The 113921-nt window shown below is 43.2% G+C and overlaps 10 protein-coding genes, 1 long non-coding RNA gene and 1 other non-coding gene across 20 annotated transcripts; 4 read left to right on the forward strand and 8 right to left on the reverse strand.

The window, feature by feature from the left end:
• Positions 1-918: 918 nt before the first annotated feature.
• LOC102718337 (BOI-related E3 ubiquitin-protein ligase 1) lies at positions 919-2578 on the reverse strand. The gene is made up of 4 exons (XM_040520268.1): positions 2356-2578; positions 2154-2242; positions 1703-2049; positions 919-1624 (listed from the first exon to the last, which is right to left on the reverse strand). Exons 1-4 carry the CDS (start codon positions 2400-2402, stop codon positions 1103-1105), a joined length of 1005 nt encoding a protein of 334 aa, XP_040376202.1. The 5' UTR covers positions 2403-2578; the 3' UTR covers positions 919-1102.
• A 12290-nt stretch (positions 2579-14868) lies between these two features.
• LOC107303565 lies at positions 14869-21917 on the reverse strand. 2 transcript variants are annotated; one of them, XR_001549514.2, is made up of 3 exons: positions 21781-21917; positions 16688-16859; positions 14869-16305 (listed from the first exon to the last, which is right to left on the reverse strand). It is a non-coding gene; the product is annotated as an uncharacterized LOC107303565 (long non-coding RNA). The 2 variants fall into 2 exon arrangements; XR_005811042.1 differs by lacking the exon at positions 21781-21917 and adding an exon at positions 16932-17162.
• Positions 21918-22172: 255 nt separating this feature from the next.
• On the forward strand, positions 22173-25741 carry LOC102718622 (probable dolichyl pyrophosphate Glc1Man9GlcNAc2 alpha-1,3-glucosyltransferase). Its single transcript, XM_006647642.2, has 4 exons — positions 22173-22922; positions 23548-23754; positions 23850-24087; positions 25352-25741. The coding sequence occupies exons 1-4, from the start codon at positions 22188-22190 to the stop codon at positions 25720-25722; spliced, it is 1551 nt and encodes a 516-aa protein (XP_006647705.2). The 5' UTR covers positions 22173-22187; the 3' UTR covers positions 25723-25741.
• An 860-nt stretch (positions 25742-26601) lies between these two features.
• Positions 26602-26673, reverse strand: TRNAM-CAU. The gene has a single exon. It is a non-coding gene; the product is annotated as a tRNA-Met (tRNA).
• A 7498-nt stretch (positions 26674-34171) lies between these two features.
• Positions 34172-35457, forward strand: LOC121053604 (E3 ubiquitin-protein ligase ATL4-like). The gene has a single exon (XM_040521212.1). The coding sequence runs from the start codon at positions 34212-34214 to the stop codon at positions 35331-35333; it is 1122 nt and encodes a 373-aa protein (XP_040377146.1). The 5' UTR covers positions 34172-34211; the 3' UTR covers positions 35334-35457.
• A 3430-nt stretch (positions 35458-38887) lies between these two features.
• On the reverse strand, positions 38888-44168 carry LOC102718899 (phosphatidylinositol glycan anchor biosynthesis class U protein-like). Its single transcript, XM_006647643.3, has 14 exons — positions 43937-44168; positions 43793-43840; positions 43429-43489; positions 43182-43214; positions 42252-42376; positions 41591-41725; positions 41313-41389; positions 40962-41209; positions 40344-40400; positions 40106-40274; positions 39921-39978; positions 39729-39814; positions 39597-39653; positions 38888-39354 (listed from the first exon to the last, which is right to left on the reverse strand). Exons 1-14 carry the CDS (start codon positions 44067-44069, stop codon positions 39280-39282), a joined length of 1362 nt encoding a protein of 453 aa, XP_006647706.1. The 5' UTR covers positions 44070-44168; the 3' UTR covers positions 38888-39279.
• Positions 44169-45438: 1270 nt separating this feature from the next.
• On the forward strand, positions 45439-46066 carry LOC102721245 (putative invertase inhibitor). The gene has a single exon (XM_040520269.1). The coding sequence runs from the start codon at positions 45439-45441 to the stop codon at positions 46000-46002; it is 564 nt and encodes a 187-aa protein (XP_040376203.1). The 3' UTR covers positions 46003-46066.
• A 3589-nt stretch (positions 46067-49655) lies between these two features.
• Positions 49656-52763, forward strand: LOC102719176 (probable purine permease 11). 2 transcript variants are annotated; one of them, XM_006647644.3, is made up of 2 exons: positions 49656-49846; positions 51515-52763. In XM_006647644.3, the coding sequence occupies exons 1-2, from the start codon at positions 49774-49776 to the stop codon at positions 52600-52602; spliced, it is 1161 nt and encodes a 386-aa protein (XP_006647707.1). In that variant the 5' UTR covers positions 49656-49773; the 3' UTR covers positions 52603-52763. The 2 variants fall into 2 exon arrangements, 1 of the variants encoding a protein (XP_006647707.1); XR_001549511.1 differs by lacking the exon at positions 51515-52763 and adding an exon at positions 50009-50348 and having other exon boundaries at positions 49757-49846.
• Positions 52764-65145: 12382 nt separating this feature from the next.
• On the reverse strand, positions 65146-66784 carry LOC102721811. The gene has a single exon (XM_040521470.1). It carries the CDS (start codon positions 66462-66464, stop codon positions 65598-65600), a length of 867 nt encoding a protein of 288 aa, XP_040377404.1. The 5' UTR covers positions 66465-66784; the 3' UTR covers positions 65146-65597.
• Positions 66785-71398: 4614 nt separating this feature from the next.
• Positions 71399-77469, reverse strand: LOC102722093 (50S ribosomal protein L18). Of its 6 annotated transcripts, none has more exons than XM_040520842.1 (3): positions 76852-77469; positions 75855-76058; positions 71399-72042 (listed from the first exon to the last, which is right to left on the reverse strand). In XM_040520842.1, exon 1 carries the CDS (start codon positions 77413-77415, stop codon positions 76852-76854), a length of 564 nt encoding a protein of 187 aa, XP_040376776.1. In that variant the 5' UTR covers positions 77416-77469; the 3' UTR covers positions 71399-72042; positions 75855-76058. The 6 variants fall into 6 exon arrangements, with proteins under 6 accessions (XP_040376776.1, XP_040376775.1, XP_040376774.1 ...); XM_040520841.1 differs by having other exon boundaries at positions 71400-71993; positions 75855-75999; XM_040520840.1 differs by having other exon boundaries at positions 71400-71993.
• A 124-nt stretch (positions 77470-77593) lies between these two features.
• On the reverse strand, positions 77594-89970 carry LOC102719457 (protein PHOTOPERIOD-INDEPENDENT EARLY FLOWERING 1). 2 transcript variants are annotated; one of them, XR_001549637.2, is made up of 22 exons: positions 89854-89970; positions 89008-89130; positions 88709-88789; positions 88478-88585; positions 88124-88204; positions 87951-88039; positions 87707-87846; positions 87578-87627; positions 87143-87278; positions 86967-87035; positions 86748-86869; positions 86576-86614; positions 85841-85876; positions 85578-85646; positions 85048-85110; positions 81752-84971; positions 81518-81582; positions 81370-81440; positions 80339-81074; positions 79063-79529; positions 78247-78890; positions 77594-78150 (listed from the first exon to the last, which is right to left on the reverse strand). XR_001549637.2 is itself a non-coding variant. In XM_006647645.3 (21 exons), exons 2-21 carry the CDS (start codon positions 89065-89067, stop codon positions 78479-78481), a joined length of 6114 nt encoding a protein of 2037 aa, XP_006647708.1. In that variant the 5' UTR covers positions 89068-89130; positions 89854-89970; the 3' UTR covers positions 78106-78478. The 2 variants fall into 2 exon arrangements, 1 of the variants encoding a protein (XP_006647708.1); XM_006647645.3 differs by having other exon boundaries at positions 78106-78890.
• A 2823-nt stretch (positions 89971-92793) lies between these two features.
• Positions 92794-96312, reverse strand: LOC102722373 (protein NRT1/ PTR FAMILY 7.2-like). Its single transcript, XM_040521438.1, has 5 exons — positions 96200-96312; positions 95789-95969; positions 95050-95267; positions 93983-94539; positions 92794-93874 (listed from the first exon to the last, which is right to left on the reverse strand). Exons 1-5 carry the CDS (start codon positions 96200-96202, stop codon positions 93004-93006), a joined length of 1830 nt encoding a protein of 609 aa, XP_040377372.1. The 5' UTR covers positions 96203-96312; the 3' UTR covers positions 92794-93003.
• Between the last annotated feature and the right edge of the window lie 17609 nt (positions 96313-113921).

Raw genomic sequence — 113921 nt, forward strand, 5'->3', positions numbered from 1 at the left:
TGGACACTAGCGCCTTGTCACTGCATCCTTCAATTGCCGGTAGTAAAGCTTTAGCGGCAGTAAAAATTTTCCAAATCGGAATCGCTACGCCGATGGTCTCTTCGCGGATACGTCAAGATCGTAAAGGTGGAGTAATTAATTACTCCGTCATAGTGGTAGCAGTACAGGTACTACGCGCCATACTGTAATGACACAATCTCGCATGGTGGTGGCGATGCCTGCCGTTGCATAGTGGTGGTATCCTGCGTGGCCACGGCATGCACGACGGGCTGCCCTCCCAACACCCATCATCCACTCTGGCAGCGCTCGTGTGCCAGGCTGCGGCTGACTGCTCCTCCCGCCCGTTCCCTTGCCACCTGGGCTCCACTGCACCCCAGCGTAGCAGCGGTGGCAAGCCGGCGCCGCGCCCTCCCGGTCACCACGGCGCCGCGCGCCCCACACCCGCGATTCGGAGCCGTTCGCGCCGCGCACCGACGTGTCTGCCATGCCAGCAACCGACCACAAAAGGCACCGTGCTGCCGTGCCGTTCCGCTCCCGCGCTCTCGGCGACCCGCAATAACTTCACCGCTCCGAGCCTCCGAGGCCGTCGGTTACCTCTTTCTGGCGCGGGGGTTTGAGCAATGCCGGGTAAGCACGTCGAAACCGCACGGCAGCACGGCATGGATGACGCCGGTAGAATTCATAACACGGTGGTGGGTCAGTGAGTGTGATCAGCTGCTAATTTCACCGGCATAGTACTCCAAGCCTCCTACTATAGTACTATCGGTAATATCTACATCAGTTATGTCATGTTGAGTTGCAGAAACGTCAAGGCAAACACGGAAGCAGATTAGGAGTAACCAGTCCGGATTAGGAGCCAGAAAAAAGTTTGCAATTGCTGCATACTACTATGAACAATGAACTTATCAATTGAATTCTCCTAAACCCCAAATATAAAAGGAGATTTGAGGAAGTGATCCTCGTTAGTGAAAAAAAGTTGGAAAAATTATGAACAAGAAGATGAAAGTTCTAGGTTTTCGCTAATTATGATTTCTGGGACGGGCAATGATGCCTGCGCACCGGACACTCACGAGATGAAGGGCCGAGATGAGACGACGACAGCTCAACAGAGGATGGCCTCAACGCCCCCTGTCCGGACGCAATGGCAGACGGGGCACGCCATGGCCACGTCCATATCGCCGGCGGCGAAGCAATCGCCGCAGAGGCTGAGGTGCCTGCAGGGAAGGAGAACCACGGTGGCCGGCTTCAGGTGGCAGGTGAGGCAGGCGCGGTCCGAGCAGGTGCGGCGAGGGTCGACGTACGCGGACGACGAGGACTCTGCCGGGCCCGCCTCGCCGCCACGGAGCTCATCGCCGGACGCCCGCGCCGCGGCCGCAGCCTGCTGGAGCTGCGCGTGCAGGGAGACCGCAGCGGCCTGCTCCGAGAGGGCCTTTGCCTGCCACGCAGCCGCCTCGCTGCGGAGGCGCGCTAGCCGCTCCTCGAGTTCCGCGCCGCGCCGCGCCTCGCGCTCCGCCTCCAACGCCTTCTCCCTGAGCCGGCGCGCCGCGGATCGCTCTGCCGCCACAAGCAGCGCCCGATTATGGCGCCGCACCCGATCGGCCATCGCCCGCCTGAGCTGCTCACCCTGAACGTACGGCGACGTTAGGCCACGGAACAAACGAACCACCAAAACAAACGGATTGCGTGAGCCAACGTGAATTACCTGGTCTTGGATGAATCGGTCGAGCTCCTCATCTTGCCGCTTCATCTGTCCGGCGAGCTCGTCGGAGAACGAGACGAAGGGTGTGGGCGAGGACGAGTAGCACAAGGATTTCAGGCGTTTGCTCTCCTGCTGTTGCTGCTGCTCGTCCAATGCCAGGCGAAGGCCAGTGGAAACGAGTGTCGCCGGCGCACGGGACGGGGACGCCGATACCCTGTTATGGAGCTGCGCCATGTTGACAAACGACGTCGACTGCTGCGGCTGGAGAGTGAACAGATTGACCAACTCCTCCTTGGCCGGCGGCGGCGCCATGGCCTCCATCGAGCGCTTCCTCCGGTTAATCCCACTCGCTGCAAGAAACCAAAAGCACATACTCCCATGTCACAATCCAAGAACCGAAGGGCGGCGGCGCCATGGCGCGAACCTTTGAAGTCTCTTAACATCAATCACCCACCTCCTCCACTGGGAAAATACATCTCCGGTGAGACTCCGGCGAACCTTGGCGCCCTGGGCAGGTCCATCTCCTTCCTCTCAGGCTCACCTCTGTAAACCAGACGACGAACCCATCAGACCAAAAGGCCAAACCTTTCAACCCGCGAACCGCGCCCTAACGAACGTAGAAGAATCAAGCCGGGTGGCCGGGGCAGGAGCCGCACCTATCGTGGAAGAGGAGACTGGAAGGGTACTGGGCCTGTACCGCCATTGTTAAGAAGAGGAGCGCGGGGCGAGGAAACGGACGGGCGGGTGGGTGGTTCGCGAAGCGGGAGGTGACGGGGGAAGAAAACTTCCTCGCGCGGCTTTAATAGGGGAGGGTGCGAAGGAGCCGAGTCCAATTCCGAGAGCACCCACTTCGCACGCTCGCTTTTAAAACCTCTCACAAATGAGCGATGCGGAACGGAACAGAACAGAGCAGCATGAGCTCGATGGGAACGAGTGATGCGCGCGCGGCGCCGGTGCGGAGATTGAAACGGAAAAAAGAAGTGGAGACGGGGGAGGCCTAAATTTACTGGAGGCACGGAGCAGAAGGATGGTAGCGGATACGGGGTGGTTAAAATTAGGATCCCAGGGGGGATGTGGGGGATTAAAAGTAGCGTCTGTTCCCGATTTCTTTACGTTAAAATGCAGGAGATTAGTGATCGATAAAATTGTGTGTGGTTTCGCTGTTCCACGCAATAATGGTGGCGGAGGCGTTTGGGGTACGCCGTAGCTAGGACTAGGAGGAGGAAGAATACAAGGACAGAAAAAACCTTCTCTGCTCAGCCACCGATTTCAAAGCTAGGAGATCGTGAAGTAATTCTGGTGGAAAATTCTTACCGTGGGATATAAATCTATCTGTGTATTTATCTTTTTTTTTTCCTACGAAAGTCTGAAATTCAAATGAAATTTCCACATTGTTACAAGCAAACAGATAAACATATAAATATTTTTCTCGTGGGATAAAACTATAACAGCGAAGGGGAGATCATACACGTTATAAATTGCCAAATTAATTATAATAATTTTTTTGACTAAATCTTTAATTTTTATAATTGCGACTTTAAATCGAGTATAATTTTATATGCTTAATGCCAAATTTGAAAATTATTTTATCAACAAAACATTCTTGCTCTAAACAATTATTTATACTAAAGGAGTATGTGTGTGTATATATATATTTATTTACCCATATTTTATAAATCAACATATATTATATATAAAAAGTAATAGGAAAAAAAAGGAAGATATAGAAAACTAATAAAAACAGTTTAACCACAAACACATGCAACCTCATTTGTTCAAAGGGAAATCACATGAGAAGATGGACATAGTGAATTTTTTACCGAAGTTTAGATCACATAGATTCTACTTTCCGTCGAGGAGCTCCTAACAGATGGGTCTCTCTCGACCCCAAGCCTCACCAAGTGGCCACAAAGATCACCTCAACATCGACACAGAGGTGAGGTTCACCTTAAAACCTTTTTTTTGGGGGGAGGGGGGAGGAGTCATCGTGTCCAAGAGGCCACCCTCCAAATAGCATCAACATCCAAACAACATCTCGATCAATTCTCAAGGATCAAAGTTCAATCTAGCTAGTTCTCTCTCACAAAGCAACTCTCGGACACATCAAGAACTAGTCTAAATAACAAGTGAGAGAGGCTTCAACAACCTAGGAGAGGCTAGAGGACAAATAAAAACGTAAGTGAAAATGCAGAAAAATGAGTTGTGGGGGTGGAGGGGTATTTAAAGTCATACTATTAGGTTTGTATGACAGACTATGAATTATATGACATATTATTCATAGATTTGTATGATAGATTTGAGACACTTACATCCGATTACATCCGATTCTTTGTTGAACGTGCCCTTAGGGAGACTTGTATACTTTCAAATATAAGGTGTTCTAGTATTTCTGTAAATTTAACATTTATAGTATTTGACTAACTATTAAACTAACAACATATATTTTTATGGTAACAAATGTGCCATTATTATATAATATATTCGTATTTGAAAATACCTTCGTATATTGTTAAATTTGTAGTTGTTGATAAAACATTATGAAAGTGGCTAACGATTAAACCATGTTATTCAAGACAATATTAATAACATGCACATCTTATATTTTTTAGGCATTTATAAATTTGTCACTGGTTTTTTTCTAAATTGCAAGGATGCTACCCGAATAATAGTTCTAGTGTCATTTTTGCAATTTTCTAGTGGCACCAGTAGTAAATTTGCAATTGTCCCTATATTTTTATGTACAAGGAAGTACTGATTAAGTACACTTTCCAATTCTCAAAGTCACTAAAATTGATAAAATACTAAAGTAACTCTATAGATATTACAACTAAACACTTATTGATATTGTATTTCATATCACTAAAACAATAGAATTGTGACTGAAAAGCGGTTTATATTTATTATTTTAATAAGAAAAAAAATAAAATTTGATTCCAATGACAAATATAATTTGTTGGCATTAATTTTATCTTAAGAATAATGATTTCAATAAAATATAATGTATGAGAAAAGGTTATTTATATATAACTTTGTAAGCGGTAATTTAAAATTTTAGAAGAATCCTCGCCAAAAAAGTTGAAGGTATTATGAGAAACGTCGAAAAGTGCAGCCCGTCCTTTTGTTGTTTTTATACTTATAAACCAAAAATTAAATTTTTTACATTAAACTTGCAGTATTTATTTATATATAACTTTATAAATGGTAATTTAAAATTTAGAAGTATCCTCGCTGGAAAAAATTGAAAGTATTATGAGAAATGTCGAAAAGTACCCGTCCATCCTTTCGATTTTTCTTATACTTATGAGCCAAAAACTAAATTTTCAATATTAAATTTGAAGTAGATTTTAGATTTTTTATCATAATTTATTTTTTAAGCTTGGCTGTTAGATCATTTGAACAAATATATAAAAATATTATTTATAAATTATTGTTTTTATTTATAAATATGTCGCCCCTGCAAATGTACTTACCCCCAACAGAAACTCCATAGCCAGGCATCCAATATCATCTGTTGGTTCCTGATGGCCCACCACCGAATGAATTATAGGCGGAATAGTGTCGTGGGCATAGCACAGAACAGAGGGCAGAGGCACTACGTGGCTTAGCGTAGAGCTAGAGAAGGCCGTAGCAGTACCGTGACACATAGCTCAATGCGTTGCTTCTACACATTTTTGGTTTATTGAAAAAACAGAAACATTAAACGATATATATATTCCTACCTGCTAAAGATAGCACCTAATTGTAAGCTAAGCATAGTTGTCATATTAAGTGACGTGACATAGTTTAGCTAGGCGTACACTGTAGCATTGTCATCAAGCAATATAATCTTATGGGCATCTCAACTAATATCTTGTGACATGGAACTCCCAACCATTTAATGAGCCATTTAGTCACCGATATTATTATTAGCACATATGATGTGTACTTCAGCAAATTTACATTTCGACGTGGACGAAGCAAACATCTGCTGCCTGCGACAAAATTCATGTTTTCATTCCTTGGGAGAAGCTTCCAAATACTTGATTTTCCAGGCGCCTTCATTCCAGCTGTCAAAATATTCAATCAGAAGCTGCTATTATAATTGTACAGGGTATAAACTGAGGCCCCAAGTAACACGTTGCGTTGCTTCTCGGCAGATAAACAAAAATGCATAAATACAGGGCAGCAATCAGTCGTTGAAATTGTAGCGTTGCCTCCTTTTCAAGTACTTGTTGTTGATGATAAGGAGGAGAATTTTTATGGAGAAAAAAGAAAACCCGTGTCTTGTTCTAGAGTAGTGTGTTTGGTTTTATTGCAGGGGTTTGTTTGAACTTTCTTTCCTTTTCATAACTTTCATTGTCTTGAGGGGAAAAAAAGATAAGGGAACGGAAATCAGGCGGAGATTGAAGCATCCAACCTACTCGAGTGGTTGTCGAATGCTTTGGTTTGGATTTTTGGGATTCTTTGATTGATGAAAAATGATGAATTGACCCTAATGCTAACAATGACATCTGTTCCACTGGCTTTCTTTTTATATTTGTGACAAATAATTCTCCATGTTTTGATTGAGTCTAGCTAGCTTCATGCATATCCTAATAGGCTACTAATACCAAACTTGATAAGGGATTTGTGAGGTCGCCAGTGTCATGTCGTGCCTGAATTGGAGATTACTAGCAAGCAAGCATTGAAAATTATTGTTGCTTTCCAGTTGGTTCTTCCTATCTATCTAGCTAGCAGCTGCACCAATACACACACGCATATCTTAGCTGCCAAGTACTAGCAAGCCAAGCATTGGCGTGCGTAGGACCCAAAGTTAGATGCAGGCGGAGGTTATTGACTAATAGTACCAGTTGTAAGTTGATTGAGATTTGGTAAACAGCATTAGGACCAACTAGAAATTAACCTCTCCACTTTTAGCTCGACATCTTCAGAAGCATGGCGATTGAAGCAAGAAACCAAAGATGGGAGGGAGGTGGGGGCAGAGAGAGAGAGAGAGAGAGAGAGAGAGAAAACTGATATGCCCTCTAGAATATTGCTTGAGACCGAAAGATTCAAAAGAGAGAGCTGGCTAGAAAGAATCAAATGCTGCCATCTTTGTTCCCAAGGTGCTTGTCACTTGACACGCACCGTTGCATCTACCTTCCTTGCAAACAACCCCTCTCCCTTGTCAATTTTCGCACCCCGATTTAATCCCTCACCTTTTTAAAAATTTTCCACACTTCTTCCCCTCGACGATGCATCTGCACGTGATGGTGATTGATTCTACTACTGCTGTAGCAAGTTTACCTCTATATTGTGTAGAGCCATCTGGATGACGATGATGATGATTGAATAAACTAATCAACGGCGACAGAAGTATAGAATTGGCTGGTTGCATTCGGGTTAAGCTTAGCTACCCCTGATCTAGAGATTAGAGGGGGATAAGTATAGCTAGCTTGACAGATACCATCTGGGTCTCTGCAAGACTGCAACGCGCGAGCACCCCATGACTAGACGAGTAGACGACGCGTTCGATCGTGGGCACGCGATTCCGGTTTGGAAATGCGTGGCCCTCGTCGTCAAACCCAACGCAACGCGACCGAAATGTCAATCACACCAAACCCACACAAAACACACACACCACTATACTTCTTTTTTTTTCGTCAGAGAGTTCGTGGCGTTGCATACTCGCACCGTATTGCGCGTGCGTTCCTCTCCGGATTGGTTTGATCCCCTTGTTTAATTAGGCCGGTTTGCAACCGTGAAACGGCCGGTCAAATCCGGCGCACACACATGACACACCAGGTACAGTACAGCACAGTACACGACGCCACATCACACACACACACCAGCAACACAGGCAGCTTCGCGGCGCCGGCCCGGCGCGTTGGTGGCGACGACGACGACGACCGAGAGCTACGGGAGCTAAACTGGTTAATTTCAGGTTCGGATAACGCGCCAGTTAGGTCTCCGACGCGAACGCATGCAGAGGCGGGCCGGGGGGGTTAAGTGCAGGAGAAGGAAAGGCGACGCGATGACGACGCCCATCGATCGATGCCAAATGATCCATGGCCATGCCTGCACTGCACCGCACCTCGATCTCTTCTTTTTCTTTCATCCAACTGGGGCGTGGCATGTGATGCCTCGTTGCCCCCCTTTCGACCGCCTCTGGGTCCCTCTCTCTCTCCCCCTAGCTTGGACGCACGCACGTAATACTAGCACCTAACTGTTGCAGATTTTGCAGTTCTTCCAAGCGGAATTGTTGCTAGTGGTTGTTGCTGTCAGGCACGCATGGCGCCTAGCTGACTAGCTCCGATCGGGATTCAGATCGGTCGACCGATCTGTTGGGGTTTTAGTACGTGCGTGTACATGTTAGTTGATCGTTTAGTAACCAGTAGTTGGAGTTTATTTCGCTTGCTCCACAATGACTTCGTTTAATTATGCAGGCAGAAAAGAAAATTATAAGTACCTGACAGAGACGGTAACCAAACTGAAGCGATCTATTCGGCCGGGTTTGTCAAGACGGATTGGAAGTACGCATGCAGGTACCTTCAAATCTCCTGCCGGGCCGTGTCAAATTTCACATGCATACCAGTGCTGAGGCTAATGGAACCAGCCAACCACTACGATTCAATCAAAAAACTTCAGCGCGGATTACATCGATCTCGATCGTGTTCATATGTAGCGTTCATGATTTTTCAGCAAAAGCGATCGTGCACGATGGATGTTACAGTTCACGGTCGTGGTGGTCGCGTCAAATGTGATAAAGGATTCTCCCCCGTCTTGACATTGGAAGCTTGGACCATTAGCAGCCTACCTGTCGCCGGCAATGTACATATGGTGATATGGGGAAGCCCTGTCGTTCTCTGTCTCTCCATATGCTTGGACCCGTGGTTTTGCAATCTACAACTACAAAACACATGGAGGCAATATCTATGACCTAGTAATATATTGTACTCTACTAGTAATTATTTACAGCCTGTACAGTAGCTAGCGTGTTGTAAAACTCAGACGAGTCGCAACGCATGCATCACCCAGACCTGAAGTTTCTTTTCACGAGCGCACGACGGTTCGACTTTTCGTTGAGTCATCCGGCTGTATTCGCCGGACCAGTCCCGAATGGCTGGCAAGCTAATCTTAACTTGCAAAAGGCGTTTGTACGCATGCATGCATGCGGTTCGTGTTGTTGCCCCGTACGGTTTCACCGCCTCTGTGTTCCCTTCGTGTAAATTGCTAGCTAGCTCGCTCATCTTTTTCGCGTGTTCTTTTTTTCCTGAGAACAATAATCATGGACGCAGAAACCTCGCTTTCCCATTGCTCTGCCTCGCGTCGTGTCGGCCGATCGACTTTAAACAAGCGAGATATTGTCGAAGCGCAAAGGCAGGCGAAGAAGATGGCAGCAGAAGTGGCGAGTGCTGGGGTGTGCTTGCTGGCCGACTGCTAGATCTGGTCTGGTCGCCCCCAACCAATCTCCTCTCCGTCCCCGTATCGTTCCCTGCTGCTGCAGACTCTCTCTCTCTCTCTCTCTCTCTCTCTCTCTTTGCCCGGTTTTTTCTCATCGCTCTCGCGCCGTCCGTTTCCGCGACGCCTTTCTTTTTTAGCCCCGTGGAGCGTGCTGCGTCGATGTGAACGGAATCGCGCGCTCCGTGCAAGCGACACCGCCACCCCCGGGTCGGGCTCCGCTCGTACGTACGTGCGGACGCGAGCACCGCGGCCGGCGTGCGTGACCAACCCAACCCGCTCGCTCTCGGTCGCGGCTCGGCTCGGCTCGGGGGAGTGAGCGATGGTGTCTCGCGTCACCGATGCGGGGCTTGTCTGGGTCGCTGGACTGGACCCAGAGAGCTCTGACGGCAGCAACGAATAAGGCGTGATGAACCGTAGCCGCCCAAGCAATTGCTGCACCGGCTCCATCTCGACGTCATTCAATTTCCGCGGATTTTCTGCGACGTCGTTCGGTTGGTCTGGAGCAGCGCCATCGCTAACGCGCCGGACGCCCGGTTTAATGCTTTACGTTACACCTCTCACGACAGCGGGGAAGAAAACGAATTACTGTCCGTTGCCTTGTTTCTGTAATTTGTGAGGTGGGTGACTTTGCCGTATGGGTAACCGGTACTCCCCCAGTTTTAAAATGTAGTACTGCGTTCTAAAATAACATTACTAGTTTTATGCCATCTTGTTTATTCTCACACATGTTTAAAAATGCAGTACTCCGTTGTAAAATAAGATTAATTTTATGCCATCTTGTTTATTCTCACACATGTTTAAAAATGCAGTACTCCATTGTAAAATAAGATTAATTTTATGCCATCTGTTTTACTGTTTATTTGCACCTAAGTTTATTTTGTAGGAGTTTGGGGAAATAGGGAACACATGAAAATATATATACTCTCGTCAGTTTCATAATTTTTGTCATTTTGCATAAAAGTATACTTTGACTATCACTAACTTAAAAGTATTTAGTTTAAAAACACTAGTACAACATGTATTGATGAGTCATTAAAAAATTGAATTAAAGTAAACATTTCTTTGTTTTTCATATATTTTAATAGAAATAGTTAAAGATAGATTTAAAAAACGTGTTTTTGTCTAAAACAACAAGAATTATAAAGCTAGTGGGAGTAGCACGGAATAACCGCATTGGAAATTGATAAAGTGAATGGTAGTCCAACCTTTTTAATTTTGTATTGATGTTTTAGACATGTGAAAATAAAATTATTTTGAGACACAGAAACTAGCTAGTTAGTACTAAAGATGGAACATCATGTTATTATGAATCTAGATAATGGAGTTTATGGCTCCTAAGATAGATTCACTCTAGTATCACAAGAGTAAGTTTTTTATTTTTTCTTATTTTAAACCTTTTTAATAAATAATTTATTATTAAGCCTCGAAGAAATATATTTTTACTGTATGAACCTTTTGGCCATGCTATTGTTGGTGGCGCCACGCCAAATTATTTGCATGGCAGCCTTATCTTTCATACGATGAAAATATTTTTCATCAAGGTTTAATAACAATTTTTTTTATTAAAAAAGTTTAAAAAATAAAAAATACGTTTTTTTTTCTGATTACGTAGAAGACGGACCTACACACCACTACGTACCTACGGTATATTCATATACTTGTGAGTATCATCACTTATTACACACGCTAAAAAAACAAGGCCGACCATCTATTGAAATCGCGCAATCGTGTGTGATATTCATAGGCTAAGTTCTTATTTGACACCCATATAAGCATTTCGCAGGACTTTTGTACCAATTTATGAATCGGCTCAATTACGTATTATTACGAGGAAGAGCTAAGTCGAGTAATAGATGGCCCCAATTCCTATATTTCTATATGACAGTCACATACTATTTGCGATTACTCTTATCCTATGGCAAAAAATAGCTAAGGCGACCAGTTTGTTCAGTATTTACTTTTACTCCTTATGTAAGAATAATATAAGAACATTTAGGTTTGAAATGTCACCAGGAATTTAAGAACATTATCATCTATTTTATCACCTCAACCAATTGCAACCATCGCTTGTTTAATTTCTCAATATATTGTTTTCATCTTGACCAATTATAATTATTCACACATTAATCTTACTCTTAAGAAAACTCAAGATATTATTATATCCTTGAATGGAGGGAGTAAGACATTTCCTCAATTTGCTTGTCTAGCTTTATACTCCCCATTTTATACTATAAGATATTTTGGGCCTATTTAGATTCATTTACAGACAAATAAATATAATTTTATATGTGTGTATATATTCATTAGTAAAAATATGAATATAGAAATGACCAAAATATTGTCAAATGGAGGTAATACATATTTTTCTAGTAATTTTACATGCGTTAAGACTATTGTTCAAGTAGCTAGTAGTCCCTAATTTTCTTATGAGACTGTACAACTCTGACCATTTCTAACATTTGATAAATTTTATACAACCTACAATATTGTAAATGAATTTTTGATGAAAGAATAATTTTACCATCATTGAGAAACATCATTGAGAAAGTATCAGATGTACCATATTTTCTAGCGTAACATTTAGTTTTAGTTACTAGAGACACCAAAATTTTGAGTGTATTTTTTGGTATCTCATGGATGATAAATTTGTCCTTGATGAAAACTAGTGACGCATGTATTAAAGTTAATATAGTTTCAAATATATATTAACCTCATAATGCATTTTTTGATGGAGTGCCAAAAACAATGACCAAAAGGAATACTCTGAAAATCAATTAAACCTTCTAGCTGCGAGGATTATCAATCATGATCGGCATGACCAGGCTGCTTTTATACAATAGCAACTTGACAAATTAAAAATTAATCTATAAGATTAATAAAAAACAAAGTAGCGAGACATGCATGGAAGCACCTCTAGTGTGGACACCGGTGCTTTGGCATTATCAAATTAGCTTTGACATTTGGATGCAGAATACGGCTAAACCTGCCAATTAACAAGGCACGCATTCGGATACCATGTTGCAAGCACGCAATGGAGAATACGGTTACAGCTTCTCTGAGCTGACGTGAACGGTGGTAACCATTTACTTCTAAATGGCGCAGTGGACCTGCTTTGGTAGAACTATCCGCGAATCTGACCAAAACATCTTTATTAGAAATTTTTTTTAGGAAAACAACGGATGTAATATCATGTATGGTGATGACAGCTAGCTTGGAAATTGGAATAACTTTTGTTTGTCGGGTTCAAAGAATGGCTACGTATTGTGCTAGTGGTATTTCTACCTCTCTATCCAAGCTGAGAATGCGTACAATACAGCGCAATCATGCGCGATATTTGCCTGCAGATTTCTGGTCCCTTGCGCCTAAAACACGGCCGATTGCGTCGTTCTCTCGCAGAAAGAGTGAGCGAGAAATTAAACCAAAAAACAAATGCAAAGTGCTACATCGAAAGCAGAGTGAAAAAGTCTAAAAGATGGGCATCGTTGTTATCAATATGGAAGGGAGGTTAAGAATCACATCGCTGGAAATCACTATGTATATATGCTTGGTGCCACATGACATGCTGTGTGCGTCCATTGTCACGCACGCATACATGACAAACATGACAAGTCAGCAGTGATGGCTTGATGATGGCAAGGGTGGTTCGTGGTTGCATGATAGACTCATGCGGTGCATGGAAACCGCTGGTGATCTTATCGATCTGGCTGGCTCTGGGCCACGGCAGTTCACATCTCCTTCATTTCAACGCTGTAAATCAGTAATAATAAAATTTCAAAAAAGTAAAAAAGGCACGTTGACAAAAACTATTGCAAAGCCACGATATATCTTGTAGATGTAACATCTGATTTATTTTGAAACCAGTGCCGACTCTTTTGTTTTCGAAGGCCCCAGATGAACTCGGCATTTAGGCCCTTAAAACTATCTTTTTTATTTATAATATATAGTTATATAAATCATATGACACAATCACATCAATAAATATTACTAATATAATATAGAACTGTAAAATTAAAAAAAATTAAAATAATATGAATATTTTAAATTGTTAATGAGAAATACCTATTATGTTTTTAGAAAATGAACATCTACGATTATTTTCTAAAAGCAAAATCGTCAATAATATTTTTCAAATTAATGTTGTCCAAAAGGAGGGGTAATAGACCCCCCTTTTGGTGTGGGCCCTAGGCCGTCGCCCCCTCCACCCATATGTCTGAGCCGGTTAAAACTGTACATTTAAGCCATAAAACATAGAGTAAATACTTCCATGACTTAGGCCACGTTCGTTTGGGGTATAGTTATCCGGCTAAAAAAACATAGTAATAAATTAGTACATGCTTAATTAATTATTAATTATAAAAGAATTAAAAAATAACTTAATATGATTTTTTAAAGCAACATTCCTATAAAAAATTTATAAAAAACACATCATTTAGCTGTTAGTGAAGCATGAGTGCGGAAAACGAGGAAATCTAGGTTATTAAGGGGATAGCCGAACATAGCCTTAGAGAGACCGCTAGGATTCACCGTATTCTTACCCCATTACTCCATTAATTCCATAACACTTGTGTTTTAGATATGGCCAAGGTCAATCCTTTAGAACTTTGATTATGAATAACTTTCAAAATATTTACTTTAGAAACATTGATACTATATTGTATATATTAATCCTAAAAGATACTTTAATAAATTATATGTTTGTTTATATATATATATATATATATATATATATATATATATATATATAGTAATTGAAAATAGCAATCAAATTTTATTTTTAAAGACCGTGTTATTAACTGAAATGATAAATTTTATGGAAATGGAGGGATTATAAGAATAGGCATCTCATGTCACATGCCTTGCTATGCTTTGTTCGAGCTATAGACTTTTTTTTGTTGCGACAGAGCTATAGAAATTTTTTTTGTTTGCCTTTGCTCAGCATTAATATTGCAACATATCTTTTAAAATTTGTAACTCTGTGAAAAAATTGGTACAATACCTAGTTTTACGATACAATTGTTTACCTATGTATTTTATAATGATTTTGATGCTGATTTTTTATAGTTCTCTAAGTTTATGTAACTCTATAAAAACTAACGGTTGGATGGACCGAAACTGGTGGTGATCCAGCGAAACAAAAGAAAAAAGAAAAAGAAAAGAAAACACGGTTCAGTCGTCGCCTGTTCTTGTTCGTGTGCAGCAGACATGTTACTATCGTTTTTCTCGTCCAGTAGCTCTCCATGCCTTGTAGCTTAGCTAGCATCGCAGGATCCAGTCTTGCTTTTCTAGATGGAGCAACCCTGCCAACTGGTGAATGCTGCATTATATTTGAGCCTAAATAAACATAGATTATAAACTGCAGTTACGGTGTGACTTTTCAGGGGCACCAGCCTCTCGTGTACTTGTAAAAGGAAAAGACAGACTGGTGTCAGGTTGCGCTATTGCTTGTTCTTAATTTCATATATCGCTCATCGGCTTTGCGAGATGGAAGCCATTAGCTTTGCATTTCAGGAACGAGTTGGATGCCTCAACTAGAGGTTGTTGCTACCCTCACTCGACAAGGCACGGCACTTGCAAATTTTACTCCAAGCTGAGAGAAAGTCAGCACGCACGATCGCCATCTTCTGAACAAAATGCAAGTGCATTTCATTCAGTAGCTATAGGCGTGGCACATACAGAGTATAGTCTCCCATGAACTGATGGTAATTTCCTTCGCGGTAAATGGAAAGGATTGGTACTTTTACCATGCACCATTGCCATTAATTAACAAAGGACATGAGAATTCCCATCAGCATCTGAAAGATCCAAATGCCATTAACACAATTTTTATGTAGGGGACCCTAAAACAGGGATAGGCAAGCTTCATGTGACATCCTTTAATACCAAGAAAAATCACATAAAATCAATCCAAACCTAGTGAAATCTCAAAAGAAAGCAGGGCTGGTCTGTGGTGAAATTGGTCAAGGATAAAACAAAGGCTGGAAGTCAGGGAGGAGAGTGGGGAGGAGAACCAAATTCCCATGAAACTACAACCCCACCACCTCATGCGGAGTGTGTAGTAGTATTTATTTCCCCGTGCTTTAAGGAAAGACGAGACCAAAGAGATCTGAACAAAGTGGGGGAGCAGCGTCCTTACAGGAAAGAGGAGGTGTGAGTGATGCCATGGCAATGAAGAGATGGTGCAACGGCAACTGAATTATATACTATGCTCCTTCAACTTGGCAGGCTGGTGCCAAAGGGTCTACCTCATGCAGTCCTGCTTTCAGATATCACTCCACCCAACCGAGCAAGCAAGCATTATTGCATCTGCCCTGAGAATTTTACACAAAAATGTCAATTGAAGTACCGAATACATTCGGGTATAATAATGGGAAACTGCAGCAGAAATAATGTCAGTAATATACTCCCAACAACTGCCAACATATGCAGGTGGCATGATGCATCTACTTGAACTGCATACACGACACTTTAACAGCAGTACAGGACCTTTCAATTTTAACAACAGATTCCAAACAGCTTGATTAGGGGATTTGGCACAAGGCAGGTAAAGCGCATAAACAACCTTCATTTCCAGCACTAATGAGAGCTTTCGCAGGCTCTCATGAATCTTGGTCATCACCACCACCGTCTTTCTCGCTACTTAATGTTGTGCTAGAACCAAAGCATATGGGCGTCGTCAGCGCGCTCCTTTCCTTTGGCCCCAAGCTCACACTTCTCCATGCTATGCTCTGATGCACCTCCCCCCGTTGTTTAGCCCACCTACTCTTCTGTAGTCCTGTTGCCTCCATTTGCAATCTTGTGTCTCCGTTCCTTTCCATCCTTTTCTTCTTTTTCTTTCTTTCATATCCTGTGCCTTCGCCTTCTTGGTTGGATAAACATGCTAACGTACAACTAGCTGCGTTTTGGACTTTAATTATTGCAGTAACTGATGCTACGGGAGACTGATGAGTGTTTCCTGGAGGAGCACCAAACGCACCAATCACCATCACATGCCATGCCTTTATATTATTACACTCCTCTGATCTTTCTCATGTGAGCAGTGTACCAAGGCCACCACCCCCCCTTCTCTGGACTCAACAGCTGCCCGTGTCTCCCCAATATTGCTTCCTATTCCCTCTTCACGCTGCAGGACGCAGTGACTGACTCCTCTTGTATGTGTGCAATCTTTAAGAAATAGGAGTGTGTCTCTGTATGTGTGGGTGAAAAAACATCATAAGTGAGTGACTGCACACTGCAACAAAGCTGATGCATCAGAGATTCACAGCTACACTCTCTGCGGGGCCCAAGCTTATGTTGCCTCAACTAAGCTAATGCAAATCCGTGGTTTAGCAAAGTGGCATTGTAGACATGACCCTGAAAAGGCCCCGACAGAGATATATAGTTGTCCTGCGAGGCATGCATGCCCTCATTGCTTTAGTTCTTTGCTCGATAAATCCTGATAATTCAGATTTCACTTTCTATCTTATCTTGATCACCTCTTCTACTATAGCCGTTGAGCCAAGTATGAGCAACAAACCTCCATGCCCAACAGAATTAACCAAGCTAGAGATCTGCAGAGAGCATCTGTACCTGATCGGCAGTGGCATTGGCATGTGCATCGGCCCTTCCCTATGCTATGCTGCAGCTCCATATCACAAGGTTCCTTCCCCCATCATGCATGGGTCTCTCCAGCCAGCTCTGACCTCATATTTGTTTCTACCACGCAGTGCAGCGGCCGGCAGCTCCCACCATTACTCCCCATCTGGTGAAGTGAGAGAGAAAGAGACGAGTCAGATACCTAAATTGCGATGGACTGATATTATTGTCAACTAACGTGTGCCCCCGCTGGCATGCCCTTCCAAAGGGTCGGCCCTGTGCTGCTGCTTTGCCCATCTAGTCCACGGCAGCGTTGCACTGTCTTTAGCTGCCCACTCTAATGGGAGCCAAGATCGAGGCTGGCCAGCCCAGCGTCCTAGCTCACTCACTCATCAGTCACCGGCTGATGCAAAAACATGCAGGAATAGGGACGCTGGGCACACTGCTGTTGCCTGGACTCTGGAGAGGAAAAGAGAGAAAAGATTGCATGAATGGGTTGGCCTTGTAGGCAGGAGTTTAATTTGTTTGGATTTTGCGATGGACGGGCTGCAGGAATCAGGATGGCACCTCTTCAGTCTTCACCCCGCTTCTTGATGGCAGTCACATGCAGTTTATTTATTTAATCCATTTTGAGGTTTTTTTCTTCTTTGACAGTGTTTTCAGTTTTCCAGTCACATATTTTCCATTCTGAATATCTTATAAGCCAAAATTTAAATTTTTAGCCTTAAATTTGAAGTAAATTTTGGGTTTTCCATTATAGTTTATTTTATAGCCTTAATTTTTAAATCGCTAAGAACACATATATAAAGTTTTATTCAAAAATTAATTTTCATTTGCAAATATGTTGTTCGATTTTTTCCTTAAAAAGCCATACAATCACCCCTTCTTTTTCACTAGGTGTATAATGTGTTTTTATGAAACAATAATTAATTGAGAGTGCCACCAAAACATCTCATTTGCAACAGAGCAGAGTGAGTTTTCGTTTTTTTAAAAAAGTGAATCTTAAATAAAGAGTATAAACTTATCCAACTGTCATCGAGGTTCCATAAACTCGTAAAATGCATTTTCAGATCCTCCGAACTCATCTTGGACCATCACTTAAAATACATTTTTAGATTCCCCGAACTCGTCTTGGGTGCCATCACTGGTCCAAAGCAGCCTTAACCTGCTTCGTGCACCCATGTTGGATGCCATGGTGGAACCCGTGGATTTGGTCCTGACAGATGGGTCCCACATGAGGGTAGCGCTAACATGTCAGCCTCTTCCTCCTTTCTCCCTTACCTATCTCTCCCCATCTCTCCTAACCTCTCCCTCTAATGTTAGCATGGTTACGGTAGCGACGACAAACGAGTGATGACCACGACGGCGGTTGTGGCGGAGGCTGCTGCCATCTCTTTGGCTCGACGACTTGGTGGTGGACTGCTGGGAAGTGGAGACCAATTCGTCCAACAATCATGTTCGTTCGCGGTGCTTCCGCCCTCTCTCTTGCCTAAGCTTGCCCTTGCATGCGGGGTTGATGCTGTTGAGCTATCTCTACTTGTGAGGTCACCGCCATCGAGCTCCCCAGCATGGGTGCGAAGGAAGAGGAAACTGGGAGAAGAAAAAAGATAATGAAAAACAAAACTGGAAGAAGAAAAGGAAGTAGAGAAAAAATAAAAATAAAAGAACGGTAGCAGTCACATCAACATCCATGTGGTATGCCACGCAGGTTCTTGGAGTAGTCGTATCAATGGGATCGGATTTTTTTTGTTGGGTTGGCCGAAGACGAGGCCAACCAATTTCATTCAGATTTAGAAGAGGTTACAAACTACAAATTGATATCAGTGGCCTGCCAAGAGCCATGGAAAATTTTTAAAAAAACATAGAAGGCCTATCTACGCATTGTGCATCCTGAACAGACCGGCCTGTCTCCACATCTAATCTTTCATTTCCAGAATAACACACTATAACAGGTTCTGGAACGTAAAAGCATATTTTAAAAGTTTGGAGATCAAAATGACATAGTGTCTATGCGCTTTACTCACTTTGAGCTGGTCAAATGTTGGCACCATAATCACATTTCATTCCCATGAAGAAATGATGATTTTATTTTCGCTAGTGCTATCCACCTATTAAAAAGCTCCATATGGAGCCAGCTAGACAATTATTTTGCAACTTATCGTGTTGACTATATACCTTTCGCGTACTGGCCCCTTTAGCACAAGATACAACCTAATCGAACCAGCATCTTGCGATGAGGAAAGAAGGATCAGATCAGTTGCTTCACCCTAGTTTAGACGCTAAGGAGAGAAACCTAACACATTTGATGGCAGTTAGTTGCATGCAGGCACATGGCTTCATTCGTCACAAAAGTAATCTTGTTGCAGGGCAAGAATATAAAAGGCACAAGGCTAGAAGCCCATGATAAGATTGCGGGAAGGGATGCTTTGCTTAATACCAAGTACTAATTGACATGGAGAGTTTGCAGGTAAGCATGGAAAGAGAGAAATATATATGTTACAGATGAATCTAATGCTGAAATATGGTACAACCACAAGTATGCAGAAGTACTAACAAAATATCATGCCATAAGGCCCACTAGTGTCCGTACACGCTTGGAGTCCAACTCTGCAACCTATGATAGACATCCATTTCTATGGATTTCCCCTACTTTTCCATCCATTTTCTTTGCATGTGTTAAGTATATATACGCGGGTCAAAGAAATGGGTGCTCAAAAAATTCAGAGATTCATGTACTGATGTACTAACGAGCAACCTTCTTCATGCTAATATGGCAAGGTAAGAAACATCATTGCTCTGCCTATCTTAAGGCAGAAGCATAGGATGTATCAAGACGCCTGCAGATATATCCATCAGCATTATTAGATGCCATCGAGAAACACGAAGAGAGGAACAGGTGCACGATAAGAGAATGGGAATAAAGCTGGATGGAGACGAGGAAAGCCACAAGCAAAGATCGTTGGTTTCAGGGGTTATACACAACCAGTAGGAAATCGGGGATGGTATTTTCTCCATTATAGAAGAGACACCCCCGGAGACATCACACAAATACTACTATCTTGGATCTTTAAAAGAATATTTCTGCAATACAGCCAGCTTCTTAGAGATTAGCACCAAATGGATGCGAAGTCTGTTCCTTTGATGAGCATGATGCCACCAAGAGAGGCTAAATGGAAAGAGGAAAATGAAGGAAAAAGGAGGCATCATAAGGAAGCTTTGGCAGGTAAAAAGAAGGGAGAGAGTTGCTCCACAGGCATCCATGGTGGGTTTGTTACATGTTTAAGTTGGGTGAGTAAGAAGATGCTGAAAACAAAGCAGATAGGGATGGATGGTGCTCAGTACCGACTGCCAGATGGAAGCAGTTTTTTCACATACATGTCATCTAAATATTCATCAAAAATATTTAAAAAATTAATAAGATGGATTAATATGAGTTATATCTGTCCACAAACATGTAAGTTTAAATTCAACTTCTACAAGTTATAACAAAAATAATTATGAATATGCTATACTTAGTTTTAGTTTAGTTTGTTTTTTTTTACTACAACTTGTAGAAGTTGAATTTAAACTTGCATGTTTGTAGAGTGATATAACTCATAGTAATCTATTTTGTCAAAAAAATTTATATTTTTTATAACTATTTAGATGACATACAAGCACACGGGTGGACATCCACCCGTGTGCTAAAAACTATTTCCCACTGCCAGATAGCAACTGAGGTTTCTCTTCTTTCAAGATCTTAAGTTCAGCTGTGACCATTTTCCAAACCACCCTCTGTTGCCTTGCCCCCATTAGAAAAAGTTAAGATTGGGTATTGCAAGAGCAAAGCCTTTTGATTGTAAATCGATGCATGAGAAATGCAAGAGAGAGATGTGCATAATGAGTCATCCTCTCCGGTCTCCACCTGTCAATTACAAGACAATGCGCTAATGGACAAGTTCGGACAAGTTTTCGACAAAGACAACACAACAAATATTGGCTATTAAAGTCCACCTATACTTTCTACTACTACCTCGGTAGGCATTTCAGAATATATTATTATATCCAAAGCTAATGCAGGTTACTGGCTTGGACATTTGTTCCTAAGCTTGTCCACACTACATACACAATCTAGCTTTTCACAGAACTGGAAAATATGATGAAAGCACTTACATGGGCAATGCTGTGGCAGATAGCCTTTCCTCGTGCTAGTGCACAAGACCACCACCGTAGCATATTCTAAAATAAAAATAGTAATCACAACTCCCTGGTGTTGCAAGATGGCACTAACCCTGAGCTCAAAAGTTTTTTTTTTTTCAGATATATTGCATCTACTCGTATTTCAATTGTGGCGTTTGTTGTCGATACCCAAAATAATCAGCTAGTGCAATTAATAGCATCCTAAGTTAACCCGTGACACATTTTCAAAAGATAAAGAGCTTCCCAGCAAAACACTTGCAGATATGATGTCCAGAAAAACCATATCCCAAGCACCACTTGCCGCTTGCTCCAATATACGTCAATCTGCCGTCCCCTAACATGCCACCACACGTCAATCTTTCTCAATATAAAAGTTTGGCAAACGAGAGAGAGAGAGAGAGAGAGCCGGACGGAGGAGGACCTTGGCCAACCAAATCCAAACAAATGCGGAGAATGGAACAAGCAAAAGATAGACACAGCCACAAACAACCATAAGGATGAACAATATCCCCCATTTGAGAAGCACTACACTACTACCATATCAAGATTGAGACGCAGCTTGATTTGCAAGCAAGTGTCTGGAGTGGAGTGAAAACTGTGGTGCACGGACAAGAAGTAAGTGGCGGCAACAAATACGTAGAGTTGAGTTAGCACTGGCACAGTGGCATTGCAGAGCCGGAAACTAAACAAGGAAGCTAACATCTGAGTAACATATGCTAATCGCAAAGGAATCGCACTAGTTCCGAATTTTTTCCGCAAACTGCACGCATCGATTCTACCTAGCTTGGCAAGAACAACCGTATAATTTTGCACGATGCAGCGAACCTAGAAAATGTCCCAATCGATAATCAATCGCCCATGTAGGGATCTAAAACTCAATAAGCAAGCAGTAGACAAGTAGTACTGACCGCACCGCCGGGGGAGGCAGAGGCGCACGCCGCGATCCGAAACTGGCAAGCCGAGATCGGGGAAGACAATGCCGCCGCCGCCGGCGAGCGACGCCCCTTGACGGCTTCACCCCCAGCATCCCATCTCCGGTCCGACGGCCCGCTCATGGACCTATGGCCTGTGGGCTGACTTTCTATATGGAATATAGAAGGCCGAAGAATTGGGGTCTGAAAACTGCAGGCCGCAAGATGGGGGTCTGGCTAGTGGGCTTTAGGATCTGTATACATACATCCCATGGGCCTCCACGCTTGTACGGGTGGGATGAGGCCTGATGGGCTATGATGTACGTGGGCCGTCAGGTACAACTCGGTGCGACCACCGAAATGCTACCCCTCTGAAATCTGATCACCAGATCTACTCGTCCCCCATGGCCGCCGCCGCCACCACTTCCCCGGCGCCGGCGGTGGTCTGGGTCTTCGCCGCCGCCACATGCATCAAGCTCCTGCTCGTCCCCACGTACCGCTCCACCGACTTCGACGTGCACCGCTACTGGCTCTCCCTCACCCACGCCCTCCCCGCGCGGCGGTGGTACACCGACGCCTCGTCGCAGTGGACGCTCGATTACCCGCCCTTCTTCGCCTACTTCTCCCGCCTCCTCGCCCTCCCAGCGCCCCTCGTCGACGCTTCCCTTGTCTCCCTCCCCGTTCCCGATGCGCCGCCCTCCTTCGCCTACCTCCTTTACCTCCGCCTCACCGTCGCCTTCTCTGACCTCCTCCTCCTCGTCTCCGTCCTCCTACTGGCCACGGACGCGCACAGGAAGCGGCGGCCGTTCCTCGCCCTCGCGCTCGTCCTGTGGTCACCAGCACTGCTCGCCGTGGACCACATACACTTCCAGTACAACGGCTTCCTGATGGGGCTGATGCTGTTGTCGTTGCATTTTCTTGAGCAAGGGAGGGATCTCGCCGGCGGGGTCGTTTTTGCTGCTTTGCTGTGCTCGAAGCACCTGTTCCTGGTGGCAGCGCCACTCTGCTTCGTGTATCTGTTCCGGCACTATTGCTGTGGCCGCGGCTTGGTGAGGGGACTGGGAAGGCTGGTGCTGATGGGTGCTGGCGTGGCTGCTGTGTTCGCTGCAGCATTTGCGCCCTTCCTGTACTATGGGCAGGTGAGCTTTGCTCAGTTAATTTACGTTTGAAATGGATAAATTCTTGTGTTTTTAAGATATACAGTAGTCTATCTGTAATAATCAATTAACTAAAAAGTAGGAAATTATCTTGTGATAATTTCAGGATTTTTCTGGAGTTCATCAAATTTTAGAAGATCAGTGAAGACTATAATTAAGTATAGCATGGAGTAGCTCTTTTTACAAAATCTGTATTTTAGGAACATGACCTAGGTAAGCAGGCATGCGTTAGTACTATGACATTGGGTTCAGTTTTAGTATTCACAGTGAGCTATTATTTAAGGTACTCTGGTGATGGTATTCCGACAATCTTTAATTGATTTGTGTCTTAATAGCTGATGCAATTATCCCACTTTTTACTATCCTTGCTAGCATTAGTGCCCTGTGCCACATACATACTTTATCCATTCTATCTAGATGAATGTTCAGAACTCTATGCCTCAATTATGCACGGAAGTTTAGACTTCAGCAAATGAACTCATCTATTAACATGATAGGCAGATAGTGGTAATTCTGGTTTCATGATGGATATCCCTACCAATGTGTGCATGTATGCTGCATACTCGACACTATGACTGCCATACTTATTGCACCAATAATCTTGCAGATGCAACAACTCTTCAACCGGCTTTTTCCGTTTGGTCGAGGCCTGTGCCATGCTTATTGGGCACCCAATTTCTGGGTATTCTATATTACACTTGACAAGATCCTCGCATTTCTTCTTAGAAGGCTAGGCTTCAACATCCAGATACCTGAAGCTTCATTTACGGGTGGACTTGTTGGTGATTCGTCTCCTTTTGCTGTTCTTCCTAAGGTTCTCTCTACCACATTCAATTCTTATTAATCACAAGGGAGAATGGCTACCTCAATGGTTTAATAATTTTTTTTAACAAACTTATGGGATTACAGGTCACTCCAATAACTACGTTCTTATTGGTCATACTTGCTATGTCTCCTTGCCTTATGAAAGCATTCTCTAATCCCCAACCAAGGCACATTATTAGATGGGTGTCATATGCAACGACATGTGGGTTTATGTTTGGATGGCATGTACATGAGAAGGCATCGCTTCATTTCACTATTCCGCTTGCCCTAATTGCCATGGATAGCTGGGAGGATGCCAAGCATTACTTTGTGTTGTCAATAGGTATGTTTGAATCACTGCTATTCTTGATTAAACTCAGCACTTGCTTTTACTGAAACACCTACTGTTTTCACAACTTCCGTAGAAAACAAACTCTTTTTGGAACTCACACTTTCTTTTACCGTAATACCTACTGTATTCGCCATAAAAGAATTTTTAAAGAAGTTTTGGGGTACTGGTTACAATGATAGTAACTCTTACCAATTGATGCTTCTGGACCAAAGCCAACGAGTTGTCAATAGGTATGTTTGAATTACTGTTATTCTTCTTTAAACTCGCACTTGCTTTTACTGAAACACCTACTGTTTTCACAACTTCCGTAGAAAATAACCTCCTTTGGTAACTCACACTTTCTTTTACCATAATACCTACTGTATTCGCCATAAAAGAATTTTGAAAAAAAAAAGTTTTGGGGTACTGGTTACAAGACCAAAGCCAATAGAAAACACTATTGGGAATGAACATTATCTAATTCCAATTAAACTATTGGGAGTGAACACTGTCTCTTCTCTCTTGTACACTGGCCAAGCAAATGCGGAAAGGGACCAAGCCAACCAAGCAATGCAACAGTGTTTTATATTTATAGTGGTATTGCCCACTGCTACAAAACATAATGCTTCTGGCTTTAATAATGCAAACGGCAATTCAATTTTTCTGCTCTTCGTAATTTTACTCCCTCCATTTTCATATTATAAATCAGTTTGGGTTTTTTCCTAAGTCAAATATATTCTAGTTTGATATTTTTATAATATATTTATTTTGTGTTGGAAATGTTGCTATATTTTTCTATAAACTTGGTGAAACTTAAAAAAGTTTGACTTAGGACAAATTCAAAGTGACTTATAATATGAAACAAGGGGAGTAAATTGCATTAGGATGAGCAGTTTGCCATTCTTCCGTGTTTACACTTCCACTCCTGTTCTGTTCTGTAAAAATCTATTCATTATGAGGATACATACTGCTTATCATGTATAATGTGCTATTGATGTAATATCCCGCCATTTCTTAGTTTGCTAACTTTTTGGAGTATTCCTAGAGCCCTGAGCTACATTCCATAACCATATTTGAACAATTCCATTTTGTCATGCTACGGCGACAACTTGAGCAAAATTGAATGGATTTTACTTTTGCCTCAATAAACGCATTGTACTTTTGTCTCAAGACAATATGAAGTTGTCAATTTAACACTAACATATGTAGTGCTAACTATATGTTGTTTGTTTGTTTATTGTGACATTCTGTTTTTTTTTTGTGTGTGTATTTGCAGTTTCATGTTATTCATTGTTCCCATTGTTGTTTGAGAACCAAGAATATCCGATAAAGGTTCTTCTTCTGTTGACCTATGCTACCCTCATGTGGGTAGGGTTTTCTTCCCATTTTGCCGCAAACTCTGCTCAGGAAGGGAAGAATGTAAATGAACCAGGCAGCATAAGCAAGAAAAATAGTTTCGTTGGGTGGATCAGTTGTAGCTATCTTTTAGGAATTCTTGCTATAGAATTATGGTCTCAGGTATTCCACCACTATGTATTTGGCAACAGATTTCCTTTCCTCCCTCTCATGATGGCATCAATTTACTCTGGTGTTGGAATGATGTATTCATGGATGTGGCAACTAGCATGGATTGCCAGGCACACCTAATATGGTCTCTGGTTAGCAATTCGGGCGTTCTATCTTACCCTTTCTGGGGAACTCACAGTCTCACACTAATTTTTTATATCACCTCCCTTGACCATTGCATTAGGCCCATAGTTGCCCAAACTTGCTAGTGGGAACATCGTTTTCACGTGTAAATGCCCCATGTTGACACAACTACATCTACAGAGTGATGGCAATTATGTAGATGTAATATTTTCACGATGTAATACATTCTTTTGACGGAGCTGCTTAACCAATCCAATATTTTCACGATGTAATACATTCTTTTGACGGAGCTGCTTGACCAATCCATTCTTCATGGGTTGATTTTTTATTCTGACAATTCTAGTGACTTGCTCTGTTGATTGTACGATGGCCATGGAGATGCACGTTACTGCTTTTCTTTTGCATTTTCTGCAAGGCAACAAGGTATCCATTGGCCTCCTTAAATTTTACTGCTGATGTTGCATCAGACTTGAACCATGATGTACTAAAAGAGCATTGCATTGACGATCTACTGTAGTTTGCTGCTAGTTGATAGACTCTCTGGTCGGAAATCTCTACCGCTAGACCATTGTGTTACATGTTTACATCGGTACTCGGATAGACGCGAATGCATTCACCGTCAGATGAAAAAAAAAAAGGAGTTCCTTTCTCCTGTGGCACCGGGGTAAATACTCAATAGTGCAAAGAAGCATTAGCTCCTAGAACGGCTAGACGCACAGGATCCCCTCGCAATTGTACCAGGCAACAAGATGGCTTAGCATATTGCTCTTCGACCTTTTATAATGGACACCTGAAGGTTACAGTAGCTCGGTTGGACAGTGCTCTGCAAAAGAGCAACCCAAAAAAAAAAATTTAGGAAGCTCAACTGATTAAGATTATCAGAGCCAGGTTTCGATCCTGGGACCTGTGGGTTATGGGCCCACCACGCTTCCGCTGCGCCACTCTGATTTGTTAACACCGGTCTACACTTAATCATCTAGTACTTGATATTCTAATGTTCGTTTGGGCCTTACGGCCTGCTACAGCTAGGCGCACAGACAACCCACAGGACCCAAATAGTATGGAAATTATCACTATGCAGGTATACAAGAAGTCAGCGAATGTAGCGTTACTCAGGTAGACTTACCACGTACTGTACAGTCGGGAGTCGGGACTGACACTCCGCATCATGTTTTATAGCTGCAGCATCCAACAGCATTCTTGTACAAGCCTCGATCAATCTTGGTGTCCACGGCACAAATTAAAAGGAAAACAAGAAGGAAAAAAAGGCAAAGCGAAACGCCGGCTCCTTTTGCACCCCCAAACCTTGCGTAACGTCGATCGCCTATGAAATGTTATACATTTCTGCTTTCCAGTTGTCAGAAGAAACTAAAAAAGAACTCCAAGTTAGTTTCTTCTTTCGATCGGATTACGATGTTAGAGTAGCATGCATGTTCTTGGTGAACAGCAAGTTGCAGACAAGTTTGACTCCTTTTCCTTTTAGCTGAGATGTTTTTCACCTGCATAACTTGCATGGACCAGCTACTTAGGAACAACAATAGGCTATTGTCAACCATGGTCCCTGGATTTTCCATGTCGATCCAAACGTATGAAAGCTCATGTATGAGCACTTGAGCTGTGATGTCATGGAAGAGAGTTAGGTCACGCGAGACATCACCTAGATTTGTATCTGCCCCTTCTACGGAACCTGTACTAGTAATTCAGGTGGATTTCCGATTGCGACTGTATTTATTTTTCAATTCGCAAAAGGGAATATCACGTGTGAATATGTGTAGTTTTGGATATGTGTCAAGTTAATTGTTGGCTAAGCCGCGTTGGTCGGCTGCATCAGAAAACTAATCACCTTCCATGAAGCTGTTACCGTGTCAGCTTAGGATAAAAATTCAGTGCTATCGGTCAAGAATCGGATAATCTAATCAAATGACTTCTGGATTTACGCTTAACCTAACCCGTATTTTGGTTATCAGAATGCCATGTAAACACGTTCCTGTCAACGTTTCAGGTTGATCGAGTTAGAATAACCACAAGGAACTGAAGGAAGCAGGGTGGATCATTCAGCAGAATGAAAGACTACTACTGGATTCGATTTCAGACACTTTTATAGTTTCCTTCCCTCATTGGGTAGGAGAAAGGAGAAAGGCAATAGCAGAGCAATCTTTTTGTTTGAGTATCATTTGGATCGTTGATTCTTCTTGTCAATTCTCATCATGACATCATAGTCTTGATGAGATAGAGAAATCAAAAGGGGGCATAGCAAAGAAAGAATGGGGCTTGCTCCTCACGCTCATCATGCCATGGCATCAGTGATGAGCGAATGAGAAGAGGGACAAGGCGATCTCATGAATCATGACTAGGCATGGTAGGAGCAGCCGAGCAAGAAGAGCTCATCAGATTCAGCACCAAACCGATGCCTGCCTGCCTGCAAGAACTGCAGCCTTAAGATTGGGCACCATTCAGGAAACCCACACGGCATTTGTTGCAACTTGCATGCAAAGGATTGTGCTTTACTTGCATTGGCTCCATATTAAAAATGGTGAACAGTTTCGTCTTCTTTCGGTTTTGATATCAAAGTGTAAAAGTGCAGAATTGAACTGTTGAATGACAGTGGTTCAGCCAGGTCCCGTGTAAATATTGGAAAAGCCCACTTTTGCAGCAGAGCAATCAGGTGATGCTGCTAGTTAACACCTCCCTTGGTCCTACCTCACACGGTTGTACATAACAAATCACACAAGAGAACAAACTCTAAACCGAAGTACTTTGGTCCAGAACCAACAAAAAAATTACCCCCTGAATAGCAGGCAGCCAACTGATAATCAAATCAAGTACACTTCAGGAGTTTCAAGATTAGTCTAGATAGTCCTATACGGTAGCTAGCTAGTGACATGCTCTGCCCCTGATTTGTGTTTTTCCCATTGATATTTTAGGACAACAGGCCAGGGTACATGATCTCTGCTCGGTTTTTGCAAAGCCTGTCTCCATGTATCACATTATCTCTGACTAACTACTACCAGCGAGCGGCTAGTTTTGCTACCATCGATAGCAACAAATTTGACCGTTAATAGCTCCTATAAAACAATTGGCTACTCTCGATCAGGCAACAAACGAAGATGTTTCGTATCACCTCTATCCCCAATCCCTAGGACGTATACCCTTCGCAAGCAACATGAGAAGAAATTAAAGAAACACCAAGTCTCTTATCCCATAGTGTTTTTTTAGTCCCTATATAGGAGAGGAACCTGCAGCTACAATATTCCTGAACCCCCTCCCGGTTCCATTGCCCCATGGCATCATCGATGGATTAAACTAGAACAAGTCGCAATAAATCTACTCTTGTTTGTTCTTATGCTTGAGACAGTAGCTGCGCTTGATGGATTTTACTGGTTATTGCTTGCTTTGGACGGCCGGGTCCTCCACGGGATTGGCAGGGGAGAGAAAGTCAGGAACAAAGCTGTAGTGTGTCTCAAGGCATCTCAAGCACCGTAACTTATGTAATTAGCCTGCATATAGATCCACCCTAAATTAACCCCAGGATCTGAGACAAAGTAGACTTGATTTTTCTGCACAAATGGCAAGGGTGGCAGTACAAAAGTGATGGAGACGAAACACGGTCCCTGGGACACACATCACATGCATGCGTGTATAAATTTACTTTCAGTAGACCTAAGCTGACCCAACGTAGTACTCTACTGCAAATAATAATGTGCATGTAACATCAGAGAGAGAGAGCTAGTTACATGTGTAGTGTTTCTTTAATTTAACTGCATTTGTGCATCATTAGGTCACCGTACGTCCTTCAAAAACACATATTTAGACCGCGGAGCAAGAGGGTTGGTAGTGCCGCCACGACTCGATCGTGCCAGTGATGAAACAACGGGCCGGCCGGAGACATGGAGAGGTAGGCAGGCAGCCATGCATATATTCAGCAGCATCGATTACTTGTTGCGATTGCGAAGTCGCAAATTAAACAGCTATTACGACTACATGCTGCGATGCATACATGAACGAATGTAGACTAGAAAAATCACTGGATGCATATATAAACAACGAGCACATGAACATTAATAATTTTACAGTGAAAATCCCAACACACCTATACGGTTCCCTTTCAAGTCGATGCACCGACCGAAGGTCGTTTGGATCGTCTTTAGCAGCAATAGGAGGGATGGAAACGGTCGGGAAATATATTTATAATATTTTTGTTACCATAATTTTTTCTTGAAAACAAAATTAAGACAATTGAGCCGAAAAAAAAAAACAAAAATCGGTACCATCAGAATACTAAAAGCAAAATTATTAGAATATAGACAGGAACAAGCAAAATCCTATTGATGTGTACATTATAAATTAGCATCATATACAGCTATTAGTGAAAATTCAAAAGGGAAAAAAGTAAAAACAACTACTCTAAATACTCCATAACAATATTATTTGATCAACACTGACAAAATACATGGATTACAGTTAAGTTTTTTTTTACTGTTATGGATACTCGGTACTTAGCCTGTATCTATATATCTATTTATCCTTAAACATAAGAGATTCTAGATATAATTTGTCCAAATTCATCCATAGAATATAAGGACAGAGGTAGTATATTATAAAGAAAGCTAAAAATGAGGAAAAACACTGTTTATGAAATCCAAATATATATAAATAGAATATATATATATGAAATACAAATCTTATAATTAAAAAATATAAGTTAAGAGTTATGTATGAAAGCTAAATATGCTTCTACATACAATGGCATCTATTAAAATAAAATTCCAGAGCTATACGTGAATTATCTAGCTCAACATAAAACCGCACAGGGCAATCCCCTAGTTATACTATAAAGACAGCTCGAAAAGAAACCATCATATTCACTCCGGAGACTAGAAATTACCATATTAATCTAATAAAAAGAAAATGATCTTACATCACGGTGGATCATATTATAATGTTATAGAAAATGATCTTACATCACGGTGGATCATATTATAATGTTATAGATTAATCGATACAGCTATATGCCTATATACGAAATCTAATCCATACTGATAGAAATAGAAGATAGAAGGTAAGAATTGTATGTGAAATCTAAACCTTATAGATTTAGAAGCTAAGAGTTGTATATGAAATTCAAATATGCTTATGCATAATAGTATCTATTGAGATAAAATTTCAAAATGTATATCAAATATAACTCTACGTAAATTATTGGGGCAATCCCGTAATTTTTTCCTCAAAAATTCCAAATAAAACTGATATACCGCTAAGACTTTGTTCGGTTAATCTCTATCATAAGAGGATTTAATGAGATTAGAAAAAGATTTATTCCATAACTATTGTGATGTGGAATTATTCTCCCTCGATCCTATCCAATCCATCTATCTTGGGCAATAACTGAATAAGGCCTAGAGTGGTAAAAAAAACTCCACTATTTTTAAGTTAGGAAGAGCTAGAGGAGTCAGAGCGGTAAATCCTCATGTACGACAGGCCACGATATATCATGTACCGTAGAATAGCATCTCCCTTCTCAGTCACCGCTAAGGAGCAAGCTAGCTAGCTCGCTCGCTGGCCCGCCACGCATGCAGCAACAATGCGGACGTGCATGCCTTGCCTCCTCCACACCACACTATTCTCCTGCTGACTCCTCGGCCCTGAATGCTAGCATGATATATCTGCGACGTCCTGCCGCGCGTCCGGCGCCCCTTGATTCCCACGACGCCGTGATCCGATCACCCGAGATTGCCGTACCGTGTGTGCTTCGTTTGTTGTTAAAAGCTATTGCGAGATTGGGCGATCGAGCCGGTTAATGCCAAGGCCGCCGTGAAATATATCCTCGTGGCCCTGCTTTGTGACCGTGCGAGGGTACAGCCGTTGCACCAACTTCCACTGTTACTACTAGCTATAGTAAAGGGTGTTTCTTCTTCTTCTTCTTCTTCTTTTTTGTGCGAGAATTCGTTGACAAATTAATTCCATCGTAAACTTATACGTGAACCGCACTGTACATCGCGGTGGAGCCAGTGGTGTGTTTTACGGCATCATGGGGGCAACTAATCATGTAAAAACATCTGTATAAATCGGTTGGTTATTAATGCGAGTGGCATGTGAATGAACCAGACAACAATATCTACTGTTCTAATGACAATTAATACAGAACAGCCAGTGAAATCTGCCGACGCACTCCGGTCGATCCGAGCTTGATATGATCGACACACACATTTGCAATCGATCGATTTATTTTGCTGTTGCATTCGTCCATGCTTGCATTTTTTTTATTTTGGAAATATCATTCATCCACGCTTGCTAGCTCGTGCATTTGAGCCAGACAGCCAGTTAATCTACCTGCTGGTATGACAAATTAATCTGACATCTATATTTGCTCCTGAAGGGCAAGTATAGTGCTAACAGTACGTGAGGCTTGCTTGCTCGTATATGCTACTACTTTACTAGTACTACCTAATAAATTTATTAGAGGTCAGCGTATTACCCTGTAATTATTCGCAACTGCACGATACTCCTAGCCCCAACGACCTCTCCACGCATGTGCAAGGAGAATTTGCAATCGAGTTTACTAATCCAAAGTCAAAAAATTCCTCATGCCTCCAAATCGCCATTTCATAATTAACAACGCAATCCGATCAGTTCGTGTATAACGCGACGCAGAAATACTTCTCGTACCTGATACCATGTGACGGCTTAATTATTCCTACCACCATCCAAAGCTCTGGGCTAATCAGCCGTTTTTAGAGTGTAGTTTTGGAGTTTTTCTCCCATTGGATACGCCATAAGTGTAGTGGATCAAGGGACCGACATGGTTGATGTGTGTCTGATCAAGTTCATAAATTCTCCGAGATGAGATATTGAAGGCACGTACAGCATGCGTACAGGAAGCCCATTACGCTGGCCACGGTACCTTTGTTATAGCTCTGAGCCTCTGACGAACGATCCACGAGAAGTTTTATCTGTTTAATACGTGCTGGTAAGAAAACCCAATGTATTATGCATGGATTAAAATGCAAGCAACTCTGTAGAAATGCCCATGGCCTTAGCGTGCATGCGTGTGTGCGTCGAGTAGAAACAGAGGTGCATATACGTACTGCAGTACTGGTGATTTTTAATGTGTGGCCATGTATTCATGGCTAGCTAGCTGAATTGAATGTGCTTTCAGCGAATTCTCTGTCGGTGCGGTTACTGTGTAATCCGATCATTCGATATGCTTCAGAAAGCTCTGCAGTAAATCAACCTGTGATTTTCTTTTTGATGTGATGCTCATGTTGACATAACTAAAAAAAGGGTGCTCGGTTAGCTTAAGCTTCTTCCGGAAGAACTGTGAGTGAGCCCCGCTCTCTTTTAGGGTTGAAAGCTACTTGAGCGAGCCCCACAGATTGTTCGACCCAAAAAACATTCTAGATATATACAGGCAACAAAGCGGCAAAGGCTCAAAGCAAAAGCCTTTTGATCTGCATACATGGACCTCATTTCACAAGTGCAGGAAGCCAGCTGAAACCATGCATGCATCTCTCTGTATTGATCTTCTTCTCTTTTTTTTTTTCCTCCTTGAGTAGTTCATTGTTCGTTGTGAATTTCTGAATTGTGATGGATGGTAGCACTACACATTGCGCGGCGACCTGCCAGCGCCAATATTAGTTTCATGGTCTGTGCAGGATGATGATCAACCTGCCTGTATCGGGTTACTCTGGGTAAATAGTGATATGATCAAAGGACATGAAGTATGATTGTAGAGTGCTTCTTTACGTCTCTATCTTTTAGCTTGCTATGCTTATAATTCAATATTTAAATTTTAATATTAAATTTAGAGTTAATTTTAATAGTTTTTTTATCGAAGTTTAGTTTCCCGCTTTAGCTTTAGATCGCCATGAATAAGTATATGAAAATTTTATTCATAAATTATTTTTTATTTATAAATATGTTGTTTGATATTTTTTCTTTTACAACCCTAAATGACCTAAGTACGTAACCATAAATTTATGCCCATTTCACGGTACAACATCTTGAAAGTTACTTCTACCATGATAGTACTCCATCAACGAGTAAAACGTACTGGAGGGAACTTAACAAACTGTAAATGCTCAAAGTGTCCTACCCCTGGCTCCGAGCCACATCTCAACACAGAGAAATGACAGTGAAAACAACCAAAGTCAGTCAGAAAAGCGATCAAAGACAGAAACGCAAATCACAGATGGACAAGGAAAGTAAAGAGAAAAAACTGGACATGTTCACTCCCGCAAAGTAAGCTCAGACCTGGTCTCTAGTGATGTGTGTGCTCTACTCAACATCTCACTGTTCATGCTAATCACCTCGTATTTGCGCTCCGGTTTCCAGTTTCTGCCTCTTGCCCGTAGCAGCCGCATGGCTCGCAGTCGCAGCTCGCTCTCCGTGTCTGCCTTGCCAACGCCCCGCACCCCAAAACCCATAAATAAAGGCGCGAGACCACACGCAGGGCGCGCCTTAAACACACCGCTACCTCTCCGCCCCCCATGGCATCCCTGCCGCCGCCCGGGCCGCCGTCCGCCGGCGGCGACCCTCTCGCCGCTACCATTCCACCCTCATTGCCCTCGCCGGCTCCGTCGTCGTCCTCGCTCAACCTATCCCCGTCGCTGCTCATCATCACCGCGCTCCTCGCCTTCGTCTTCTTCGCCTCCGTGTCGATCCACTTCCTCCTCCGCTGCCTCGCGCGGCCGTCCTCGTCGTCGCACCCGGCTCCGAGCCCGCTGCCCAGGGGTGCACCCCAGCGCGCGCCGTCGTCCTCCGTGGAGGCTGAGGAGGCTAACGCGTCGGTGAGGAGGAGCCAGGCCGGGGAAGCGGCGGGAGGCGGAGAGGAGGTCGACGACGAGAAGGAGCGGCTGATCGCGTCGCTGCCGCTGTTCACGATGGCGTCGGCGCTGGCGGCGCTGCCCAAGAGCTCCCCCGACTGCGCCGTCTGCCTCTCGCCGTTCGCGCCCGAGGCCGAGCTGCGGCTGCTCCCGGCGTGCCGGCACGCGTTCCACGCCTCCTGCGTCGACGCCTGGCTCCGCACCACCCCGTCCTGCCCGCTCTGCCGCGCAACCGTCTCGCTCCCGCACCCGCCACTCCCCACCGCCGCCGCCCCCGTCCCCAGCGGGCAACAAGAGCCCCTCGACTCGCGGAGCAGCAACAACTCGAGGAGCTTCCGCGTCGAGATCGGCAGCATCAGCAACCGCCGCTCCTCCGCCGCGGGCGACGACCGGCGCACCTACTCGCTCGGCTCCTTCGACTACCGCGTGGACGAGGAGGTGGAGGCCGTCGTGTCCCGCATCGCGCGCCCCGTGGCGGCGGCGGCGGCCAAGTCAACAACCGGGGCCGTGCCGCCATGCCCAGGCGAGGCGCTTGCCGAGGCGGCGGGGTCGCGGGGATGGCTGCGCGAGTACGTGGACCGCCTCGCCTCCTCAGCCTCGTCACTCTCCGGCCGGTGGAGCGGGCGATGGAGCGCACGGTGGAGCCAGAGCCATCACAGCAACCGGCAGGAGGACTCGTGGCGGTGGGACCCGGAGGCGGCGGCGGCGGCGATGTCGGCGCCGCGGGGTGTGGACGAGGACGAGCCGGGGTTCGTCACGCTGTACCGTTGGATCGTAGGCGTATAGAATTAGCCCCTGTAATTACAGGACCTCACGAGGGTTTTTTTGTTAATTTCCTTCCACATTTTTTTACTAGGACTTTATTGTAAAGAGAACAAAAATTCCAGCTCCAGGTAAGCTTAACGTCTCTCAACCTTCCGTCGATTTGGACAGCGGCGTCGCCTTCTTCTATTCCATCCCCCCTGCGTCCTGTCCTCACATCAATCCTCACAAATTTGGCGGTATTCAAGCTAAGGCGTTAGTTCCCAAAATTTTTTTTCGAAAATATTAGATTGAATTTTTGGGACCTAAATAAAGCATTAAATATAGATGAACCAAAAAACTAATTGTACAGTTATAGAAGAAATCTTGAGATAAATCTTTTAAGCCTAATTAGCCCATGATTAGCCATAAGTGCTACAATAACCAATATGTGCTAATGACGGATTAATTAGTCTCAAAAGATTCGTCTCGCGGTTTTTTTAGGCTGGCCGTGAAATTCGTTTTTTTATTCGTGTCCAAAAACATCTTCTAACATCCGGTCACATGACACTTCTCTCAAAAATTTTCTCAATCTAAACACCAGCCAAGTAGTGGTATTAACTTGTGAGCTGCCCAGTGGAGCTCGGATTGCAGGCTTGCAGCGACCACTGGCTGGTTGGTGACTCGTTTGTTTTTTGGGAGCTGCAAGGGGAAACCGGGTGAACCGCAAGGGAGGACGCCACGCCGTGCTGTTTGCTCCCCTTTTCCCTGTGGTTTATAGCTGTTCTGGCCGCGGCTACTCTCAGTCTCAGCCTGGTGGTGGTGCGCCTGCACTGCCTGCAGATGTGTGGATTCTGAATCACTCGTGTTGGGTGGAATGGATCCATGGCCGTGGCCCGTGCCGTAGTGCGTCGCAGGCTTGCAGTCAAAACGTGTCCAATGGCTGGCCGGCCGATCCGGGTGCAAGATATATTGAGGACACCACTTCAGGTCTGTTGGGGTGATCCTTTTCTTGCGCCCAGTTGAAGTGTACAATAGAATTCTTTGGGACAAAACGAAAATAGCGGGTTAGTAATCCTAGTATGATCTGGTACTCTGGTAGTATGTGCATTCTTTTTTTCTTTTCTCTCTCTCTGCTTGTTGCTACCATGGCATGCTCCTGGCTTGTCTCTGTCATGGAGTCGAGGATCTTGCTAAGTTGGGCTGCCTGCCTGGTGGTCCTTGCTATCATTGGATATGGTTGGTGGCTTTGCGCAATGGTGCCAAATTGCCAATCCCTTATAAACGTAGATTTACTATACGCTCTATTGATACCAAAATATAGTTGGAACCGAGCGAGTATATGCCACCCAAGTCTTTTTTGAGATCTTTGGATCTCGTTATCGTTAATGGCCTCTCGGATGTGGACCTGTGATCAAATCACAATCCGCGTAAGTACTTGCATGGCGATACCTGAAGGAGAAAAAATGCCCAGCTGAATTTGATCGTCTCCCCGTGTTCTTGCACAGCCAGTCCAGAGACTACAGATTGATCGTCAGTTCGTCACGGCCACCATCATTTTCTATCCTGCTACTGCTACCAAACACCGACTGGTTTACTGCCCACCCAAGGAAGAGGCACCGTCGGCGTGGCATTGAATTGGATCGACGGTTTGGAGCAGTGATCGCAGTGTGCCGTCCGTCGTCGTTTTTAACCACGCAGGCAGCGCGGGAGGCAGGCGGGCGACCAGCTGCACCCAACCGCGCGCTTCACCTTGAATGCTCTCATTAACTCCGCCTCCTACCAAAATCGCTCGCTCGCCTCGCCGCCCGTGCCCTTCGGTTCGTAGGGGAGGAGAACGACGGTATTTCTAACCCAATATCCATAGCATTAAATAAATTATTATATGGGATGAAAAATAATGTGGCAAGTGAATAAATAAGAAAAAAGAATAAAATCATGTCTTACATGAGACATGGTTTCTACACAACATACAAGATATCATGTGAGATAAGTATCATTAAATTTAAGTGTAAAATAGTGACGTTTGCATTGAAAGAGTAATGTATAGTACTAGTTTCTTGATGATGAAAAGTTTATAGAAATCATATCTAATGTTATGTGTTGGGAATGCCGTGAGAGTCTCGCGCGATGCCGTGAAGTAAAGAGTGAAAAAGGAAAAAAACGTAGATCGGTACATGTGCTGTGCCGCATGCGTACCAATGTGTCGTCTGATCGTCTCTCGTTTCAGTGGCAACTGCGTATCGGTGGCGCCGAGTATTTATGGCACGTTGAAGTGAGCCGGTTTGACCGTACGCCCCTTCGCGGTGTGTGCTTGCACGCTGGACACTTTGCATTTGCACAGGGGCAGGGCCTTTTTTTCTCCACGGCCTCCCTGCAGACACAGACACATAGTTGCAGCAGCAGCGAGGTCGGACGCTACTGCAGAGCGGGCCCAAACTTGCAGAGGCATTGAATCATCCACGACCAGCTTGAAAAACCTTCGATCCAAAATGGCGAAACCTTCACCCTGTGCACCGGCTGCAGCAGGTTGAGGAAATGCGTAGAATTGTATGTTAATCTGATTGAAAAATACTTCCACGTTTTGGGGGAGAGACGCGAAATAGCTCGAGAATAGGATCGTTTTGTCCAGCGCATGATTGTTCTCCCCCCGGACTTGTCGCTGCTGGGACTGCAATTCTGGATCAAATACTGTGACAAAACAGTTGCTAGCATGATAATTTGATATTATGTCGAGAAACGCCGAAACGACGACGAAGACGACGACCGTGAGCCAGTCTTCTTCCACTTGCAGATGGAAGTGGATCACTGGAGTCTGGAGAATTAGTGACACTGACACCATGGACGACGGCCATTAGCAGCCGATTTAGTTTGGCCGCCTACTTCTCTCGTTCTACTATAACAATATTTTACTCTCTCAATCTCTCATAATCATCCTAGCATCCCAAACTTAACGTACTCACTCCGTTTAAAAATAGAGATATCTTTACCACCATCATCATTTGTTTTATTAATAAAGATATTTCTCCACCTCGTCATTTCAACCAATCACTCATTTTTCATTTAATTTTCTCGCCCACATTCTTTTCTTAATTAATCATAGCATTTCTCCAACTATTTTCACATAATTTTTTTTAATCCATGTGTCCAGCTCTAAAAATAATTAGATTTTAGGACAAAGTAATAAAATACAAGCAGTGAGACAACGCAATGACTGACATTCATAACACAAGCATGGCTTTTCGCAACTAACTGAAACTGCTTGGAGAGAATGGCATTTGGGCACCCAACAAGCTAGCGGTAGCTAGCAGCTAGCCCAATTCCGGATATAAGTTAGTGTTGGTGGTTAGCGATATCACTTATGCTGACTAAAACAGTACCTGCAGCAACTACACAGATTTTGTTGGTGTGACCATGAATGAAGCTCAGTACACTTACTATTAGCACGATAATGGTATGGATGGACCTGGGACCCCGAGGCCCCAATAAAGAACATTTGTCTATAAAGGAATTCAAGGGTAAAAAGCTCTGCAGAGCAGACAAAGGTTAGTAGTGGTAGTCATAAATAAACTGCAACGTGTGAATAAATAAGACCTTGGATTTACCACGATGGGAAAAAAGAACGGGCAAAGTGTAGTCTTTTATACGTACCTTAACAACGGAAAACAAAGGCACTAGTATGAGTACCAAAGGCTGTCCATGTCATATTGATTCATCTTGATCTAACAACTGATGGTACAAATGTACCAATGACCAATCACGCCATGCCAGATCTGACACAGTTCTAGGGAAAAACCTGGCGTCTTTCTTTAGTCTAGGTTACATGATTTGTGGGCCAATTTTACAAATACGGGAGATACAATACAATAGTATACTATACGAAATAATTAACTACTTCTACTCCAATCTCTGCCAAAGCGAGCTTGTGTCGGGGAAGACAAGCAAAAAAGAAATTGTAGCATTAGAGTTGTTGAACTTAGAAAGAAGGAAATCAAGCTGTAACAAGTAGTCTTAGCTTCCTGTCATGCTTTATCATTGAACTTACACTCTCTACAACCAACACGGTCTGCAGAAAAAAGGGGCAAAACAACAATTTACATTCAAGATTTAGAAAGGAAAATGCATAGGAATCGATAGATAAACTTTATCATCTTAAGATAACACTCGGCACTTATCATTCTAGAGAAGTTTTAAAACACAAGAATGCTTAGCTAAGTATTTGCTCGAAATGGAGCCAAAGCAGGAGCGTGATTGCATATGGGGCCATAGCAGGCATAGTAGAACAACTAGACAGAACATATTGGTTACCTGAAGGCAAGTATAAGCCAAACCAGTGGCAAAGTAGAAATTTGCATTACCAGTCCCCTGAAATGATTGTCATGTTAGTATCAATGGCAAACAAGGCTAAGAGGAGAAGAGAAGGGAGGGAGAGGGGGGTACCCTCCAGATCCACAGGTTGTGCATGACAGGACTAAGGAGAGAGACTCCGATATATCCAAAAAACAAGAAGAAAGTGAATTGCATCTCTGCAAGATGTAAAGATAAACCATTAGTGTTCTAGTGTAAAAATAAACCACTAGCTTTGTACAAGACTAGGAGTCATTCAAAATATGAAAAAGAAATGTCACACACCAGCTAATTCATTAGCAAATAAGCCCAGAAGACCAAGATAAAGAGCTGAATCTCCAACCTTCAAAATAAACCATAATAAAGAGTATCATCAATGAACTTGCAGACAAAATTCAGGATAACACAAACAAAACAACCTGATGAAAATTCTACACAGCGGGGGACTAATTTTATAGGTCTGTACTTACTGATGGATACGATTTCAACATTGCGACAATTGCTGTGTAAACGAAGGCAAGGAAGCATGGACGATGCTTCAGACGGATTGCCAATGGTAGCACCATAAAAGCAATGTTCATATTAAAGACTATAAGGAAAAAGCTTCTGAAGAAGTCAAACACTTCAGCAAAGAAGTACCTGCATAACCCCTTTAATGAGACAGATGGAATATCATTCAGTTTGTTACATATTTTCATTAAGACTCACCATAATACACCGATATTTGGCGACAGGTCCTTAACTGTAAGGATAAAACCGTAAGTCCTGCAGAAACACAGCACAAGTCAATAGGTAATTAGGTGGCACATAAAACCAGCTGGTTCCAAATGAAAAGAACTATGTATGAAGTAAGGAATAAAACCAGCCGCCCTAAATGAAAAGAACTAGTACTCCCTCGGTCAAAAATATTTGTCAATTAGGACAAGATTTAATCAAACTTCTAAAATTCTGATAACCAATTTTTTAGAATAAATTTATAAAACCAAATAAGTTTATGATATTATGATAGTACCCTTTGAGGAAAATCTATGTATATAATTTGTTTTGCATTTAAACTAAGCATTTAAGAAATAATTAGTTGTCGGAATTTTAGAGGTTTGACCAAATCTTGTTATAAAGGACAAATGTTTTTGACCAGAGGAAGTATGAAGGAACAATAGTAAAGTTGTCATGTTGGGCTCAATAGAGTAATGACATAAATAGTACTCAAGAAAACCTATATCCATTCCTCCCTTAAAAACTTATCTTGAGTGGGGGAAGTAACATAAACTAGCAGTCTCACTCTAACACGAATTTTCATGACTACCAAAGAGTTGAGTATCTTACTTTTCAAACATCTCCTGAAGATCACCCACTTTATTGAGAACTAAGCGACTCAATAGTAACACATAACATGTCCAGAAAAGCATCCACAATATGAAGTAGAAAACTGGTGTCCACGAGAATTGTTGAACATCTCTTGAGCTAAAACTTTTATCATTGTCTGATACATCACTTTTACTGGCACTTGAGCTTTTTAGACAATATACCTTTCTTGGAGGAGTATCTGGGCCATATCCCAATAAAAGAATGATCTGGAAAAAAGAACGTTGTTTTCAATATCCGACTATACAGATAACTGGCAGACATGATAAAACAGACGAATAAAAGATTACAATCAAAGGTTGTGGCACAAACCGGTACAACGAGAATTGCAGGATAAAGAGAGAGATGTGTAGCCATAACATATCCAAAGGCAGCAAGAGGAGCAAGACCTACAAATTATAGAGAATTTTCAGCATGAGAACTTGGTTCAATTCTATTTACTCAAAAGATAGATATCATCTCCATGAAAATGTTGTTACTAATGCTTTGCAAAATAAAGGTCTTTTTGACATAACAAGAATGATTCTACCAAAGTTCTATAAGTACAAGAAAAATATATTGAAAGAAACATGAATTTGAATTGCACTTACGTGAACATGCTCCATATATCATTACCACAACCATTAAATTTTCGATTGGTGATGTACATGAACCGACACAAGTAACTATTGCCCAGGGGTTCCACAAATATATGAGCGAAGCAATATCTCCTGCACTTACATCAACTGAAGGAACAGCATCATAAGAATAATAGTAGCCAGACAACAAATATTAAGTAATCACATGATGAAAGCATCAGACTACTTTGAATAATAAATTGTTTCAGAAACATATAGAATTACAAATCAGAATCACTAATTCAACTCATGTGTTTCAATTTTTCACCTTGTAAGCTGGTAATATCGCAATCATCTTTTTTTATATTCCATTCCGCAATGATATATTAATCTGAAAATAGTTTGTTTTATAGCAGTTCTATCTATCTCTTTATTGTGAAAAAACAAATTGGCTCTATAATTAATGATACATCAATGATCAATGAATCAATAAACACTTGAAGCTTTGATACTGTAAATCTGCAAGGAGCTCTGTATGACACTCCACTGGTAAAACAAGTAGAAAAGTAATGTCATCAAACTAAACAAGTATAAAAGTAGCTTCATCAAACTAAGAACAATCAGGTCAGTATCCAATAAAGCTTATTCTGCAAGGAGGGGCACAAAACTGTAGGTCCTCAACTACAGGAATCACCTGAATTACTCACTGCCTCTGTGAGCTCAAGTGATTTCAAGCTTCTGTTGCGTGCTATTTGGAGTATACGACCAGTTGCTCGGATAAGCATGGCAGCTATAAAATCTACAGCCACAAAAATCAAACTGTCTTGCATTCATTAGTGTAATATAAATTACAAGATCTCCAACATAATCCAAAAGGTCGTGGAGATGGAGTACATTGGAGGTTTCTTTTTTTATTTAGTTTGAATCATTGCATGCTAACATAAAATAAGAACATAATTACAAAATCATCATAATAAAACCGTTTCATCTATGAAAATAAAGTAGCTAATAGCTTCAGGCCCTGTTTGTTTTCGCTTAGAATTATTGTAATCTACTCACTCCGTTTCACAATATAAGACTTTCTAGCCTTGCCTAGATTCATATGGATGCTAATGAATCTAGACATATATATAAATTATACACATTCATTAATTGATGGATTTAGGCAAGGCTAGAAAGTCTTACAATATGAAACGGAGGTAGCAGATGATTAGAAGTAATTTGAAACAAACAAATAGATTATTGTGACAACTTATTATAGTCTAGAGCATAGATTACTATAATATCATAAGTTCCTCCAATGGTGCCTTTTTTTAGATTATTGAGTGGTGAAGACTCACTACCCTTAGGTACTTCAAAGTAATTAGTCACTTTGCCATCCATTCCCCATAATAGTTTAGCGTATTTTAGACTTTAGCCTTACAAACCCAGTAATGTAGGCCTCCAATAATCCAAAGAAACAAACAGCTCACACATTATCCTACTCCAGCTGATAATAATTGAGCTTATAGTAATTTGGCTCGATAATCTAGATTACAATAATCCTAAGTGGAAACAAAAATGGCCTAATACTGTTAGAGACACAATCCTAGTTGTAATGGTGAAAATTACATAACTTATTTACCTGCAATATATATGATTATGATGTCCAACAGACCTGTGATACCATGAAATACAAGGATGTGAATATTCAAACATTGGTCTGAATAAATAAAATCCTGTCAAGGCATAACTGCAGCGGTGCAACCTACTCCCTCAGTCCTAGAAAAAAACGAATTTTTGGGTTTGAATCTAGATATACAGTTGGTTTTTTTCTAGGATGGAGGGAGTATGACACAACCAGAGAAGCATCGTAGCAAGGAATTGTTCACCTTTTGTTAGTCAAAGGACCAAGAACCGATAGAAGCAAAGGGGAACCATGATACATTGAACCTGAAAGACAAAACATTCAAAATGCTGAATAATCACTCTTCATTCATGCTACAACAGAAATACATTGCAAAGAGACCCAACTAAAACATCATGGATATGCATGAATGTTTGATAAGTAAGCATCGCACAGCAGCTATGTGCTATTTTTTTATTTTAATAACACATCCCATTAGTGCAGGCTTGCAGCAGTTCAAGCTTAATGGGGCTTACAAGAAGTAGCACACGATAAATTTACTAAAAGGATTGCTCTCATGTTGCTAGTACTAAACCTAAGCGAGGAAGATTGAGAAGAGCGGAACCCACCGGAGTAGGGCGACATGGACGCTTGCTTCAGCCAGTATCCTTCAGCAACTGCAAAACACACAGGAGCCAAACGATCCGTCCAGTTACGGCGACGACACAGCTGGGGTCTGGGACGAGGAGGCTGGGGAGCGAGGGGGAGCTTACGCCGGCGGATGGAGGTGAGGGGGGTAGAGACCTCGGGGCGAGAGGCGAGCTGGAGATCCCCACCGAAGAGCACGAGAGCGAGTCGGAACCCGACGGCCGCCACGGCCATCGACCAGTAGTACCGGATCGCCATCGCCGCCGCCGCCGCTGCTGCCGCCTCTCAACTCCGATCTGAACACAGCCACCGCTTCGCCGTCACGGCAGTAACCGAACACGCTGCTCATGCGAGTGGGCCTCTCTGGCTTGCCACATGGTCCAACGTCAAGGATTTCGCCTTGGAAAGGCCCAAATTATCTGCAATTCTTCCGTATTCCCGGCCGGCCCAAGAACACTCGATGGGCTTCGCAGTCGCCGCTTGATTGTCTTCGCCGTCTCCCGGTCTGTGCCGTCGCCGCTCGCTCCGATCCGCCAAGGCCCGATCCACGCTGATGCTGCTCGAGGAGCCACGTCGCGGTGACGTCGGCGAGGAGCGGCTCCAGTAGACATCGATGCAGTTGTGCCTGCCACGCCGGTGCCGCGACGGTAGACGGACGGGAAGAGAACCGGCGGGGAGAGGAGGAGGCAGCCGGTGGAGAAAAGCAGGAGGAGGAGCCGCGACGTCGCCTCGCCGAGCTTCTCCGTGCATGCCCCAGCCGGAAGGGGGAGAGGCGGCGGAGGCAGGAGGCCGGTAATGGGGATTTTTATTATTATTATTTTGGAGTGGGAGGGGTGGGAATGTATATTAGTTTCTCATTTTTTGGTGCCTTTTGTAAAATCTTAGGCTTATATGTAATATGTAAATATAGAGAAATTAAAGGCTACCATGCAAAATAAGGATCTGACAGGTCTGAACTGTAAATTATCATGTATATTACACATGTTTAATCATTTATCTATTCAATCATTTCATACAAATTTATAAAAATATAATTTATAACTAAAATATATTTGGCAATAAAATAAATCACATCAAAATAAATAATAACCATATAAATTATTGAAATAAGATAAATGATCAAATATATTTTAAAAAATTAATAATATCATCTTTTTAAATATGGAGAGAGAGTATAAGTTTTTCCCTTTCCAATTAACTGTCCAGCTACGGCAAGCGAGATCCTATTTGTGTCCCAAAAGGAAGCAGATATATTAAAATCTGCTCCGTAGCCCTTTCTTAAAGCAAACCAAATGGAGATTCGGATCTAATTACACTGCCTAAATCGCAGCTTCTAAAAATGCCACCGTGTTTGACGATGACAAGTAAGATCGCGAGCCAGGTACAAACTTTCTTTGGCACATCGGTTCTACTTTGGCAAGCTCATAGGTTAGGTAATTAACAATATGGTATCAAATCTTCCCCCGCATATTAAAATGTCCAGAGGCCACACATTGCTTTTGATCAAAACCCTCCGCACGCAGCCGACGTCTACGCGACTAGACGCGAGCCGTAGGCGCAACGCCGCCGCCGCCGCGACACAATCCCCAGCCTAAGCGAGCTCTCCGTCGGTCCAATCCCAGCGACCATGAGGCGTCTGCTCGTCCCGGTGTTGCTCCTCCTGCTCGCATTGTCTACGTGCGAGTCCTCCGTGTTGCAGGACACATGCAAGTCCGTCGCCGCCGGCCACCCGTCCGTCAGCTACAACGACTGTATCAAGACCTTCCAGGGCGACAGCGCCAGTGCCACCGCCGCCGACGCGCGCGACCTCGCGGCCATCGCGGCCAGGATCGCGGAGAAGGCCGCGAACTCCACGTCCGCGCGCATCGCCGCCCTGAGGGCGTCGGAGAAGGACGCGAGGAGGCGTGACCGCCTCAGCGTGTGCGCGGAGGTGTACTCGGACGCCGTGGACCAGCTCGGCGAGGCCGCCAAGGACGTCGCCAAGGGCGGGGACGACGCCACCCAGGACGCGCTCACGCAGCTCAGCGCGGCGCTGGACGCGCCAGGGACGTGCGAGGACGCGTTCGGCGAGGCCGACGACGCGTCGCCGCTGGCCCCGGAGGACGCTGAGTTCACCAAGCTGGCGACCATCGCCCTCGCCGTCGCGGCATCGCTCTCGCCGCCGCCATCGACACCGGCAATCAAGGATTGATACTGTCGTCTATCATCGTGATTCGTCTACGCGCTTAATTAGCAGTTTAACAATTTAACATCGTGAACATGCATCTATAATATGATTTTTTTCGATGATATGAGTACTGCTTGATGTGTTAAAATTTTCCATGCTTTACTTGGAAGATTTTGTTCAGTGCCTTGCATGTTTCGCATGCAACGTGGTTTAGTGGGCGACTAGCCAGCTTGGGATCTCATCTCGCGCCTTTTTTTTATAAGTCTTTGAACATGGGTGCCTAGCTGTTTGCTGGAAGTGGGAGCGTTGAGTGGAAGCAAGGCGTGCTGCCTTCTGAACAGCACTTTTGCCTTTAGCCTCTTCTGGCTTGCTGGCATATATTGCTACAAATTAACTAGTGCTAGTAAGGCCATTCTCAGGGGCATTTCATTGATATTATTTAGGTCTCACATCAAACTTTTTAATGACATGGTAAAGCATTTAATTATAAAAGAGAAGAGAACCTTTTCATTCTAGTGAAAGACTCATGGCATTATTTTCAAGCAAATGAAAGCTAAATGAAGGTCCATTAAGACCAAATCTTTTTTTCATCCAAATCTCGTGTTGGGTCCACCTCCTATTTTCTTCTCATGTAATAATTTGTATGGCACACTTCATCATACTCTTATGTAGGAATTTAATGGCTATAAAACTGTGAAATGAAAAAGGTCATTTAGAACACTGACGTGTCACACCTGAAAACTGTGAAATAAAAAGGACCAATAAGAATGTCTTAATAAGCAGGTAGAGATTGGTCTGCTTGGTATGCTTATAAGCCAGAATTTGAGTATATTTTTTCACTTAAGCTTATTTTTTAGTCTTGACTTTTAGTTTGCCATGAATATGTATATAATTTTTTTATTCATAATTATTTTTCGTTGGTAAATATGTAGTTTAAGTTTTTTTTAAAAAATACTCAAAACAATCACCGCCTAGTACCATATAAAAGCCATTCAGTATTTGAGCATATCAGCTTCATATATAGATGATCGATCAGATGTTCACTGATGAAGCGAAAGATATGCAGCATCAGAAACTAATGGGACTTGTTAGAGTAATAAGTCATTGATTGTCTGGTTGATGTTCACCAATCTCCAGAAATTGGAATTTCTAACCCAATTTTATAACCTCCGGATCTTGCACGACTCATGTTCTTATTGACGGTATCGTCTTGTTTGGGTGCGTCGAAGTAAATCAGGTGGCAGCAGTGTATTAGACGGATCAGAGCCTAGCTCATTGGTTAGATTTATGGGGCAGCGGACCATAAGCGTAGGGAAGAAGCTCCTCTGATATGAACTATGACATGGACACGTGGGTTTCAGGTGGGACTCGGATGTCAGCCACCACGATTAAGCCCCCGCGTTATTTAACCTCTCCTCTCAAACACTAGTTTTCCGCATACATCCTTACCGAACTATTAAACACTATTAAACATAGCGTTTTTAGAAAAAAGAAAAGATGTTTTACAAATCATATCAATCTTTTTTCAATCTTTTTATAACTAAAAATTAATTAATCATATACTACTCCACTGCTATGTGCCTCAAATATCAGTCAAACTTAATATGCATCATACAACTGCAAAATCGATTATAAAGTATCCCTTAACTTCTAAAATCGGTGTAAATCGGGTCACTCGATAGTACTGAAAGCAGTTTTATCTAACGACGCTTACTTGGCGTTTTGACTTGGCCTATGTCCTTTTGTGACAGTGATGTGGTGCTTGGGTGGCACTAAAAGCAAAAAATAGAAAAATTAAAATTAAAACAAATATGCTAGTTTAAATGTCAATCAAACAAAAAGATAAAAAGTATCATGCGTTCCCGGTCCCGGTCCCGGTCCCACTCCCTCAACCTCACTCTCCTTCCATATCCACCTCCTCTTCTACCATCTTCAGATGTCCCCATATCTACTTCCCACCTCATCAACTAGCTCGAGCTCAAGCACCAACATGCAACGTCGTCGTGGTGCCAAGCTCCAACATGAGCTCCGCATAATGCAGAGGCGACAATACCGGTTCGCAACACTAATAGCACCACCGACTAGGGGAATGTAAGGTGTGAGGAGGATGGCAGCGGCTTGTGACGCTGATAACTCTGCCGACTAGTAAAAAATAGAGTTATGAGGTTAGCAATGGCCATGCAGAAGGAGATTTAAACAACGTAGGCTCTTCGACCTTTGGTCCAACTGATCGATTTGTTGCCTCAGCTAGCTTTAGGGGGAACTCAAACGCGGGCACACTATCAGGCAACAAAAAAGTGTGTTGTTGGGGGTGGCCAAGAAAGATAGGAAGGCTTAGTGACGGGCCTCAGGGGATGAGTGAGCAGTGTGTTCACCAACATCAAGGTCCTTCAACGCCATCACCTCGCCATGACATGAGCCAACGAATGTTGTGGCAACGATGTTGACGAGGTTATAAATCAATCCCCCGCCTTTCATACTCTCCCATGGAGGAAGTTGACCGAAGAGCTTGCACACAAAGGGCATCAAGTCATCGACTAGGACAATATGAAAGATGTGTAGGTCAACGCCCGCTTCTTCCAGTAGGAGATTCCTCCTGTGTGTTGACACCAAAAGGGTACACAAACATTGTCACTCCCGAGGCCTCCTCCTTCTCCATCCGTGCGCACTCTCCCCTCAATCCTCGTCCAATGGCCACTGCACCCTTATCGTAGCCGGTCCGTCGTTGTTCTACATAAGCAATTACCACTCTCAATACTGCCTCGGGACAATTTGCACCAGCATCCGAAGATTAGGACGTGTTGGTTTTGTGGTTTAGGGGGTGATTAAAACTCGGTCCAGAGTTGAGGGATGGCGAGTGGACTTTTTCCACTTGACATGCAACGGAACACCGCCTTACTGGTCTTCCGGCAGTTGGGCTAGCCCGTCCTCCATACATGCACGTTTAAGTCCAATGGACCTGTCTGCTATTTACACGCAAGAAACAGGCCTAGTATTCCACTCAGCGATGTGGAAACTTTGACGTAGGGCCCACTAGTATATCGTCCGAGCACGCGAAAATACGCGGTTGCGCTCGTCTTGTTGGGGGGAGAAGAGGCCCAAAGCGAGAATCCCCGTTGACGCCCGACGGCCAGAGAACGTGTGCGGTCGGGGCACCGAGAGAATCCAATGCAGCCAGGTAGGCAGATCGGCGAAATCTCGACAATATGGATGGCTCAGCAGGTCGGCGTCCGCGCGCGCCTGGGTTCTCGGCATCCCATTCCATTCGATGGGCAGAGCGGGAAGCAAACCACCGCCACCAACATGCACCACAGTCCTAAAAGACCATACAGAAATATGGGTGCTTCGTACGTACGTTCGCGATCGACGTAGAGTTATCACCTCGCGCCGGTACGTAACGGATAGATATGTATACCTCCCCACTTGTACATGTCCAGGCGTACCGATTGGTCATATTTGGAGCACGGCCTGGTACCCACTCATCCGAAATTGACTGCTCCAGGTCTGCGGTCTACCCAGAATGTCACTATCTGACAGTGGTTTTGCTCCACCCAGAACGAAATTCGGCTGCAAGGTCGTCCTACGATCCAATCCTTCGTCGGCACGACTCGCGAGCCGAAAAAAAGGAGGCAGCTCCGCTTCCACGCGACTGTAGTACGAGACAACGGGCCCTCCTTTTCTACTCTTTTTATTCCCCCGTGCCGCCGTGCGGCGCCACGGCCTCATCTTCTCATCTCCGTATCAGCTGTCTCTCCACCACTCCGCTTGCCTCGGATCACGCGGGACCACGACAGCATGGCCGGCGATGGCGGCAAAAACATCAGCGACGACGGTGGCGACGGGGAAGAAGTCCAGATACAAATCGCAGGTCAATCTTCCCCGTCTGTTGTTCATCTCTCGCCCTCTCTATTTAGCTCCGTTTGGTTCTTTTTCGTTGAGAGAGTGGCGAGGAAGGTGGGGAGCTCTCCTGGTTAGTGTCGTCTTACGATGGGCACTAAACCCAGATGAAAATCTCGTTCGTTTCCTACAGGTTCTTGGTTGTTCGTTGGGGGTGAAACCGTGAAAGCAAACCCGCGATCGCGAGGTGTTCGAGGAATTGCCTGCTCTCGTGCGTGTCCTGTTGGATATGAGATGTGTTTTTGTTTATAGACATCTGTCCTTTTCAGCCTGTCTAGGACCGTATTCAAAGGAAGTGTAAGTGCGCGACATCGAGTAACAGAGTAGGCATGTGCGTTTAGTTGTCAAACTCCTGTTATTTGTCTGCATGAGTTGGATAAGTGGTTGATGATAGCACCAGCTATAGTATCCACTGCATCAGATCATTGGTAAAAATATATTCTCTCCGTTTCATTATTATAATATTTTCTGATCTCGTCTAAATTCATATGTGTGCTTGTCATTCTAGACACATATACAAAATCATATATGTTGATATATAGATAAATTTAGGTAAATCCAGAAAATCTTATAATATGGAATGAATGGAATAATATTTTTTTTATATTAGTGCATGATTTCCCCAAGATTACAAAAAACTCTCTTTCATATGATAGTCATAGTTTCACATAAAATATATCGTGCAAAACCATAAATAACGTAGCAACTTGTAAACCTTTTTATAGTTCTTAAAAATATAAAAAAAAATCACACACGCAGAGATGATTAAATAGATAATCTACAATGTTGGACAAACTCAACTTTGTTTGTAAGATGTAAAATTAACAATTGGCAAAGAAAAAAGGAGCATGGTTGTCTAATATCATCTTAATATGTGTGATATTTTTTTCATTTTTTAATAGAAATTTTATGCCATGGTTTCTACCTAGACGTGGTTTATCTAACACTTTCTTTGGACGTTTTAAATTTCCATATTAATTGGAGAAAAAGAAAAAGATTTGAATAGTTAGATAATGGCGAGTCCAAATATAATGGTGTAGATTGATCAATGTTACTATACAGGGCTCTTTTATCATCCTTGAAAAATAACTTCAGGTATCAAGAATTTTAGTATAAATTTTTTGTATCTCAAGATATAATTTATCTCAAGGTATCATATTTTTACACTAAAAAGTGTGATACCTTGTATTTTTTAAAGATGGTAAAAAAGCTCTACTATATAAAGTACAATTGTTACTATACAAACATAAGATAATAGTTGTATATGAAATCTAATTCTGTTTTTATCTGGAATATAAGAGAAAATAAGAGTTCTATATCAAATATTACTCTACTTCAATTATCTAGCTCCAACAAATTCTGCTGGATAATCCCCAAGTACCCTAGCTTCTCCAATTGACAACACAAAGGATGTAGCCATAGTCCTGTGTTGTCCGACTTTCTTAAAATAAATGTGGAGCATTGGGTTTATATCCCATTGTTCCAAGAAGGATAAAAGAAGCTTTCACTTCATTATGGGAACTGTGGGGGTACTGAGGTCCTATTTCGAAAAGAAAAAGAAAGTTTTAGTTGGCCATGAATATGCTTACATTAAGTTTGGGCTATCCTGTTGATACTGCATATCGACTGTAACTTGCAGGTTCACCCAAAGCTGAAACTTGCTCAACTCTTGAACTACCTAGACAGAACTCTCCTGTCAAGAATTGGCATTGGCGGTTGATGGTAGGAGTTAATATATTCTTCCTTATTGCCGGTCAGACAGCAGCTACACTTCTTGGGAGGTTCTACTACAATCAAGGCGGGAATAGCAAGTGGATGTCCACATTCATCCAAACTGCTGGCTTTCCGGTTTTGTTTGTTCCCCTATATCTTTTCCGTTCAAAGATGCCTTCTACTCAAACAGCCACTACTAATCCTGGCCCTAAAACTTCTGTTACCAAACTTACTCTGATATATGTTTCACTGGGCCTCATCCTTGCTGCAGATGACTTGATGTATTCCTATGGCCTACTATATCTTCCTGTCTCAACGTATTCGCTCATCTGTGCTAGTCAGCTTGCCTTCAATGCTGTCTTCTCATATTTCCTCAATGCCCAAAAGTTCACCCCTCTGATTTTTAATTCTGTAGTCCTTCTTACCTTTTCTGCTTCACTCCTTGGAGTTGACCAAGATTCTCAAGGAACTACTAGTATCTCACATGGGAAGTACATTTTGGGTTTCGTATTGACACTCGGGGCTTCAGCTACATACGCTCTCCTTCTCTCCCTGATGCAAGTCACATTTGAGAAGGTTATTAAGAGGGAGACCTTCTCTGTCGTGTTTAACATGCAGATATATACAGCTCTTGTGGCAACATTGGCTTGTCTTGTTGGGTTATTTGCAAGTGGTGAATGGGCCACTTTGCATGGAGAGATGCATGCATTCTACTCTGGGAAGCTGTCATATGTAATGACGCTGCTGTGGACTGCTATATCATGGCAGGTAGCATCAGTTGGAGTGGTGGGGTTGATCTTCGTGGTGTCATCATTGTTTTCAAATGTGATAAGCACCCTAGCTCTGCCCATCATTCCTGCTTTTGCTGTGATTTTCTTTCATGACAAGATGGATGGAGTAAAGATTATAGCTATGCTGATGGCCATTTGGGGATTTATTTCATACGGCCACCAATTGTACAATGATGACAAGAAAACTAGAAAGACTTCAGTCAGTTTAGTGGAAACTTCTTAACCATCACAATGGTGTCAAACCTGCCATACTTAATGGTTCCGAGTAAGGTACTGTAGTTATTAGGAAGTCCATCAAAGAAATTTCATTTTTGCATATATTGTATTGCCTACTCTGATGTAAGGATGTGTCATGGAAGAAAATAAAGTTTATGGCAATCCCAATTTTCCTTGTCCTGTGAAGATTCTTGCCACGCTTGATAAGTTGATATTGTGCCACTACTGGGTTGGTTCATTTAGTCTGTATGCAGTGTATACAGTAGCGTAGGTGGAGGTTAAGATATTTACTATAAGTTTCAGTATTGCTTTGACGTCTATGTGTAATTGTGTATGTCAAACATCTCTCTACTTTTATCATTCACAATGTAGCTTCAGACAGATTGGATGGTTACAAAATGGGACGGCAACGCTCGAACTGCTGATAGCTCCGGCCTGCTCACATAAAAACAGAAAAAAAAAACGAGAACTGAAATTGCGCAGGTGAGAGCAATGTCATAACAAGCAGCCGGAAACCGCCATCGGCAGCGAAAGCAGTATATACCACCAGGAACTAGCTCTCAATACAACGTCATTTTTTTCTCATTTTTGTTCCTCCCTCTTCTGTCGTCCACAAGTCACAGAATTACTCAAGGTGGTTCACAAAATCACAACCCTTCCCACCATCTCCTTGATTTATTTTTCCTCAGATATTCTCCGCTGATCTTTGATTCGTGAAACGAGCAAACCCGGAAGGGGATGACCACAAGCGTGCCGAAGTATTGTACGGCAGTAGTAGTGGGCGATAAATGGGCCGAATACTCTTTGTGGCACGCGCGACCACACAGAGCCCACCCAGCCAGGCAGAGATTTCCGCAAGGCCCAGCAAGGGCGCTCACCTTTGGGCTTTACTGTGCTCCTGCACGGCCCACATAGTAGCAGGCCCAAGCGGCTCGCATTTTCCACGCAATTGGTACAGAAAATTCTGAATTTCTGATGAATATGTCCGTGTAAGAGCAAGTTTATAGCTTCAATCCATCTATAGTCAATCTAATAGCTAATTCATACAATAACTACCTAGAAAACATATACTACTCTGTCATACCTATCATACGCATATTATGTCTTGGAGTCATGTGTCAGTGACACGACAAGCACAGGCGTTGCCGATGACGAGCTACAGGAGAAGGCGGGCGACAAGAGGCGATCGACTTGACTACGCAGGATCAACTCTCGTGTTCGTGGGCCGGATTGGGCTGCGTAGTTTCTGTCTCAAGGCCTGCGTGCCAACTGTCACACATGTACTCATGACCTAGAGCATGTACAGCTGAGCTGGCGGCTGCATATATATAAGCTAGAACGAAGAGGAGAGAGGCTGGGTTTTGGCTTGGTGGCGATCGGCGGCGGCGGCTCATCCTGCTGGGGTTGAGAAGACTTGTAATCAGCCAAACATTCATCTATCTTAAGCCAGTTTACTCCTCCCAAATTATGTGTTCTTGCTGTTCTTCGTCATCACCTAGCGATACCTAACAAAACTGGTATCAGAGCCATCCTCAACACCACCAAATTTCTTGATCGGGCTGTAGAATTACCGGAAAGGGTGGGAATTCAGCTGCGAAATCGACTGAAATCCACAAAAGTTTCGACTCCCCGGACCGGGTTGGCCTGATTCGGAGTGTGGTGCGGATAGCCAATCTGGAGAAACCACGTTATCTGACGAAGCAAGCGTTGAAGATCATGGAGCAAGGCGACAAGCTCGATCTGCTACTCAAGAAGGTCGACGAGGCCGAGCAGCGTCGGGCGGAATCGGATTTGAAGAATCATGCTGTGATCCAAGCGATCAAGAAGGCGGTGGAGACGAGGTTACCCGAGATTGAGAAGAGAGTTGAGGGCCTGAGCACCACAGTGGAAGGGTTGCAAACCAAAGTTGAAAATCTGCAGAAGTTGGCTCACGAGTACTCCAGATCGCCCCATGGCTATGAAACTCCACCTCCTACTGGTAAGCCCCAATTCTCAAGTGTTCCTGAGTTTGGTTCTACTTTCCATGATCGGAGTCCGTCATCTCATTCACCAAATCTTAGTGCCAACGTGCCTCCTATGACTTGTCCTCAATTTGATGGAGAAAATGCACAGTTATGGAAGGATAACTGTGAATCCTACTTTGATGTGTATGGGGTGCACCCCCATCACTGGGTGAAAGTGGCCACACTTAATTTTGTGGGAGCTACAACTTTTTGGTTACTGTCTATGCGTGCTAGAATGATTGGTATTTCTTGGCTGGAATTCTGTGATCGGGTGGAGTCAAGGTTTTTGAAGGATCAGGAACAAACTCTAATTAGGTTGCTCTATCATGTACACCAGACTACTACTGTAGTCGACTACGTAGAAAGATTTGACAACATCATGCAGCAATTGTTGTCTTATCCAAAGCCAGCTGAACCAAGGTATTTTGTGACAAGGTTTGTGGATGGATTAAAGGATGATATCAGGATTGTAGTCATGATCCAGAAACCGCCAGATATCGATTCCGCTTGTTCCCTGGCCATGCTGTATGAGGAGGCTGTAGATGAAATCAAGTCCAGTGGGAAAAAAAGATATGATCAGCCATCCAACTCCAGAGTAAACTGCAATTTACCCAATATTTATACCCCTTCTCAGGCTAGATCTCCAGTCAAATTAGCAGTGAAAACAGCAGGACCAAGGAAGATAAGTTGGCTGCTCTCAAGGCATACCGCAGGGCTAAGGGCCTATGTTTTGTATGTGGAGAGAGATGGGGGCAAGACCACAAGTGTGCACCATCCGTACAGCTTCATGTGGTGCAGGAATTGATGGAAATCATGCAAGGTGAATCAGACCATGAACATTCAGTCAGTGAGAATCAAGCTGAAGAAAATGACATTACTGACAACAGTAATCTAATGGCTATCTCTCAGCAAGATCTGTGGGGAACGAAATCCAACAAATCCATTTGGCTCAGGGGTTGGCTACAAGGTCAGGAAGTATTGATGTTGGTAGACTCTGGTAGTACTCATTCTTTCATCAATCAGGACCTGGGAACCAAATTACGAGTCCGAAAGTTGAGTAATCCAATATCTGTCAAGGTGGCTGATGGCAGTATATTAAGTTGTAATGAAGCTGTCTTCAACTACCAATGGAACATACAGAATCAGTGTTTTTCTTGTGATTTCAGATTACTTCCATTGGGTAGCTATGATATCATCTGGGTATGGACTGGTTGCAGCAACTTAGCCCCATGAAGGTTGAATGGAATGAAAAATGGCTGGAATTCAGTCATCAAAACAAGTTGGTCAAGTTGCAGGGCATTACAGCTAACCTCTCTTCGTGTGCCACTGTTAGCAGTGAACAAGTCCGAGGCATGTTAAGTCAAGGTTCCCTACTCCATTTGGTACAAGTTCAAGTGCAACAGCCTACAGTTTCTGAAGAAAGGCTCCCTGAAATTCATAAATTGCTGGATCAGTACTCTGACATTTTTGCTGAGCCAACTGGGTTACCTCCTAAAAGATCTTGTGACCATACCATCCGTTTGATTCCTGGCAGTAAGCATGTTAATTTGAGGCCTTACAGACACAACCCAGCCCTCAAAGATGAAATTGAGAAACAAATTGCTGAAATGCTTCACTCTGGAGTCATACAACCCAGTCACAACCCTTTCTCTTCTCCAGCCATTTTGGTAAAAAAGAAAGATGGCACATGGCGGTTAGTGATCGATTACAGGAAACTCAATGAGCAGACTATCAAAAGTAAATACCTTGTACCCATAATTGATGAATTATTAGATGAACTGTCTGGTTCATAGTGGTTCACAAAGTTGGATCTAAGAGCTCGTTACCATCAAATTAGAATGGCACCAGGAGAGGAGCACAAAACTGCATTTCAGACTCACTCTGGACACTATGAGTACAGGGTCATGTCCTCTGGCCTCACAGGTGCTCCAGCCACTTTCCTTGTTGCCATGAATGACACATGGCATCCAATACTAAGAAAATTTGTGTTGGTCTTTTTTGATGACATCCTCATTTATAGCCCTGACTTGGATTCTCACATAAATCATGTTCAACAAGTTTTCCAGCTCCTGAGAGAAGGCCAATGGAATGTTAAACTCAGTAATTGTTCTTTTGCTCAAAAGCAACTTTCTTATTTAGGGCATGTCATTGGGGCTGCAGGTGTCTCTACTGAACCTTCTAAGGTTCAGGATGTGTTGAATTGGCAGACTCCACACAATGTTAAGAAGCTAAGAGGATTCCTGGGTCTCACAGGTTACTACAGAAAATTTGTAAAGAACTATGGCATCATTAGCAAACCTTTAACCCAATTGCTCAGAAAGGATGTGCCCTTCAAATGGTCACCTGAAGTAAATTCAGCCTTTGAACAGCTAAAACAAGCATTAGCCGCTGCACCTGTTCTAGCCCTACCTGATTTTCAGAAATCTTTTGTGGTGGAAACAGACGCCAGTGAATCGGGCATAGGGCAATTCTTTCTCAAGATGGTCACCCCATTGCTTATGTCAGTTAGGCTCTCAGTCCAAAATTTATCGACTTATCAACTTATGAGAAAGAGTGTATGGCTGTCCTCTTGGTTGTCGATCACTGGAGGTCATACCTCCAGATTGGTTCATTCACTATTCTCACTGACCACCATAGTTTAAAGCATCTCAGTGATCAGAAGTTGCACACTGTCTGGCAGCACAAGGCATTTACCAAACTGCTTGGTCTGGATTACAAGATATGCTACAGAAAGGATAGTACTAATGCTGCTGCTGATGCCTTATCCAGACAATTTCAGGAGATTCATGCTCTCTCTACCTGCACACCTGTGTGGTTGCAAGAAATTATCTCTGGTTATGAAAAAGACTCTGCTAGCATGCAGTTATTGGCTTCACTGGCTGTTAATCCCCATGCTCAATCTGGGTATTCTCTACATAATGGTATCATCAAATTTAAAGGCAGAAAATGGATTGGTCAAAATACCGAATTACAAACTAAAATCATCACTGAGTTGCATGCTAGCCCAGTTGGAGGACATTCAGGATTCCCAGTTACTTACAGGTGAATTAAACAACTATTTGCTTGGCCACACATGAAAAAGATGATCAAACTTCAACTACAACAATGCCAAACTTGCTTACAAGCTAAACCTGACAGATCAAAATATCCTGGCCTACTGCAGCCATTGCCTGTACCCCAAGGAGCTTGGCAGGTAATTTCTCTTGATTTTATTGAAGGATTGCCCCGCTCTCACAAGTTTGATTGCATCCTGGTGGTTGTTGACAAGTTTTCTAAGTATGCACACTTTCTGCCCTTGGCCCATTCCTTCACGGCTCTAGATGTGGCTAAGGTATTCATGTCTCATGTCTACAAACTCCACGGACTACCCATCACCATCATCTCCGATCGTGATAAAATTTTCACTAGCAATTTGTGGGACCAACTTTTTTCTCTCGCTGGTACTTCTTTGCACCTCAGTTCGGCTTATCACCCCCAGTTGGACGGTCAAACTGAGCGTGTTAATTAGTGCCTGGAGATTTACCTTCGTTGTTTTGTCCATGCTTCCCCAACCAAATGGTCAGATTGGTTACATTTAGCAGAATTCTGGTACAATTGTTGCTATCATTCGGCGTTGCAGAAGTCACCATTCGAAGTACTGTATGGCCATCCTCCAAACCATTTTGGTATCACTCTTAACGACTGCACAGTACTAGATTTGAATGCCTGGTTGAGTGATCGCAAACTAATGCAACAGTTGGTCCAGCAGCATCTTCACCGGGCTCAACAACAAATGAAACATTTTGCTGACAAGAAGAGAAGTTTCAGGGAATTTGCGGTGGGCGACTGGGTCTATTTAAAAATCCAACCGTATGTTCAATCTTTCATGGCTAATCGAGCTAATCACAAACTTGCCTTCAAGTATTTTGGCCCCTACCAAATCATTGCCAGAGTGGGTTCGGTTGCTTACAAGCTCGATTTACCTTCGGACTGCCTCATTCACCTAGTTATTCATGTGTCCCAGCTGAGAGGCCTCAAGCACCCTTCACCTGTCCTCCATCCCAAACTTCCGTCAGGCGATATTCACCTCCGCTATCCTCTTCACGTGCTGGATTCTCGCCTTATCAGGAAAGGTAACCACACTTGCCCTCAACTTCTGATTCAGTGGTCTGATTCTGTTGCCGAGGATGCTACCTAGGAGGATGAACCCAACCTACGTCGACGCTTTCCTGGAGCCTTGGCTTGGGGGCAAGCCAAATTTCAAGGGGAGGGGACTGTCATTGACACGACAAGCACAGACGTTGCCGGTGACGAGCTACAGGAGAAGGCGGGCGACAAGAGGCGATCGACTCGACTACGCATGATCAACTCTTGTGTTCGTGGGCCGGATTGGGCTGTGTAGTTTCTGTCTCAAGGCCTGCGTGCCAACTGTCACACATGTACTCGTCACCCAGAGCATGTACAGTTGAGCTGGCGGCTGCATATATATATAAGCTAGAACGAATAGGAGAGAGGCTGGCTTTTGGCTTGGTGACGATCGGCGGCGGCGGCTCACCCTGATGGGGTTAAGAAGACTTGTAATCAGCCAAACATTCATCTATCTTAAGCCAGTTTTACTCCTCCCAAATTATGTATTCTTGCTGTTCTTCATCATCACCTAGCGATACCTAACATCATGCTGCCACTGGCTACAAATCTGTAGCTCATTACTTTTCTCTCTCTTTTCTTATCTCGTTAAAATATGTTTATAACTGACTTCTAAAGGAGCTAACCATGAAACTTGTATTCACTGGTGAGTTTGCACGGCTCATAGAGAAAAGAGCACTGATCCCAAGCTTTCCTGAACCCTGACTAAGAAGAGTTGCAGAATGTCCGTTTTGAAGTGCAGAGTTTGCAGAAACAGAGAAACAAGCTGGGCTGCTGCAACCGAAAATGAAGGATCTATGACGTAAATACTGTCAAACAGCCGGTTTTGCATATCATGCTTGGGTCATCGGCATGAGCTGGCGCGTCAGCGAGAAGGTTAAGCGCAACTCCATTTGTGTGATACTTGTCATGGATGGTCCTAATACAGTTCTTCATTTAAGGGGTTGTTTTATTGTGAACGCATCAATTAGATAGGCATGTGCTTAAAATACTTTGCTCATCTATTGCGTTCGTACGTACATCAACCTATCAACTGTAACCAGACACGCATTTATCCTCGAGGAGGTTGGTGGAATGGCGACCATCGGCGCATCTGTCCTGCAGCCCAAATACATCAGAATGCTAGAAGATTCTGCTCCTGCACGGAAGCTTCAATCAGCCTCACGAAATGCTGGATCACTATTTCATTGGTAAAGATGAAGACGACGAATTGACGATTCTTTGGATTTTTAGATAGCTATTAACGATATAATAAACTACTATAAAATTCAAAATTTTAGTTTAATATATTAATTTTTATAAAAAACATAATTTAGCACTTTAGAAAACATACAAAAATACAAAAGATAGAAGGAGGTGGCTCACGAACATCTTCTAGGAAACACTAATATTTAACTAATTAACTATGTAGAGCTATATATTGGCTCAATCGAACAAAAACATTAGGTCTAAAAATTACCACTTATAAAAAAAGACTAAAACTGAATTTATCATGTACGTTTGCTCCAAATTTAGGATACGGAAAAACTAATGTTAGACAAATCTATTGGAGATATGATTTTAGGACAAATTCCTAAAATTCGGTTATAGGAATATTTTATAGACCTGTTGGAGATACTTAGCCGTACCGTGCATGCAACCAACCAACCTTTTACGCTAGACTTTAGATGAGCTGCAGCACAAAAAGTTAGTCCACGAGGCTGCCATTGTGACATGCTGGGACTTCCTAATTTCGGTCGCAGATAAAAACCATCCCGAGTAGGAGTTCAGAAATACAGCGGAAGAGCAAATCGTGTTTTTCATTTTCCAGGAGAGCAACGATCGAGCCATTAAAAGGAGAGTTGCCTGATGTCGTACGATTTTCCCTAGCTCCCAACAAACACCTGTTCCGTCAATCAATCGATCGCGTAATCACATGCTCGGGACCTGAAGTTTGTTGCACGTTGCGACGAAGCACTCGACCAGCAGCCACAGCCACAGGGGGGCAAGTCCATCCTTCGCCGCAAAGCAGATCAAAAAGGGGCGGGCAGCAGCAGCCAACAGCCACCGGGACCGGAGTTCGATCGACCAGACCAGGTGAGGTGTGCCCCGGCCGACAAGGCTCACCACGGCAGCAACACGAGCCCGGCCACGGGCCACCACGAGCACCTGCACCTGCGCCGCCACCACCACCACCACCACCACCGGCGCAGCCAAGCGCAAAAACGCGATCCAACCACCACCCAACCCCGACGAACGAGGCGAAAAGTGGGTGCGGAAAAGCGGATGGCGAAACGAGAGGGTAACGCACTAGGGGCGCGGCGGCTGCGCGGCCTGGAGCACGGTCAACCGTGCGTACGCTCGCTCGCACTAGGCGCCGAGTGCTCGGCTCATCATCACGCGCTCGCCCACCAGACGCCGGTGCGTGTGCCACCATCGCGCGCGTCGTCGCCGTTCGCATCCACCGCACCGCACTGCAGCTGACCTGGGCTAACGACGCCTCTCGCGAGGATTAGGCATTTAGGCAGGTAGCAGACGGCAGCGTCCTGGGCCAGTGCCGAAATGCAAACCATGATTGCACACTTGCTGGTTTCCAACTTACACATTTGCTTTTGGTGATGTCTTAGCTGGAGAAAGTATGCTTGCTATACAACGCTCTAGTAGTAACTCCTCTCTCTCTCTCTCTCTCTCTCACCATTGCTAGTCTTGGCTTTGGAGTCTCTTCAATTTGGATCACAACTAGCAAGAGGATGAATGGGAAAACACGATCTTTAGAAGCGATGCTTAATTAGAAAAAGAAAAAGAAAACGATGGGTGGAGCGTCACTTGGAAGAGTATTTAGTACTAGCTAGTATTTTACATTGTACTTCACCGTGCACTTGTGGGGAAGACATATGCGGGTTGACTTTTACATATTGCTTGCACAAAGAGGGTTGACTTGGTAACTGCCCAGTGGCACGACTCTTTTGTCTCTAACACCAATCCACATGATTGGGACATCATCATTATTAGTATTCCTAGAACATAGAGTCCGATAGTGTTAGGGAAATTGGTCATCTACTCATAACAATTTCTCTGAAATCACACGATCAAAACAAGAGCATTGAATAATACTTCAAAACTCATCGTAGGATCAAATCTTAAAGTTGTTGGTATAAATTAGGGGAACCCAACAGAATAGCGAAACGAAGTATTGAAATCTCCTGATAAATTTGATCAAAGTGATAAACGGGAACGAAAATCTTCTCGATGAATTATTTTTCCCTTCCAAACACCAGCTTGTAGAAGAAAAGTCAGTAGATTGAAGGGCGCTAATGTTGACGTCAGAAATCGATCTGGTCTGACGAACCGGCCAGCGACGGCGGATTACAAATTCTCATCAGAACCTATCATATACTGAAACTGATCTTGCCATCAAACTTCTCAATGTCTATTTTTGGTAGACACGTTCGAAAAAAATTACAGATCAAAATATGATAGGTTCAACGAAAAAAGAAAATCTTCTGGCCAGATGAAAATCAGGGCACAAGCACATGCAATCCACACCTTGGTGCAGCAGGATAAAAACCAACGATGCTGCTTGTTGCTGCAGTGTCCTGCTGCGCGTGCAACACACTGTTCCTGCTTGGCTGATGTGTGCAGCCGATGCAGGGACAGACGGGCATGGCTGCCTTGGTACTACGGCTGGTGGCCGTCCTCGAGGAAAAGCGACGATCGCTGCTGCTGTGCCGTGACAGGAGATGCATGACGACAACGCGGCCGGCTGAAACGCACTACAATGAACGGGACAATCTGCGCCCGTTGGATAAAAGTGCCGACGGCCGAAGAACAGATGGAATAGCACTGATAAATTTATTAGGAGATTTCAATACTTCGTTTCGATATTCTGTTGGATTCCCCTACTTTATACCAACAACTTTAGGATTTGATCCTATGGCGAGTTTTGAAGTATTATTCAATGCTCTTGTTTTGATCGTGTGATTTCAGAAGAACTGCTACGAGCACATGACCAATTTCCCTAACAAGTGGTATCAGAGCCAAGATCCGATCTACTCGGTTTGCAGCGTTCTTCGTCGAGTGTCTACGGCCGGCGGCAGCGTTCATCCTCAACATGAGTGGCGATACAGATTGCATGCATCTGTTCTGTCTGGGCACCCTCACGCTCGTCCACTCCCTGTCCTGCACGCATGCACACCACAGCAAAGGCAAGGAGCAGCAAATAAAATATACAGCAACAAGTAGCATCGCTGGATTTTTTTTCTCCTGCCCTGGCTTCAAGTTTCTTGGAGATTTGCCACTTCATCCACACACCAACATATCAGGAAGTTTTTTCTCTGTTCAACCTATCATATTTTTGATTTGCAAATTACTTTTTAGGGAAATTTGATCCAAATTATTATCTGTAATATATTTGGATTATATTACTAGTTTCCTACTAGTTTTCTCCTAACCGTTTCCTACTTAGATTAGGAGTAGGATTAGTTTTCTAATAGGATTTTGTCAGCCTTTTCCTATTAGGACTCCTTGATTTCTCCTTATATATATCCCTTGTAAGCTGCACGGGAAGGGTGCGACGGCCCGGTGTATTTTCCTACTATTGTAATCATCACCTCATAGTGGATATTGCCGGTTGGCGTCCGTGGTTTTTTCCCGTAAGGGTTTTCACGTTAAATCTGCTTCTTGGTTATACGTCTATTTCCCTAACAAGTGTCAACATTTTCCTATTAGGACTCCTTGATTTTCCCTTATATATATTCCTTGTAAGCTGCACGGGAAGGGCGCGACGGCCCGGTATATTTCTTTACTATTGTAATCATCACCTCATAGTGGTTATTGTCGGTTGGCGCCCGTGGTTTTTTCCCGTAAGGATTTTCACGTTAAATCTGTTTCTCGGTTATACCTCAATTTCCCTAACAGATAGATAACTGAAATATGTTGAAACCAAGATGCCGAAGCCGAATCAAAACTCTGCCTGCAGCTAATTTCAATGATGATGCAAAGCTCACGTTAGATCAGTAGCATTCAAAAATTTCTGAATTCTTTTACCGGCTCATTTGGATAACACTAATATATATCCGGTGCTATTTCAAACAGAGGTAGAGAAAAATATTATCACAAAGCAAGTGAAAAAGTCCAACCTTCTCTTTAATTAACAAGTTAGCTGATAGAAAGAGTAGCAGATGAGCTTAACAAGAGTGAGCCACATCTTCCCAAGAATATCTTTGCTTAGTGAAGTAGGGTACTAGCCTACCTGATTTGATATTTGTTTATTAGCAGCAACACCATTACTTGGTATGATGATGGTACCATGAGCAAACAAATGGATGGATCCAACCAAATAGCTGGAAGATTGGAGTATGGTGCAACAAACAAATAAATCGTTTCACCAGGAGAAAGTAAGAAAATGATGTATCCAGTTATAGAGCTGGAGAGAGTGGGGCAGCATGTGAAGCACGAAATGTAGCATTGCTGTGCAGTTCTAAGCACAACTTTGCAGTTCCATGTTGTAATTTGTATACCTAAACATTAATAGTTCCAAAAGGAAAGGGTAGCATCTATACACAAAATATTGCAGTATCAAGCTAGCTAGGAGCATCTAAACACAAAGCAGTGCATGTTAACTGTTAACACGTCATAATCAGCCACCAGTCACAATATTGCCCACACGAATATAACATCATCATCATCATCATCATCACATAATCACATCGTGGGCAGCCCACAAGTCGCCAGCAAGACCTGAAATGAACACAAAGAATCACACCAAATCCTCTAAATCGATGTCACCTTTCGTATAATTTGAAGGAAAACACGCCCGCTAATTAGACTTACTAACGAATACTATGTTTGTGCACCCTTTCCGGCTTTCCTACCGTGCCATCCAGAAAACGAACGCCACAATTTCATGATGTTTGTCTATTGTCAGTTTTGTCATGGTAGTCACCGCTTCAAAACCAGAATGTAGTTTATCTCAATAATCCCACTCTCTAACCCTGATTAAATGCTCTGAAAGGGATAAAGCGGCTGTATCGTGTCATTTAGCAATTAGCATAGGCATGTTTGATCTTTTCTCACCAAGTTTCTCTTATATTCAGCATTTTTAAAAAAAAATCTGTGGGCACCGTGTTGTATGGATAGATGTTGTGAAAAGCACACAGCAGACAGCACTAGTACTACGGTTTTTTCTTTTCACCTCTGTACGTGGTAACTGTGCAAAAAATGGAATGAGCGGATAGTCCATAACTTCAGTATGCACAAAGAGGTTGAGAACATTTAAGTATGGTTTGGTGCACCAGAAAAAAAGGAGTAATGGAGGCACAGGTAGCCATCGCCCATAAATATGCTGCCTGCCTCCATGTGAAAGCTCTGACCAAATGGAATTGAATCGATACTCTTTCATGGAGTATTCATAGAGCATGGACTCTTCTCAGATTCAGAATTCATTCAGACACAAAACAATCAAGAACCTTCTTTTAATCCCTGTGCACAAAGCCACAGACACTACTATCCCCCTACTCAGATCCCTCTCACTCTTAACTCCAGCATTTAATTCTTTGTACAAACGACCTGTACCGTGCAGTCCATGCACATCAACAGGTCCACTCATTCTTAAACCCAAGCAATCAAGAAAGAAATTAAAGTTAATTAATAATTTTTGCAAATCAAGATCAGACAACTAGCTGTACAAACAATTAAGCAGCTGTTACAGTGATGGTCGGCTGACAAGAAGTGGTAACCTATATGTCAACAAAGTGGTTTGGAGTATAAAATCTTATAGACTTATGGACAGAATGCATATAAAAAAAAGAAAAATCTAGAAAGGACGGTAATTGGGATTAGGTAGTAATAAGCGCTGAAGAAGATAAAAAATGGTCAAAAAAGAAAACGTCAAAGATCACCGGAAGCGACCGCCGTCGGCGAGCTTTCTGGAGCGGCACCGCGTAATTGAGGCGGCCGAGGAGAGGTTGTGGAGTGGCGATGGCCGGAGCTCGCAGGAGAAAGTGCCTTGGTCGGGCGGCTGGACGTGGCGGTGGCGGCGCCCGGGGCTGGGCCGCACGAGAGGGCTGAGGCAGACGGCGAAACCCGATGGCATGCTGCTGGTTTGGCGACGCCGGCATGGGGTCCTCCGCATCGGTGAAGGAGATGGCTGCCATGCGGGATCCGCCGGCGAGCTGCTCTCCTCGTCGCTGCCATCACAGTTCCGCTCCGGCGAGAGCCCACGGTTACTGACTACGCGGCAGGAGCGCCTAGGTGGGGGTGACGAGGCGATCGTGGCTGGCGTCTGCTTCTTGCGGCGGCGTGGCATGAACCCGGCGAGCCAAGAACGGTTTCTGCGCCCACTGTCGCTTCCCCTATCCTTCTCCTCCGGTCTGCGATGGTGGTGGTGGCCAAAGAGCGTGGCAATCAACGAGAACTTGCCGGCGCGCCGCTTCTCGTACCCGATGTCTCCCTCCTCAAGACCGCCGCCGATGCCGTACGCGGGCCCGACCTGCGGCGTCCGGAAGAAGAGGAGGCTCGGGTGGTGCTTCAGCGCGCCGCCGCCCGAGGAATCCGACTTCCTGCGGGACACGTACGGCGACACCGACCTCGGGAACGCCGGCGCTAAGGCCGGAGGATCACGCGCAGGCGCAGGCTCCCGCGGCGGAGGCGAAGACGCGCCGCCGTTCTGTGCGGCGGCTAGCGCGAGCAGGCGGTCAGCGAGGCACGTGGCGCAGACGCCGCCGCCCGCCTGGTACGGGTGCTTCTTGCACCTCATGCCCATCTCATGCCCGCCTCATCTCCTCTCCCCGCGCCCATCTCCAGCGCCGGGCGGCCCGGCCATGAGGAAGGAGGGAGAAGGCCGCCAATCTCCAACGGCGCACGCGCACCTGTCCTGCTTCCTTCCTTCCTTCCCCTTCCCCTTCCCCTTCCCCTTCCCTTCCCCTCCCTCGAAATTTGGGCGAGTTTTTTAAAACGGAAAATTTCGGCAAGAGGATTTTTTTTCGGGTCCGCGGGGGCCGGGCTGCGTCCGCGGGCTTAAATAAGCTTCGGCGAAGTGAAGAGGGCTAATGATACCTAGGGCAGGGAGGATGGAATAAATGGAAGCCTTGAGTGCGCTTTCTCTGTTCGCTTTGGTGAGACTAACGAGTAGAGTAGACAAGGTCCGTCTCAATATATATTTACAAAGACGGTAACTAGCTCAGCCAGCTGGGTTTTACGGAGATAAAACTCCTTTTTCAGGACACATTAAATAAGTTACCAAGTGAATAAATGAGAAAAAAAGAACGAAACCATGTCTTACATAAGACATAATTTCTACACAATATTCAAGATATCATGTGAGATAAGTAGCATTAAATTGAAGTATAAAATAGTGGTGTTCAAGATATCATCTATATTGTCATTTGAATAATCATACAAAATAGATTCTCTATTTATATCACGCATTACTCCAACATAACATCTATTTTGTATCATCCATACATATATATATATATATATATATATATATATATATATATATATATATATATATATATATATATATATATATATATATATATATAATGAATATTTGGCAACCACCTACTCTCATATTGATTTTGCTCTCAACTCTTATGATTTTATGTTAAAATATGGATGGATAAAGAGAGAACATCCAAATTTAGATGTCCTCTATCCAATTTGAATGGTCATCTTTTTTTACATGATGGATGCATGATTTATTGGACCTGTTTTTCCGGATTCATATCATCTATTTTCAATATGAATGATGGGATGCATAAGCTACTGGGTTTGCTCTTACATGTGGATGATTCTCTTTTTTAAAAAAAAAGTCAAACGAGATATTTACAAACAAAAAATAATTTATAAACAAACTTTTATATACGTATTCTTAGTAATCTAAAAGCTAAAAGCTAAAGTTAGAAGAAAAACTTTGGTGATAAGCCTCTAAAATTGACTTTAAATTTAATGTTAAACATTCTAATTTTGACTTATAAATATAACCTCTAGCGAAAAAGGCAAGGATAATGGTTACATGCAACTACCTGTTACTATTTGTTGTGCTAACTATGTTTATTGCTAAAACATACCGTTACTATCGTTAACCGTGCTAACTATGTTTACCACTAATACAGGGTAGTAGTACCATGTTATTAAATCTGGATAAAATGTCTTAAAGTAGAAGTTTCTAATATCAACCAACAGTTTTTTTTTTCAAAATGTGGAGTAACCACGGCAAACTGTAAAAGAAAAATGCCCCTATTGTGGATTTGTGCAGTATAAACCGTCGTGATTTTTTTCAACCACGCATCTTGTCAATTTTGTAAGACGAATTCATTAAGTTTTATTTTATGATTTTTGCAGTTTTTTTCACGCCCGATATCGTTGGATGGTGGCTTCGGTAGGTCAAATGATTTTTCTGAACCCGGTGGTACTAGTAGATTAGTAGAGAGATTTGGCACGGGACCATGGCTGGATTCGGTTGCGGCGATGTGGCGGCTGCCGGGCGGGCCGGAGCACAGCCGCACACCGTTGAGAGCGAGACATGCACGTTCGTTCATTCTCACCGGCTATAGTATCTACCGGACTAATCTTTGAAAAGTGTATTTTGGATTTGGCGTATCTACCTGAGTTTATCTTATCTTATTAACCTAGGGAGATGCTCTACTGTTATGGAACAAATTCTGCCACTCAGATAGTAGTAGTAGCTAGTACCCTACTTTTCAGGTTCTGCCTCTGAAGTCTATGAACCGAAGCTGTGGACTTTCAGACCTCTCGTCGTTTCTGAACATTGGGCCCGTTTCTCTTTTGTCATTATTTGGTGAAGGGGATTGTGTTTATAAGGGATGGGCGTTGTAGTGTTTACAATTCAGCAAAAAGCGAAGAATTGTCCCGTTAAGCCCTACGCTCCAGTGTGTCGATGAGGTATAGCCACGTCGGTATTTATACACCATATATTTGTCCTCAGGTGACCGCAGGGGCGGAGCCAGGGGCTTTTTATGCTATCAAATGACACTAATGAAATCTTGAAAATATTATTATAAATTGATGTATCATATTATTTTTATGTGTATTATTTCTAATAAGTAATAGAGATGATACCAATAACGTTTTAGTGTAGCACCGTCCCTAAGTGACTGTGTTGTTCACTGTGTCTCGGGTGGAAAGCCCCGACCAAAATCTACACGAAGGGCGCGCGTGAAATCGATAGGACGTACCGCGGACTTACGCAATGCACGATCGAACTGCATGCACCACAAGTATTAGCTCCTCACTTTCTCGGGGTAATCGTCTTCCAGAAGAGGTTCCCGTTCATCCAGGGCCGTACCGTGTCCATTCTCAGCTGCGCACGGATGCAGTGCACCAAAAGTTATGGAAACAGCAACTTGCACCCCCCACACTTAAATTAGCAGCGTAGAAGCTTCCCATTTACTACGTACTACATAAATTACTTGTCAGTTGTCACTCGAGAAGGACCGTAAAATGAAAAAAAAAATCTCGAAACGGACGAGCAGCACGACTTGGCCGGGGTGGGTCGATCGGCTTTTGGTCGCTGATCACCGCGCGACGACGGAACGCGAGGGGGGTGGACTGTTCGTCCGTCTAGAGAAGCATGACGGTATCACTGACCGGCTGATTGATGGAGATCGAACGAGCGAGAGATCGACCGGGCCGGCGGCCGCGCGACGCGACGTGATCGAGCCATGGCGAGGAGGGAAGCGGATGCACGCGCGCGGCCACCGCACCGATCGATCCACGCGCGCGCGAGCGTCATGTCGCGCTCGTGGAGAAGCTGGCGCTGTCCGGGTTTCTTGTGCTCCCGGCCGTGACGACGCGCGCGCACAGCGCCTGCGCTCTGGCAGGTTCGTCGAATCACGGTGTGGATTGCGGCGTCACGAGGGAAATTGCCAACGAGCGGTTGATTTTGTCGCCGTGCAAGTGGGGTAGAAAGATCAGAACGGCGACAAATCTTTCGTCTTCTGGAGACAGAACTGTAAAGATACGTCGGCTTCTAACTGTTCATGGAAGTGGTCATTTTCGAGATAGATAGATTGGATTGGTCTATCCTGCGTAAAGAAAATGCCAGATTGACCCACTTGCAATTAAGCAAGCAACCCAAGTATCACACGCCTCGGTTTGGAAAAGGATCCATTAGTATTAGGGTCTATTGCATACTCCCTCTATAAAAAAAAAACGAATTATTTGGTTTCCGTATCCAATGACCATCCGTCTTATTTGAAAAACTTTTAGAAAATTAGAAAAAAATTAGTCACACGTAAAGTACTATTCATGATTTATCATCTAATAAAATAAAAAATATCAATCGTAAAAAAAATTGAATAAAAAGAAGAGTCAAAAATTAAAGGTAAAAAATGGAAAATTGGTTTATTTTGGAACGGAGGGAGTACGTCACATGCGTTGATTATTTTTGCTTGTATATAAAAGCATATAGCTGCGTTGTCTAATCTAACTCACGTTGAAGAGGAAGCCGACGAGATAAAAATATGGAAGCGTCATCATCATTGCACTTAAACTAGTCGTGTCTGGTTTCTTGTACACACACAATGAAAATAAGGAAAGATATCGTCAGGTAGGCGGGTAATGTTTTCATGGTTGCATCTCAATATCTTATGATTGAGATTTTGGCAAGATTATCGTTCGTGGCGTGCCTACGCCACGCGTCACGGTCGTATCTAATTCACACGGGGCTGATTAACGGTTGACCAGGTAGCTTCTTTTAGCCGTCGAAGAGCAACGGTGCAACATTATCTTCTCGCACAATATTAGCTTAAACGTTACGACTCAGCAAAACATTTATATCTTGCTAGTAATAATAACTAATTAATTGTTATCTTTTGAGCAATTATTAGAAACTCTTTAATGCAAACATGAAGATGATACATAAGATTAAATGTTGAGACGAAAGAGACAAAAAAAAGTAGAGAGAAAATGAACCATCCCTCATATAAAGAGTAGCCTCTATATAATCTCTAAGAGAAAAAAAATAGATTGACTAATTAATAGGTAAAATTACTGTGCTACAAATAGTAAAGATACGATATATTATATATATCATCTTTTAATTAATAAGTTGAAATAAAATTAGAAGCGACGTCTTCCTCTGTTATATTATACAACTTGCTTGTAACCATCATGATCCGCCCCTTTGGCGGTGACAACTGTCAAACCCTGAAAGTTTCGTAGGCCGTGCGGAGTGGTGGTGCAACGTGCAAGCGGCCCGTAGGCTCTCGGTCACGGCAAAACCGGCTGCCCAGCTAGATGATGGGAAGTAGTTTCGGGCCAGAGATTGTTCGAGAGGGTTGGGCTCCCACCGGGATGGGCCGTGATACCAGTCGGCACAATAAGTGTTCGGACACGGTTTTTTTAAGCACACGGGTGGATGTCCATCCGTTACTTGCATGTCATCTAAATAGTCATCAAAAATATAAAAAAACTGATAAGATAGATTAATATGAGTTATATCATTTCACAAATATGCAAATTTAAATTCGACTTCTACATGTGGTAACAAAAATAATCGTAAATCTACGTATACTAGTTTCAGTTTTTTTTTTGCTACAACTTGTAGAAGTTAAATTTAAACTGGCATGTTTGTGAAGTAATATAACTCACATTAATCTATCTTATAAAATGTATTCATATTTTTTAATGATTATTTAGATGACATGTAAATACACGAGTGGACATCCACCCGTGTGCTAAAAACAGTTTCCCACGATGGTTCTCCAGATGTACAAAAAGATTGCAGTAGCTCAGTTAATCGTGTCCAACATGTCGATTGGACTTTTAGAGCTGCCACTGTTGTAAGCTTCGATTCGATTGCAACTAGGAAGAGTGCCAAGCTTTTGATTTGATCGCAACTAGGACGAGTGTCAAGCTTTGATTCGATCGCAACTAGTAAGTGGCACCGACGTGACAGCCTCTGAACCACATGAAGCTCAGTTGAATCAGTCCAACTCCAGTTTCCCATGATATGGCTCTAGATAGTAACCAAAAGTTCACCAGGCAAAGCTTGATTATTACACACTGATGCTGTAAGTGAATAGTTTGAGAGCAAAAAAAGGTTGCAACTCCTGTAAGATACGTAAGTAGTGACCCTTGCATTGGGACAACTTTTGCTCAAACCAATGGTCAATAGATCCAAAACTACTTTGTTAATAGCACCTGGTTGAAGAAACATGCTTATATACTCCATGGTCCCCTTCAATAATGGTAAAACGAGGTCCCCACATCCTCGGATATGTATCTTCATCGTCGATAAAGAATGAGGCACAGGATCATATGCCTACGATAATGGCACATTCCATCAATCCCGACGACAAGCAGGAGAGGGCCTAATAAATTATCATTATAGGTATGACTGGCTAGCCAGATTAGTACATATTATCTTTTCAGTCATAAAAACGCGAAATGGGAAAATGTAGTTGATCTAAGAAATTCGTTGTGATAATAAAGTTGTGGATGCATGTACTAGTCATTGCTTACATAAGTGATACATTATAAACACCCTCTAGATATTCAGGAATTCAAGTACCCAGTGCCGACATACACTTTCAACATCATGACAAAAGAAAAGCAGGACGAGTACTAATTTAAGTCAATACTCTCTCCGGTCCAAAATATAACACGTGACCAATTTACTCTGATGTTCCAAAATATAAGACGCACATTAATTACATTGCTACATACATTGGCAAAACAATAAACAGAAACAAAAATAGATAGTATGTATTGGCTGGTTTGTAGTACTAAATGTATGAATTATGATTAAATGTTTCTTGGTCTTTACATATAAGGTGGTTGTGTCTTCTATTTTGGAACGGATGAAGTGATAGCTTCCTTAGTCAATAGTAGTTGTTAAGTCCGATGAAGGTATATAGTTGGGAAATCAGCTGGCAGTACTAGCAGCTCATGCAATAATATAATCCACAAGTGAAAACCATTCGTATGTTCCACCTCATCCCATCAGTTATTTTAATAACTACTCGACATTTAGAACATATATAAAGGGCGCAAGAACAGATCAGCAGCGAACAGAACCCACCAATCCACCATCACAACCAAGACTACCCGTTTGAGTAAGCACGCTCAACTTATTACTATCTTACACGTCAGGCTCATTTGAACACATTTCGTTTTCTCATGTTTTCTTAGAAGTTGATGCATTTCTGTCAATCATGTAAAGTAGTATAATTTTCGTCTATATTATGAAATACTCCCACCATGTTCCGTGGAGTTTGTGAGGCTACTTTTTTTTTTCTTGGAACAATGTTCAGACTGACATCTAGCAGTGTGCATGTGTTCTTTCACTATTTTATGTTCAACCATGACACAAATGATAAAAGCTATCATTACTCCATTCTTTGTATTTTGCGCATTTCTTCACATATGTAGTGCATCGGATGCATAGATGCATACACTCTAATATAGATTTCAGAAGGTGAATGTTCTACTAATTATTTGAATCTGCGTTGATCACTAATGTAGCTTTAAGAAGTTGGATGTTCTTACTAATTATTTGATTTTGTGCTGATCACAGCTTTAAACTCTCAAAAACGAGAATTCAAGCCGCAAGCAGATGGGGCAAACGGTAAAATTTGGGAGAGTTCCTTTCAAGATTGGCTTCTCACATTCACAGTCCCGTCCAAAGGTGAGCACTTTGTTCTTTCACATGTTAGGTTAAACTCTTGCAAATAGAATATAAGGATGTCACGATCAAAATTTCTGGAATCAAATACTGCTTTGACCTAGTTGTTTGGCAGATGAAACGAGAGATTTTGAAATATAAGCACACAAGGTACATAATTTAATAATTTAGTGTGATTACTCATGCTTCACAGCAGGATCGATGGAAAGGAAAATCGAGTGAGCAAAGAAGCCTGGAATCATACAACAAAACTTCAGAATTTCCATATTGTGAGAATCTAGAGGGACCAGAGGACAGCCGACAAACTGCACTGCTTCTCTCTGGATTTCAGAACCTGTCTTCCTCTGATATCTTTCAGCTGCTATCCGTGGATGTATGTATACCAAAAATAACTTATTACTACCTTCGTCCCTAAATGTTTGACGCCGTTGACTTTTTAATACATATTTCACCATTCGTCTTATAAAAAAATTTACATAATTACTAATTATTTTTATATCATTTTATTTGTGGTTAAGTATACTTTTATGCATATATATATAACTTTACATATTTTAAAAAAAAATTTCAATAAGACGAATGGTCAAACATATATAAAAAAGTCAACGACGTCAAACATCTAGGGACGGAGGGAGAGTACGTATAGGTTTTCAAGAATTATTCAGTGCTCCACATAAATTGTCATAAAAGTACTGGCCACGGCATACCAAAAGTACAAAAGAAACGATACTCTTAGTTATTTGTTTGAGACTGTTTAGTAATAGTACCAAATCTAGAAATCAAATGCACAATTTTGACATTTCATCCATAATACCAGTATGCTTTAATTAACAGAACATTATGCTAGAATACTCCTGATGTGTATGACTATGCAAAGTTCATCAGACAAAATACTACATGCTACTGAAACATGTGTTTTTCATTTTTCTTAGAAAGCAATATACCACAGTAGGTTATTTATGTGACCGATGCCTGACAGTGTATCCAATAGTAGAGTCAGATAGAAGGGTCCTCCTTTGTTTGGGGGGGGGGGGGGGGGGGGGGGGGGTACAAAATACTTTTCCCTTTGTGATATGCATTATCATACTAATACTAAAACGTGATTTTTTTAAAAAAGGAACACATCAAAGTTTGCCTGGAATGGAATTAATCTATTAGATGTGATGTACAGCCTTCATTCCATAAGATGTGTCATGGAAGAGTTGCAGAAAGTGAGTTATCAAAATACAGTACCCATGTGGGTGTTCTAAATTTCTGTAGAGTACAAGTGCATGCTTTGGCAACGGTGGATTCGATCAGGGCAAGGATGACCAAGGAAACCATGAGGGGAACAACACACACAATGTCAATAAAGAGATCAAACAAACCATGGATGGAATTCAGGTAACGAGTTTGCAGTGCTTAAATGTAGATTCTACAAATAGAGAATTGATCTAACTGGAACTTCTTTCCCTACTGCATGGTATTAATTTCAAGACTCTGCTCTCCAGTGGAAAGTCTCCACACGCAACATATCAGAAAATCAAGACTACGCACACATCCTGTGTAAGAAAATAGAATACACTACAACGTTAAATTTTTTTTCATTTGGGATCGACAAATGCCATGATGTGCAGATGACTGTGGGGGGCGTGGTACAATTCTTCAAAACTAAATTGGCAAACATGGTACAGAGGGGATGTGGAAGGAAGAGAGAGGACATAAGGCTCCAAACTGCTCAGATGCATGCAGCCCTCTCAGTTTCAAGACTTGCTACAGCAGTTGCACGGATGGTTGGTAATTGTCATTCTGAGTCAACCGAGGCAAACAACACAGTCATGACTGGCATAGGGCAAGATGAACATAAGAAAATGCATGCTGCAATTGCATCTGCCGCAGCACTGGTGGCAGCCTCATGCGCTGAGGCTGCAAAGTTAACAGGAGCTAGCAGAGAACAAATTTCGTCAGTCATCCACATGGGCATGGAGACTAGGGCACTAGGAGATTTGCTCATGCTGACCACCAGCGCGGCAACCTGTAAGGCCAACAGCAGAACCAACTCGTATTTCTCTATATGCTATATACTATGTAACTGTCATCAAACTTGGTTCTTTTACTGCAGGCTTAAAAGGAGCTAATGCCCTTAAGACACGGAACTTGACAATAAGCAATTATGCCTTGGAGGACCATATGAGTCACCAGAAAGGTGTCCGACTTCTAATTCGAACACCTGATGGTATATGCCCAATTACCTCACCCATGAAACATTTCATTCCATTAAATTACTTCATGTTCTAGGGATAAAAGATGCATGCAAAAAAGAGTTTTTATTTGTTGTGTATTCATGCAGGGAAGCTCCATACCAGGATTGTTTCACTGCATTGCAAGAATGACAAGATTATTTTGAACTTAGGGAAGGAACATAGTTTGACAACCAGTAAAGAACGTGAGTCACATTTTATTATCTCCTTTTTAAGTGCAGGACAATTAAATATAGGTAGTGAAAATGTAGTGCCTTACCTTTGGCTTGAAGATGTGGCTAGGCTAAATTGATTTATCCAGTTCTTTAATCGCTCACTTCCTTCCAGATATTATTTTTGATGAACATGGTGGGACAATAGACTTCAGCTATCCAACAGATGGACATAGCTACCATGCAATTAACCTCGCAACATCAGGTGGAAACATTCAATTATTATTTGAAGAACATGAACAATACAGCACCTGGAAGTCATTCATCAGATACCTGATAATCAGCAAGAGATCAAGGCTATCCTACTGAGACGTTTGTATGAAAACATGACAATACTCACGCTTTAATCTCCTTGTAAACATTCCTTATAATTGAACAATACCAATAATAAGAATCATGTAATAGAACTTAATAGTTATTTCACCAAAATGCTGTCAAGGGTAATGGGATTCGAGCAGTTCATTACTAAAATATTTGGTCAAATGATGAGATCCATCCCTGAAATTATCGTCTCAACATATTTGTTCTATACTATTTTGCAATTGTAGCTAACTGATAAAACTTCCACTGAGTAAGCCACATTGAGACGGTAAGATTGACTGCAATGCCTCCCCTGCCATTCTCACCTTAGCATTAACATCACAGCAGCCCTTTTTGCGCGTTTGAGAGGAAATTTTGGACTGTTTCCAAATTACAAACTAAAGGGGGAATTTGTTAATCAGGTAAACATTGTGTTGTCGAAAGTTATCATCATATTCAATTGCATGACAGTGTTGACTTGTCACCACAGTTTTAAGAGTTAGAATATTTTCTGAAAGGGAAGTGTTTCAGTATTTTTTAGAAATTAATTTTGCAACTTTTCATAGGGAAGTATTTCTGTAATTTTTAGTGGTCGCAATAAATAAAACAATTCCATTTCCTGTAAGACACCAGCCCATGAGCAATTCTAAAAGCAGAATAACATTAAAATTGCAAGACCACTATGAAAAGGCAGTAGCACAACAAACTACTCGATTTTTTATCAATGCAATAAGCCGAACTTGCCTACACAAATATAATGCCGTGCTCCTTGATGGTGTCGATGACGATACCGAGTTTTCCCTCTATCCTCTCGTTCTTCTTCGGTTCGAAGGACATGGCGAAGACGTCGGCATCCATGGACCTCTCGGCGATGAGGCGACCGATGGTCCTGCAGGCGTTCTCGTCGATGAGGGAGGGCAGCGTGTTCCTGAGGTCCTTGGCGTTGGTGCTGGCGACGGAGATGACCTTGCTGGTGCCCCTGTGCACGACCTTGGCGTGGACGAAGCGCTTGGAGAAGAAGACGTTGAGCAAGAACGGCCGCATGTACATGTCCGTCCGCTGCTTCCACGACTTGCGGTTGGGCCTCTCCTCCGCCTCCCTCCGCGACCGCCGCGTCCACGCCGCGCGCACCACCAGGGACGAGCGGTTGCTTGGAACGGGCGGTGGCGAGAGCACGAGGTGAGGAGCCGGCGGCACGCGCGAGTGGGCGATGGAGGCGGACCAGGAGAGCGGCGGCGAAGGTCGGAGAGAGGGCGTAGGTGCGCGGCGCGCGGGGAGAGCGGCGGCGGCGGGGAAGGCGGCGGCCATGGGAGCGTCGGGCTAGGCCGCCGACCAAGCGAAGCGAAAGAGTGGGAGGTTTTACACGAGGTAACCTTATCCTCTTAAGTCCTAACACAAAAAATGATTTAAGCGAAATTGTATTTTTTTTGAAAAAAAAAATGTGCCATCAAAGCATCGCAAATTTGGCAATTGAGATATTTGCTTTGTGAATAAATATATATTTCCATGACATGGAAATTTCGCACATTTAAATTAAAAAATAGAATCAAATGTGCATGTTATTGAATGCATTTACATAATTCATCATTATCCTGCCGAAGCTTGACGCAGTAATACGTTCTATCCAGGGAAACGTGCATTAGAGGTTGCTAGTTGCCCGTTGTACAATGAACACCGATCCACGATACGGAGTATCTACCATGTATGAATGTACCTGAAGGCTGAAGGTGGTCTTGCCTCTTTTGAAGGCCAGTATTTCAGTCCAAGAACTTCAGGATTACAACAAAACAAGACATTGTTTGTTCCTCCAGTGAAAATTGAAACACCAATTTTCACGAGGGATTTATCCCCATTCCCCAATAGTCCATATCTGGATTGCGATTGACCGAGAGCATACAGCCATCAGGAAGGTTAAACATCTGGATTTTTTTCTGTGCCAAAAGGCAACAGGTAGGCAAATGACTGGATTAAACGGCCAGTGAACGCAAGAAATAATGATTGGGTGATGCCGAGGGCCTCCTCTTTTCCCTTCTCTGTTGGCATCTGCTAAACAAAATTTCCAAGTTACAAGTCTTCCCTGAACATAAACGAGGGAATGCATTTCTACATCCTGAGATCCTAGACTACCAATATACATACATGTATAGAAAGTACCCAATGCCTCCATTAGTGCATACCAACACCCTCAAAGCTTGTAGGTCAATGTGACCACTTCAAGCAAAAAGCTTCGCTCCCACCAATCGCCATCAAGCTTGCATCGGTTCTGTGTGGCCGAGCGACTCGGTCTGCATCCCTGGGCTCCTGCCATAGACAATCTTACGTCCTGTTTGAAGAAAGGGCATGCCATCCAGAGCAATCTGTTCTTATGTTGTCATCCGATGTCAGTGAAGTCTGAAAGAGGATCCAACTCCTCAATACAAGAAAGGACATCAGAGTCATATTGGTACGGAACAAAGTCTGTGTCAGCCTCTTGAGGAAGATCCTCAAAGTGGGTGAATTCAGAATCATTGATGCCAAAGTCAGATAGGGACTGGGTAATGTGGAATTCAGATGAGTTATGCAGAAGTTGACCCGGAATCCTATGAAAACTATTTGTAACTGGGCCTTCCTGTGGTTCAGTAGTCCTTTGAATTTTGGATTTGGCAGGCCTTCCAGATTCTGACGATGCTTTCTGCTTTCCTATGGACTTTGAACCAGATTTATGCCGACCAGCATCACATGTGTGGAAAGAAGATGAGGCCCAGTGAGAGCCTTCCCCTTCAAAACAAGTTTCTGATACTATCCTGTGAAAATGAATTGAATGATGCATTATCAGTTCATGTAACAGAACCAGGCTAAATAATAGGAAGATCAGAAAAAAAAAATCAAAGCAAACTGTGTCATAGTTAAGAGGATTTTTCAGGTCCTAACAACACTAGTAGCACGACAACAAAGCAGACTTGTGTCAACAATTACCTGAATCGGTTCTCAGCATGTCTATAAGAAAGTGTGGACAGCAGTGATTGCTCCACTGGTTCCATGGCATGTTTTAGAGGTTCCGGTTCTAGTACGGACACGTTAACTACAGATGGAAAGTCAGCCTCATAATCACACTGATCTGTCAAGAAATCCAGTTCCAGTTCCAAATAGTTACGGCGGGACTCATGATTGTTTGTTGGAACTACCATTCTTGGACATTGAGCCTGAGCATCTGCGAGGGCTGTCCTTACTAGATTAAAGTTTGGTCTGAAGTTTGCAATGGACCAGTTCTCACTGAATCTACCAGGCTTATGGAGTGTATAAGAGTTACTCGTAACACTCCGGGACTCACGGGCAGACTTTGATCTCCAAACAGATGAAAGGACAGCCATGAAATGTTTCTGGAGAAGCAACTCATTGTTAGGAAGTTCGCTGATTACATTGAGCAACATCTGAGTTTGATCCTGGAAGAGAATTCAGATAAGATCATCAAGTTGTGCGCACAATAAGGTTGAATATAAACATTATATTTGTTTAAAACACAACAAAACATGCAAAGTATAGCCAACAAACATCTGTATGGGTTAGTGTTCCAAATTTGATGCAAAGTATAGCCATAAAACATCAAATGTTGTGTCAAGCTTAGCATTTTATACATATATCCACATACTCTGTGTGGCCAATAAACCAGATATGGAGATGGCGACTAAAGTTGTTGTTTCCATTTTTATAGAATTTCAAGATTACAATGGATCTACAAAAAGATCGTGTATTTACAACTACAACGGAATAGTATACAAAGTCAACACAAATCATTAAATAGAATTTATGGCTACACAAACCGTTGAAGATAGTTCTAGACCTGGACCAAGGAACTAGAATAATACACAATATTGCAGCTTGGCAGTTGGCAGAGGTATGATCACTTGCTTATCAGTCAGATGGAGGACTGTCCCCAGCAGATAATGGTTTAACACTTGTAATTACTGGCGAAGAGATCCAATGACAAATTAAGTTTCTAAAAACGGTCACTAGGAGTTAAAGATTATGGTATTTTACTAATTTAGTGCTTTTATTCATGACCCAGTCTGTGGCATGTTCCAAATTTGAGTCACTTCTGACATATTGATCACGTGGCATGTTTTCAATTTGAGTCAGTTCAAACTTATTTCAATGAGAGAAATGATGACAGTGATAACTAAATATGTAGGAACATAAAAATTGTAAGCATATTGAGAATTAGCCACTAACTAGACGGCAAGAGTTAACTGACCTCAGATACTTTCAAGATAGCCTTCCCGGTCCCAGAAGGGACCTTCTCACTGTTTGAATTATCTGTTGCTGATAAGATGTGCTTGCAGACTAATTCCCGGAATCTTTCACAGCAATGCACCGGATGACGGTACCTTCCCCTATAAAATGCACCACCTGGTACAGCATGAAGAGAATCACTAGCCAGTTCCCAAAGAGGACCATACTCATTTACAGTTGCACAAAGAACGGCATCTTCCTCAGTTGTCCATGAGTCTGAAGCACAGTCTCGGGACCATAGGCTCTTCTTCTTCAATCTCTCTGGCTTGATTACCATGACACGTTTTACTGGCATGAATGGAATGGAAATTCGGCCATCACTCTTGATTCTTGCCGCCGATTTTGGATCAAAATCATTAAGTTCATCTTTAAACTTAAGCTGTTTGCCTTCAAGATGTTTGGGTGATAAGGCCTCTGAAATGAAACTTGATTTAGGGGCTTTCTTGAGCTTCTTCAGGCTTCTGCTATTGTTGTTCTCATCCTCATTTGTTGACATTGCCCTCCTACGCTTGTTAGAATAATGATGTACTGATTCATCACTCATTAGCTCTGGTGAGGGTGCATTGTCATCAATGCTCATAGTATCTACAGATGTTTCCTCAACCATAACCTCTGACTCGGACGACAAACGTCCTTTCTTCAGAGATTTGAACTTTGCTGCCTTCTTCTTGTTCTTTTTTGACTTTTTGCGTTGAGCGCTGGCAAAGATTGACAGGAGCTATTTATTTAAGGATACAGAAAATAGATGAAAAGCATAGACACATCTAAAATTAATTGCATGTCATCGTTTCTTGCTAATGTTTAGGATGCAATACACTTCAATAACAAGCATCATTTCATTTGTATTTTCTAAAAAAACGATCGATTAAAGTTGAAAATGAATGGTGCCTGTTGTCAGCTCAATAAAAACAAAGGAGTATACATCTCTACCCACTGAGAGCCAAAAAACAAGCACACACCAAAGAAGTTAAAGCACGATATCTCATTCTATACCTCATATTATCATTCTTTTCCTCCAACTCTTTTGCTGCTTCGCGGGCTTGTTTTTCTTGCTCCTCCAACAACTGTGGGTATTACATCAGGTGACATAATTAGCTACTGTCCACAAGGAGAAAACAGAAAAGAAGAAGTATGAACTGACCTGTTTTTGAGCTAGAGCCTCAACATGTTGCCGATATGCTGTAGTAGCAAAATCAACATCCCATGCTGCAATTAAAATGATGCGTCAACACACCAAAGCATAATATGAAGGATGGATATAGCAGATAGAACTACCTAACACTAAGTTGCAGAAATCAAATATGACGTGAAACATTTTCCGCAAGTACCATGGACTGTATGGGTATCAGGTAAACACGACCATCAAAACACTTACACTCGTAAGAAAGCGGTTCCTGGTCTTCATCAATTTCTGCTTCTAAATCTTCTTTGAGTTTTTCAATGCGTTCAAGTTCCCATTCTTCCTCTTCAACATTGACTTGATAGTTTATAGCAGCTTTATCAATTATTGGATCCCAGAGTTCCAAAAACCGCATGGCATATCTATCAATTGGTCGGAGCTGATTTTCAAAAGACGAACTTGCTTGACCAGCTGCAGCAGCTGCAGCAGCCATCTGCTTAACATCAGCAAGCATGTCAATATCTCCATCCCCACCAGCCAAAGTTATAGCCTTTTCTTCATCTAATTGATTCATCGATAAAGCAACATGCTTGTCCTTCTCCAATTCAGAACATTGGTTTTTATGCTCTTCATTGGTGTGTTCATCATGCTTAGCATCCTCCTCATTTACAAGATCCTCCTCCTCAAGTCTTCCAGCAACCTCCTCGCTGAATTCTTGATTGTCCACAGCCTCTTCCTGCTCCAGCTTCTTGAGAGCCATATAGTCAGCTTCATCTTCTGCCTGTCTAATAGCTGCCTCAACATCCAAATTTGACAGTGCCAAACTAGTTCCATTTGAGGGTCCAGCAGACATAGAGCAATCTTTCTGTTGATTCTCTGCGTGAAGTGAGGAGTGCCCAGAAAAGAATTCCATAGGATCAAGCTTCTTGAAGAACTCTGTATTGTAGCTACCACGTTGTATCACTAGATCATCAAGAGCTCGCTTCTGATTGGCTTTCTTGAGTATATTCTCCTCTATGGTGCTCTCACTAATCAGTCTATAGATGTGAACTTCACGAGTTTGACCTATCCTGTGGCATCTGTCCTGGGCTTGTTGGTCCATTGCAGGATTCCAGTCACTATCATAGAAAATGACAGTGTCTGCACCTACTAGGTTGATACCCACACCACCACTACGAGTGGATAAAATAAAAAGAAAAAACTTTGGGTTAGTATTAAACCTCTGCATCAGTGTCTGCCTCTCTTCTGGCTGGGTTGATCCATCTAGTCGCAAATATGTATACCCATACAGATTAATGAATTCCTCCAGTATATCAAGCATCTTAGTCATCTGAGTAAATATCAAGGCCCTGTGTCCTTCTGACTTCAAACGCCTCAACAAAATAGCAAGTTCTTGCAGTTTACCACAGTCAAACTGGATCAAACGCCTGTCAGGAAAGTACACTTGACGGCGAACAATCGCAGGCCTTATAGGGGAGAAAACAGGAGAAAACTCATTCATACATTTTTCTCTGTATGCTGGTTCAATAACAGGAGACTTCCCTTTGCTGCACCAGAAAAATGGTGTAGGTGCCCGTGCAGCAGGAATTGCAAAAGTAAATGACTCAATAAAATCAAGCATTTTCTTGAAGCGTTCCACCGATGAAAGAACAAGATCCGCCAGGCTTGATGAAAATTCCATGTGGCACAAAGGATTGTTCTTCTTCTCAAGTACATCAGACACAGGATGCTTTATGGTCAAAACCTCCCTAATATTTGTGCCATAAACAGGCCCCTTCTGGCATCTTACCCTATTCCACCATGCAATGGAAGCTGCTCTTTCCTTGGCTTCTTTTATTCTCTCCTCCCAAAGGGAATTCTGAATTTCTTCAAAAATATTTCTCCCATTCCTTCTCTGACCATCATTACTAGAACGAGATATCCCTGAACCAGAGCCCCTGCGGGTTATGCTTGGAGGAAAAATGGCAGCGACCTCATCTAACTCCCAAGAGGTCATATTAAATTCATTTTGAGTAAATATAAAATTCATATCTGACAGGTCAACCTGAGAAAATGGGCCTTTATCAAGGACCATGCTAACAAAAGAGCTGATCTGCTTGTTGATCCCTGCCATGTCAAAAGAGCTGATAATCGGTCGACCTTCAAAAAGATCTGGATGGTTACAAACCTTTCTAAGTTGCATAATGATGCTAATCATACCAAAATAGTTTCCACTAGCCAATGTTGCCTGAGTCTCTGAGCTTGCAATGAAATCTTCATACAAGTTCCTTTGCCTTCTAGAAAGTCGGCAATATATGACATGCTCATGCTTCTGTGGCAACTGTTTCTCCACATCCCGTTTCAGTCGACGAAGTATAAATGGGCGAAGGACGTTGTGCAACCGATCTATAACTTCTTTGTTTACCTTGTCTTGGCCCTCTACCATGCCTGAAATTGGATTGCAGAACCAGTCCTTGAACTCTTGATGCGACTGAAATACATGGGGCATTAAAAAGTGCATGAGAGACCAAAGTTCCATAAGGTCATTTTGCAGAGGAGTTCCAGTTAAAAGAATGCGCCGCTTTGAATTAAAATTTAGCAAAGTTTGCCATCTTTGTGATTTCCAGTTCTTTATCAGATGAGCCTCATCAAGAATGAGATACTTCCACTTTTTTCGCTTAAACACCTTGGAGTCTTGAATAACAAGCCTGTATGTTGTGATGCATACATGGAAGTAATTTGGTTTCATCCAACCCTGACGTTTCTGTTTTCTCTCCTTTGCACTTCCAAAATAAGTCAGTATTTTAAACGCAGGACACCATTTGAGAAATTCAGTCTCCCAATTTAGCATAACACTGGTTGGCACTACAATAAGATGTGGGCCCCATATTCCCTTCTCACATGCGAGGTGTGCAAGCAAGGAGATGGTCATGATCGTCTTCCCCAAACCCATTTCATCTGCTAGAATTCCATTCAGCCTCTTTTCATACATAGCAACCAGCCAATCCAGTCCAATGTGCTGGTATTCTCGAAGAGAATGCTTCAGAAGAAAAGGGAATTTTGTTCGCACATTTGTTGTTGAGAAAGTGTTACCAGTTGGTTGTGCTGATCTTGCAGCAGCTGCAGCATCAGCAATTACATTGTCGCTATTATCTCCATTGGGCATCGCTTTAATATCAGTTACCTCACCCTCTTTAACAGCACTTTCCTGTACAATAGGCTCCAACGTTTCTATTTGTAGAACACTACCACTCACATTCTCAGCTCCCAGCATGTCTGTTGTATCATTATCTTCAAATGTGTCATTGTTCACCTCCACAATCTCAGCAGATTGATCCCTATTCACTTCCATGGTCTCTGCAGACTGATTGTTGGTCACTTTCACGATATCTGCCTCCACAGACTCATCATCTACAGACATGTTGGTTTTAACATCCTCAACTGATAGTGCAGGTGAATTTTCCAATTCTGTTGTGTCATCATCTGCATAGCCATCCTAAACATAAAAAAGGCATTACAAATGGACCACAGTAAAGAGCAATTAAAGAAATAAATAGAAAGTCAGCAAATACCTTTTGGTACCTCGCAAGAAGTTCTTCAAGTGGGATCTCACTCTCTTTCTGCAGTAACTTAATCTACATATTAAGAAAAATAATACCAAATCAGAGTTAGAAGAATATCACCACGAATATGCACGCACAAGAGTGCCACTAGGCCATGCTGACAAAATAGTAGTTTGAATAAGAAATAGTAATTGGATACTCTTCTGTACCGGTCCAAGTCTAAATAAGAAATTACTTTTGCATCAATCCTAGGTAACTTGACTGTATACACTCAAATGTTCAACTGGATGTTTTGAATGTATGCCCATCCTAGAGCAAGTTTGTTGTATCACCAAAAATTAGTATAGCTTAAACTGAAATCTGCAAAATCACTCTCTAGTTGTTGACCATGATACTTCCGATTTTGCAATAGAACAGGTCATAAATCAATTGTTTTATTGAGAAATGCATTCTACTGATAACAAAATCATGAACTTGTCGCAGCTAAAATTTGCAGTGTGAAACGTTCAATAATAATGCTGATCAGTTCTTAGAATCACCTCTTCCAGAGGATCAGGATCTTCTTGCTTTGCCAACTCTTCCTCTTCAGACAAAGTAGCTTCATCATCCTGTCAAAAAAAGATTAGTTTATAGTTGCATAAGAAAGATCTACAAAAAGAATAAGATGGACCGAGACGATGCAGATGCTAGTCCATGAATGGATGTTTCCAGTTTTGAAAAACCTCCACGCAATTTATGGTTGCAGAATACATAGGAAATATGAAAGACGGTGAGAAAAGCAGATGAAGATATTGCACGCTACCTTTCCATCATCATTGGCAACGTAATCTTTGTCATCCTGAAATTGGTAGGTGCATAACAGTTGTATACATTAGTGTGTTGCCATATAATCATATGTTGCCAAGATAATAATTGGGAGGGGAAAATAGACTTTTACTCGACAGCGAGAATCCAAAGAGAATGTACCCATACCCATGAATAATCATTGGTATTATGTTTGGAAATTCTAACTCACATCAACTTTAACGAAATTCATATTCCTAAAAAGGTTTATACCTGAAAATACTTGCTTATTTAGCTAATTAATCCCCATGTAACTGCATGTCCATCCATTTTAGTGGGTACTAATCAAGAGTGTAAATATAGCAACTTCCCCCACTCTGCCTTTTTCTTTTCTTTTGAAGCTACAGGAGAGGCTAGAGCAGTTAAACACTTAAACTATTCCATTTAATAGGGATAAGCAAGGTCCAGTCCAATCAAATATCTTATTTGCAAGCATTAGTTGGAGTATGCAACAAAACAAAGGGATTGACACTAAATAACCATTGACATCCTTTCTTCCCCACCCCAATACCATTTAGAAAACTTGGTCATGCAGCCATTGCTTGTTCGTACTTTCCAGTGTTCAAGAGATTTCATTGTATTGTTACAAGGCAATGGGCAGCTGCTCTTTCTGAGATATTTGAGTGAAATAGACCAAATGGTATTGGAATGACTACGAGAAATCCCAAAAGAGTAACAATGGTAATAAATGTACCTTTGCATCGACAGATGAGATATTGCCATTGCACTTCCCCTGAAAAGTCAAGAAAGTTTGATGGCGCATTCAGAAAATGCCTTCATATATTACACCAGTGACCCTGACCCACCCCCTGTCTCCACTATGTATTACACAAGCATAAGCCAAGGCACAAGGAAAGAAAGCATACGGTGTTCTTTTTCACAAACTCAGAGTAGGAGTGATAATCATCCGCTTCCTCAGAAGAAATGCCTTCATCACTTGAAGTATGATCAGATTCATCATTGCAGCCATTAGCCTGGTTCAAAGAATCTGGAAGAAATCATACACAACATCAATCAAATGAAAGGCCACCAAGGAGCCAAGTATTTCAGATTTCAAATACCACAATGGTGTATGAATATATAACCTTTAATCAAATTCTTCGAATCTGAGTCACTAAAAACATCTTTGCCATCTGGACTGCTTTCCCTGCTAACTGAGAATGCTTGAATTGATCAAATTATCAATTGAGAGCAAAGTGGAACAGAATTGATTCCTCCTATATGTGAAAGATGGTAAAAGAGAACTGTTTTTGGAGATCACCTTTGGCTTTCGTGTACAACTTGAGAATATCATCCAGTGGTAGATCAGCTTCTGCATGCAAAGCAGCCAGTTCCTCGTTGCGCTCAGCCTCCGTAATTTGAGCTTCATCCTCGTCAATAGTGTGTTCATCATCTTCCTGCAGCACAAACATACACAAGAGTAATTCAATGTCCTGGCAAAATGAAAAACAGACCACAAAGGAAAAGAGAAGATGTCCTATTGACCTATTGTATCTTTTTTGGACAGGAAAATATCTATTCCCTGCATTGGTATGCGCTAACAAAAGAGTAATACTTAACCATATCACACAATAAAATATTATTCACAGTAATAATGGTTGGTGCCAGTACCAGTATCTGTAGATACCTATAAGTTTTATATCCTACCCACGAACAAAAGAAAAGAACAAATCGGGAAAAAAAAATAGTGGCTTACTGGCTCTTCCCCCAAGGAGCTGTTGTAGTCATCATCCATTTCATCATTATCTGCAAAAACATACTGTTAAAGGCTAAAGAAAAAGGACAAGTATTTGATATATGAAGAATTTTTCATAAGGCTACACACCAACATCATTAGGAATTGATGCATTTATGTTCTCTTGTGCTAGTTCTTGCTGGGATCTTTGATTAGTCTGTAAAGATTCATTTTCTTGATTTTGAAGGAAGGACACATCCACAAGGTTTTCTGCCAGCATTGTTGAATATCTGGAAAAAGTTCACACAAATAACAGAAAGTTAGCATGCAGCCACAAACTTACTAAAAAGTCAAAAATTCCATAAAGAAACTAACCAATAATAGATGGTAGTACCTTTCAGTCTGTCCTAAAAGGAAATCCAGTTGCTTATCTAGGGCCTTTTTTTTCCTTTCCTCAAGCTCCAGTTGGTTCTTATAAAAAACCTACATTAAACCCAAATAACATTGGTTCAGTGTATTGGGAAATGGAGCGTCCTAAATGATACAGTAAGCCACCAAAGAACTTGCCAGCTTCTCTATTTTGGTCCAGAATTTCTTCACATCCTTAGAAATATTTAGGGCAACTTTTCTCAGGCGAACTTCTTCCTCCTATAACAAGGGAAAACCAACATTAAGACAACCTTCCGAGTATCCGGTTACATTTCCCCTCTAATACAGTTTATTTTGCATGTATATAAAGTTGCTAATAGCCTTCAATATGGCCAAAAGTGTAATAAGACAGCTGGAAGTGATGAGCTACTCCTCAGGATTCACATACGGTTCGATAAAGTCTGTTCTAGAGGTATAAATTTTTGCACTGTTGCCCAGTTTTTGTGGAGTCATAATAATTTGGTAATTAACAAGGAAAATATCTGTGCAAACCTTCTGTTTTCTCTCATCCTTTGTTGCTTGGTCAACTACACCCTTATTAGCTCTTTGAGCAATCTTTTTAGCCATGGATAGCTTCCATTTTCTCTCAGAATCAAACTCCTGCAATATGTTTAACAGTAACCAAGCCAAGGGAATAGAATAAGTGTATGTTCATTATAAAGCCATGCAACTTCACTCAGTGAGAGAAGGATTGTGCTCTATCAAATATTCATATCAAGTGACCTTTGCCAGCCAAGTCATTTCTCCAAGAAGATGATCCCAGTGAGTTTTTGGCCTTCGAGGCTCCCTGGGGGCTTCAAGAGCCTGCACATATAGGACAAAACCTTCATCCAGTGTAATACAAAGGAAGTGAAATAGATTTTCATATATATCCATAAGAACATGACATTTTTTGTTCATTTTCCATAAGAACAATCAAAGACAGCATTACAGAAGCAGCGAGTAAAATGTATGTGAAGATGAGAGAAATGGTACAACATAAAATGCAGCTGTTAAACAAAATACCGATGCTAAAAGCTAACCTTCTGACGTCTGGCTCTTGTCTCATGATCTAGCTTTGACCGAGGACCTTTTGATGCCATGTTTTCAATACCTTGTAGAGAACTATCTCATGTCTTGGGCATGTTCAGAAAACTTGTAACCAACTGTGAAGTAAATTTAGTACATGAGATAAAAGATCTTAACTTTTTTCAAAGAAAAGGTATTATAAAAAAGAGAAATAAAACGGTGAAGTCAGATTATTAAGTCATCCATGAATGGATGGTATGTTTTGAACTACCTACAAATTGTCCAAAACAAGTGCCTACACACATTTCAACGGGTACTCAAAACCACCGATCATCATCATAGTCACAATGCAACATTAATAACCCTCGTAACCAACAGAGCTAATTGACCATATGCGAGCTTGTACAGCCTGTAACGACATGGAATTCCTATTAGTACGAGTTGGAATTACCTGTGCAACCAATATGTAGCAGAAGGCACACCGCACCTCAGAGCGACACTAGCCAAATGAACTGAACTCGTGTTAAGCCCTAACACTATTTGGTCAAACTGATGAGTCGATCGAAGAAACGAGCACAGAGGCATCACACAAACGCTCAGCATAGCCACATTCTCACCATCCTAACTACATACCTACGCCGCATTACCTTACTCCCAATAAAACAATAAAATATCACCAATCTTATGCACCAAAACCTCAAAAACCAAACACCGCAAGCTAAAAGGCAGGCGCCCATGCCATCGACGCAAACCCCTGCAGAAATGCTAAACCCCCCGAAAGTGCAGCCCGGACCCAAAGCACAAGTAGGAGCCCCAAACTGCAGCAACATAGAGTCGAATCTACGAGGTAGTTTCCTCACCTCGGCAGAAACCCTACAAACCAGAGGGGCACCCAAGCGTGGCCCCGGAGTTCAAATCGGAGGGGGGCCCACCGCCCACCTCAAGCACCCCGCCGGCGTCGAACAACGGCGCGGCCTCACGGCGGCGAATGGCCCCCGTCAGGGAGCGCCGTCGGAGGGGATCTCAGGCAAGGGCCCTGGGGGGCGGCGGAGGAGGTCGACTCCGGCGAGCGGCGCCGGAGGCGGGGCGGCGGCGAGATCGAGGGGGGTCTAGGGCACGGGGGCTGCGGGGGGTTGGGGGACTCCTCCCCTCCGCCTCGACGCCTTGGGAGCTAAAACTCGCGCGGCTGCGAATGGACGGAAACGCCCCTGGAGGCCGCGCTGTGCGGGCGGCGCGCGTGGCGGCAGTCTGGGGATTTCGCGTGGGCTTTAGTGGATTCGGGTAGCTTTTGGGATTATTTCGCAGTTGCGGTGTGTCACGCAGGCTTGGCTTTGACGAGGAGAGGATCTCTTTATCGTTTTCTCCCTCTTTTGATTGCGGGGGACGAGTTTACTGAGCCGGAGGAAGAGTACGAAATCCGCCTGCGGCTGTCAAGCCAAGTTGTTGGGGTCGTCTCCGTGGGGCCCAGTGACAGTGAAATACGTACGTCGGTTTTAGCAGGTGTGAGGAGTACGGAGAACCAATCTGCTTTGTACCATGCTTGTTGGGCTTTGTCGTAAATGGGCCAGTACCTCTATGGCTACCAAGAAGGAATAAGTCCACTCTTACTCCCTCAAAAGTGACCAAAATAACCCTAAACCGTAAAACCGGATATTTCGATCCCGAACTATTCAAACCGGTGTAATTTGACTCCCTTGGAGGTTTTGGAGGAGGTTGCGCTGACGTGTCACTTACTGATAGATGGGGCCCACATGTCATACTGTCTTTCTTCTTTCGCCCTTCTCTCGTTCTCTCTCTTTCTCCCCCTTCTACCTAGCTATAGCTATGAGCCATGACCGTCACTGTCGTCGCCTCCCCACGGCCGCGCCCGAGGCTGACGCTGCCCGTGCTCGCAGCCTCTTGCCCATAACTGCCACTGTCGTCGCCTTCCCACGTTCGTGTCTGTAACTAACGTGCCCCATGCCTGCGGCCACCGCCAACGTCGACGCCTCCCCTCCCCGTGGCCGCCGTCATTGCCGCTTCAACTCCCATCGGCCGCCACCACTCCGGCCCACTCGTGCCCGCAATCGCCGCTTGATCCGTGCTCGGGGCCCTGGACCATCGCCGTGGTCCTCTCCCTATGGCCGCGTCCGCAGCCGACAGAGCCTCGCGTCTACGGTCACCATATCCCTATGGATGCCACCTCCGCCCCTACTTGTGCCCTCGACCGCCGCCACGGCCATGTGCCCGCGACCATCGCCTTATGGATGCCACCTCCGCCCCTACTTGTGCCCTCGACCGCCGCCACGGCCATGTGCCCGCGACCATCACCTTAGGTCCCGCCGACTGCCACGCCCTGTCGCTGCTCCACCGAAGGGGGAGAAAGAGATAAGGGATGAAGAAAAGGAGAGATGTCATGTGGGACCCACCTGCCAGTAAGCGCCACGTCAGCGAAACCGCCCTCCAATATCGCCAATGGAGTCAAATTGCACCAGTTTTAACAGTTCAGTGGTTGAAATATTCGGTTTTACGTTTTAGGGTCATGTATCGGACCACTTTTGAGGCAGTCAAAGTAGACTTAGGTCGTGCTCAGCTGTCTGAATAACATATCCAGATCGCCTCGTTTTCCGCGCGCACGCTTCACAAACTGCTAAACGACGTGTTTTTTTTAAAAAAATAGGAAAGTTGTTTTAAAATACAATGTTAATCTATTTTATTTTTTTATAATTAATAATTATAGTATATTTTCTGTGCCGAATAACTTAACCCAAAAATATTCCAAAATAACACGGCCTTATTCCTATCAGGAACAAACCATTATGGTTCGACCTTGTGGAGTAAGTTCTGTGGGCTCTCACTAACACGTCCACCTCCTAATAAATTTTGTCCATCATGCTTTATTAACTTGACAAAGAATAAACTTTCAACTCAAAATTGGCCCAGCAATAAAAAACCGGTGGGTGCTAGGTAGGCATGTAGCCAAACCTTTGTTTCATACATAGACTTTCAGTTATTTCTATATATAGATATTTATATATATAGATATTTATATGGATGCTGATTAATCTTAGTACAAGTATAATATGTTATATATTGATTCATATATAAATCAGGTATAATCAGAAAAATATTATAATATATTAATATGAAATATAGTGAGTACCGAATTGTTGGTTTTCTAGCTCTTCGTAGCTTCATTTCAGCTATTCAGCAATTTGTTGCTGACAGTGCTACCGCGAAGAAACTGTCCAGAATCCGTAGGGTGATTATTTGGTTTTTTAAGAAAAGCCAAAAAAGTATATTTATAAAAAATAATTTATAAATAAAGTTTTTATATATGTTTTTATCTAAAAGCAATACTGAAAAATAAATTATAATAGAAAAACTCGAAGTTAAATTTAAATTCAATGTTAAAAATTAAAATTTTAACTTATATACATAAAAAACGAAAAGATGGGGTAATAGATCTAACATGTAGGCACGGAGGAGTATTATGCACGTCAATAAAACGATCGACAATGTACAGTACACGGCGCAGCCGCTCGCAGAAGGAAAACATGAGTGGTCCGTAACACTCGTGTTCTCTTGTTACATGGGCCAAAAACGTGAAACGGTAACAACAGGCGTACATGATCTATGTATTTTTCATCAGCTTTTTACGTATATTTTTCCAAACTACATTTTCTACAACACTTTATATAGAAGTTAATTATCTTATATTTCTAAATATATTTTTAATTAGCTAATTCCATTATTTATACCATAAAATAAAATAGTTATCAGATAATATTTCGTCGTCTAACCGAACATCGCTGCCACGATAGAACAATACTGCATCTGTAGCGACCTCTTATTCTGTAGTATCATGTCGCTATCCCTTGTGCCCGTGCATGTCCTATCATCAACAGAGACTTGTCGCGCTAAACCGGTTGATCTATCCCCTTGAAGAGTTTTCAGTCTCCATCTCAAGAACCACAACAGCCTGCCATGCATCTATCGAGCGCGAGCAGACGACCGATTCGTGCTAACGCTTACACCGGCGTCGCCATCTGCCCGGCCATGCCATCATCCTCCCCGTCGCTCCGGTCGCCCACCGTGCCACTCCCGTACCGTCTAGCGCACACGAGGTACACGGCGAAGTCCGCGACTGCCAGCACGGCGAGCAAGAAGAAGAACTTGTCGAGGTGGCCCTCGTTAAGGTCGGTGGGGATCCAGCCAGGCCGCCCGCGCACCGCCGTGGCCTTGGTCACCGCGCTCACGATGACGTCGCTGAAGTAGTTACCGAGCGACATGGACATCATGCACAGCGCGCTCGCGAAGCTCTTGAGCCCATCGGGCATCTCCCCATTGAAGAACTCAAGCTGGCCGACGTACATCATCACCTCGGACACGCCGATCAGCGCGTACTGTGGCACCTGCCACATGATGTGCAGGTCGCTGCTCATCGCCGTGGTGGCGCTGGCCTTCCTGAAGTGCTCGACCGTGCCGGCCGTGGCCATGGCCATCGCGCCGAGCACCAGGCCGAGGCCCATCCTCTGCAGCTCCGTTGGGCCGGTGCGACGACCTGTGAGTCGTGACGCCAGCGGGCAGACGGCCCGGCGGTACAGGAAGATGGTGGTGGCGACGGTGAGGATGTCGAAGGCCGACATGCTGGAGGGCGGGACGGAGAAGCCCGGAAACCGGGTGGTGCGGCGCATCGCGGCGCCCTGCACGACGAAGAGCGAGGCCATCTGCGTGAACACGACGGAGTAGAGGATGGTGCAGAGCCAGATGGGGAGGAGCCGCAGGATGCTCTTGACCTCCTCCACCTGCGTCACCGTGCACAGCCTCCAGGGGTCGCGCGGCTGGGTGCACGTGGCGAGCTTCGGGTTAGCACCCACCAGCGCCGCACGGTCCAAGAACCTACATATATTGGCGAGTTCGGTGCGTGCTTGCTCAGTTCACAGCTCACAAGAATACAAGATCACACGGCATCTTTCCCGAATGCTAATAAGATCGAGATTGTAGTACCTGTATCCTTCCGTATGCATGAGTTTCCTCCCACCGGAATCCGCCTTCTCATCGCTCTCGTAGAGGCTCTCGCCACCCGGTGACACGCCGGCCTTCCGGTTCCTGCACGCCGCGAACGCGACCTGGCAGATCCTTCCCACCGGATTGCCGCTGGGCCGGATGTACCGGTACCGGAGCGTGCCGCTGAGGAACAGCAGCAGCGCGGTGGCGGCGGCGGCAGTGGACAACCAGAAGCCGAGCGCCCAGTTGCCCTCGTCCTCGAGGAAGCTGAGGAAGGTGTTGGAGAAGAGCGAGCCGAGGTTGAGCGCCAGGTAGAAATAGCTGAAGAAGGAGACCTTGGAGTGCGCCTCGGCCGGGTCCTCCCCGTCGAACTGGTCGGCGCCGAAGGTGGCGACGTTGGGCTGGTACCCGCCGTTTCCGAACGCGATCATGTACAGCGCGATGTAGAAGATCCCCAGCTCGGCGCCGGAGTGCGGCTCGCATGGCGCGTGCTCCGTGCCGCACCCGACCGGCCTGATCAGGTACAGCCGCGACGACAGCGACAGCAGCGCGAGCCCCTGCAAGCAAAACACCGTGAAGCGCACGAGTCAGTCGCGCAATCCATCTCACTGTGTACGACGCGACCGCGATACTTCTACTTTCCGGGCCGTGCGACCGATCGATCTCCGCCACCATGTACAACTCTACTACTCTATGGACCATCCGCTTTCCGGACCAGCATACGTGCAGACACGATCCACCCAGTACAGAGTACAGACCGAATTAACTCCACTCTGGACAGATTTTCTTTTTTGTAAGTTCTGCCTACATGTTCCGCTCGTACGCATCTATAGAGCACCATTTCCCGTGAAACGAGGAATCAGAACGGAAAACCTGGTGATGTAAAGGCGTGTGTATCTTTGCCTTGCACATCTGCACGTACGCATGCTGGTAACTGATGATTGCCCGACCAACGGTTTCAGATTCGACCAGATCGAAAACAGGAGAACGATCGATCGCACCGAGAAAGGCACTCGGCTTGCAGGCCGAACGGCAGAGAGAGATGTGGCGTGTGGTGGTGTGCTTACGAGGACGAAGATGGCCTGAAATATGGCGCATGTCTTATAGCGGCCCCAGTAAGAGTCGCTGAGGAAGGCGCCGATGAGGGAGAACATGTACACCGTTCCGGTCCACTTGCTCACGTTGTTGGCGGCGTCGCCGTTGCTCTGCTTGAGCACCCTCGTCAGGAACAACACCAGGTTCACGTTCACTCCGAAGAAGGCCAGTGTTGCCAAACCCTGGTTCACTGCAGCAACCAAAAAAAAATTGTGTCAGCAAACACAAAAACATATCACGGTAGTAATAAGATGATACTACATGCGTGTAAACAGCCCTCGGTTTAACTCCGCCTGAAATCAGCAACACAAGCCAAACTGTTTGTGGCAGGCAGGGCGATATCCGTCCACATGCTAAATCGTGGATAGCATGTCCGATGTCTCCTAGGGACATCCTAGCGTGGCACTAGTAAACAGTAATGTGTGCAGCAAGTCCCCCGTGGCAAGGAGCACTCCGGTTTGGGGCGTTGCATGGCCGATGTCACCTCGGCAATGCAGGATTCCGCGTAAAGACCCGGTGCCTACCGCCACTTAAGTCTCAACGTCGAGTCACTTCAGACCGACTTGCACTGTCGCGTGAACACTTCACTGGAAAGCCTACTAGTCATCGTCTCATCGATTCCGATCCCTTTCCTTTTTGGCTGGTCCGTCTCTGCCTGGAAGGAGACGGTGGATCAACAGAGTTCAGGCCTCAGACAAAGTAGTTACGTACCAAGAATAAGGCCGCCGGCGAGCCATCCGCCAGACTTGCCCTTCACCGCCGGTGAGCCCTTGATGTCGACGGAGCCGTCAAGGGTGTAGTCGCAGCATTCATCCTTGGGCGCGTTACTCGTCTCGCTCTCATCGCCTTCCATGACGATCACCCTCGTATTTACGTCTCCGTCGTTGGCAGACTGCAGTCAAAGTCATATGCTGTCGGTTAATTTCCTGTTTCAGGTGCTGCCATGTATACGCGTTAGTGCGTTACGGCGGTGCTGCCGGTGTTCATCACTGATCATGAAGCAAGAGTCTTAAAAGACAAAAGGAGGACAGAAAATGAACTTTGGCTACAGATAAACAAACTACAGAAAACAAACTGAACCGTGTGGCTCGCTAAACGATCGAGCCATGAGAACGCACTAACCATGCTTGCTCCTCCTCGCTCTCCTCACCGGTCGCCTCCGTCGGTTGATGCAACGAGAAGCTTGGTGTGAGGAGGCCGAGCAGGAGGTAGAGCTAGGGGATATATGGAAGTGGCTGTGTCTGAGCGGAGAGGTCTTGGGATTTATAGAGTTCAGAAGGAGCTAGCAGCTAGCGCAGTGACCCTGTGACTGTGAATAGGATGTGCAGAGAACAAAAGGGAGGTGGAGTATGCATGTCCTGCTCGGCTGCTCCCATGATGTCACAAGTGGAGGTATACTTAGGTATGTGCGTCACACTGAGACGTCGCGCTCGACGATGACCGTCTTCGTTTTCTCTACCTCTCCTGTTTTTCTTGCCCGTTCTCGTAGCCCGGCCATTGTAGCACGCAAGAAATTCAGCTCGTTCTTGGTAATCTCAGTATGCTCATGTTATGTTTCAGTAACTCCTGTGACTTTAGCTGATTAGATCATTGCCAAACGACGATAAATTCAGTGCAAGTATCAACAGTTTGCTTGGTTTCAATCAGGGTTAATTAGCCGCACAGGACAACGTAGCCCGCCGCTTCTTTTTTCACTTGTCAGTCTACTTGTGCGGGCTAGTCGACCCTGGAAACGGGTGCACGCCAAAGATGCCCCTCACGCATTCTCTTAAAAATCCAGAGTGGCATTCTACATTAGACTGATAGGTTTAGTAGTCGTGGTCATAAACGATTCCTCCATATAATCACATAACTGCTTAAGTAAATGAAGGCCAAGACTGAAACTCTGGGTTGCTTGCCCCTGAATATGCTGTCAGTGTGAAGAACTCTGCCACGTCAAGTATATTCTACTAAAAGGTTGACACTGTGCATCGTCAGGGATCGTATTCCAGTCCCCAGAAGTGTGATTCACTGATTCTCTCCTGCTGACATAGGAATTATTTACAGGCAGGGATGGGCTGATGGCCTACTGACCATTCGTTTTGGATATCGATCCGTAGATTATAAGAGCAAGTACATGCTATAAGCCAACTATAAACATATTTTAAAGAGATAAGAAGAGAGAGAAAAGAGATGAGCTACTAATTTGTAGCCAGCTGTACACGGGCTCTAAGGCAAAATATGTGTATGACATATGGAACTATGTATTGATGTTTTGTAAATAACTATTATATGAGTTGGCTATTAAATTGACTATAGATAAATTGGAGCTAGTAGTTGGCTATACTATTGAACTTGCTCTAAGGGAATAAAATCAGATGATCTATCGGCGGCCTAGCTAAGAGCAAGTATAATAGTAGACTGGCTATAAGCTGATGTGGAGGAAAGAGGTAATGAAAAAGGTGTGGGGTTGGCTCTCATGCAAGAGCCAGCTATACACCAACTCAAAAAAATGCATTAAATGCAAAAGAAGAGAAAAAGATAAAAATTATAGCCAAGCTTATAGCCAATCTATTATATGTGTTGACTATTATATAAGTTTATAGCTAGTAAGTTGACTTTACTATTAAACTTAACTTGCTCTAAGCTCGATCGCACAAGCCGAAGCCAACAGCATGTGTTACTTCCATCCATGAATTAAGCCGTGGTGGAATATGGACCGAGCGCGAGCGTCACTGCATATTCGGCCGCTCGGTGTCGGAGGTTGCGTCGACAGCAGTGGACTGGCGCCAGTGGCCGCCATTGCGCCACCAGTTGCCACACTCCCTTATCTCGCGCATGCATTTGTCATTTTCGCGGGCGCGGCACAGCGATCGATCCATCGATCGGTTAGCGGTAGCCGGTGTTCGGGCTGCCGCCTGCCGGCTGGCTGGCTCTCGCCGGTTTCGGGAAACAGTCAGAACAGGTACAATAGTTAGCTATAAGCCAGCTATAAGTATATTTTAAAGAGATAAAAGATGAGAGAAGAGAGGTGGACTGCTAATTTTATAGTCAGTTGCATATGAGCTTTAAGACAAAATATATGTATGACAGGTGAAACCATGCATTAATGTTTTGTAGATAATAATTATATGAGCTGGCTATTAGATTGACTATAGATGAATTGGAGCTTGTAATTAGCTATACTATTGAACTTGCTCTTAAACAGTGCAGGGATTGACGCCCAGGGCTCTCCCACAGTCGCTGCGGTGCTTTACAGCTCAACGTGGGCTCTCTTTCCACCGATGGCATGCACAGGTGCGGTGCGGTACATCATCCGGTTGCCATCGGATCATATATATCACACGCACGCGCCCGCGTCAGGTTTGATGTGGTGGCGCCCTCGCTGTAGCATTACTATCGTCAAGCGTTGTCAAATCTTGCTTCTGTTTTTCTTTTTTCCCTTCTCTAGCCACTGGTGGCTGCAAGTTGCTAGAGGAGGAGGTCAAGCAGAGCGATCCCACGTATTTCAGTCACTGTGTATGTGCCGCTGTTGAACTAAATCAATGCCAGGTCTCATTCCTAATCGGTTTTACGCGCGTAACAGTGGATGTTAAAATGTGCTAGCTGGTGCTCGATTCAGACTACTGGTAACTAACTGTCAGGCGATCATTGTCCAAGGCCAGTCCTAACTCCTAACTTAGGTCCGTGCTTAATAACTGACTTCCCCGGTTGCACTGCAGGGGTTATGATCAATTCATTGTGGATGCAATCATGCAACTGCAGAGTACAGACAGTATATAATAGCACCCACTATATAGATGACACCTAATTTTTCTTACCTAGGTGTAATAATATTCATTACGTACATCCGACCTAATTGGTTATAAAAATATATATTTTCATGATGTATATTATATTGTTATAAGTCATTACACAAATATGCAAGTCTAAATTCAATCTACACATGAAAAAATAACGAACTTTATTTATGTTGCAGCTAATATCCGTTGTCTTGTTTTATTAATTTTTATTTATATAGCTATATATTGAATTTAGCCCTACCTGTTTGTATACACAATTAAATCATCATATGCATGATAACATTTTTTTAAAAAATATTCTACTCACATCGATAAAAAAAATTATTGTTTAGTATAAGATTTGATCGAGCTTTTAAATTTCGACCATCAATAATTTATAAATACTAAGTTTAAATTCAAAACAAATTATATGCGTATATTTTCCTCAAAATTATCTAATATCATAAAATCAATTTATTTTATAAATTTATTCTAACATAAAATTGATTATCATAATTTTATATGTTTGACCATATATTATTCTAAATATCAAATATTTTTTATGGAAGGGGGTATAAGGGCACGTACAAATATGCTTATTAGTTGACTCTCTCAATCGTCACGTAAGTAAATTTGATGACATGGAGAAAAAAAGGGAAGGATTGAGAAAAATTGTTGTTATGCATGACAACGGCTTAGAGTCGACTTTTAGCATTTATTAAAGGAAACTTTCTTGCATAAGAGTGTATAAAAAGGAAACTAGTGTAATAAAAAATATCTTGTATTAATGAAGAAACCACACCTGACTCTACCATTGTACGTATCATTATAAATAGACTCTTGTTACTAACGTGACTTGAGATAAAGCCCACAATGGCTCTACCATTAAACATGTCCTAATTATTCAGATCGCATACCCATGATTGGTGCTATTGTATCCAGGTGTAAAAAAATCCTTGTCCGATGCGACTATCGTTGCTGACTCTCGGGCAGGGCGTTGCAACTACGCCGACGATTAGCCTGGCTGCATGCAGCTGTCTGGATGAGCTCTTGTACCTTCATGTTGATAATAACATTTGCCTGACAGTCCTGCTCTCAAAATGTCAGTGCGTGCTTCTTCAGATTGCCCGTCTTTGACCATGAAACCAAACGCAATAAACAATGGTAGATTTCATGATGGACATGTTATCAACGACATAAAGATGCCTGCTATATTTTTGGACTCTGTTTCTCTCGGATTGTCCTTATTCACTGATTTCGGAGAGAATACAAACCATCCTCTATTATGAGAGATTTGTTCCCGTCCAACCAAAAGTATCTCGAGATACTGGTACCGTAAGGTACCAAATCGTTTTCCACCAAGAGCAAGGAACGGACAGCCCGCCCATGTCGCTCTCCCTCAGGGCGGCACGAGCGACCACAAAACCCTAGCCACCGCCACCCCACAGCCTTCTCTCCCCGCCTCACCGCCGCCCGAGCGGCCGCTGGCAAAGCCGGCCAGCTGCCATGATGGCAGCGGCGGGGTTCTCCACTGGCCTAGGCTGCATCAGATGGGGGCAACGGGGGCAGCCAAGAGGGGGAGAGGGCGCAACGGCTGCGCGCGGCGGCGTGCCTGAGGACGCGCGACTGCGGCGGCGCGCAGCGTCGGCGAGCCAGAGGACAGATGGCGCGAGGCGGCGGCGGGCCGGAGCGAGTGCATGAAGCCGGCGGGCCAACAGGCCAGCTGCCATGACGGCGGCACGACCACTAATAACGACAGAGGCATCACACAATCACTGCCTTGCGGGCCTCTGTGACATGGCCGCATGGTTCCCTCCTCCGCAAGGTCTCCGCGCCCTCCCAACCTTCAGATCTAGAGGTTACGCTCGCGGGGAAGGTTCATGCAGCGTCGGCGGTAGTGGTGTTGGTGTGCTGGCACGTCAGGGAAGGTAGAGGCAACGCTGGGGAGGCAGGTTGGTAGGTGTTGTTGTTGCAGGCTTGTTCGGGGAGGGTCGTCTGGGGTTTTGACGATGGCCGGCGGATGCATAGGTCGGTTGGGTGGGGCTAGACGTTTTGCATCAATGAAAGCTTTGGTAGGCCTCGGCCAACCTGACGACAGCGACGCCTTAGGCGTTATTTCGACGTTTTTCCGTTCCCCCTAAACCTTTCTCTAGGTGAAAACCTCGTTCCATCTTTCAGGCAAGCGGTGATGGCGTTCACGTGGTGTCCTCCTTGGGGGCACCGCTTTAGAGAATCATGCCCGTGTACCATTGGCCGTCATAAATCCCTTGCGTCGTCTCTCAAGCCTAGGAGGTGAGGCCCTTGTTATCCTTAGCCTTGTCTTGCTCCTGATGGGCGACCAGCTCCCTTCGATGTTCTGCCTCGGTGGAGTCAGAGATGCTTCACTGTTGGGGTTGCGGCGAAGCCAGACAACAATAACGCTCATCGGTCTATTGCTAGGCGTGTTGGTCCTTTCTAGATTTAGGGTTGGTGTTGTGCTTGATAGCTCGGGCTAAAGTGCTTTGTGGGAAATCGGTGTTGGTTTTGTTGTCTTGGAGGCACCTGGGTAAAGAGGACACACACGTCGTGAAGTCGGTGCTGCGGTGTCGCGAGGCGATAGGCTTGGCAACGATAACATTGGTTCGGTGTTTTCATATCCTTCGTACCACCTTATGACCTTGTCAGTATCGGTGTCTCGCGTTGTGCTCCGCCTTATTGCTCTCAGCTGGTGATGGAGAGCAGGGTTGGTTGTGTGTGAGTTGTCCCGGTCTCGGGTTTTTCTTTTTTCTTGTAACCCTCCTAGGGTCTCCTATAACCCTTCTAGGTTTTTTTCTCCTTCTTATATGAAATATACATATCGAAGGGGCTTCAAAAATAATCGTTTTACACTATTAGATCTAGCTGAGCAGGATAGATATCGTTAGATCTAACAATTAAAAACGATTTGGTACCATAAGGTACTGGTATCTCGAAGTATTGTTTGTTGGACTGGAGCAAATCTCTTGTTATGATATTTGAAGATGAATAAACATCATTTTTCTACATAATGATGAATAACAGAATAAGTCTGATAATTCCTTTCAGACTTAGACATACGCCTGTAAAGAAACTGCAAGTCCTGATCGATCCTAACACCAGAGCTAGTCCAGGGCTCCAGGCTTTGCAGCATAATGGCAACGGCGGATTAAACCCAATGACCATTTGGGATCCTAAAGGGTATGCATGGTCGACGGTTCAAGATAAGCAAAGGCTACTAGGGCTGCGTTTGGGAGTGGTATGGGGAGGATAAGTTATCCGACGCGAAAAACGTGGTAATAGATTAATATATGATTAATTAATTATTAATTATTAAGAAATATAAAATAGATTAATATGATTTTTAAAATAACTTTTCTATTGAAATTTTTTGTAATTTATCAGTTTGAAAAGAAACAAGAGTAGTTAGATAAATTACCCTCGTAAACGAATACGGCCTAGGTGAACAATCCTATCCGTCACTGCCTTTATCACGTTCAGAGACCAAAACGTGGCTGGTTAAAGCTATAATAGGAACGAACAACCAATGCGACGTACGTACGCACGCACGCTCGCTGCAACTAATCACGTGCATGCATACAAGAATCACTCTATATATATATATATATATAGACACACACACTGCCAATGATAATACATCAACTAAGCTTGTGTGACATGTGGTTAGGCCAAAAGAGAGACCGATCGTCTGATCCAATCCATCCTTTTTCTTCTCTCCCCGGAAGCCGTGCATGAAACGCCACGCATACAGTAGCAACGCGCGGCTCGCGAGCATTGGCCCCCGGCCCACGTCGACAGCCGAATCCCACGCGATCTCCCCCGCCTGGGACGGGCGGAGGGAGGCTTCGGCTCGGCCTTTGTTTTTCTCCCCGCTTTTCTCGCGGCCGTATAAGCGGAGGAGAATATCAGCGAGCGCGCACGGACTACGCTGGCCGCCCTTTGTCCTGTGGCTGGCATATCGCTCGCACGCACGCACGCGTGGCCTTGGCCGCCATCCGTGCCCCGTCACGCTCCACTCAACCCCCCCGCCGCGCGCCCCCGATCGTGACCGTTCCGAGCGGCACGTCGCCGTCGACCATCCAATGCCCACGACCGCCGGCCGGTCACGCACCCATCCATTCCCCTTGTACAGCAGCACGACAAGCACGTCCTACTTTGGTAGGGGACCCTGCGGCATGCGGCGGCTAGCCAACTGCACCCTAGCTACGCGCTTGCGTCTGCTCATTGTCGTCGGATCCGCGACGAGTGCGACGCTGCCGATGCTCGCATGCAGCGCTAAAGCCGCGCGCCACGCGAGACAGGGGAACGTTGGTTGAACTGTTTCAGGTCCTGGTCACCTCATTATCCCCAAACCGGATCCGCGCACGTAGTACACGCACTTCGCCGTCGGGCGAGCGTTCGTTCATTCTGCAGCCTGCAGAGCCGCTGCATTCTGAGGCCGAGCCCACCCATCAGCGGTGGCTTGGCTGTTCCCCGGTTAGAGCAAGCGAATCGGTGGTTCAGCTTCAGCATGTGTTCATTGCATGCATGCGCAGGCATCGGGTGATCTCGAGAGATGCAGCCGCAACTGTGGGGGCAGGTGTGCCAACTGTACTCGTCGTGTACAATGGTGGCGAGCAGTGAGATCGATCCTCGATTTATCGGCTCATCCCTTTTCTGGTCCTGCACGGGTAGACACTTGCATAGTTCAAGTGATCCTGACCTACCGTTCCTCTGCACAGGTCATCCCTTTAGGCTAGCTAGCTTTAGCAGAGTTTAGTGTGTGACAGTGTGTTCCCTGTCATTCGTCCGAGCTTTTTTGTGGGGGATACCGTTGAATGTACCCAAATGTTCTTGTCGGTAAGCCAGATATGATGATGGGGGGAATATAGGCCATCCATACTACGACATATTGTCAGGTGTCTGTATATTGTGAGTCGTTATCACTTTTGTCAGCACTGTAGTAGTGATATACTCCAGCGTGTCTGCAGCGCTACATGAGCTGCATTTTGGATGCACGACTACCACGGACATGTCAACATAGGTCTGTATACTGTGCATCCAGATTAAAACGTACGAGTGACTATGATATTTGCTAAAGAAAGCAATTGCATTGTGCTTTGAAATGCATCTGTGCACTTTTCTCCTTTTAAAAATGTAGAAATGTTCTTTCTTTTTAACAAAAAAAAAAGAGAGAGCGCGGATGCATGCACTCACAAAAGGGACCTGGTATGATTTGGCGTTTGCAGAAGTCTTACCAGGCATACGTCCAGGCGTTCATTTTTTCAGGTAAACCAAGTTTAATCAGTCTTTGCTGTGCTTTACATTCAGATAAGCAGCAAGCAGTGGCTGGATGGAATTGCTCGACGGTGATTAGTGTTACAGATCGGTTTAACTAATGGGAATTAGGACTCTACAATCATTGCTTTCCTTCGGAATTCCTTTTCGCTGATGAACTGAAATCAGTGCAGGCTTCCATATTTTAGCATAAGTGCATGAGCGACACGCAGCTACGTTTTTCAGGTAACCAAGCTCATGCTGGTTAAGTGCATTCTAGATGTATAGCCTGACAGCGGCTGCAGCTTACTTTACCTGTACGAGACGGCAATTGTTTTTAAATTTTTAATCGACTTCACTTTACCATACTTTCTTGATGAAAGGAATAAATTAACAACACTAAAATCTTCTAGACCTACTCCACTCTGTCACTGAAACTAACCAAGAAATCCCCCTGCTGATTACTGTCAGCTGCACACGGCTAGCTAGCTAGCTAAGCTAGGCATACCAGATTCTTGATGTAAACGGTATGACACCGACATACCTAATTCGATCTTGTCATACCTATGCCCACTTTACGTGGCTGGCTACATTACATGGCTTGCCTCTGGAATCTCGATCTCACTCTCAGGCTCTCACCTGAAAAAAAATACCCAACGTGACGTTCCTATCATTGCATTTGCAGAGGGCCTCCTTTACCAGGCCGTCGCGCTCCGATTGCCCCCCACTAGCTAGCTACCCTCACGGCCCCCCCGGTTTTGTCCACCACGCGTTCTCGCGGGACGACGACGACGACGACGGCGAAACGACGGCGGAGAGCCTGTACTGCAGGGAACTGCATGTGTGGCAGCTGCAGCAGCTCAGCGAGCTGTCGCTGCAGGGAGCCCGAGGAAGAAATGCGATGCGACGATGAAGTCTGAAGAGTAGCAGCAGCCGCGAGTAAGCCCGCCAGTGGATTGTAATCCAATCCAAATCCGCTCCAATTCATTTCTTTGCTAATTAGTCTACCAAACCAACCGTACCAATTATTCTTTATTGAGATCCAATCCAAACCAATCCAATTTTGATTTTAACCCAACCCGCACCAACCCATTTGGTTAAAATGGATTCAACCCACTCATGCAAAATAGATGCATCATTTGATACGTATAAACTCGGACCGAAAATTTTAAAACTCGCGTTCACACTGTAAAAGTTTATCAAATTTGACTGAAATTTAGTGAGATGATCTTTTATATATAAAAACAACTTTGTACAAATTTTAGTCGATTTCTACATGTGGGCCCCACGTATGTCTATTATCTTATCCATTAGCTATCCAATTAAAAGATCCATTTACCCTCCACGGGTTAAATCCATTTAGAACCTAAAATAATCTAATCAAATCTGGTCCATACCAATTCATTTGTCTCTATAACCTAATCCAATCCAGACCATTTGAAGTTACAATTCATTTGCACCCAACCAAACACAACCCAAATTAAAACTAACACATTTAACCCATTTATATCGAACCCATTAGCAGACCCTAGCCACGAGTACGATGAGCTAGCTGAGCCGTCGAGTTTAGCTTTCGGCTAGCGTCCTGACAAACCGATGGCTGCCCGCGGTAGAGCCGTAGAGGTAGCTTGCTGGCTGAGAAGTGCACGTCTTGAAGCCGGGCTAAAGTGGCGTGCTGTCATGCATACCTCTGAAGCTCTGAATATCTGATGGCTACAGCCAACTAACACACATGGCCCTGCCCGCCCTATTGGCCATGATCTTTGGAGGTGGCCAAGCTTTAGTGGCTGCCATGCGATGCAGGGAGCGAGATAAGCCTTCTCAAGATAAGTAGGATGGTAGTGAGAGTGACTCATGTATAGTATGTGCTGTGGTAGGTCTGCTTGCTACTTTACTTTCTTCTCCCGATGGCCTAATGGCCTCCTCCTATGCCCGGAAAATGACATGGCCGTTTGTTGTTAGTATACTGAGCAGTAAACATCCGAAGGATTTTGACGGTTAAAAAGGCTTTCACGCATCGTGGAGAAGCAACTGTAGCAGCATATCTTGTTTTTTTCCGCAACCACTTACCTATAACTCACTGTACCTTACCACCAATTCAACTTTAGGACCATGAAAAAACCACTTGAGATAAGCCAGCAAAGATGACTCCCTTGAGGCAAATTCCTTGGTCAGAAATCTCCAGGAGGAGAGAAAGAATCCGGAAATATCGTGGCCAAATTTTATGGTTAGGTGTGTTCCCTGCCTTTCTTTCTGATAGGCTTTTTCAATTATCAGAATATGACTGAATTGGGGTATATATACATAACTCAAATTGAATTGGGGTACTGAAGTGTCCTAGTTTGTCACCTTGAATCAAATTCTAATGATTAAATACCATGATTACTTTTGACAAAACATGGCCGAATAAAATTATTCTTTTGATTTGAGTGTGTGGGGACTAGATAAATAGTGCATGATCTGAAGACTTTCAGTATCGCGGGTGCACAAGCTCCACACAAACCCTTTTGGACAGGTCATATAGTGTATGGTCTAAAATTTATCCGGTTTTCCTCCTCAACAAAACGTGGTCTGAAGCAACTTGCCAACTTGGCCGTTCGGACTATTCATGATTGTGCAGTGTCAACTGTTGTTCACATGTTCATGTCCATAATAAAATGTTGTTAATGGTCCTATGCTGTTTACTGGATCATATCGATCGGGAATGTCGTTTAATTTCACAACTTCCATATAAGGCAGATATTAGAATATACTAAATAGCTATCCAAATATAGGAGAAAACGAAAAATAAATATCACAGAGTAGTTCTGTCTCCCCCTTTTTTTCTTAAAAAAAAACAGATTCTCATAATCCCAATACAACATTAGCGAGGGCAAGAAAATACCAAAATACCCAATGTAAGAGCAACTCCAACAGTTAGGCAAAAATAGTTTGCCAAATCTACTGTTTTAGCAACTTGGTAAACAATATGGCAAATGAAAAATTATTTTAACTCCAACAGTTAGCTAAATTCCACATGCCAAAAACAGATATAGTTACCAAAACAGTTGGTTGTTGACGAGATCGTAGATTGCCAACGCGCCGTCACGTCCTCCCTGTGTCGCCCTTCGCCCTCCAGCGCCGCATCACCGTCCGCCACCTGCCGGCCACACCACCTTCGCCGCCGCTCGCTTCCGCCCGCGCCCCACCCGGGCCACCGCACCCCGTGCTCGCCCCCGCGCCGCCGCCACCACGCCCCCGTGCTCGCCACCGCGCCGCCCCTGCGTTGCCGCCGCTGCACCTGTGGCCCGGGCCATGTCGTGCCGGCGCTGTGCTCTCCCATGGCCCGCGCCGCGCCGCCACTCGCCAAGCCGGGATGAGGACGAGGGGATGCCAGGCGGGCACGAGGTGCCAAGGCGCGGTAGCGACGCGCAGGTGGCCGGGCATCACCGGGGCACGGGCACGAGACCGCGAGCGGCGGGGCGGCGCGGCCACGCGGTGTTGGAGCGCGGGCGTCCGGGCGGCGCTGGGCCACGGCACGGGACCGCAAGCGCCGGGGCGCGGGTGGGCGCACGGTGCATGCAGACGCGCGGCACCGGAGGACGCGCAACAGGGCTCGCGACGCTCGTCGGAGCAAGGGGGGAGGAGATGCCGACCAGTTCGGGGGGAGGGGAGACGCCCGAGCGGCGACGTAAGGACGTCGGCATAAGAAAAAAAATACGATAAAATTTCCTGGTAGAGGCGCGAGCATCGTACTCTCCTGGATGCCAAGTGAAATATCGACTCCCATATATGCACGCAAACATTTGGCAACTTGCTAAAATTTGGCAACCTGGATGGCAAGCTGTTGGAGACAGTTTTTTTTGTAATTTGCCAAAAAAATAGAGATGACAAGTTAGGATGGGGAGCTGTTGGAGTTGCTCTAAATGCAAAAGTAGTATAACCTGGTATTGTCATGTAGACTCTACAACAGTGAGTTCACAAACACAACCCATGGTAGTTTAAGGAGTCCTTTAAATCAAAAGATTTATTTAGGAGTTTTGTAGGATTCAAATTTCATACGAATTTGATCGGAGTTCTTTAAATTATGTGAAATTCATAAGAATTGATAAAATGCATGTAGATTTTAGTGGAAAGTTATGAAGAGTGCTGACCGCTTGGAAAACTTCTCCTAAGTCTATCTTTCTCATTGGATTCACTTGTTTTTCACATGGTCTATTCAAACGACCATTCATATATTCTTGATGTGTGTTTTGCAATCATCAGTACGCTTGCATTACTATAAAAAATATCCTTTTTTTGTTTTCTATTTCCCAATCTTATGTTTCAAAGGAACACTAAAAGGTGAACAAACATGCATTCAAATTAAGAAACCAAAATGACCTCATGGCTAATCTATATACGTGAAAGTTTTTTTTTCCACAAAAAATGCAACCACAATGTGGCATATCATCTGATAAATTTTTAGTTGTCGGATGCACTAGCTGATAAAAAAGGATAAATTAATCTTAACCATTGGATCATATAGTTGGTAAAAATAATCATTCATGAGGTTTCTAAAGATGAAGGTAATAAAAAATGATGAAAGAAAAAAGGTAAAAGGGGGGGGGTTTCTATAAACAAATAGATAAGGTGGTGGATGTGCATATAATTTTATGATTTGCCCTTCTAGTAAAAACTATTTTATAAACAATTCATTATCATTTAGAAAATATTTATGGAGAGCTTCAAAATATTCAAAATATATATTTACATCAGTAGTGTGCTTATGTAAGAATAGATTAATTTTACGGTCCTTAAAAAGGTACCAAGAGGTACAACTTTTTTTCTTTGTAAATTCCTGGTACCTTCTCTAGACCTGTAAAATTGCTCGTAAGAATAAGTTACTCTCTCTATATATATAATATCATGACAACAATGAGATCTTCTTCATACAGTGGGAGACTTTATTGGTGATGTGGCATTGGAGAACGAGAATACAACAACTCATGCGATCTTAGATCAAACCCTAACCCTAATCGCCAGCCACCCTTTCATCTAGCTAATAGTTTGTACCTATCGAAAAGTCGAAACCACATATTCATGTGTTTAATTTTATTTCTAGCAACAAGTTGTTAACATGTTTGAGGAAAAAAAACTAAAATAATATGCATATTGCTTCCTTTGAGAGGTCACAGTTGCGTGAATTTTAATAACAAAACACTTTTTATGGGCTTATTTTTTTGCATAAATTTAAGATAAAATAAAATAAAATCCTTAAAAAGCAACAAACTGTATGTGCATAGAGTATAAAGTGTACACACCAATAGAAAAATAAAGGGAAGACAAGAAGTTCATGTAGCAACAAACCCAGTTTAAGACAACATGTATAGCTTGTAATAAATGTCAAACCATTTATTGTTAGCAAGACAATATCACTTGTACATTTTCATCTCGCCAATGTTTTCATGAACACTGAGAAGCCTATGAGAGATGGGCCGTTGTTCTCCATATCACGTCCTATATTTTATATATTTTAAAGTATTGCAAGGTTTAGGACACTGTGTTACATATACTAACATATAACATCACACATTCGTGTAACTTTAAACTTTCTATAGTACTCCCTCCGTCCACATTTGATAGGCATATAACAAAAAAAATTACATGTCCACAAATGATCATCGCGTTAGCTATTGTGTCTCGTCTGATGCGTTGGACCTTTCATCTCTTATACAAATTTACTGCGCCACCATATACATTGTGCCTTGGGAGTTCAACATCCATTAATGCAGTTGTCTGCATGAGAGCTACACATTCCAATCACTGCAGCCATTCACCTAAAGATGCATGCATGAGGTGCTCATATCCACGATGTGACTGCATGAGCTTGCATGAAGATTAAACGGAATATAAGCACACAACATTTCCTTTGTCTTGATGTCAAGACCAGATATGATGATCAAACATGAATGAATGGAGGGAGTAACTATTAGAGAGAATTCCCTGTATGCCACTGAAATTATACCCGGTTCCTTCCATGCTATACAAAAAATCAAACTTCTCTTTGTGTCATTCACTTAATTTTTCCGCCTTATGTGCCATTGCCGTTAACTTTTCCATCTAACTCCGTTAACCGATAGCATTTTGCTTACGTTCTTTTTATGCCACTACATGCCAAATGACCTTAAACATAGAATCGAAAATTGATATTTTTGAATAAAATTTAAAATTAAGACAGCAATAAAGAAAATTTCAAAATTGAAAATTGATATTTTTGAATAAAATTTGAAAATTGCAGCAATAAAGAAAATTTCAAAATTCTCATGGTTAATGTGCTAAGGTGTGGCAAGAATGCGGGTCATTTGGCATACAGTGGCATAAAAGGAACGTAAGCAGATTTTTCAAATTTTCAATTCTATGTTGCGGGTCATTTCAAATTTATTCGAAAATATCAACTTTCAAATTTTATTAAAAATATCAATTTTCAGTTATGTTTTCTTAATTTCAAATTTTATTCGAAAATATCAATTTTCAATTCTATGCTTCGGTCATTTGCCATGCAGTGGCATAAAAGGAATATAAGCAAAATGCTATCGGTTAACGAAGTTGGATGGAAAAGTTAACAATTGTGACACATAAGACAGAAAAATTAAGTGAATGATCCGGAGGAAAGTTTGATTTTTGCATGACATAGAAGGAACCGGATAATTTTAGTAGCATAGAGGGAATTCTCTCTAACTATTACTCTTTCCGGTTTACAAATAACAAAACAGCAGTAATCGCTGAGCCGCTCACATAAAGAAAGTCTGGGCTAATCAGATAAGGAATTTCCGAATTTACCATGTATTCCCAACTCTGCAAGCCAACTTTAGCAGACTTGTCTTTTTTACTTGTGATTATTAGAAGTTCAACCTTAAATTTTCAATCTTAAATTTACATGATTTTAAGGTCTTAAATGTACTTTAATTTTTAGACTTTAAGGATGCGTTTGGTTCGTGGACGAGGTGGGTTGGGTTGGCTCCATCCCTGGATTGTAGGATATGTTGGTTCTATTTTTCTGTTTAGTTGGATAGATGGGTTGGACCCTGTTTTTTATTGGGTGGAACAGATGAAATGGGATAGGTTGGACTATTTTTTGTTTGGTTGAAGGGGTGAGATGAGATAAAGGTTACCTCTCATATCCAGAATAAAATATTAAATACTAGGATTAATATATGAATAACCTAAAATAATTGAATGTATATTTATACAAGTAATTTATTTTAAATAAATTTAATAAATAAAATAAACACCCCTATATACGTCGTGGTCGTCCTGGGATGGATCCGTTCCACCGTTTTGGTGGGATGGGTTAGATATGGATCTGGGAGGAATATTTCTCTCCTGGGTTCAACCTATCCCACCCATCCACCAATCAAACAGGATCAGAGATGGGTTAGCTCTGTCTCAACCCATTTTATCTCTGAAACCAAACCCATCGTAAGAATACTTATATTTCATTCATACGTTCCTTTTCGTTTGCAAGTCAAACGATCACTGTGACGATTGTTATTCAACAAGTTACAGGTATTCTCGCATGCTTCCATGATAGACTCGGAGGTGAGGAAACGGACAAACGGTGGAATGGCATTTGAAGGTTTGAGAGCCCGGCAGCCTGGACCACTCTCTACTGAATGCCGCGGCCCAATGGAAAAGGCCCATGTACAAATAGTTTCATTGAGTTGTATATTTCGACACATAAATCAACTTGTATATTTCGAAGTCCTGAATTAATTCTATCATCTACAAAATACAATTATATATTTGGTTTAACCCTTTTATAAAATAAATAATTTAACTTCCAAAAGAGGTTAATCCATCCGTATCTTAGGCAATATTCCTTTTCAATTATCAATTATGGATTATCACGAGCACACTTCACAAGCTCCTAATAAATACATTTTTATATTAAAATTTATATGTAAAAGTTACTCATTTAAACTTTATAAATAAAAATTAACATATAATAGTTAGTTAAGTAATTTATACATTTAGAAATAGCTAATACAAAATCAAATAACTTACAAAAATAAAAGAACGGGTCCTAGAGCTAACCATGCCAATGCTATGCCATTAGGGAGTATTAACTAAAGTTTGTACTACCTCCATTTTATATTGTTAGTCTTTTTAATCTTATCTAAATTCATTCATGAATAAATGTATATAATTTATATATGTGTCTAGATTCATTAGCATTCATATGAATCTAGACAATATAAAAAAAGACTTACAATATGAAACGAAGGGAGTACTAAAAGTGTGCATGCATACAAGCATGAGCGGAACATGAACCTTTCCTGAAAGCAACAGGGCAACATGCCTAATGTCGTGTTGTTTGTCTGAATCAGCAACCATTTTGACTTGGAAATGCAGTTTTGGTTGGATGAGCTTAGTGTTGATTTGGACCGTGCTTATCTATGGTCGTTTGCGAACACAATAATAATCGTGCTCAATTTAAGCATGTAGAAATTTAATCAGGACAATATCATCTTGACTTAGGTGCGTTCTCGATAGTTTAGGGGTTATGATTGTTACGGGCAAATTTCTCAAGCTTCTAGTATTTTTTTAAAATATGTTTTTTAAAGAAAACGAGCGAGTAGAAAATGGAGAGATAGTATCGAACAGAATCCTAGTCTGTCATCCTTAGTCTTTGTTCGTCTGTAGTAGTTGGAATCCTTGTCCTGGTGAAAAAAAGTAGAGCGGCTAATAGTGGTTGGAATCCTTCTCCTAGTGAAAAAAATAGAGCGGCTAGGTAGTATATCCGAAATAAGATTATTTTTTAGTTTTTTTATATAATGTTTTGACTATTTGTCTTATTTGAAACTTTTTTGCGATCAAGATGATAAAACATGAATAGGACTTTATGTGTGACTAATTTTTTAAAAAAAATTTAGACGAATGGTCAAACATTAGACACGAAAAAAGAAAAATAAAGTTATTATGAGACGGAGGTAGTAATTAATTAATCATTATTAAAAATTAAAATATAATCAATATGATTTTTTTCAAAACAACATATAAAATTTTCGTAAGAAACACAAACGTTTAGTAGCAGAGAAAACATGTGCGTAAAAACAAATGAGTAAAAGTTGTGTCAACGGACAAATATCCAATTATGTTATTTGAGGATATATTGTGTTAACCGATGCCAACGTATTCAAAAAGATTGTCGCAAGAAAGACAAAGTTTTTTATATATGTTCAGACCTCTCAATAACATGTAATAAAACTACTTCTATTCATATGTGTTTGGTATTACTCATGTTACCCGAAGATATCATTATACTCTTTAAGTCTATTTAACTTCAAAACAACAAACAATATAGTGAGATTAAAGTCGCTGACTAGTTGTAGCGAGGCGGCTCCTAGGAGCAATTTGATTCCATCCCTTTATATCAACAAATACCCTTTATTCAAGTAGAACTTAAAGCAATCTTTAAATACTGTAATACAAATAGCTAGTTTGAATTGTAACTAGATCGAATTGCTCAACTTACCTTGTTTGATTACGGCTTCCTTAATCTAACATATGCTTTCAAAAATGCAATGGTACATATCCTTATGTAATTTGATGTATGTTATTTTTGAAGATATGCTATTTCATATATATGAGGTATGTCGTACCTAGAATGCTAGAACCACGATAGGTTGAAAAAGAAGAGAAACGAACATACAAGTTATTTTGGGTAAAAATAGGATTAACCAATATGCCACGTACACGATAACTCTAAGCGCATTATTAATTATGGTTTTCTAAAAATTTTTTATAGAAAAATTGTTTTAAAGCCAAGTATAATTTATTTTCTAAATTTA

Source organism: Oryza brachyantha, chromosome 2 (genome assembly GCF_000231095.2).
Source record: "Oryza brachyantha chromosome 2, ObraRS2, whole genome shotgun sequence".
NCBI classification, from domain to species: domain Eukaryota; kingdom Viridiplantae; phylum Streptophyta; class Magnoliopsida; order Poales; family Poaceae; genus Oryza; species Oryza brachyantha.

Coding starts and splice junctions, on each gene's coding strand:
- LOC102718337 (XM_040520268.1), bottom strand. CDS start 2,402: ATGGCGGTACAGGCCCAGTACCCTTCCAGTCTCCTCTTCCACGATAG. Junction 2,243..2,355: donor AGTCTCCTCTTCCACGATAG/GTGCGGCTCCTG, acceptor TCTGGTTTACAG/AGGTGAGCCTGAGAGGAAGG. Junction 2,050..2,153: donor GTATTTTCCCAGTGGAGGAG/GTGGGTGATTGA, acceptor GGTTTCTTGCAG/CGAGTGGGATTAACCGGAGG.
- LOC102718622 (XM_006647642.2), top strand. CDS start 22,188: ATGGCCGCCGCCGCCACCACTTCCCCGGCGCCGGCGGTGGTCTGGGTC. Junction 23,755..23,849: donor CTTTTGCTGTTCTTCCTAAG/GTTCTCTCTACC, acceptor ATGGGATTACAG/GTCACTCCAATAACTACGTT. Junction 24,088..25,351: donor TTACTTTGTGTTGTCAATAG/GTATGTTTGAAT, acceptor GTGTATTTGCAG/TTTCATGTTATTCATTGTTC.
- LOC121053604 (XM_040521212.1), top strand. CDS start 34,212: ATGGCATCCCTGCCGCCGCCCGGGCCGCCGTCCGCCGGCGGCGACCCT.
- LOC102718899 (XM_006647643.3), bottom strand. CDS start 44,069: ATGGCGATCCGGTACTACTGGTCGATGGCCGTGGCGGCCGTCGGGTTC. Junction 43,215..43,428: donor GGTCCTTTGACTAACAAAAG/GTGAACAATTCC, acceptor ATGGTATCACAG/GTCTGTTGGACATCATAATC. Junction 39,815..39,920: donor ATTTGCTAATGAATTAGCTG/GTGTGTGACATT, acceptor TACATCTTGCAG/AGATGCAATTCACTTTCTTC.
- LOC102721245 (XM_040520269.1), top strand. CDS start 45,439: ATGAGGCGTCTGCTCGTCCCGGTGTTGCTCCTCCTGCTCGCATTGTCT.
- LOC102719176 (XM_006647644.3), top strand. CDS start 49,774: ATGGCCGGCGATGGCGGCAAAAACATCAGCGACGACGGTGGCGACGGG. Junction 49,847..51,514: donor AGTCCAGATACAAATCGCAG/GTCAATCTTCCC, acceptor TGTAACTTGCAG/GTTCACCCAAAGCTGAAACT.
- LOC102721811 (XM_040521470.1), bottom strand. CDS start 66,464: ATGGGCATGAGGTGCAAGAAGCACCCGTACCAGGCGGGCGGCGGCGTC.
- LOC102722093 (XM_040520842.1), bottom strand. CDS start 77,415: ATGGCCGCCGCCTTCCCCGCCGCCGCCGCTCTCCCCGCGCGCCGCGCA.
- LOC102719457 (XM_006647645.3), bottom strand. CDS start 89,067: ATGGCATCAAAAGGTCCTCGGTCAAAGCTAGATCATGAGACAAGAGCC. Junction 88,790..89,007: donor CAAGAGCCAGACGTCAGAAG/GTTAGCTTTTAG, acceptor CTATATGTGCAG/GCTCTTGAAGCCCCCAGGGA. Junction 79,530..80,338: donor CTATCTTGAAAGTATCTGAG/GTCAGTTAACTC, acceptor ATTCTCTTCCAG/GATCAAACTCAGATGTTGCT.
- LOC102722373 (XM_040521438.1), bottom strand. Junction 95,268..95,788: donor CGCCGGCGGCCTTATTCTTG/GTACGTAACTAC, acceptor TGGTTGCTGCAG/TGAACCAGGGTTTGGCAACA. Junction 94,540..95,049: donor TTCAGGCCATCTTCGTCCTC/GTAAGCACACCA, acceptor TTTTGCTTGCAG/GGGCTCGCGCTGCTGTCGCT.